At 43.8% G+C, this 125,692-nt stretch overlaps 6 protein-coding genes, 1 long non-coding RNA gene and 1 other non-coding gene across 17 annotated transcripts; 5 read left to right on the top strand and 3 right to left on the bottom strand.

Moving 5' to 3' along the window:
- Positions 1–29,265: 29,265 nt before the first annotated feature.
- LOC109195253 (zinc finger CCHC domain-containing protein 12-like) lies at positions 29,266–37,434 on the bottom strand. Of its 5 annotated transcripts, none has more exons than XM_019347185.2 (3): positions 34,130–37,434; positions 33,029–33,090; positions 29,266–32,796 (listed from the first exon to the last, which is right to left on the bottom strand). In XM_019347185.2, exon 3 carries the CDS (start codon positions 31,143–31,145, stop codon positions 29,643–29,645), a length of 1,503 nt encoding a protein of 500 aa, XP_019202730.1. In that variant the 5' UTR covers positions 31,146–32,796; positions 33,029–33,090; positions 34,130–37,434; the 3' UTR covers positions 29,266–29,642. The 5 variants fall into 5 exon arrangements, with proteins under 5 accessions (XP_019202730.1, XP_019202731.1, XP_019202734.1 ...); XM_019347186.2 differs by having other exon boundaries at positions 29,266–33,090; positions 34,130–34,203; positions 35,938–37,434; XM_019347189.2 differs by having other exon boundaries at positions 36,321–37,434.
- A 246-nt stretch (positions 37,435–37,680) lies between these two features.
- On the bottom strand, positions 37,681–54,992 carry glt8d2 (glycosyltransferase 8 domain containing 2). 2 transcript variants are annotated; one of them, XR_003214439.1, is made up of 14 exons: positions 54,565–54,992; positions 52,268–52,311; positions 50,636–50,728; positions 50,294–50,495; positions 50,039–50,156; positions 49,869–49,953; positions 49,345–49,457; positions 49,041–49,207; positions 47,795–47,907; positions 47,382–47,713; positions 43,188–43,306; positions 41,067–41,141; positions 40,005–40,167; positions 37,681–39,920 (listed from the first exon to the last, which is right to left on the bottom strand). XR_003214439.1 is itself a non-coding variant. In XM_025899413.1 (10 exons), exons 2-10 carry the CDS (start codon positions 52,284–52,286, stop codon positions 47,535–47,537), a joined length of 1,089 nt encoding a protein of 362 aa, XP_025755198.1. In that variant the 5' UTR covers positions 52,287–52,311; positions 54,565–54,992; the 3' UTR covers positions 47,130–47,534. The 2 variants fall into 2 exon arrangements, 1 of the variants encoding a protein (XP_025755198.1); XM_025899413.1 differs by lacking the exons at positions 37,681–39,920; positions 40,005–40,167; positions 41,067–41,141; positions 43,188–43,306 and having other exon boundaries at positions 47,130–47,713.
- A 236-nt stretch (positions 54,993–55,228) lies between these two features.
- Positions 55,229–60,510, top strand: ankrd16 (ankyrin repeat domain 16). Of its 2 annotated transcripts, none has more exons than XM_005475597.4 (7): positions 55,229–55,766; positions 56,623–56,843; positions 56,917–56,959; positions 57,288–57,396; positions 57,526–57,687; positions 58,979–59,057; positions 59,207–60,432. In XM_005475597.4, the coding sequence occupies exons 1-7, from the start codon at positions 55,429–55,431 to the stop codon at positions 59,212–59,214; spliced, it is 960 nt and encodes a 319-aa protein (XP_005475654.1). In that variant the 5' UTR covers positions 55,229–55,428; the 3' UTR covers positions 59,215–60,432. The 2 variants fall into 2 exon arrangements, with proteins under 2 accessions (XP_005475654.1, XP_003449796.1); XM_003449748.5 differs by having other exon boundaries at positions 55,231–55,766; positions 60,289–60,510.
- Positions 55,895–55,982, top strand: trnay-gua (transfer RNA tyrosine (anticodon GUA)). The gene is given in 2 exon segments: positions 55,895–55,931; positions 55,947–55,982. It is a non-coding gene; the product is annotated as a tRNA-Tyr (tRNA).
- Positions 60,511–61,476: 966 nt separating the features above from the next.
- Positions 61,477–73,395, top strand: gdi2 (GDP dissociation inhibitor 2). Its single transcript, XM_003449745.5, has 10 exons — positions 61,477–61,668; positions 67,728–67,835; positions 68,118–68,217; positions 68,342–68,476; positions 68,582–68,780; positions 68,897–69,028; positions 69,930–70,029; positions 70,304–70,475; positions 70,828–71,027; positions 72,263–73,395. The coding sequence occupies exons 1-10, from the start codon at positions 61,624–61,626 to the stop codon at positions 72,413–72,415; spliced, it is 1,344 nt and encodes a 447-aa protein (XP_003449793.1). The 5' UTR covers positions 61,477–61,623; the 3' UTR covers positions 72,416–73,395.
- A 549-nt stretch (positions 73,396–73,944) lies between these two features.
- On the top strand, positions 73,945–76,301 carry asb13a.1 (ankyrin repeat and SOCS box containing 13a, tandem duplicate 1). Of its 4 annotated transcripts, none has more exons than XM_005475592.4 (6): positions 73,945–74,091; positions 74,634–74,821; positions 75,087–75,243; positions 75,331–75,453; positions 75,699–75,890; positions 76,004–76,301. In XM_005475592.4, the coding sequence occupies exons 1-6, from the start codon at positions 74,049–74,051 to the stop codon at positions 76,147–76,149; spliced, it is 849 nt and encodes a 282-aa protein (XP_005475649.1). In that variant the 5' UTR covers positions 73,945–74,048; the 3' UTR covers positions 76,150–76,301. The 4 variants fall into 4 exon arrangements, with proteins under 4 accessions (XP_005475649.1, XP_003449799.1, XP_013129599.1 ...); XM_003449751.5 differs by having other exon boundaries at positions 75,319–75,453; XM_013274145.3 differs by having other exon boundaries at positions 75,087–75,453.
- Positions 76,302–78,038: 1,737 nt separating this feature from the next.
- Positions 78,039–86,344, top strand: LOC100709444 (ankyrin repeat and SOCS box protein 13). Its single transcript, XM_003449749.4, has 6 exons — positions 78,039–78,210; positions 80,703–80,890; positions 80,986–81,142; positions 81,220–81,354; positions 82,113–82,304; positions 82,569–86,344. The coding sequence occupies exons 1-6, from the start codon at positions 78,168–78,170 to the stop codon at positions 82,694–82,696; spliced, it is 843 nt and encodes a 280-aa protein (XP_003449797.1). The 5' UTR covers positions 78,039–78,167; the 3' UTR covers positions 82,697–86,344.
- A 32,640-nt stretch (positions 86,345–118,984) lies between these two features.
- LOC109195133 (uncharacterized) lies at positions 118,985–120,104 on the bottom strand. Its single transcript, XR_002056808.1, has 3 exons — positions 119,644–120,104; positions 119,232–119,356; positions 118,985–119,056 (listed from the first exon to the last, which is right to left on the bottom strand). It is a non-coding gene; the product is annotated as an uncharacterized LOC109195133 (long non-coding RNA).
- Positions 120,105–125,692: the final 5,588 nt, after the last annotated feature.

Genomic DNA, 125,692 nt, shown 5'->3' with positions numbered 1-125,692 from the left:
TCATTATGGGGGGACAGGAGACAGTCCTTGAGAAATCAGGATATGATCTGACAGCAGCTGGAAGTCATATGACTGGACAGAGTTAATGAGTCACAAACGGCGGAGGCTGGTCGACAGAAAACCAGCTATTGGTTCATTTGGTGCCCAACTGAGTGGAGGACAGAAAACAGGCAATGAAAGCCTCAGAGCAGCACTTTGACACAACGATTGGAGGCAGCGTGCACAAGCATCTCCAGTTTGCTCTCGGAGTTTAGCAATATTTCTTAAAAGGAAAAAATGAGAGCGGCCCAGAAACTTGATGTGAGCACTAAATGTCAAAGATTGGTCAAAAATCACCCAAAATTCGACACAACTGGCGTCCTTTGACTTCTGGCAGGTAATCTTACCTCAGAGAATGCTGCCACTGATTCAAGTTCCCTGTAAAGGATGGACGATGGATGAAAGGAAGTAGCCCTGATCATGTTTGAGGATGGATGGATGATGGATGGATGGATGGATGGATGATGGACGGATGGACGGATGGATGGATGGATGGTGGATGGATGGATGGATGGATGGATGATGGATGGATGGATGATGGATGGATGGATGGATGGATGGATGGATGGATGGATGATGGATGGATGGATGGATGATGGATGGATGGATGGATGGACGGATGGATGGTGGATGGATGGATGGATGGATGGATGGATGGACGGATGGATGGTGGATGGACGGATGGACGGATGGATGGATGGATGGATGGACGGATGGATGGATGGATGATGGATGGATGGATGGATGGATGGATGGTGGATGGATGGATGGATGGATGGATGGATGAATGGATGAATGGATGGATGGCCCTTTATCGTGCTGACTGGCTGTAGTTCAGGAGGAGAGGAGGTCATTTACTGTTTGGAAGGTTGGTGGTTCAATTCCTGGCTGCTCCAGCCTGCATACTTGGGCAAGATAGTGACCCTGAGTTGCTCTCTGATAGACTCCTGAATGGTAGATAGAAAGCACTTAAGCACAGAAGTGTTTGTGTGAATGAGGCATGTTGTATAAATTTCTTTGAGTGCTCTGGGAGAGTAGGAAACCAGTCCATCTGCATGTGTTGTGAGCTTTTCATCTTAATGGTAATGTGCTAACGCTCAAGTTTCCCAAACTGAGAGGACAGCGGGGTCAACACTGACTCTTAGGTGCATTTATATGCCCATTCAAATTAGAAATACATGTTTCTTCTTTCACCATCTGACCCGAGCCTTTCTATGTGGAGTTTGCATGTTCTCCTGCATGCGTTCTTTCTGGGTACTGCAGCTTCCTCCCACAGTCCAAAGACCTGCAGTTAGTGTGTAAATTGGCCATTGGTGTGAATGGTTGTCTCTGGCCATGTCCACACTGATATGTTTTTATTTGAAAATGCATCGTTTTCTTTTTTGTTTTGGCCTCCCGTCCACACTGAGACGGCGTTTTCACTCATGAAAAACGCAGCGTTTTGAAAACGCCTTATTGTTAGTCCATTTAAAAAACTCGGTGCTTTTCCTCGACATTTTACCGCGACGTTTCAAAGAGCGGCAAATAAGCGGCAGACAGAAATGAGGCAGGTCGAATCTTCTTGCGTTTTACGCATGCGCAGTACTGGAACGTAAGCGTTTTCGGTGTGGACGCACAACTCTGTGAAAACGACTGAAAAGGACAATGTGAATGCGGAGCGTTTTCAGATGAAAACAGCGTTTTCAAATCTATCCGGGCTAGTGTGGACGTAGCCTCTGTGTTGGCCCTGTCGAGTACCTAACCTGTTGCCTTCCCGCGACCCTGACTTTGATTGGCTGAAGAAAATGGATGGATGGATATTTCTTCTCCATGTTTATATTTCCTTCTGCTATCACTTTGCTTCAAAGTTTTATCACTATGTAAATATCAAATAGCACAGAAGTGCACCAGCGTGAGTTATGTCACATCATTCTGCCTGCAGCTGATGTATGTCAGCCAGCAGAAACTGTGTCACATACCAGAGATTACTCTCTCACCTTATTTACAATAAATTTGATAGGTTGACTTTCACAGAGAACTCGTGTCATTATTTTAGGAACAGCGGAAGACTTAACATGATCTGTGTAGTAAAAAAAAGCACGTTCTATCCACACTGTAAATAACCCTGAGTGTTGTTCAGGTCAAGTGACTGGAGATAGTTGACTTATTGCAGTGATTTTAAATAAGTGGAAACTCTCAGGAAGTCGGATCTGGTTCGTGTTAGTTAATGGAAAAAGGCAAGACAATATTTTACACTTGGCAGAACGCAAGTGCAGTCAAATTTTCCACAGCGATCAGTGGAATGCAGCCCCACAGTCACAGAATATGAACACTGTAGGACACTAACACCACAGAGTGAGAAGACACAGCAGTGTTCTGAAATAATGGAAACATTTTTATTGAAGTGGAGATTTTTTTATCTGCTGACTTTTTAAATGATCTGAAAAAGTCATCACAGTGTCAAAGAATCTTGTTTTGTCTGACCAACAATCCACTATGACGACGATGTAACCATGTAAAATGTTCATGTTTAAGTAAACTGATTATTATTATTATTGTATATCAAACTTGTCACATAATCAGATTTTTGTTGTGTCCAGATACTGAGGTCACTTAGGAACGTCCTTGTCATTAGAATAAGAGTACGCTGATCAGAAAGGTTGGTCATACTGATCATACTGTAAATGAGTAACTGAATCTGTCTCAGATCACTGGAAATAATTTCTTTTTAATGGATTGCCTACATGAAATTACAGAGACCCATTTTCAGCATTCATCACTCATGTGGCACATTATGTGCAGTATTGTCAGCGTACACCATGCAAACTGATTTTCAGGGGGAAAAAAGCCTTGTCTGAATATTTTAGAACACATGAACACAAAAAACAAACTAATAAAAGGACAAAAAAGGACTTTGTTTTAGCAGAAAATGCATACAGATTCCACAGTGTTCCCTTCAGGATCGGCGCAAACCGGCTTTAAAGAAGTCACAGTGCCCATTCACAGTTAGACCGCTCATGGATCTGAAACTGGCAGCAGAGCACTCAAACCAGTCTCATCAACACTGAAGAGCTGGGTCCTGAAAACAAAAAGCCACGTCTCAGTTTGGCCATAAATGAACAGAAACCAGACAGAGGAAGACAGGAAAACAGTGCCATGGACAGACAAACACAAGTTTCTGAGTCACAAGGAGCAAATGAAAAGATGATGTAGCAATCCTTGATGTAATCTGGCAAATATGTTTCTAGAGTATGATGGTTTGGGGTGTTTGGGTGGTAAAAGTGGGATTTGGGCAGATTCAAAGGGATCTTGACTGATGAAGGCTATCGCTTCATCTTCTCCTTGATGGTCTCTGCTTGTCTGGTGTTCAGCACAGTCACTCCGTCAAGGTGTTGTGGGAACAGTCTGTCAATACTGTGTGCAAGAAAAGCCCATCAAGTCATTCTCACTCCTTTGAGGTTCTCATGGAAAGATGGAAAGAGATGTCTCCAGATTACCTCGGAAAATTATGAAAGCAAATTTTGATGAACATCATTGTAAGTAACTAATATAATGTTTTACAGCCAAAGATATCAAACGGTTGGATGGATGGATGGATGGATGTGATGGCTATGGATGTTGTAGTAGCATATTTGACCACTCCTCTAAAATCACCATCCATCCATCACCCCTTATCTGGGGCTAGGTTACAGGAGCAGCTGCCTAAACTGCTCCAGCTTATCCAAGTGAACACAAAGGTGTGAGACCAGGACTGCCAACAAGCACACATCTCACCTCGGAAAATCCAAATCAGAAAAGGGATTATTGCCAAATGTTAAGCAGATTTACAACATTGGGAAATTGCTGCGGTACTTAGTGCGAAATATACTATAAGACCAACACTTAAATAAAAATAAAAATAAAAAAGTGCTCAGCAGATTGATATATACATGAAGGTGATGATCAGTGCAAAACCAGTGCACCTGACCCCAGCACCCCTACAGGAAGACAGACCCTCTCTCATGCAAGATCAGCCTCTCCTTGTCTGGGTTTTTGCTTCCTTTCATACTGATCTGTGTGTGTGTGTGTGTGTGTGTGTGCGTGTGTGTGTGCGCACGCATGCGTGTGTGTGCGCGCGCGCGTGCGTGCGTGTGTGTGTGTGTGTGTGTGGAGGATCTTCAAAGGAATGACCTTTTGCCCAGTTTGTTGGATTTTGCCTCTCACCTACTCCATGGCAGATTTGTTTGCCGCAGTGACCGACCTCCTATGCGTGACTTCAGCCTGATAAAAATTTGGATTTTGGACTTTTTTCCCGACCCTTGAATGTTTCAATCATCATCATTACATTGGGCACACTGACTTGTGTTACTGGAGGCACACACTGCCTTTCCACAAACAACAAACAGCTTGTATGTCCAGTACTGTGTAAACACATTTTTAAACTCGTCTCCAGGCTTTCTGAAAGTCCTTCATAGGTTTTCTTTGGACATTTCTTTCACTCATTTTCAGTCCCGTTCTTGTTCCTGACCGTTTTCAGAAGAGTGTTTTTCGTTTGTTAGCCCATTTAACTTTGACCTATGAATCATTCAAGCACAACAATAGCACCTGTCATACTTTGTCATACTCTGCATTTCAGCCAGTGGTGTTGGGAATCTTTTCAAAACTGATGGAATTAGGAATGCAGAAAAGGGACAGATTTTCATCCACCATGCAATCACATTTTGAAATTGGTGATGGTTTTGATGAGGATCTCAAACACTGCCAATGCAGTATCAACATACCTGGATAGCAGAACACACAGAGGAACATTATCATTCATGGACTGGCCTTCCAGAGCCCAGACCACAACATTATTAAAGCAATGTGGGATAAGTTTACCAGAACATAAAGGCAGCCAAGCAGCTTTAGAATGTGTGTCAGGAAGCCTGGAGTACTTCCCACTACTGTAAAGACTACTGAAAGAAATCAGAAGAAAGCTGAAAGTGAGTTCAGGCTGTGGTTCAGAAGATTGACTTTCAAGCTTGTTACAATTGTACAAACTCTTTTTTTGCCTTATGTACTTTATTTTCATGTATGCTTGCATTTTTCAATAAGTCGTGCACATATTTCGCATTTTCCTAGCAAAATATAAAGACATGAGGGGTGATCGTGACGTTTAGTCACTGGCTAGACTCTTCTTTTTGGAACTTTCACTTAAACACAAAGTGCTGCAGTGTGGCAAGAAAACCCTATGATTTAAAAAAAAAAAAAGTAGTGAGCCAGCAAGAAAACAAACCAGGGAACACTCGGGGACATGAGAGAGAAACAGACTGAGGAAGAAAACATTTACACAAACCCGTTTTGAATGGGAATAAAAAAGTAATTAAATTAAATTAAATTAAATTAAATTAAATTAAATTAAATTAAATTAATGTCCCCTCTGTGAATCGCTAGCATATCGTTGTGGAGGGGTTTGTGTGTCCCAAGGATCCCGGGGACTATGTTGTCTGAGGGCTGTCCCCTGGTAGGGTCTCCCATGGCAAATTGGTGCCCCGATGAGAGCAAGATCAAGGGAGCAGTCCACCGTGCCCAGGATAGGGTTACCAGGGCCCTGCCCTGGAGCCAGGCCTGGGGAGGGTGCTCAAGAGCGAGCGTCTAGTGGCCGGGCCTTAGTCCATGGGGCCTGGCTGGGCACAGCCCGAAAAAAAGGGACACTGACCCATCCTCCTACAGGCCCACCACCTGCAGGAGAAACTAGAATAGAAATAGAAACTAGGATATGGAACATCACCTCTCTGGTGGGGAAGGAGCCCGAGTTAGTGCATGAGGCTGAGAGGTACCAACTAGATATAGTCAGACTCCCCTCAAGGCATGGCTTGGGCTCTGGAACCAATATCATGGACAGGGGCTGGACTCTGTCTCAGTCTGGAGTTTCCCCTGGTGAGAGGCGGCGGGCTGGGGTGGGTATCCTAGTATCCCCTCGGTGTGCTGCCTGTACGTTGGGGTTTTTACCGGTGGACAAGAGTGTTTGTTCCCTGTGCCTTCAGGTCAGGGAACGGGTCCTGACCGTCGTCTGCGCTTATGCGACGAGTGGCGGTTCAGAGTACCCAGCCTTTTTGGAGTCCTTGGGCGGGGCGCTTGAGGGTGCTCCACCTGGGGACTCTGCTGTCCTGCTGGGAGACTTCAACGCTCATGTGGGCAATGACAGTGAGACCTGGAGAGGTGTGATTGGGAGGAACGGCCTCCCGGATCTGAACCTGAGTGCTGTTTTGTTGTTGGACTTCTGTGCAAACCACAGTTTGGCCTTAACGAACACCATGTTCGAACATAAGAGTGTCCATAAGTGCACGTGGCACCCTAGGCCACAGGTCGATGATCGATTTTGTAATTGTATCACCAAAACTGAGGCCGTATGTTCTGTACACTCAGGTAAAGAGAAGGACTAAGCTGTCAACTGATCACCACCTGGTTTTGAGTTGGATCCGGTGGCGGGGGAGGATGACGTATAGTGAGGGTGTGATGGCAGAGGCCCCAGTCTGCGAGATCTTCAACGCACACCTCCGGCAGAGCTTCAACAACACTCCGAGGGAGACTAGGGACATGGACTATGTTCAGCACCTCCATTGCCGAGACCACTTCACTGAGCTGCAGCTACAAGATGGATGGTGCCTGTTGTGGTGGTAACCCCCGAGCCGAATGGTAGACACCAGAAGTGAAGGGAGCCACCAGGCTGAAGAAGGAGTCCTATCGGGCTTGGTTAGCCTGTGGGACTTTGGAGGCAGCTGATAGGTACAGGCAGACCAAGCAGAATATGGCTCGGGCAGTTGGAGGAGTTCGGAGAGACCATGGAAAAAGACTTTCGACTGCCTCAAATGGATTCTGGCAAACCGTCAGGCGACTCAGGAGGGGAAAGGAAGGATGGATGGAGAAATGAAATGAAATGAAAATTAAAATCCATTTAAAACTGGTTGTAACAGCAACATTGTCCACCAGCCTTGGATCCACACAGGAAGAGCAACAGTCTGATCTGGAAACCTGTAAAGTGTAGTATGGGGTCAACACATATACGAGTTTTCTCTGCAAGTAAAACACTTGATACACTTTTTATGTGTTTAAAGTTGCTTGACAGTTCTGGCTGGAGCTCCGCCCACATGCTATGTTTGTAATCCAACAGATGTGTAATAGGTACCTGACATGAAGAATGAACATGTGGAAATATGCACTACTGCCTGTGGCCTAATTTCACTTTATCAATAGTCAAGAGTCATTTTGTCCTTTGGCCAAGTTAAATTCTGAGTGCGCTTTCAGAAATCACGCTCTGTAGTTATCTGGTGTCAGGCGGTTTTTGCTGAGACAGGAATAAGAAGTGAGTCACTGGCTTGAGGAAGAATGTGTTACCATACCTAGCAGAGGAGGCAGGGCGGGGATTTGAAAATGAAAGAGGTTAGTGTCCTTACATAAACCACTTTTTACTAAGACGGGCCCATGCAAAGCCTCATGCACCTACAGACAAGGTCACATTCAAAAATGTGGATAAAAGAAAAGAGGAGCACAAACACATGGGATCATGCACAGATTCCTCTTGTCACTTTTAATTTATTTCACAGGCTGTGGTTGTCATAATACACCAGGAGACAGATCCACTTTGGCTGCTTTAAGCCTTTGGTAAAACATAATTTACCTCCACTGATGACAGTTTTTAACTTCAATGAGTGGGTAAAAGCAAACTCAGGATGCAGGTCATAGATTCCCACCGAGAGACTGTTTAGGAAGCCAGTGTGAGATAAAATGAGATATGACACTTCAGTCACGTCCTGTCAAACGTAAGTCTGCATGTTCTGCTGCACATCACTGGAGCTGGAGTGTGATTGGCCGTAATAGTGCAGCGTAACTTTAGACACTCGTGGTTGTGTTTTACAGCCAAAATAACTTCACTGCATAACGCAAAAGGAAGCCAAGACAGACAGCATGCTATAGGAGGAGCGCTGAGACTGGGTGCTTATGGTGATGTAGGTGACTAAAAATGACATGCAACTATTGAGGTGAATCTTTACTGGCTACATCCTATGAAAGAGATCGAGGGATGTCTAACATAGATAAGCAACAGGTATAAAAATCCATCCATACTTTCAGTTCTCTAGAAAGTCTATCAAAGCTAAAGAGAACGTATACAAAAGGCTTTAAAATCCTGGCTGTGACTTCCATCCCCACCACTGATGATAACCAAAATATGAACAGAGTCATGTACAGCTGTGTGCGGTTTATGCTAGATTTGTTGGTCCTACTTTTAGTGATGGATTAATACACATTTGGTGTGTGTGTGTGTGTGTGTGTGTGTGTGTGTGTGTGTGTGTGTGTGTGTGTGTTATGGTAATGAAAGAACATGTCACTAAGTCTTATATGGTTTTCAGAGAAGTCAAACATTTGGATACACACAAACATTTTTTGTTGTGGTGTTTTCGTGCGATTTACCGACAATTAGGTACTCACAGTGTGCGTGTGTGTGTGCACATACAAATGTGTGTTAATGTGTCTCTAAATGTAAGAGTGTGCATCATGGCAGAGCAGAGGAAAATAATCTGTGAAAGCCTTGCAGGCAGGCAGTGATGTCACACAGTCTCCATAAGTCATAGATAAACGTGACTCGACACACACACACACACAAATCCACGCCCACTCGAACACACACATGCAGACAACTTAGAATCTTAAGTATAATGTTATCTATAACCCCCCAAACATGCAACTAATGTATCACCTACAAACAGTTTGTCTTTTATGCGCACCCCCCCCCCCCCACCCCCACCCCACACCCCACACACACACACACTGAGCCTCAGCTCTGCGTGGCCTGTCTGCCAGCTGTGGAAAGCATACGTGCAGTCTCACACATAGGCTCCTCTCAGGCCACAACCCTTTTCTCTCACCGGTTATTAACACAAGACCTGGATTATCCTCTGCTGTGTGTCTGTGGTCATGTGTCAAATACAAATAACCATTTTATTGCTATTAATAGAGAAAAACGGAGCCTAATTGTTCACGTACGGCACAACGTTTTTGACTTTTTTCATTTTTTCTTTATTCAGCGGTGCAGGAAAAACTGGTGAGCTGACTTTACTATCTGGCCTTGTTAGGTATACTTAAAGGTGGACCACACCCACTGCTGCTTTATTACAACTGAAACAGACTGATATGATTAGATCACTCTCCTGCTGCTGACTCATCCAGGTAACACCTGGATATGAAGAGCATATGAACCGCACCACACTCTCCATGATGCTCTCAGATTAGCTTATATGGTAAAGACTTATCACTAATGACCATATATGAGAGCACTTTAGTAATCCCAAAAATGACTGCCACAGGAAATCTGACAAACAAACAACTGACAACAGCACTCATAAATGTCCATAAATCAGATTATGAAAGAAGAGAAATATGACTAAATTGGAACTGTGTAAAAGAAATGTATACAGTCATACTCAAAAGAAAATATATTGTTTTCAGTTCTAAGGTTTTATATCAGTACATAATAAACAACAACAGACTTTACACAATGTCATTCTTTATTTAACAAAAATCAGCCAAAATGCAGAAGCAGTGTCTGAAAGTATGATTATTCAGTAACTTGTAGAATCATTTTTCATCAGCAATATCTCAAAGTAAAGAAGCCTCACGGTGCTGTGGAGGAATTATGGCTCCAGGTTTTCTGTGATTCACAATGCACAGCTCTCTTAAGCTCCTCCCACAGCATTTTGAGTTGAAGTCTGCACTTTAAGCTACTGCCGCTGGATTTGCTGCTGTGCTTGGGGTCATTGTCCTGCAGCATGACGTGATTTCATCCAGTCTTTAGCTGTTAGACAGAAGGTTCATCAGATGTTTGGTCTCCCCCAAAAATCCCTCCATAAGCTTCAACTGGTTCAGAACTCTGCTGCTCGCATTATCACCAGAACCCCTCCTACCAGCACATCACCCTGTTCTTCAGGAACTTCACTGGCTCCCAGTGAAGTTCCGGATAATATACAAACTTCTTCTGCTCACCTTCAAGGCCCTTCATAACCTCGCACCTCCTTACCTTTCTGACCTGTTAAGCACTACCTTTTCAATCTTCTTCTTCTATCCAGCTTTCTGTGCCTTCCTTCCGCCTCAGCACCATGGGAAGCAGAGCTTTCAGCTGCTCTGCTCCCAGGCTGTGGAACTCTCTACCCACAGATATAAGAAACACTGGTTCTCCCCCAGTTTAAATCTCAACTCAAAACCCATCTGTTCAAATCTGCATATTCACTGTGAACCCACTGTTTGTTCATTTTATCTTGTGCTTTTGTTTTATTGTTCTTCGTTGTGTCATTGTTCTATTACGTGTTTTATCCTATTGTACAGTGTCCTTGGGTGTCTTGAAAGGTGCTTTATAAATAAAATTTATTATTATTATTATTGTGATTATTGTGTTTGGAGGTGGAGAAACGCCCGGAGAGGGGGTCTGCCTTCATGTTCTGGGATTCTAGGTTGAAGGTAATTATGAAATTATGACAACACTGATGACACAGTTGCTTTAAGGTACCAGGACAAAATAATGTGCAGGAAAGAACTGCTCCTGCCCCTCAGACCAAGACCTCCATGATGAACTGCTCGCAGGTGTCTGGTCGAGGCAAACAGTTGTTTGAGAGTCAGAGGCTTGCTGTGCTTCTGTGTTCCAGCAGAATGAGGCTATGGGAGAAGGAAAGCAAACTCACTGAAGTTTCTGATGAACTAATAATAAAAGTTAGCAAACACCAGAATGCATTGCAGCTGTTTTCAGGTGAACTGCCTGGACATGGGCTGCGTCTCCAATCACCTGCCCCTTCTCAGTCATAAAGCCCAAGAAGCCAGTTTTCCCATTGAACTCAATTTGTCATCACTGACAAACAGTTTATTTGGAAGTCTTTGCACTAACTGATGGACTGATGGACATAATATGTCACCCAAGAAAAAGGCAGAATGACTGAGGAAGTCACAGAGCACATCAGGTCAACAATCTGACGCAGGGATAACAAAGAGAGAATCACCGCACCAGCTGCTTGTCTTTGGACTGTGGGAGGGAGCTGAAGTACCCGGAGAGAAACCACACAGCCTCAGAGAAAACATGCAACCTTCACACAGAAAGGCCCCGGCCAAATGGAGTGGAGTCAAACTCAGGACCTTCTTGCTGTGAGGCAACAGTGTTAACCACCACTACCTCTGATCACCAAACCAACAGCCCCTCATCCAGCTGCTCCACTTTAGTCTGCAACCCTTTATCTTCTCAGCTCTACCTGAAATCTGTTTGATTTGACTGCTCTGCTCTGGGTTTCTTTCTTTTTATTTACTTGGATTAATTCTCCAGACTCTGGACACTGTTCAGAGTTCTGCTTTAATTTGGGTGCTGCTCAGGACAGCCAACAACCTGCCTCCTATATTCTGCTCAGTGGTTCTAGTTAAAAGTGGTCATAAGTTTTTTGATCCCACACAGCCCAAAATTCAGTATTTGGTGAATAGTCACAAAATATGAGCTGATGATCAAAGTGACCTCTTGGCAGTCCTAGTGTTAAAGGTGGTTTTCCACTCCCCCCACCCCCACCCACCCTGATGCTGACCAGATGGTTGCTGGAGAGAATTAAGCAAACAGGAATGGTAGGTGTATGTGGTAGGTGTGGCAGGCTATTTGAGCCAGGAATTCCCCATTTGGGTCAGTAACTTGGACGGCTTTGGGAATGGAGTTCAAGGTACTTCTGAACTGTTGTTGTTCAGTGAGATTACTGTCCAAAAAACAGGTTTCAACACTTATCTTTCCAACCTGACTTTTTGATTTTGGCCAAAACTCACAAAAGCCCACAGAATAATGTGCCACAGTTCTCCTTCCTTTGCAGATATTGAATCCTGTCATATCTGCACTTAATTCATAAGTGCATATGATCACTGGCCAACACTGTCAGAGCCCACCTACGTACTATGCCCCTGAGGAGATTTACTAGGTAAGCATTTATTGCAGCATTCAACAAATAAGTACCGTATTTTCCGGACTACAAGGTGCACTTGAACATTAGCCGCACAAGCTAAAATTAGGGGAAAATCCTGTTTTGTTCATACATTAGCCGCACCTGACTAAAAACCGCAGGTGTTTTAATGTTTAATTACCATATGTAAGAGAATATGCACAAAGGGGATTGTCAGGAAAGAGATGGCTGTTTGGGAACACATCCCTTTTATTAATATTTTGAAAAACAAGTTACCGGTACATATTTGCATAACTTTTTACGTATATGTACAAGTACCGGTAATTACAAGTATGAAACATGTACTGTGCTGTTTAAACGATTAACAAATGTACTGTACAACAATAACCTACAGCACACCAGAAAAATAGATTTGGCCTACCTTTTGGGCTCAGGTGCAGTAACACGGTTTTAACAAGAAGAAAAGTCAGTCATTCATCGACATCTTTGTCTTCTTCCTGCGCACTAAAACCACCAAAGTCCTCTTCTTCAGCGTCGGAAACGAACAGGCTCAGGGTGGCTTCGTCATCCACTCTCCGCTTCTCTCCTTCGTTGTAGCTTTCAAAACCAAAGAAATCCTCGTTGTCAGTGTCCGAATCGAACACCCTCTGAAGGGCCGTGGCGGTGTCCTCCTCTTCATCACGCAGCAGTTGTCACGGTCGGATGATCCTCCCTGGACGACCTTGCTTGTTTGTATGTGTGTGTGTATTCGTTTCTCTCTCTCTCCCCTGTCCACGGAGCCGTGTTTACGGCACCGTGGGGAAGGCGTGACCTGACGACTTTCGTCATTGGAAGTCCCTCCTCGCTGCCGCCTGCCCACCTGCGTCTGATCACTTGGCCAGCTGCTGGCAATCATTCTTCTCTGCTGGTTGGAGGTATTTAACCTGGGCTCGCGGCGACAGTCGACGTGGGATTATTACTCCAAATTGGTAGAGTCTGCGTATGAAGTGTGCATTCTGGTATGCAGCTAGCGAGCTCGCTAATTGTGGATTTTTTGTGAATTTCATTCTTCTTCTAGGAGAGTTGGGTGGAGAAGAGAGTTGGGGAGCACACGCTCACACAGAGCCTCAGCACGGAGCACAGGGGGAGCAAAGGACGAGCACTGTTTGGAAACTGCACTCATTGATTGAATTGTTGGACTTACCTGTTTTTCTCACTGTAAATAAACGCACTGTTTTGCCTTTGAAGAGAACCGCGCCTGGATCCTCTTTTCCGTGACAGAATAACCCCACCACCATGGACCCAGCGGATTCTGCTTCACGCCAGCTGTCTCTCCAAGCGGAGGTTTCGGAGCGACACGAAGAAATGCTCAAGCACGTTTCAAAGGAACAAGCTGCGCTTTTGCAAGCCATTACTGAACTTAAAGGTATGTTGATTTCCTCACCTAATGCGGCTTCCGCTCAGCCTGCCCCTTTGCTAGATGCGGCGGCAGCCTGCCCGCTTCCCCCTCTCCTCTACCGCGGCAGCGTGAGCTTTCGTTCCCTGTGCCGGAGAAGTTCAACAGTGAGTTGGGGAGGAGCCAGGGTTTTCTGACACAATGCTCTCTTGTGTTTAGACAACAACCTCTTGCCTTTGCCACAGACTCTGCTAAAATCGCTTACTTGGTGCAACTTGTAACAGTCACAATGGTATGGTGTCTCTTTAAGACAACCCAAGTCGAGGGTTAATGTTGTCATCGGTATGCGCCACTGTCTCTCTCTGTGATTGTGTGGACATGTGCTTGCACGCTAGTGCATGAGGAGGGATGGATTTTATGTTTTACCTCTCCAGACACCTTTTTTTTGCAACGTTATGGGTTGTACGAACACTGTGCGCTATGTTTGTTAAGCTGCAGCCATTCAACCGGGCTTATATGGTTGACCAAGAGAACGTGTATTAAAGAACACACTGTGGAATTCCCAATGCCAGTGTGAGTGTGTATTCTTTTGACTAGCCTGCTAAGTGTTTTGCCGCCTCCTCTCAACCACTAAACACAACCCGACGTTACAAAATGGCGCCCGAACATCTTCTCTTGGACCTCAGTGTGCAGTATCTTCGAACAGTTGATGATTGGTACATAAAAAGGTACGACGCGGCGAAGTGGATGTCCGCCATGTTTCGTGGGAATGGACCAGGCTGGTCCCGATGTCCGCGACGCGGACATCGGGAGGATCAAAGGGTCGCGGCGTTGCATTTCCATGGCAACGACTGGAGCCGCTCCAGCGCTGTTTGTGGACTGTGGTGCCGTTCTCTGTTTGCCCTCTTCGTCATGGCTCCATTGGATGTGCATGGACCTGCGTTTCCTGGGCGTGGGTTTGACGCAGCTTTGCGTTAGTTCCTGATTTTGCATTTTTTTAAATGTATTTCGTGTTGGTTACTGTTGTAACATGACTGTTGTTTAAGTTTTCTACAGTACTTTCTGGTACTGTTTTCACATATTATGCTTACTGTTAAACAACTCCTCGGTGGCAGAGCCCCTGGTGTTGATGAGGTCCGCCCCGAGTTCCTGAAGGCTCTGGACGTTGTAGGGCTGTCCTGGTTGACACGCCTCTACAATGTTGCGTGGAGATCAGGGGCAGTACCCCTGGACTGGCAGACCGGGGTGGTGGTCCCCATCTTTAAGAAGGGAGACCGGAGGGTGTGTTCCAACTACAGGGGGATCACACTCCTCAGCCTCCCTGGGAAAGTCTATGCCAGGGTGCTGGAAAGGAGAGTTCGTCCGTTAGTCGAACCTCGGATACAGGAGGAACAATGCGGTTTTCGTCCTGGTCGCGGAACACTGGACCAGCTCTTTATCCTCTCGAGGATACTTGAGGGTGCATGGGAGTTTGCCCAACCAGTCTACATGTGTTTTGTGGACTTGGAGAAGGCATTCGACCGTGTCCCTCGGGGTGTCCTGTGGGAGGTGTTGCGGGAGTATGGGGTGTCTGGCCCACTGCTACGGGCCATTCGATCCCTATACAACCGTTGTAAGAGTTTGGTTCACATTGCCGGCAATAAGTCGGACTCGTTTCCGGTGGGTGATGGGCTCCGCCAGGGCTGCCCTTTATCACCGATTCTGTTCATAATTTTTATGGACAGGATTTCTAGGCGCAGCCAAGTGGCGGAGGGCTTTCACTTCGGTGGCCTCAGAATCTCATCTCTGCTTTTTGCGGATGATGTGGTTCTGATGGCTTCATCGGGTGGGGCCTCCAGCTTGCACTGGAACGGTTCGCAGCCGAGTGTGAAGCAGCAGGAATGAGGATCAGCACCTCCAAATCTGAGGCCATGGTTCTCAGCCGGAAAAGGGTGGAGTGCCCACTCCGGGTCGGGGATGAGTTCCTGCCCCAAGTGGAGGAGTTTAAGTATCTCGGGGTCTTGTTCGCGAGTGATGGGAGAAGGGAGCCGGAGATCGACAGACGGATTGGTGCTGCGGCTGCAGTGATGCGGACGCTGCACCGGTCCGTCGTGGTGAAGAGGGAGCTGAGTGTAAAAGCGAAGCTCTCAATTTACCGGTCGATCTACGTCCCGACCCTCACCTATGGCCACGAGCTGTGGGTAGTGACCGAAAGAACGAGATCGCGGATACAAGCGGCAGAAATGAGCTTCCTCCGAAGGGTGGCTGGCCTCTCCCTTAGAGATAGGGTGAGAAGTTCGGCCATCCGGGAGGGGCTCAGAGTAGAGCCGCTGCTCCTCCACATCGAAAGGAGCCAGTTGAGGTGGTTCAGGCATCTGACAAGGATGCCCCCTGGGCGCCTCCTGGGTGAGGTGTTCCGGGCATGTCCCACCGGGAGGAGGCCCCGGGGCAGACCCAGGACGCGCTGGAGAGATTATATCTCTCGGCTGGCCTGGGAACGCCTTGGTGTTCCCCCGGATGAGCTGGAGGAGGTGGCTGGGGAGAGGGAGGTCTGGGCTTCTCTGCTTAGGCTGCTGCCCCCGCGACCCGACCTCGGATAAAGCGGATGAGGATGGATGGATGGATGGATGCTTACTGTTACAGTTTTTGAAAAGAAGAAAAAGCTACGAAAAAGAGGGAATTTCATTCTGTAATTATCCTGGCTATCCTAAGTTTATTTTATTTCTATAACATTTATTTAAATGGACATTCACCATGTGGGACACTGTCATGTATGCCAGTTTGTCGATATTGCACTGTACTCACTGAAAATAAATAGAAATAAAATAAAAAAAGATTGCGTCACTACAACAGAAGAAAAGTCTGACTCGAGCTTCATCGGGAGAAAAAATAATAATAAAATAAAACAAAGTGAGAAAGTGAGGTGGCTCTGGCTTCTTTCACCCCAACCGGTCGCAGCAGATGGCCGCCCCTCCCTGAGCCTGGTTCTGCCGGAGGTTTCTTCCTGTTAAAAGGGAGTTTTTCCTTCCCACTGTCGCCAAAGTGCTTGCTCATAGGGGGTCATATGATTGTTGGGTTTTTCTCTGTATTTATTATTGTGCTATCTACTGTACAATATAAAGCGCCTTGAGGCGACTTTTGTTGTGATTTGGCGCTATATAAATAAAATTGAATTGAATTGAATTGAATACATTTCCCTGTTTTGGTTTCAACTTCTTATCCTGGTGACCATGTATGGAGGCTGGTTAAGTCTGGACTGTACCTTTGCTGTGTTCGGCTGGGGACAGCCTTTGTTTAACCCGGGGGGAATATGTAACAGTCACAATGGTGTGGTGTCTCTTTAAGACAACCCAAGTCGAGGGTTAATGTTATCATCGGTATGCGCCACTGTCTCTCTCTGTGATTGTGTGGACATGTTCTTGCACGCTAGTGCATGAGGAGGGACGGATTTTATGTTTTACCTCTCCAGACACCTTTTTTTTGCAACGTTATGGGTTGTACGAACACTGTGCGCTATGTTTGTTAAGCTGCAGCCGTTCAACCGGGCTTATATGGTTGACCAAGAGAACGTGTATTAAAGAACACACTGTGGAATTCCCAATGCCAGTGTGAGTGTGTATTCTTTTGACTAGCCTGCTAAGTGTTTTGCCGCCTCCTCTCAACCACTAAACACAACCCGACGTTACAAACCGATGACTGGGCGGGCGCTTCAATGGGCACAGGCCATATTAAGCACCCAGCCCGCTGTTCCTTATGATGTTTTTCTCAACAAGTTTCGCTGTGTTTTTGATAAAGGAGCTAGCTCCGACGCCGCAGGTCATCGCATGTTTTCTCTGAAGCAAGGTAGGAGGAGTGTAGCTGACATCTCAGTGGAGTTCTGGATCCTGGCGGAGGAGTCGGGCTGGGAGGAGAAAGCACTGTGCGGGGCCTTCCTCAACAGTCTGAAGGAAAACATTAAGCATGAGTTGTCAACTAAAGAACTGCCAAAATCTTTATCTGCTTTGATCAATATGTGCATTAGTCTCGACGACCATATGCGGGAGTTTAGCAGGAGGTCTGGGAATGGCCGGCAGCTCGTTGGGGGCACAGGTGCGACTAAGGATCTTCCTTCTCTGATGTGGAGGGGCGAAGAAGAGGAGCAGCGCAGGGATGAAGAGCAACCTATGCAGCTTGGCCGGGCCAAGCTTTCCTCCACTAAACAAGGGCGCAAACAATGGGTGAGTGCTTTCTGTGTCGAAAGGAAGGACATTTTGTTGACTCCTGCCCTGACCAAGTAAAAGAGTTGGCCCGTCAGTAACTGTGGGGATACTGGTGGACGCCACAACCGGTGTTTTCCCTCACCTTAGTTGCCCTGCTAAGATAATTTTTTACACCCTCACTCATTCCTGCTGTGCTCTCATTGACTCTGGTTCTGAGCAAAATTTTCTAGACGAAGCGCTAGCTCAAAAGTTATACCTGCCTCTAGCTCCCCTCCCAGAGGTGCTCAAAGTCTCGGCCTTAAATGGCGGCCATCTAGCCTCCGTCACCCATCGCACACGGGAAATAACTCATTCTTTCAGGAAACCACTCTGAGAAGATCAGTTTATTACTATTCAAAGCCCCCCACACGCCTCTGGTCCTAGGGTTTCCCTGGCTCCAACTTCACAACCCCCAAATCGACTGGGCCAAGGGGTGTGTGACTGGCTGGAGCACTCAGTGCCTTGAACGGTGTTTGCATGCCGCTGTCCCGGATAGCTCTAGCGCCAGGTATTCAGCAAAGATAAGGCTTTGTCTTTGCCTCCTCACCGGCCCTACGACTGTGGGATCGACCTGCTCCCAGGCGCTCCCTTGCTCACAAGCCGGCTTTACAGCCTTTCAAAACCTGAGTGCGAAACTATGGAGCACTATATCACGGATTCTCTAGCTGCTGGGATCATTCGCCCCTCAACCTCCCCCTTAGCAGCAGGATTCTTCTTTGTGGAGAAGAAGGACAAGACCTTGCACACTTGTATTTACTTTTGAGGCCTGAACAAGTTTACAGTTAAAAATAAATATCCTCTCCCTCTGCTTGCCTCGGCATTCGAACTGTTACAGGGGGCGGTTATCTTCACCAAACTAGATCTTCGGAACACCTATCATCTGGTCCGCATTCGCACAGGTGACGAGTGGAAGACGGTGTTCAACACCTGCCTCGGGCACTTCGAATACTTAGTAATGCCTTTTGGTCTTACCAACGCCCCTGCTGTCTTCCAGGCCCTGATAAATGATGTGCTAAGAGACTTTATTAACCATTTTGTTTTCGTGTATCTGGATGACATTTTGATCTTTTCCAGGACCCGGACGGAGCATGTCAACCGTGTACAACTGGTTTTGCAACGCCTGCTGGAGAATCGCCTCTTTGTCAAGGCGGAAAAGTGTGAGTTCCATGTTCAAACGGTTTCTTTTCTGGGATTCATTGTGAAACAGGGGCGCTTGCGAGCAGACCCGGCCGAGGTCAAAGCCGTGGTTGAATGGCTCATACCCAAAACCTGCAAGAAGCTGCAGAGATTCTTGGGTTTCGCCAATTTCTCTCTCTCTCTCCTCTGCTCCGGTCCTTGTCCAGGCGGTCCTCAGCCGGCCCTTTATCGTGGAGGTGGACATGTCCGACTCTGGTGTGGGAACGGTCCTCTCCCAACAAATCGAAGGCAAGTTACATCTCTGTGCTTTCTTCTCCCGTATGTGATGTGGGTGATCGAGAGTTGCTCGCCATCCAGTTGGCCCTCAAATAATGGCGGCATTGGTTGGAGGGCAGTGAGCAGCTTTTTGTGGTGTGGTTGGACCATAAAAACCTGGCGTACCTCCAGGCAGCCAAATGCCTCAACGCCCGGCAAGCCAGGTGGGCCTTGTTTTTCACATGCTTCCACTTTTCCATAACCTACAGGCCCGGCTCTAGGAATACCAAGCCCGACGCATTATCACGCCAATTCGCACCCGAAACCGACGAGGACGAAAGGGAGAAACCCGTCCTGCCTCCCACATGCATTGTGGGCGCACTCACGGGGGAGATTGAGAAGGTGGTCAGGTACGCCCAGCGACAGGAACCTGACCCTGGCACTGGCCCGACAGGAAAACTGTACGTTCCAGCAGCGGCACGGAGTCGGGTCATTCACTGGGCACACACCGCTAAGTTTGCATGCCACCCAGGTAAAAATCGTACTATTTCCTTCCATCAACATTTGTTTTGGTGGCCTTCTCTCACTCTCGACGTCCAGGAGTACGTTGCGGCTTGCCCAGTGTGCGCACGGAACAAGACCTCCAACTCACCTGCCTCTGGCCTCCTGCGACTGTTGCCCACTCCTAGATGCCCGTGGTCCCACATCGCCCTGGATTTCGTCACTGGCTTGCCTCCCTCTTCAGGTAACACCACCATTCTAACCATTATTGACCGTTTTTCCAAGGCTGCCCACTTCATCGCACTGCCCAAGCTCCCTTCAGCCCAGGAGACAGCCCAGTTACTGATGCAGCACGTGTTCCGGCTCCACGGCATTCCCCAGGACATAGTTTCCGACCGAGGCCCTCAGTTCACCTCGCGAGTCTGGAAAGAGTTCTGATCGGAGCTGGGAGCTCAGGTCAACTTGTCCTCCGGGTTCCATCCTCAAACTAATGGACAAACTGAAAGGGCGAACCACCCACAATGCAAGCACCTCATTGGCGACTGGGCATCACTGGGGTATCAACCCCCACTCCTCTCTATCTCTGAGGGAGAGTTGGCAGTTCCCTCTGTCCAGCACCACCTGAGACGCTGTCGTCAGGTCTGGTGGGCAGCCCGAGCAGCGCTCCTGAGAACGGCCGAGCGCAACAAGGCACTGGCGGACCGCCGTCGCACCCCCGCCCCGGACTACCCGGTCGGCCAGCAGGTGTGTCTTTCCAGCAGACACATTCCCCTTTGGACTGAGTCAAAGAAACTGGCCGCTCGGTCTCTTGGCCCCTTCTCCATCCAGGAGGTCCTGAACCTGGTGACGGTCCAGCTGGCCCTGCCACCCGCTATGAATGTACATAACGTCTTCCATGTTTCTCAGATTAGGCCCGTCCAGACCAGCCACTCCTTCATTACGCTTTCCATCATCCACCCTTTCTTGTTGACTTTAACAGAGATGCCGCTCGGGATCTCTTCTCTTGGCATAGTTGAACAGTTGTTAGCTGTCAAACAGCTAACAGATCATCTGCAGAGAAATGGCTTATTTGAAGAGTTTCAGTCAGGTTTCAGAGCTCATCACAGCACAGAAACAGCTTTAGTGAAGGTTACAAATTATCTTCTTATGGCCTCTGACAGTGGACTCATCTCTGTGCTTTTCCTGCTAGACCTCAGTGCAGCGTTCGATACTGTCGACCATAATATCCTATTAGAGCGATTAGAACATGCTGTAGGTATTACAGGTACTGTGCTGCAGTGGTTTGTATCATATCTATCTAATAGACTCCAATTTGTACATGTAAATGGAGAGTCCTCTTCACACACTAAGGTCAGTTATGGAGTTCCACAGGGTTCAGTGCTAGGACCAATTCTATTTACATTATACATGCTTCCCTTAGGCAGTATCATTAGAAGACATAGCATACATTTTCACTGCTATGCAGATGACACCCAGCTCTATCTGTCCATGAAGCCAGGTAACACACACCAATTAGTTAAACTGCAGAAATGTCTTAAAGACATAAAGACCTGGATGGCCGCTAACTTTCTGCTTCTTAATTCAGATCAAACTGAGGTTATTGTACTCGGCCCTGAAAATCTTAGAAATACGGTATCTAAGCAGATTCTTACTCTGGATGGCATTACCTTGGCCTCCAGTAACACTGTGAGGAACCTTGGAGTCATTTTTGACCAGGACATGTCCTTCAACGCACATATTAAACAAATATGTAAGACTGCTTTCTTCCATTTGTGCAACATCTCTAAAATTAGAAATATCCTGTCTCAGAGTGACGCTGAAAAACTAGTTCATGCATTCATTACTTCCAGGCTTGACTACTGTAATTCATTATTATCAGGATGTCCTAAAAACTCCCTGAAAAGCCTTCAGTTAATCCAAAATGCTGCAGCAAGAGTCCTGACAGGGACTAGAAAGACAGAGCAGATTTCTCCTGTTTTGGCTTCCCTTCATTGGCTTCCTGTTAAATCCAGAATTTAATTCAAAATCCTGCTCCTTACATACAAGGTCTTAAATAATCAGGCCCCATCTTATCTTAATGACCTTGTAGTACCATATCACCCTATTAGAGCACTTTGCTCTCGCAGTGCAGGCTTACTTGTTGTTCCTCGAGTATTTAAAAGTAGAATGGGAGGGAGAGCCTTCAGTTTTCAGGCCCCTCTTCTGTGGAACCAGCTTCCAGTTTGGATTCAGGAGACAGACACTATCTCTACTTTCAAGATTAGGCTTCAAACTTTCCTTTTTGCTAAAGCATATAGTTAGGGCTGGACCAGGTGACCCTGAATCCTCCCTTAGTTATGCTGCAATAGACGTAGGCTGCCGGGGATTCCCATGATGCATTGAGTTTTTCCTTTCCAGTCACCTTTCTCACTCACTATGTGTTAACAGACCTCTCTGCATTGAATCATACTTGTTATTAATCTCTGTCCCTCTTCCACAGCATGTCTTTATTCTGTCTTCCTTCTCTCACCCCAACCAATCACAGCAGATGGCCCCGCCCCTCCCTGAGCCTGGTTCTGCCGGAGGTTTCTTCCTGTTAAAAGGGAGTTTTTCCTTCCCACTGTCGCCAAACTGCTTGCTCATGGGGGTCATATGATTGTTGGGTTTTTCTCTGTATCTATTATTATAGGATATACTGTACAATATAAAGCGCCTTGAGGCAAGTTTTGTTGTGATTTGGTGCTGTATAAATAAAATTGAATTTGATTGAATAGTCATCCGCTTAAAAATCACCATTGGCGGAATTTTTAACCCGGATGCTGTACCGCCCTCAACACAAGTGAAATTCGTTCTCTCATGGCCAGTGGTTCTCACTGTGATGGATGATTCACCTTGCTTGTTAACAGTCCTAGTGAGAGGCAGGTCAAATGTCAAAGGCACTTCATCCATATTTATGATCTTGTCCGGTCTGATGGAATATTCGTTTATCTTTCTTAGTGTGAATTCGCGGAAGTTATTTTTTTTCTAATTAAAAAAAGTGTCTGTAAAATTCCTCCTGCTTCAGCTTCTTGCTGGAGGATTATGTCTTGGTTTAAAAGATGGTGAAGGGCATTGTCATGCTCTCCCAGAAGTGTTTCTTGACTGGAGAGAACACTCAGGTCCGTCTCCGCTGCATTAATTTTGCGGTCAGATTGTTCATATACTGAGGAAAACCTGAACACAAGCATGGAACACAGAGATAAAAGTTTAGCAGATTTACTTGCAGGTAAAGCGGAAAACAGTGACTTTTCTAGGGAAAAGCGGTCTGTGCATGGACTATGCAAGGGGACAGGCAGATATATCCACACAAGTTTCTCTTCCTTTGTGTTTCTTGCGTCCTTGCTTACTCTTCATGGATCTCTATGGCAGTTGTTGTTCGTGCAAAATCCAAGCATGAAAAACATTATCAAGCTAATCACAAAAAGAGCAGGGGAAGCCAAGGTTTGGTATCACAAGCAATACAAAAATCTGGCATCGACTGAGGGGAAACTACAGCCTTATATAACCATGGAGTAACCAGCCAAACTCTATACAAGTGATAAATTTAAACTTCATGTGTTTGGGCAATGAGGGCAGAGGTCCAAGAAACTAAGCTCTGAATCTATGGAAGTGTCACCCTTTTTAACTGAGTAGTCCAAAATCAGTAAAATCCACAGTAATCTGTCACACAAAGTCAAGGAAAAAAACAATATTTCAGAATCTACTCTTGTTGGGTTCAGTTAGGATCGTAAGGAGACTGGCAGTGGTAACTCAACTTAAAGAAGGAAAAACACTGACAACAACTTAAAGGAAAAAAATTGATTTAAGTGTATTCAACATTTAAATGGTCCAAAACATAGGCATAAACAAAACATTTAAATCATTTCAAACATGTGAATCTCAACAATGTACAATATATCACTTAAAGTGTCCATAAATGTATTAGGTAGGCTGTCCATTTCAGTTCAGTGCACTTAGTATTCAGTGTTCTTAGTAAGTGTTAATTGTCTTTAGTCACTGGTTTGCTTTTTGATGCATTAGTTTTTTGTGTTAAGTGGAATCAGATCTGACCCAAAAAGGAAAAAAGTAACAACATAAAGCGTCCTGAGATCTCAGTAAAAACGTTAATCCTTAAAAAAAATTGCAAATCGTTGTATCCTACCACCCTCCAAGGAAACAGGTGGCCTTCAGATTGAGAACGTCCTTTCTAGGCACCTCCAGTGGCATCCAGTCCTTAGATGGCACCGCTCGGTCCTTGCAGCAGATTTCAGGATATTCTTCAAAGAAAACATTAATTCTGTAGCGCAACGAGTTACAGGACTGAATTTCTACACAGCTTTGCACATCTAGCTCCGTGCAAGCGGATGCAGTGAAAGAAAGTCACCACGCACAGCGCTATGGTGCATTCACGGTACATGGGAAAACTCAACACTTAGCAAACAGTAACACTTAAAATTAGAATAAAAATAGAATACAATTGGCAATAAAATAACCATGGGTTACACTCTCCCCCTCTAAACGGCATGAGTCCCTTCATGCATCGTTGACCAACTGAGACCTGGTGGAGGTGACATGACAGTTTTGGAGAAGGCAACACCTAAGGTTTGGAAAAAGGAGCTAATAGCCAAGGTCAGCGGCTCTCCTAACTCATCATAAGTGAACTTCTGAGGTGGGCGTCTTTCTCTGTCAGAGCGCCTCAACCTCACTGGTTCTGTAGCACCAGCATCGGTACTAACAGTATCATCATTAATGACTGCAGGCTCTGGTGGAGTGAGATCTGCGTCAGTCGTGGTAGGTGTCAAGTCTGTTTCGGGAATGTCAATCACAACATGGTCTGAAGACCTAGCATTGGAAGGAACATAGTCCACACGACTTGTGTTAGAGACTTCAGGTTGTGTCAAGGTAGGTTTTCCAATATCAGGTAAGGACGTTTCCAGTACAACAGTGTCAGGGGATGATACAGGGGGATGACTGTCCATTTGCTGTTGGGCTTTAGGATGAGCTGACTCAGTTTGAATGTAAGGGCCTTTTGTGATGATTTGTGGATTCCATGTGCCAATACATAATTCCTCTTCATCACTCATCTCATCCTCATCACTGTACTCTCCTTCATTATCATTGTCATTGCCTTTTGTGCGGTTTGGTTTACTCCTGGTCCTCATTTTCCTTTGATTCCCATTTTGGGAGTCCGATCCAACCTGATCTTCAACAGGTAAGAACCCGCAAGGGAGAAGCAAATCCCTGTGCAATGTACGCTGGGGACCGTCTCCACTTTCCGGTCTGACAACATACACTGGGCTGTCTTTGACCCGTTTGACAACAATGTGAATATTTTGTTCCCAACGGTTAGCAAGTTTGTGCTTCCCTCTAACGCTCACGTTCCTTACTAAAACTCTGTCACCTGGAAACAGTTCTGCAGCTTTGATCTTTTTATCAAACCTCATTTTATTCTTCTCACCCATCTTTTGTGAGTGTTCGCTGGCAAGGGTGTAACTCTCTTGGAGGTTTTGGCGAAGACCGTTAACATAGTCAGAGTAAGACTTTGGACTGGTTTTGCCCGGGTGAGTACCAAGGACGAGATCAATAGGCAACCTCGGCTGTCTGCCGAACATGAGTTCGTATGGACAGTACCCTGTTGTGTCATTTCGTGTACAGTTGTAGGCATGTGTTAATGGCCTAACAAAGTCTCTCCAATGGTACTTGTCTTTGTCCTCCAGTATGCCTAACATGTCCAAGAGAGTCCTGTTGTACCTTTCCACCGGGTTTCCCCGTGGATGATAGAGCGTCGTGCGAATTTTGCTTGTCCCAATCAATGTGCAGAGCTCTCTAACAAGCTTAGATTCAAAATCTCTGCCTTGGTCACTAAGCAGACGGCTAGGGATACCATAGGGGATGATAAGGTGATCCCAAAGAGCCCTGGCTATTGTCTTAGCCTTTTGATCTTTTGTCGGGACCGCGACTGCAAATTTTGTGAACTGGTCCGTCAATACTAACACATTTCTGGTGTCTCGACTATCTGGCTCAATACACAAGTAATCAATGCACACTAGCTCAAGAGGGTAAGTTGCCTGGATATTCTGTAGTGGAGCAGCCTTTTGGGGAAGGGCCTTCCTCATGAGACAACGTGAGCATTTCTTACACTTCTCTTCAATGGACTGAGGCATTCGTGGCCAGTAAAACCTTGCCCGAGCGAGATGTAAGGCACGCTCAAACCCGAGGTGACCAACCTCGTCATGTACACCTTTCAAGGCTCTGTCATGGTACTTTTGGGGCAGTACTAACTGGTACACAAGGGAATCTCTGTCATTGAATTTCCTGTAAAGCACGCCATTACTGAGCTCGAGTTTGTTCCATTGTTTCAGAAGGAGTTTAACATCTGACGATTCAAGATTTGTTTCTTTGGGGCTGGGTTTCAAGCCTCTTCCCAACAGGGCTTTTAACAAGAGCGAGAGAAGGATCATCCTTTTGTGCAGCGCGCCAATCAGCATCTGTCATTGAGGGTAAGATATCTTCTCCATAAGCCTCAGTGACTGAGCTGGGGTCAATAGCAAGACTCTCGACAACTGAAAGGGGTTCTGAATGGCATGACACTGAATGACGCTGACACAAGGCGGAAAACGTTTCATGGTCAAGATTGTTTGCCATGTTAATGAGACGTTCTTTCATGTCATCAATACGAGCTTTTTCTTTGACAAATGCCTCATCTTCATGAGGAGGCTCTTGGGGCCGCCGTGACAACCCATCAGCATCTTTGTTTGCTTGACCTGCCCTGTACTTAATGTTGAAATTGTAAGTAGACAAGGCAGCCAGCCACCTGTGTCCTGCCGCATCTAATTTCGTAGTTGTCAAAACATAAGTTAGCGGGTTATTGTCAGTCAGGACAGTGAAGCTAGAACCGTAAAGGTAGTCATTGAACTTTTCACACACAGCCCACTTGAGGGCTAAGAATTCAAGTTTGTGTGTGGGATAGTTCTGTTCACTCTTAGAAAGTCCCCTGCTAGCGTAAGCAATTGCTCTCAGCCTCCCCTCTTGCTCCTGATAGAGCGCAGCTCCCAACCCATCCCGACAAGCATCCGTGTGCAATACATAGGGGAGTTGTGGGTTGGCAAAAGCAAGAATTGGTGCAGAAATCAGCTTTTCGATTATTGTTCGGAAGGTTTCACACTCATGAGTCCATTGTTCCCCGAGAGGCTGAGTGGGACTGTAAGAAAGTCTGGGCGGTTCTCTCTTGTAAATCTTGCCTCTCTTCTTCGGTGGCCGGTAACAGGCAGTGAGACGATTCCACGGTTTGGCTATCTTGGAGTACCCTTCAACGAAACGCCTATAGTATCCAGCGAAGCCTAAAAAACATTTGAGCTCTTTGAAATTAGATGGGCGCGGCCAAATTTTCAGAGCAGAGATCTTTTCGGGATCGGTGTGGACTCCGTGAGCATCCACAACATGCCCTAAATACTTCACAGATGTTTTGAAGAAGTGGCATTTTTCTGGGGATAATTTAAGACCGTAGTCTCTCAAGCGAGTAAGAACTTTCATTAGCCTGGATTCGTGCTCTTCTAATGTGTCTGAGAACACAATGAGGTCGTCTAAAAAGACAAGCACTTCGGTGAGGTGGAGATCACCTACACACTTCTCCATCAGGCGTTGGAAGGTGCTTGGGGCATTTGTAACACCCTGTGGCATCCTATTAAATTCATAGAAGCCAAGAGGACACACAAAGGCTGTCTTAGGCTTGTCCTCCTCGGCTACCTCCACCTGATAGTAACCGGATTTAAGGTCCATGACCGAAAACCATTTAGCTCCACTGAGAGCTGTGAATGTCTCCTCAATATTTGGCAGGGCATATGCATCTCGAATAGTTCTTAGATTTAGTTTACGGTAATCTATGCATAGCCTTATCGAGCCATTCTTTTTCCTTACCAATACAAATGGTGAGGCAAAAGGACTTTGTGACTCTCGAATGATGCCTGCATCCAGTAGTTCTCTTAGATGTTGTTTGACAGCTTCTCTGTCACTTGGGTGTATGGGCCTTGGCCGCTCTTTGAAAGGTGCTTCATTGTTCAATTTGATTTGGTGCTTCACAGCTGTGGTGTGGCCATGGGACATGTCATCGAGAGCAAAAACTTCAGGGATGGATCTCAGTTTTCCCAGAATTCGCTCTTTCCATTGCTCTGGGATGGGAGAATCATCACGGTTGAATGTGAGGTTGTCACTGTCTGGTTCATTTCGACTTGGAGGATTCCGAGTTTGACTCGATGCTAGTGGGGAAACGTGTTGGGCTGCACAAGCTTGAGCGACAATGCTATTTGACTGCAACGTAACAGCATGTTCACTAACATTGTGTACAATGACAGGTACTTTACTGCTGAAATTAAAAGGAATGTCTACTAAAGCCGATTCAAGAAGCAATCCACCTGGTAACTTGTATTGCTCATGCGGCTCAAGGACAAAACTTGTGTTCCGGTTGTTCTTTCTTAACCTCACATTTCCCATTAGGCATTGTTTGTGTCTTGCAGGGATTGTCACTGCCCCTTTGCTATGTAACGTGACATGGCAGGAATGAGTATCATTTCTTTGTACTTGGGCAACATGTTGAAGGATCGTTGCAAACTGCTTAGAGTGCAGCTTACGAATAAACTTGGGACCATCCTGATGTACTAACTGTCCATAAACCCGTAAAAGCACATTTGTCCCTATCAACAGCGGAATTCTACTGTTAAAGTGACACTTCGGAACAACAAGGCAAGGCAAGGCAAGTTTATTTATATAGCACAATTCAACAACAAGGTGATTCAAAGTGCTTTACAGAGACATTAAAAACAAAAACAAATAAAAAGCATGATTTAAATTTGATTAAAACAAGCAAGCAAGCAAACAAACAAACAAACAAACAAACAAACAAAACAAAACAGTATATAAAATCAAATATCAAAACAGTAAATAAAATCAGAACAGTAGATAAAATCAGTAGTTAAAAAGTAGGTTTTGAAATTTAAACTTAAGTGTGGATTTGGTGCTTTATTCAAATGCAGCTGAGAACAGGTGAGTCTTCAGCCTGGATTTAAATAAACTGAGTGTTTCAGCTGATCTGAGGCTTTCTGGGAGTTTGTTCCAGATATAAGGAGCATAAAAGCTGAATGCAGCTTCTCCGTGTCTGGTTCTGACTCTGGGAACTGATAACAGACCGGATCCAGATGACCTGAGGGTTCTGGAAGGTTCATACTGGGTCAGGAGGTCACTGATGTATTTCGGTCCTAAACCATTTAGAGCTTTATAGACCAGCATCAGAACTTTAAAGTCTATCCTCTGACGGACAGGCAGCCAGTGTAAAGACCTCAGAGCTGGACTGATGTGGTCCACTTTTTTGGTCTTAGTGAGGACTCGAGCAGCAGAGTTCTGAATGAGCTGTAGTTGTCTGACTGATTTTTTAGGTAGACCTGTAAAGATGCTGTTACAGTAATCAAGCCTGCTAAAGATGAATGCATGGACTAGTTTTTCCAGGTCCTGTTGAGACATCAGATCTTTTATCCTTGAAATATTCTTGAGGTGATAGTAAGCTGATTTTGTTATTGTCTTAATGTGTTTTTCTAAGTTTAGGTCTGCATCCATCACTACACCCAAATTTCTCGCCTGGTTGGTGGTTTTTAGGTGTATAGATTGAAGTTCTCTGGTGACCTGTAATCATTTTTCTTTGGCACCAAAGACTATTACCTCAGTTTTATTTTTGTTTAACTGGAGAAAATTGTGGCACAACCAGTCATTAATTTCCTCAATGCATTTACCAAGAGCCTGTACAGGGCCTCGGTCTCCTGGTGACATTGTGATATATATTTGTGTGTCATCTGCGTAGCTATGATAGTTTATTTTGTTGTTCTTTATAATCTGTGCCAGTGGGAGCATGTAAATGTTAAACAAGGGCCAAAACAGCTAATTGTTGTTCTTTGCCTGCAATGTTTTCAGGAAATGTAATGCAAGTCTGAACATAACCCAAGTATGGCACATTTTGCCCTCCTGCTCCTTCAATTTCAAGAAGAGCATGTATTGGCTGGATGGGAAGGTGAGAAAGGTGCATCTTGTGAAAAGACTCAGAAATGGTCATAACCTGTGAGCCTGAGTCCATTATGGATTCACAGGGCACCCCGTCAACGAGTACTGACGCTGCACAGCGTGGGCCTATGAGACCTTGAGGGAAGAGGGAGTTAGGATCTAGGCTGTCTATAGGTTGAATGGGTTCTGTGATTTGCACTTCAGGACCACGGGAATCAAGGGTTTCAGCTCCTGGGTGTCCCACGACAGGAGCTGCCACTCGTTTAAAGCAAACGGGGCTGCGGCCTTTCGTGCAGCAAAATCAGCCTGTTTCTTTTTCAACTCTGCATGCTTTTCTCGGACAAGTGTGGGATTGGCATCATTTGTGCAGCTTACTGCAATATGATTGTCTTCCCCACACTTAAAGCAAAACCATGCCCTAGGTGTGCCAGGGACTTTAGCAAAAGCCTGTGAGTTTCTGGTGTTGACAGCTAGATAATTTTGGGGCTCATATTTCTCAGGTTTGGTTGAATGTCTTTGGCTTTGGACAAGCATTTGGACTTGTTTGGTCAACTCGGCTATTTGACTTTCAAGCTTGGCAGTTTCATTCGGTTTTGGGTTCACAGATTTGGATTTAGTGCTCACAAGAGGTTCAGTACTTGGGGTGGTGCTCCTTGGCCTTTGAGTTAAAGTTAACTGTTCAACTTGCTTTGTGAGCTCATTAACTTTTTGTTCGAGTTTCACAGCTTCACTGTCGGTTGGAGTAGGAGTTGCAAGTGGTGCTTGGTCAAAGGTGGGCATACTAAAAACTGAGTGTGCATGTGCAGCAGCTTTTGTTGCACCCAAATGTTTCTTCATGCGGTCCAACTTGGCTGAACGACGCTCTTCCTCGGTTCTCAACATGAGGAGAAGCTCTGGAAACGAGGGTGGAAAGCTCTTTTTTGCTTCAAGCTGAAGACTTATTATCAAGCTTTGGTCCCAGCAACCTCTAATGAATTGCTTAAGAAGCAGTTCATTTACATTTGCAGGAGTGGCTCCCCCTCTAGAAATGACTCGTGTGAGGAGGCTGTGAAGACGGTTCAAGAAGGCAGATGGGTTTTCTCCGCTGTTTTGATTCGAGCCAAGAAAGGCAGTGAAAAGCTCTTCACCGTCCTCAACAACTCCAAAGGCTGAATCAAGCTGAGTGACATAAGCACTTGGTGATGCAGTGACCCCTGGAGGCTTTACAACTTCAGATGCAGGGCTAAGTAAGTTCTCAAGTATCTTCCTCACTTTGAGGGCATCAGTCAGAAAAGGGTCACTGAGTAGAAGATCGACTTGGGTATGCCATGTCTCATAGTCGACTTCACCGTTGGGCCGTGGAAGTCGGCCTGAGAAGGTACGTATCTTAGCATGAGCAAGGGGTGCGTGACTTGGCCCATTACAAATAATATGTTCAACCACTACTTTCTGAATATGCGAAGGGTTGTAGATGCTCTCGTCTACATGTACTGGACCAGCGACCGCGTCAGAACGTGGGCTGAAAGCACTTGTGGGTTCTACGGGTTCACTTGAATCAGTATTGGGAATGTTGTCAGCTGTCATATTAATGTTATGGTCAATGGGTGATCGTGCCTGAGTATGGGGTGTGGGGCTGGCCTGCAACTCGCCTTGGAAAATACTGAGGAAGCCTGCTCTGCCACTGCCCCCCATAAACTCAAGTTACTTCAGGTATCTACGGGCCACTTCTTTGCCCATTTCTTCTTGGGTGATATCTCTGACGGTTTTGGAAACCCATTTCACTGTAGGGTCTACAGGACTGAGAACTTCCCCTAAGGTGGAAGGGTCTATCTTTAAGGTAGCCTGTTAAGACTCATACACTATAAGTGTTCTGCCTTCGGGCTGATGTGGTTCATCAGGGACCCTGACAATGTTAGAGATCTTACCATTCACTTCGAAAACATTAGTTATATCATGTTCACTACGGTGTCTTTCAATACCTGTAATAAGCAGGGTTTTCTGGCTATCAACTCTAAAGCGTTCACAAAGGTCAAGTGCCATTTTCGAAAATAAACATATCACTCAGTGTGTCATATGAGTTGGAGGTAAAACCACTATGCCAATCTCCTGTCTGGCTCGCCACTAAGTGTCACCCTTTTTAACTGAGTAGTCCAAAATCAGTAAAATCCACAGTAATCTGTCACACAAAGTCAAGGAAAAAAACAATATTTCAGAATCTACTCTTGTTGGGTTCAGTTAGGATCGTAAGGAGACTGGCAGTGGTAACTCAACTTAAAGAAGGAAAAACACTGACAACAACTTAAAGGAAAAAAAGTGATTTGAGTGTATTCAACATTTAAATGGTCCAAAACATAGGCATGAACAAAACATTTAAATCATTTCAAACATGTGAATCTCAACAATGTACAATATATCACTTAAAGTGTCCATAAATGTATTAGGTAGGCTGTCCATTTCAGTTCAGTGCACTTAGTATTCAGTGTTCTTCTCTTCAAATATTTTTATTGTGAAGCACAAATAACAATCACAAATTGTCCCATAGACTGACATTGCTTCCTTTTTACAGTTTTATCATCAAGAAAAGGGGAAAAACAAAGCGAACAAAAAATAAATAAATAAAATAAACCCGAAAACAAACAAAATCAACAAAAACAGGAAAAAACAAAACACACAACCAAGACAATGGAAAGTACCAAAAAGGGCGGTCAAAAACAACAACAACAAAACAAACAAACAAACAAACCTCCTCCCTACACCCTTCCCTTATCCCAGAGTGCTATCAGCTTATTTTAAGCAATGGTGAAGTCCACATAATAGCTCTCATTTGTTCATAGTTTCCAGGTGCTCAATGAGCGGCCTCCAAATCTGATGGAAGTCCTCCAGTTTGTCGTTTATAATGTAGCGGATCCCTTCCAGATGAAGAGTATCTGTCAGTACTGAAATCCAGACTTTCAAGGAGGGCACTTCTTTTCCCTTCCATAGGAGGAGAATGCACACATAAGGCCATAGGACAGGAGGGAAATCTGTGTGCTCTTAAGTTTTTTAGATTGTCCCCACAGTCCAATAAGAATCAAAATGGGGTCAGGGTCTAACTGCACATCAAAAAGTTTGGAAAAAAAAGAAAAAACTGACGCCCCAAAACTTTGTAATTTGATACACATTACAAAACTGTGAAGCAGATCAGCTTCTGCACATTGTCAAAGGAGTTTGCAAAGAAAAGCGTCTGGACTTCTTTGAGTTGCTTGACTGAGAACCTTCACAGACTTCTGCACATTGACATTTATCACAGATGGGTGACGTTTCAGGAAATATCCGATGTAATCTTGTCTTCGAGTAGTGCAATCTGTGCAAAATTTTAAACTGAATTAACCTATGTCGGGCGTCGATAGAGCAGGAATTAACATAACGTAGCCCTTTAGTCCAGACATCATTATGAATTTCTGACCCTAATTCCTTTTCCCAAGCTGATTTTATTTTACCTGTATCCTTCTGCTGGAGTGACTGTAATATCTCATATATAAAAGCAACAGCATGCTTTTCTGTTATACAATCCACCAGGCATTGGTCAAGCTTACCTGGAGTTGGAGACTCAAATTGTTGTAGTTGGGACCTTACATAGCTCCTTATTTGAAGGTATCTTAAAAAAAAAAAAAAAAAAAAAAAAAAAAAAAAAATCACAGGCATGTGATGAAGCAAAAGAGCCCTGAAAATACAGGTGTCCCACATTTCGCAACCCCAAGGACTGAATCCAATTTTTGAAAAAAAATGTAGCTTTTAGATACACTGGGATATTTTGAAACAGATGTAAGAGTTGGGGAAGACAAATCATTTTGATCGCATTCACCCTACCTATCATGGAAAGTGGGAGTGATTTCCAAAATTCAACCTCGTTTTTAAATGTATCCACAATTCTCACAAAATTAGCTTCATATAATGACTTGTATGACTTAGTAACTTCAATTCCAAGATATGAACATTTTTCTGACATTATTCTAAAGGGAAGACGATTTAGTAAATCAAGATTACTGCATTTAATTGGCATCAGTTCGCTCTTCCCCCAATTTACTTTGTAACCTGAAAAAGAGCTAAATAAATCTATTGTTACTAGCACCTTAGGGATTGAGTCTAATGGTCACAAACAGCAGAATATCATTGGCGTACAGTGAGATCTTATTGGAGGTGTATCCTATATTGTAGCCATGTATTTCTTTATGTTTCCGAATTGTTTCCGCCAACGGCTCTAATGCGAGGGCAAACAATAAAGGGCTCAGCGCACAACCTTGTCTTGTGCCACGAAATAACTTAAATGGTTCAGAAAGGGTATTGTTTGTGAGTATTCTGGCACACGGATTACTATATAACAATTGAATCCAGGAAACAAATTTAGGTCCAACTCCGAACTTACTTAATACTGCATATAGACATGACCATTCGACACAGTCAAAGGCCTTTTCTGCATCAAGGCTCAATATCACTAGGTCTTTATCTGGATCCCTAGAGGAATAAATAATGTCAAAAAGACGTCTCAGGTTATGAGATGCATGTCTTGCTGGGAGAAACCCTGTTTAATCTGGGTGAACCAGTTTACCTATGTGAGAACTAAGTCTCCTGGCTAAAGATTTGGCCAGTATTTTCTGATCTGTGTTCAATAAAGAGATTGGTCGGTAAGAACTCACCAATTCTGGGTCCTTTCCTTTCTTTGGAATGAGAATCACACTTGCTTCATTCAGGGTCTGAGGGAGTGCACCATCTTCCAAGGCCATATTAAACATTTTTAGCAAATATGGGGTTAGTAAACTGCTAAACTTTTTATAAAACTCATTACATAAACCATCAGGTCCTGGGCTCTTCCCATTTTTCAGGGAGCGTATGGTACTAATCAATTCTGGACATATTAAGTCTGCATCTAGAAGTGTCCTGTCCTTTTGTGCCAATGTAGGGAAGTTACATTTGCTTAGAAAATCCTGCATAATTTCAGGAGGTGCATTACACTGAGATGTATATAACTGTTCATAAAACTGTCTAAAAGCGGTATTAATATCCTTATAAGAATTAGTCAACAACCCACGAGTCTGACCTGATTGCATGAATGGCCCTATCACTTTCTCTCTTCCTTAGATGCCTGGCCAGTAATTTATGTGGCTTATCACCAAATTCAAAATAGGTCTGCTTAACATACATGAAGGCCCTGGAAATTTTATCTGAGAGCAAGTTATTGAGTGTATACTTCAGAGCTGATATTTTACTATGCAGCTGTACAGACCGTTGTCTGGCATTCTCAGAGTCCAATTTTTGTGTTTGAACCTCCAACTGTATGCGTTCCATGTTATTACGTTTTTTTTCTCAGACGACTGAAAAGAAATTACACAGCCCCTAACATATGCTTTAAATGTCTCCCACAATAAAAGAGGTGATACATCGTCTTTGTCATTCATCTCAAAAAACAACTTGATCTGTTCTTCCAGATAATTGCAGAATGTTTTCCTCGTAAGAAGTTGAGGGTCTAATCGCCAGTGTTTATAATTACCACCTGAAGATTAATTATCACTGTAAATTTAGTGAAATAGACACTGGGCTATGATCTGATATAAGGATATTATGATATTTACTACTTTGGACTCCATGTAACAGTTTACTATCTAATAGAAAGTAGTCTATACGGGAGTACGTATTATGAACCCCAGAGTGAAAGGAATATTCCCTTCCGGTTGCATTCAAGGTTCTCCAAACATCCACAAGACCCAAATTATCAATAAATGATTTCAGAAACCTAGAAGCATTCGATGGCGCAACTGTCTGAGCTGATGACCTGTCCAGATAGGTATCTAAAACTAAATTAAAGTCTCCTCCAAGTATCAAATTTGTAGTTGAAATATCCGGGATCAAGCTAAACGTTTTTCTAAAGAACTCTGGGTCATCCCTGTTCGGGCCATAGACATTCAGCAATGTGATTGGTATAGACTGAATTTCTCCTACCACCATGCTATATCTCCCTTCCTTATCTGCCAGGGTAGATTTATGTTTGAATGGCACATTTTTACAAATAATTATTGCTGTACTCCTTGCCTTTGCGGAAAACCTTGAGTGATAGACCTGCCCTATCCACTTAGCTCTAATCCTGCAATGTGCATCATTTTTAAGATGTGTCTCCTGCAAGAAAATAACATCTGATTTCAATGATTTTAGGTATGCCAACACCTTACCACGTTTTATTGGTTCACTGATGCCATTCACGTTCCAAGAGCAAAAAGTTACAAGCCCTCTCCTGTTCACCCCATTATTTCCATCACCATCTATTGAGGCCATACTGTTAGTGATTTATGTGTATTGTCCCGTATTGACTAGAACATTTTCTACCGATAGCACCTTCCCGCCCAACAACCCCACCCATGGAAATACAAAGTAAACACAGCAGGAAAAAAAAGAGAAAGAAAACAAGCAAACAAAAACAAACAAAAAAACAAACAAACAAACACGCACACACCTAGGTCATAGCAGGGAGGGGAACCTGCCATCCTCCCAACAAGACCATGCGTACTTCTAACCATCCTCTGTCGCAACCTCCGACATAACAAGTGCTCTGTGTAGCTCCATAAAGACATTAAGCATAGACCAGATATCACAAAAAAAAGGATCAGAAGGTACATTATCGTCACTATTAAACAAAACAATACAGTTGTTCAAAAACAAGTTAAAGGGTGTCTAACTACCAGCCCTTAAAACCAAGTGTGAGACCGCAACATGTAACATCATTAACAAGTATAACATTACTAACATACGCCTTTAACCGCAAGCTGCCCGGATTATTGACTCTTAGGTACACAGAGAAAAACAAAACCCCGTCAGTAATAAAATGCTAGACGTCACCTGCGTAGAGGTTATTCGCGTTCTGGGTGGTGTATTGTGGCATTATCTGCCCTTATCTCACGTGGGACAGGATCCCGTGATCCTCCGTTATCCACGTCTCCGATGGGGCGTTCTGCATACTGTCGTGCTTTTTCCGGATCAGTAAAAAACTTCTCGATACCGTCGTGAGACACTCGTAGTTTGGCTGGGTAAAGAAGTCCGTATTTGACCCCCGGTTTGTCGCGTAGCATCCTCCTCATAGCGGTGAACGTAGCTCGGCGCTTTGCCACCTCAGGTGGCAGGTCCCGGAAAATCTGAATCCGCCGGCCACAAAATGTTATATCCCGGGTGCCCATGACTTTCTTCATGATGTCCTCATAGGTGTGGCAGTAGTGAACTCTTACAATAAGATGTCGGGGTGGTTCGTTATCTCCGGGCTTCTTTCTCAAAGCTCTGTGGGCTCTGTCAATCACAGGTGTCTCGTCCAGACCAAGCGCTTCTTTTAACAGCCTCCCTGCAAACTCCCTGGCATTCTGCCCGTCAGTATTCAGTGTTCTTAGTAAGTGTTAATTGTCTTTAGTCACTGGTTTGCTTTTTGATGCAATAGTTTTTTGTGTTAAGTGGAATCAGATCTGACCCAAAAAGGAAAAAAGTAACAACATAAAGCGTCCTGAGATCTCAGTAAAAACGTTAATCCTTAAAAAAAATTGCAAATCGTTGTATCCTACCACCCTCCAAGGAAACAGGTGGCCTTCAGATTGAGAACGTCCTTTCTAGGCACCTCCAGTGGCATCCAGTCCTTAGATGGCACCGCTCGGTCCTTGCAGCAGATTTCAGGATATTCTTCAAAGAAAACATTAATTCTGTAGCGCAACGAGTTACAGGACTGAATTTCTACACAGCTTTGCACATCTAGCTCCGTGCAGGCGGATGCAGTGAAAGAAAGTCACCACGCACAGCGCTATGGTGCATTCACGGTACATGGGAAAACTCAACACTTAGCAAACAGTAACACTTAAAATTAGAATAAAAATAGAATACAATTGGCAATAAAATAACCATGGGTTACAGAAGTCTACGGAAAAACTTCCCCCTGCCTTGTCCTCAGGAAACACTTTCCTAATGACTTTATGGGTTTGGCCAGGGGTGGGCAATCTCAGTCCACGAGGGCCGGTGTCCCTGCAGGTTTTAGATCTCACCCTGGGTCAACACACCTGAATCACATGATTAGTTCGTTACAAGGCCTCTGGAGAACTTCAGGACATGTTGAGGAGCTAATTTAGCCATTTAAATCAGCTGTGTTGGTTCGAGGACACATCTAAAACCTGCAGGGACACCGGCCCTCGTGGACTGAGATTGCCCACCCATGGGTTAGGCTCACTCTGACGTCCAAATCCTTTTTTCAGCTCTCAAAGAAGAAACACTGAAGCATGACTGAGAGTTAATAATGTTTCATATTATTTACGCAGAGGCAATGAAGTTGGTGATTGTAAATATCTGGGTTCAAGCATCCAAAGCAATGGGCAGTGCACAAGGGAGGTGAAGAAGAGGTGCAGGCAGGATGGAGTGGGTGGAAAAAAATGTCAGGCATGATTGATAACACAAGAGAGTGAAAAGGGAAGATTTACAAGATGGCCCACTGTGCCACTAACAAAAAGACACAGAGCAGAACTGAAGTAGCTAAGATTTTCAATGAGAGTGATCAGAATGGACCAGATTAGAAATGAGTACATCAGAGAGATGGCTCAGTTTGAGTGGTTTGGAGACAACGTTAGAGAGGCAAGCTGAGATGGTTTAAACATGTGCAGAGGAGGGACAGTGGATTTACTGGACAAAGGATTTTAAACGTGACTTCCAGTCAAGAGGAAAAGAGGAAGACCAGACAGAAAATAAATGGATAGGTTGGTGTGGAGGAGAAGGATGCTGGAGACAGATTGAGATGGAGGCCCTGAGATGGAGCAGCCAAAAGAAGATTATTTACATTACATTATTTCTGCTCCAATAAAATTAATGTAGCTATTTTCACAGGTATTACAACACAGTGTAGCATCCACGAAAATTTCACGAGGTTGAGTGTTCGAGGTTACAAAGTTAGAGGTTAGCACTAACTTAGGCTACGTCCACACTAGCCCGGATAGATTTGAAAACGGCGTTTTCGTCTGAAAACGCTCCGCTTCCACACTAGCGTTTTCAGTTGTTTTCACAGAGTTGTGCGTCCACACTGAAACGGCCGAAAACACTTACGTTCCAGTCCTGCGCATGCGCAAAAGCGAGTGAGAATTAAAGAATTTGAAGAAAAGCTATCTGGAGCATGTACAAACTGATATTAATCAGTTTGTACATGCTAATTGATCTTTTTTAGGGCAGTCAAAATTGAGAGCAATCAAAACAACTGCTATATAATGCACTCCACTGTCTTTGTTTAATTGGTCACATGACTGCATCACATGACTAAAATGCGTCATAGTTTTAGAAAGTCTACGTTTTCAAGCATCCACACTGCGATGGGACAGCTCCGTTTTGAAATGTATGCGTTTTCGAGAGCGTTTCCAAAACGCTGCGTTTTTTCTTGAGGAAAACGCCGTCTCAGTGTGGACGATAGGCCAAAACGGAGAGAAAACGATGCGTTTTCAAACGAAAATGCATTAGTCTGGAAGTAGCCTTAGCATGCTAGCTAACACCTAAAGATGTCACCTAAAGATGAGTGAAAAGCTAAAATCTATGACAAAGCTATAACTTTGGACATAAAAAAGCAGAAAAGTAACCCCTGTTTTCCTGGATACCTGAGCGTGATTGTCTGGCAGTTTGGTGTGGCGTGTTTGTGCAGTGTGGAGTGGATCTCGGAGCAGAGCAAGAGTAGTGTGGATCAACGTGTGAGTGTGGAGCACCTATTTCCCCTACCTACCCGTGGATCCCTGGAACCCTGGACCATTCTCTCCACTTTGTATATATAACACGTGATGTTGTAAATAATGAACTGTTTAACTTTAATTCGCAGTCTGCACTTGAGTCCATCCTGCCTGCCATATAACCTGAAAACATGCTTGGTGAGTAACTAGACTGTTTCTAGGGCGAATGGAAGTTTAGGCAGAGCTACAATGTGGGCAACTTGAGATAACCGGCCAATGATGGTGAGTAGACTGTATTATCTGATGAGGGAGGAAGGCCAATGATGAAATCCAATGCGATTTGGGACCATGGGCAACTAGGAGTTAAAAATGGTCTGAACAGCCCAGTGAATAGCAAGCTGGATAGCTTATTCTAGGTCCAAGCTGGACAAGCAAGGACATACTCACAAACGTGTTTGGCCAAAGACAGCAACCAGAACTGACGTTGTAGAAAAGATATTGTTCAATTGTTGCTGGGATGACACATGAACTTAGCTGTTTGGGCCCAGTGGATTATCCTAGAGCAGACATTTGTGGGTACATAGAGCCAATTAGGTTGTACACTGGAACTAGTTCTGGATCTATATCTGGATATGGACCTGGACCTGGATCTGGTTCCCTCCTCTGAGCCTTCCGGACCAAGGTCTCAGTTTGCCAAGTCAAAAAGGCAATAACACAGGACGGAGGCAAGATGGTTTCTTCCTCTGAGGTACCGTCTGGGGAGAAGAATTGTCTGGACAAAGAGTTGTATTTAATGTTATGTGACCCAGGACAATAAGTGACAGAAAAGTTGAACCGTAAAATAAAAAGGACCCACCTGGCTTGACACTTGTTCAGTCTTTTCGCTAGGTGTAGGTATGAGAGGTTTTTGTGGTTCGTCCAGATGATAAAGGGCTGTTCCTCCAACCAGTGCATCCACTTGTCTAGAGCCAACTTGATGGCCAGCAGTTCCCAGTCTCTCACATCATACTTTATTTCAGCTGGATAGAGAAGCGAGAAAGTTATGCAGCGGGATGCATTTTAGCTGCATCCTGCTGGGACAGGACCAGCCCAATTGCGTCAAAAAAAAAGATTGCGTCACTACAACAGAAGAAAAGTCTGACTCGAGCTTCATCGGGAGAAAAAATAATAATAAAATAAAACAAAGTGAGAAAGTGAGGTGGCTCTGGAGAGGTCAGCGGGACAGGAGGGGGAGGTCACTGGAGTTCATGATGAGGCTGGAGCCCAATACCTGAATCTGAGGCATCCACCTCCACTATGAATTGTTTCAACAGATCGGGCTGGGCCAGGGAGGGAGCTGCAGCAAAACACTGCTTCAGGCTGTCGAAAGCTTTTTGATCTGTGGGGTTTCACTGGAATGAGACCTTGGGTTAGGTGAGATTTGTTAGAGGGGAGGAAACTTTACAGAAGTCCCAGGTAAATCTACAGTAAAAGTTAGCAAACCCAAATGTGGAGTTGCTTTTGTCCAAGCATTCAACTGCTTTGAATTCAACTGGGTCTGATTTTAATTGTCCCTTCTACACAATGAAACTGACTTAGCATTAAATTCTTCACCCTTGACGATCGTGGCTCAAGAGTTGGGAGTTCGTCTTGTAATCGGAAGGTTGCCGGTTCGAGCCCCGGCTTGGACAGTCTCGGTCGTTGTGTCCTTGGGCAAGACACTTCACCCGTTGCCTACTGGTGGTGGTCAGAGGGCCCGGTGGCGCCAGTGTCCGGCAGCCTCGCCTCTGTCAGTGCGCCCCAGGGTGGCTGTGGCTACAATGTAGCTTGCCATCACCAGTGTGTGAATGTGTGTGTGAATGGGTGAATGACTGGATATGTAAAGCGCTTTGGGGTCCTTAGGGACTAGAAAAGCGCTATATAAATACAGGCCATTTACCATTTGACGCAGAGTCGGTTTTCCAAGATGCGCTGGAGGATCAGATGGACGTGGGTTTTGTGTTCCTGAAGAGACCTGGAGAAAATGAGTATGTCATCCAGGTAGACAAACACAAAAGGGACTCAAAGGCAGAACCAGACTCAAACAGCCAACTTCAAAACCAACTAGACTTTATTGTCTGAATAACAGAACTATTTACAAGGAATAACTAGGCACAGGGTGTTCTCAGGTGCACAGGGGAAGGAGGGCTCATGGTGCGTGGGAGTCCAGCGTGGAGTTAAGAGATGCATGGAAATGACCTGAAGATTTTGGCGAGGTCATGATGAACTTTGGGTACAGACGTGAGATCAGGGGTTCAGGTGACTTGGCAGTGGTGGTGGGTTCTACAAAATGTGCCAAATTTTAAACAATTGATGGCAGTTTAAGCTCTATTCTGAGATGCTATTTGTTCTCCAGTCAATATTTTGGGTTGTGGAAGATGAGCCAAGAACGACTGAGGACTGTGTGTTGGTAGCTAATTCTCCTTTCAGTCCATCATTAAGGCTACGCAAAAAGGCTCCGTAGAGATTTCCTCCTCGCAGCCTGTGTCTTTGCTCATTGTCCAAAATTCTAGAGAAATCTGACATGTCCAACTTACCTTGTTTAAGGGAGAGCAACCAGTGAGCTGCTGCATCTGGATTTGTTTTTAAACTCCTCAAAGGAAAGATTTGGGTTAGACTTCAAAACTGCTTCTCCCCACATTAATGATGTTCCTTGCAACAGTTTTCTGCTGACAGTCTGAATATGTCTGACTAATGCCAACGAGCACTGTACTAGAATACCTCCACTTTTCTCTAACTCACTCATAAAGAGAGTTGCCTTTCCAAAAGATCAGTTACTGGTGTACCAGCACAGGTTTTGTAAACCAAACTTTTCTAGTCCTTACACATCACACCTTTTATTTCGGCTAAATGCTGGGTGATTGCGCTCAATTGTCCTCAGACGTGTCGCAACATGCCTCTTCCTCTTGCCTAGTGAGGGCGGGACTAACAGGACCCGAGCCGAGTTCAGCTTCTTGGATGCATCGTTCTGTCTAAACACAGGTAGGACTCACACACAGGGCTCCAAGTCAAAGTACAGTGCATACAGTTTCAAAAAGACCAGAACAGTTGTGACGGTCCCAGACTGTCTGGAAATTTTGCACATTTTCCAGACAGTTTCCAGACTCTCTCAATCCAAACAAAGACTGCTCATGACGGGGAATTCTCCAGGCAAACCTGAGCACAAGGAAAACACAGGTAAGTATCTCTCTCTAAATGGAAACATTTACTCAAGGCAAGGAGCACTAACTGTGGCCCAAAAGCAATCCAGTGAGGCCTGAAGATCTGCCACTCCCTGAAGAAGAGGCCACAACAAGGACGTCAGGAACAGGTGCTTAATTACAGAAATGTGGAGGCAGAAGGTGGGAAATCCCAGAGTCCTGCTTCTGCACCAAAACCAGAACACACACACACACGTCAGAGCACAGAGAGATGCAGAACGACGAGTCAGCTGGTGAGGACAGAGGGATCGTGACACCCCTAATGACAGAATCGCTCTCTCAGTGTGTATTAGGACCAACAGGCCTCACATCATTGGCCAGTTATCAGCTGTTTGAGCTGGGTTCTGGTGAGAGTGACACTTTGGCTCTGATTCGTTTTGTCAAAGTCAACAGAAATGGCCAACAGAGCCACCATACAGCCACATCGTTATGTCAGGTTATGACTTTGAATAGGTCTGCACTATTACACAATGGCAGCAGTGGTTTTCAGTTTCACACCCATATCAAGAACAATTTTTTGGTTGTTGAAATGTGCAGCACTGGTCTGAGATAAGGGTCTGGCACTGAACAGGCTTTAGAAATATCTCTGTGATAAAGGGGTAAGTGTGTTGAGCCTGGAAAAGTAAGGAATCAGTTCATAAACCTGAAGAAAGTGGTTCTGTAACATGTTTTGCATCATATCTTTTTAGCATGTTTTCATTAGACAGCTGCAGTTCAGATATCCTTGGGATGCTACGCACACACGTGATAAAAACAACTCCACAACAACCTGAACTTGAACTCTGATGGCCCGATGACGTAAACAGCACACACACACCCACCTCTGACGTATTAGGTGCAAGCTCCCAACGTCCAGAAAAATCATTCAGCAGACTGCAGGAGGTGTGAAGGGGAGGGATACTTCAAAGTCCTTGTCTTCTTTCCAGCACATACACCCAGCCTACAGACGCACACAAACAGTATCTGTGACCTTAACACGACGTTGTTATATTGTTCAAACCTGTTTGACTTTGAAGGAACACTTGAATTCCTTCATTCCTGAAATTATAAACATAATAACAGCGAACATCCACTCCTACAGCTAATAATCATGAACTAGGAGTATCCCAAAATGCACAACCTACTGTAGTCATAACATCAGCCACGCACAATTTAGCATCTTTGATTGTTAGATTTAGTTCTCATGCCAGTCGTTTAGAAAGAGCAAACACTATCATAAGTCCTGGACTGGTAGTTAAGACCATAATCTCTGATGTCAGAGAGAAAGAATTTCTTAAACTCACAAAAACTAAGAAGCAGACGAGACTGACTCCCACTGTGTTTGCATAAGTTTGAAAGATACTTTTCTTTCATCAAAAGCAAGATACATTCCCGGATTATCTCCCCTCTATTCCACAGTTATCTGTAATAAACTTCAGTTTAGTTTAATTTTATTTATGCAGCACCAAATCACAACAACAGTCACCTCAACGTGCTTTATATTGTAAGGTAGACTCTACAACAATACATACAGAGAAAAACCCAACAATCATATGACCCTTATGAGCAAACACTTTGGCGACAGTGGGAAGGAAAAACTCCCTTTTAACAGGAAGAAACCTCCTACAGAACCAGGCTCAGGGAGGGGCGGGGCCATCTGCTGTGATTGGTTGGGGTGAGAGAAGGAAGACCCAGTGCATCATGGAAATCCCCCCAGCAGCCTACACCTACTGCAGTGTAACTATCCAGCCCTAGCTATATGCTTTAGCAAAAGGAAAGAGTCAATATGATGTGAGTGATTTCTGAATTTCCAATAAATCAGTCTGTTTTTAAAAATAAAGATTACAGTTCAGCTCTCGAGTTCACTTCATTTTAATCATGAGGAGAAAAAATGTAACAAACAACTATTTAAACTTTTAAAGTAACGTTAGACATCAATTCAAACACAAGTGAAAAAATAAGACAATCAGCTATGAAGTTATTAAACAACCTCCGTCTGCAAACACATGATTCACAATATAATCACACGTGTGTGAATACCTGAAGAAAAGAATATGTAGCTATACAGTTGAAAATAAAGATCAATGTGACCACACTGTACATCTGATCCTATTTTATAGCTTGTTCTGCATGACATTGGTGATTATTGGCAGTTTTGGGATGTTACTCTGTGGTTTAGTTGCACTACTAAAAGAGTTTCACAGACTTATTTCCAAAGGAAAACAGGAAGCTGATTCAGTTCATACTTTATTTGTTCTGTGTAACACTTTATCATACGGCCCATCTATATTATAAAAGTGACCGGCTCCAATTCAGGATCCACAAACACCCACCGCGTGAGGCCAAATGTGCAGCACAGCAGCTATTCACTGCCTGTTATCTGTTCACAGTCTTTGGGCTAAAATCCAGTCTTTCTGCCCTGAACCTCAAACTAAAATCTTGCTGCTTTCCTCAAACAGAATAACAGAAAATTTCTTTGGGTGCCTGGAACATTCTGTTTGACTGTTCCAGGGCTGACTTGCATCCCATTATCAGAAAGGATGAGATAGATATTTGCTGTGTCAGGACCAAGAGTCACATCCACTGCATACTTCTTGGCCCTCTTCACTGCACAGCTCGTACATCTCGATTCTGAGCGACTCCTCCAGCTTATCAACAGTTCTCTTTCTGCCTCCATATAACGGCTCAACTTTGGCCCTGGTCCAGTTTTCAGTGGATGGAACAGACTTCAGGAATGGGAAACTTTAGAGGAACTGGACTTTTTCCAGATCTTAGATGAAGCTGTCAGTCTATTCCTCCTGCAGCTGTTTGCTTTTGCATAACGTGAGCAGCAATCACTAAAGTAAAGTGCAGGTTTAATGTAAAAAACATCTTTACACACAGGGACACGAGTGTCGCGGTGTAGAGTGTGGTAGTTGTTCAGAAGCTGTGTCTGCACTGGATCCAGACAGATGAAGATCTGCAGACAGGAAGCTATGAACAAAAGCGTATGTTATTACAATATCAGCAATAAACAAACAGACATCTAAAGTAGGAAAATGGAAAGTGAAATAAAAGCCTGGAAACTGCAACACATGGATGAGAGGAGACGTGGGCAGAAGAAGGACACATTAGGCGTTTTTCCTACCCCGTCCTTGTGAGAGTGTACTCCCTGTTCTTGATTTCTCTTTGATTCCTGTTTCAGATACACTCAACTTCACTTTGCTCACTGGTTGTACACAAAGTCTCTTTGCACTTTACAGAGAATCCTGTGACTCCTCAGAGGTGATCCACCTCTTCTATTTTCACGCTTTCACAAAGTGAAGCCTGCACTCACCTAAGTGTCCACGTCCGCTGCTTTTCTTATAAGATGCAGTCGGACAGAGCCAGAGCTGCAGCGAGGACACAAAAATGAATGGACACACAAACCAGACAAAGCTTAACATGGAAGGAAAAGTTGGAAACTTACACATCAGTGGATTCTACACAGATCCTAAAAGTAGATAAAGAGAACCAGATTAAACAATGAAATAAAAATATTTTAGTTGCTCCTCTTTTTAGGGTAAAGTGACCACATGTGTGAGGGCAGACAGCTCAAGGACAGAGAACATAACAGTGAATTTCTCAGCATGTCTTTATCCTGTCTTCCTTCTCTCACCCCAACCAATCACAGCAGATGGCCCCGCCCCTCCCTGAGCCTGGTTCTGCTGGAGGTTTCTTCCTGTTAAAAGGGAGTTTTTCCTTCCCACTGTCGCCAAAGTGTCTACCTTACAATATAAAGCACCTTGAGGCGACTGACGTTGTGATTTGGCGCTGTATAAATAAAACTGAACTGAACTGATTTAAACAGAATTAGGTGCTATGGTCAGGTGGGTGTTTGTTTTTTATTTTCTTGGAGGTCTCAGGAGGAATCATGACGGTGTGTCTGTGATCTCTGACCAATCAAATGCTCTTACCAAAGTTAAATAAGTTGCTGAACTGGTTCTAACACAGTAAACTGCAGCAGTGACAGTCGCTGCCTCACATCAAGTACAGACTACCAGGACCATCACGCCCTCTGGTGGCTGTAACCAGTAACTGTAGCTCGTGTTGTGAAAGGCACAAATCTGAAAACTTCGGCTGCCTTCTCCCGGCTCACACGTGAAGTTTGTGGGGCTGAACCAGCCAAGCAGCGAGTAATAATAGAAAGTGCTCATCCCAGAAACAAATCCACTGTGACTTCTACTTACAGCTACTTCTTGCTGTGAACTTTGTCACTGTTTCAAATCCTCATGAAGTGATTTTACCATTTACCATTGTCATCATATGAACTACAGGCCACATGGAGGCTTTACTCAGTGTGCCTGGCAAGAGTGGTTTTAACAAATTGCAGGTTATATCTATATCTGCACAGAGCCACTTTTATAAAAGGCAAATTAAGAAAAGGAAACCCGAATGGTGATTAACTTAGCAGACGTTTGGTTCGATTGAAAATCTGACTGCACAAGTTAAAGGACCGCCATATTTCTTAGAGTCTGAGGAAGCATGAATTTAACGACTGTAGGCTCAGAAAGGTCAGCCTCACAGACGAGACAGAGAAAAGAGGCATGAACAGAATCACTGGATTCATGTTTGGGAACGATGAATGGGTGCGCCTGTTCAAGTTCACATGAAATGTGCACTGTCTGACCTGCTGGGGGCGCAAAAGAGACAACAGCAGCCTGTCGTTACAGAGTGGACACTGACTGCCACACGAGAGGGAGTTATATTTGAACCACTTTTTCACAGTCATCAGGTCTCCTGGGTTATCTTAGCCCATCACTGTCTGGAGTTGTATACTAAATGAAACGTTATATTAATGTATCAGTAATATATCCTTAGTAGAAAAAACTATTCAGTTATGTATTGTTAGCTTAAGGATAGCAGTGACAGATATATGAAGCAGAAAGGTATGAAAACATATCAATAAAGATAAGAAACAATCTGAAAGGTTTGAAATACAGTTTTTATAATGCGACACGTTTCACAAACACACAACAACACTTGTGTTCAGTCTCTTATTTTAGTAATATTTGTACCTGTGAGTGTTACCAGTTACAGACATTCTTTAGACTGGTCACAGTTTGGCGTCTGGCTGTTCTTCAGTGTTACATTCATGGATTTATTCTTTCACCCCGTCACTGTAAGCGTGTGTCACGTGACCCTCTGACCGGTCCTTGGTGCCGCAGACCTCAGCTGTCGTGGTCAGGACGTTCCAAAGAGAACCTTCCAGAGGGGTCTGGGATGAACCACTTCTCCCAGCGATCTAAATGCACAGCAGGGTAGTTCCAGGGTTTGAACGGGCCGTTCCAGTGCAGGAGGTGCGCCCCCTGGAGGAAGTTCTCAGGGTAATGGACATCCGGACTCCACCCTGAACATACAGCGAAGCTTTTTTGGAAACTGAGCTGAGGGTGGCGCTAATATTCCAGCTGTGTGTGAAGAGCGATCTTACCCAGGTGCCTGACGTGCCACACAGGGTCCAGTATCGTGTATTTGTCATGAAACACGATTAGCATGGGTGGAGTTGCCACGCCCCCTGCCATGGCACTGCTGTATATGTTTTGTCTGTTGGTGAGAGGGTTTAAAAATCAGATGCTTCAAGTGGCCAGTGAAAATAAAGAGATTTGTTTTTGTTATACACCGGTGAGCCAGCATCAGTTACCTCTGCAAGGCTCCAAACAAAACAGTTTACATCACATAACCCATCTGCTAATGGGATCAATACGCTCGTGGGGGGAAAGTACTTTTTAGTGTCTTTAAACCTAATCAATGAAAAAGAACAAGTGACTGAAGACAAACAATAAATGAACAAATGAAAACCACATGAAACCGAATAAAAAGATAAAGCTCTAAACGATAATTACGGTTTCCTGACAAACCCCGGCTCTTCAGGAGACGACTCTTATAGTGTTGCTTTGGCCGGTGTGTCACAGCACGCATACAAAAGGACACTGTGCAGAATTTAGACATGCCAACAGCATCCGAAAGAACTTCTGTATTTGGGATGAAGTAGGAAAGAATTTTGGGACAGTAGAGCTGAGTAAAGTTCAGTTCCACTCAGTGTGGCCACTACACAAGCTGCATGCTCGTTCATGCAAACGGTCCACAGACTGTCAGAAGCTCTGTGCACTGATCTCACCCCAAACCACAGTCATTCCCTGAATCTGACCGCGTTGTGTTCCTGCCTAACCAAGCCACAGCACTGCTGCAACATACAGAGGCTAGCTAGCTAATTACAGTTATCAGTGGTTCAATGGCTTTTTACAGAATATCTGTGGGATATCTCTCACCATCACAGCTGCTTCCCTCTAAATGCCAGACACTGACCATCATATGCAAAAGTGTAGAAACATCTGCAATACAAAGTTTAAATCCACAAACACACATTCAATAAGCTGACAGATGTAACCACAGGTAAGTCATGTAGGGAATAAAGTGTGGCTCTTCATGGTCAACTTAATAAAGTTTTATTGGTTGAAAACTGACACAAAGTCTTTATAACTTACAACTATGATCCTTACAGGTTTGCTGAGCATTGTCGATGCATAGACAGTACCGTATAGAGATCTAAAATATGTAGCATTTGACCTTTGACCTCTCTTTCAAGGTAAAATAAGATCAAACTTTCATAAAACAAATCTACTGCCTTTGTTCATATTGGTAACATTTAGGAAATGACACTAGTTTAAGGAGTATACCTGAAATTCTCCTCCATCCACTTCTCCAGCTCTTTGGTGATCTTCTGCTTCTTCCACTCGTTCAAATCTGCCACAAACACTCCAGGGTTGAAAGAGCAGTCGCTGGGGTTGATGCCCAGGTCTTTCACTTCCTGTTTCCTGTAGTCCAGGAAGCCCATGTAGGTTGTCTAAGGGACGAGCTCAGAGGAGAGAATACCAAATATAATGACCGAATCCCTCCCACGTGTCAAATAAAACCTCTTTATTATGAGATTTACACGAGGCATAAAAGTCTAAAATCATAACAGAAGCTGTAAAAATCCACCTGCATGCCGATGCTGCGCACCATCTCGTGTGTGGAGGGAAGGTCGCAGTCTGTGGCGAAAGCAGCCGCGTGTCCTGGCTTCAGTTTGATATCAAACAGATCCCTGATGTCACCTGAAACACAACCAGACTGCAGTGCTGTATTTGTACCCATCCTGATACTTGTCACACTTTCATGTTTCAGATCCTAAAACTGATTTTATTAATTAACAAACAGAACCCGAGCAAAGGCAAAATGCCGTTTTTAAATAATGCTGTATTTATTTAGAGATCTTCTGGGTTTAGTTACTTTTCCAGGAGCCAATAAAGGGCTCCTTTGACTTCACTGGGTCTCATATCAGGGTCTACCTCTGAATTCAGCAGTTTAATAACTCTGTAACTCAGAGGACTGTGCGACGCTCCTTGTTAGCACAGTTGTGTCTAATGTAGAAGATTACACATGTGTGTAAAGATCATTTAAACACTTATTTAATCATTCAGTTTAATATGGAATCATTTTATTAGACTGATTGTAGACATGCATACCCTGCACGATGATGTCATCATCTAAGTATATAACCCTCTTGTGGAGGATGTCGAGCAGAGGCAGGTAAAACCGCACAAAGTTGAGCTGCAAAAACAAAGTTTTTTTTTCTTTGAGACAGAAACTCTGTGCTTGGTTTGGCTGATAGCACAGATGCAGATGCAGCACTCACAGGATGTAAGAGATCAGGTCGAGATGAATCTGGCTTCACTTTTCCAACAAGGACCATCGGATTAAATTCCACTATCTTGTAGCGGATGCCTTTGAGTTTTGTCTTCTCTATGTACCTCCTGACACGTGAAAAAGAAAAGGAAGATTAGGTGAGAAATACTCACTTTGGGCAACAATACTGGGACTCCGGAGAAAACCACTGATCTCCATATTTGGAACAAAGTGCGGTTCATATTTTTGTTGTTCAAAGATGCACCTCGTGAGTTTGACAGCATCACGAAGAGTAACAACGTAGAAGAAAACACTGGCGTCTGTGTTGCTGATGATGCTGTTGATGGTTGCCATGGATGCACCCATGCGCTCCTCAGATGCACAGATGACAACAGGCACGACATCATGCGCTTCTGCAGCGTGTTCCAGAGAAACTTGTCCTGAATTCTTGGGGCTTTTCCTGTTCTCTGTCAGGAATCAGGAGTTTAGACTGGTTTATGCTCAATTTCAGTGGGATCATTTTCACTTAAGGAAAGTAACATAGTTTACATTTGGAACATTAGTGAGTATTTCTCAGACCAAGTAGTGAAGACCAACGCTGACGCACCTGAGAGTCTTGGCCGAGTGGAGGCTCTGAGCAGTGTACTGCGCAGGAGGAGGCACACCATCAGCACCAGCAGCACCAGCAGGATCCGATTGACTGAAACACGATCACTCAGTGTTTGTGTGCAAAACTAAGGAAGTTTGTCTCAAAGCAGATTGATGTCATAAAACAACATAAACTACGTTTAGATAGAACATCATAAACCACAGACTTGTGCCCGACCTCATCTGTCAGCTTGTCCATCATCACTATGTCTCGTCCTGCACCATCCTCACACGTCCTCCTTTGACACCCTATCACATGCTTTCTCTACAGAGGCAGAAACTCCCTCTGACCTTCTCTATACCTCTCCATCATGTCCAGGATCAACATTGGATCTGACCAATCACACTGTTATGACATCATAGCTGTCCACTCAGGGAAACATTTTTTAAAAGTGGGTGTTAAGGTCAGGGTTAGGATGTGACTGTGGTTAGGGCTGTGTGATGTGATGGTGTTTCCATCACTACAGTGTGATTGGTCACTTCCAGTGTTGAACCAGGACCAACATCAGGAACATCAGCACGACGACATCAGATTGAGCCTCCACCAACGCAGTCAAAGCAAAGTACAAGTAAGAATAATGAAAACTGTGAGCTCACAAAGCCCCAGGTGCTATGAGGCGATTTACTTTGTGGCCAATAGCTGAGCCAGAAGTGTTAACAACAGTCTGATGTTCATTAGCTCAGTTTGGCTTAAAGAGACTGAAAGCTTTAAACCAAAGAAAGAAAAAAGACTTCACAGAGACACTGACTGCAACAATAGGCAGGTAACTGCTACCTTTATGCTAGCAATGGTAAAGTGATTCTCAGTCACACAGCAAAGAAAGAGAATAAATCATCCCATAAATAATCAAGTGATTATCAGCTGTTACTATAAAAAGCTGTGTAAAACGTCAATTTTCAAAATGCTTTGTGTATTTTTCAGAGTTTCCTCCAGCTGTGAGACACGCCAGAGAGGAAGGAGGGCCCCGTCCCCGTCTGCAAACACTTACAAAGCTTACTTTGATTTTTGTGCAGCCGTCCGGGTACTGTAGCTGATGCTAACTGGAGTCTGCACAGCTTACTAACTCTCTCTATGCCTTTTCCCTGGAATTGTCCACGGATTATTGAAAGCACTTAAGGATTGCTCTCACAGTATGAGAGAATCCAGTTACCAGTCGATTTAAATGTTAAAGATTTGGCTAGTAGATGGTGGATTTCCTGGAGGCGAGTAAAGTGAAAAATGTGCCTTTTCTGTAGAAAAAAAAACAGCGTGAAAAAAACTGGAGTGACTGAATTATGTACACATGCAACTTTTACTTTTTAACAACTGCATGCAGTTCAGGAATAACTCGTTACAGCCCGCTGCCCGCTGCCTATCCCATTCCATAGATATTTGGTGCATGTGCATGGCTGCTACCTCTTCCTGAGGAAAAATGAAGGGACCTTTACTGGCAACAGCTGCCCAGTGCATGCACAGTGGACCAGAATGGAAAGCACATGCAGACAACACAATGTGCTAACGTTACTTCTCAGCTACAAGAACATGTCAGTTTATACTGCTGGACAACATGAATCAGTTTATCCATTTGCATCACACTTTAGTTACACTTACTTTTTCTCAGGAGAGCCATGTTTTATATTTGCTTCCAGGGACATCTGCACACACACCAAGACAGAGAAAGAGAGAGCTATGAAGCCACTTCTGAGAAGCAAAAGATGAAATATTTTGTAATTTGGCTGGTGCCTCAGGGAGGGGAACCCTGAAACCTGCCAACACAGCTAAAAGCCCTGAAATGTGTTTTTTATTTCTAAAGATGACAGCTCTCATAGGTTTGGAGTGCAGGGGATTGTTACTGTCAAATAACCTGATGACTGCTGTTTAGAAGCAGTGTGTTCTACAACTGTGAATAATCTGAGGTAGTCTGACAGAATACAGCTTTAACCCTACAAACACAAAGCACAGAGGCCGTCTGTGCAGGAACAATCAATCCTTACAAATAAACAGATGTGTTCCTCTTTCAGCTGCTCGCTTTAGGGGTCACTGCAGCGCAGCATCCGATTCCATCTCACCCTCTAAACATCACTCACACTCCTGCCTGACCTCATCAGTCTTTGGCTGCTTTTTAGTCATTTTGAGGACAGTCCTTGAACCTGGCTATACTGAGAGGAATATTTCTTTTGTTTGACCAGTCACTCAACACTTACTATTAAAGTGTAAAAAAGGCATCCCGTCATAAGAAATGGGAAAAAAAATGGTCAAAGACATAAAGAAGTATTTTACATAAACAAGGTGATTCCCAAAGAGCTGACACATCCTGTGTACACATGGACGACAAATGAATGGCAGGCCTAAAAAACTACTTGAAGCAAATGAAGAGAATGGGGAAAATCCAGCAAACGCCTGAAACCGGACCTGAGGGATGGATCTGGGGCTTCGGCCGATCCATCTGCCATTTGTCAAAGTCTCATTAGAAACGGCCACAATTCAAATTGTTGTGCATATGTATGGAAGAGGTTAGAGGAGGGGTACAGCAATGATTGTCCAGAGGCATCTGTAAACACGGGGGAGGCTCTGTCACGGTGTGGTGTCAGAGATCTTATCAAACTGGTGGGATTAGGAATGATAACAGTGGAATCGTAACACTAGCAGGAAGGAAGCTCACATCTCTGAAGAGCGTGACGTAGACGATCATTCCTAAGCCAATAGGTTTGTTTCTATGCTCAAACAAACGCTACAGTGAAAAGTAACACAAAAAGAACTTTACATGAAAGCAGAGTGATGTGACCAGACACAGATTCAGTGAGTCCGACGCTAGAAGACAATGGCTGACACGTGGCTGAGTCTTGTCCAAAGTATTTCCTTCCTGTCTGGTGCCCGACGGGCTCCATCAGGGCATCTGTTTGCCTACCAGCCTTTCAAACCTTTATAAAATACAACAAATGCTCACACAGTGAATGGAGGGGGTGAAATCTCCCCTTTCATAAGACATATAAGGGATTCTTATTAACACCCCATTAATTATGCTTGGAGTTTAAAATATAAAATCTGCCCAGAGAGGATGGCAGCTTGATTAGCTCATAATGATGCTGACTCTGCAGGCTTTCACCAGAACTGCTGTCAGCTGAAATACAACAGGACTTGCAGTTTGTGTCCTGCATTTGTTTCTGGTTTATTTGCTGCTCTTCAGAGAATTCAGAAACATCTGGAACTGCTTAGCTTTAGCTGGAAAGAGCAGAGCTGCCCAACACTGCTGGGCTGCATTTGAACAACTCATCATTTACAGAAGTTACACTTTAGTACTCTTGTATGTAATATGTCCTCTTAATGCATCTCAGTGCAGTTTCACATTGTCAGTGTCAGTTTATACCAGTGCCACAAAATAGTTTAAGAAGTGAGTGGTATTATATTTAGACTTAGAAAACCACATTTTCATCATCAGCACAAGGTCCTCATGGTCTGTGAATATGTGAGTGTGATGGTGAAACCATCACACTGAAAACAGTTCACTCTTCCATATGTGAAAAGGTCTGTAACATTCTCAGTATGGAGGCAGGGAGGGGGCGTGTTTGTCCTCTGTCCAAAAAGACCCATTAATGTAGAGAAGTAACAGATCCCACTGAAACAGACGCTTTCACCGAGCACTGACTAAGAACTGAAGTCAAAAGCTTAGATGGAAATCTTTAAGCAGAGCATGTTAGTGTAAAATGACAAAAAGTTCTATTGTTTCATAAAACCCTTAAACATTACAACATCATGCAACCATAACACACACAAAACTATCTGTAGAACAAAAAAGAAGAAAAAAAGCTCTTTTAGATGGCGAAGCATGAAGGTGTGTCAGTGCTGGTTTGGTACGAGAGCCATCATTTGTTTTTAAGTGCAGTACAAAGTCAGTGAAACACACTCACCAGCAAGAACAGCGTGGAGGTTACAGCTAGTCCCATTCGTGGAGCTGATGGTCCGTGTTGTAAAACCTCTGAGGACCGAGACTCACCCGCTTTTCTCTCCCCCCACCTTTTCCTCCAGATGTGACTCGTCTTGTTGGTCTTCTTCTTGTTAGCCAGATGCTGGATTATCTTATTTAAAAGACCAGTGACGGCAATATCTGATCCACTTTTGGTATTTTGTGAGAAAGAAAAAGAAGTCTGTGATTATTACCCTCGTGGGATGTGTTAACATTATGCCAGTAAGCATTTATTAACTTAAAGTGTCTTTATTATTTAATTACATTAAAGACAATTTTGGTCCTTTAGACTCTAAACGACCAAAACTGTCTTTAATGTAAAGAGCAACGTGATCACGTTGCTACAACAACTACATCTCCCACAATCCACATGGCCACGCCCTCCTATAAGGGCAACGAAAGTTTGGCCATGAATGTTCTTTCTTTGCTAATCCAGGTAACGGCATTCTAACCTTGCTTTGACTATTATATAAAAGGTTTCTCATCAAATTGTATCAGTATATGCACACTGTATAATTCTGATCATTTTAATCTAAAATCTAAAAAAAAAACCAACATCTATTAGTGCTTATAATAATATTTAGAATTTTGATCAAAATATAAGTACGTAAAAAACCCAACACTTGCGTGCTTTATGTCGGTTTCAGAGCTACAGGGTTAGGTCATGGTTGGCCACGTGATTTTAAGCAGCTCAACCAGGAATCGCGCTGGTAAACAGGCCAGCGTGTGTTCTTCTACACTTCAGAGTAACTGTTCTCATTTTGGCCCGTAGGCCAGTTTCTGCTCCAGCATTTAACTTCCACCCAGCATGGATGAAAACACTTTGAAGCTGCTAGTGAAGCTCACTCAGGACGGACAGTTAGCCGCGCTGGAGAAACACATAACATTAGGCGGCTCGACTGCGGCGCAAACTGTCAGCACCAAACACTTCGGCAAGTCGGGAGACACCTTGCTGCACTACGCCGCAAGGCATGGACACCTGGACATTGTAAAGTACCTGATAAAGGGGGTTGGCTTGGATGTAGAGGTGTACAACAACGACTACAAGAGGCCGCTGCACGAAGCTGCCTCCATGAGCCACAAGGACTGCGTTAGCTACATGCTCCAAGAAGGCGCCAAAGTGGACAGTCTGAAGAAGGCTGACTGGTGAGAAAGAACCTGTTAAAGTGCTACTACATTACTGTAACCCTATTGTAAAAGGAAGGAGGAAGAAATCAGCGCCGTCTTTCCCGGGTTTACTTTAAACCTGGCTGCGCTGTGGGAGGAGTCACCGCCCTTCGATAGCTCAGTTGGTAGAGCGGAGGACTGTAGAGGCTGAATGCTGGCATCCTTAGGTCGCTGGTTCGAATCCGGCTCGAAGGAGTGACACTTTTTAACTCGACAGAACAGTACAACCGATTAATATACGTACACAAATGCCGTCATATATGCATAAAATAAGCTGCTTTACTTTTCTTTAATATACTTCAATAAATTTGTGTTTCTAGTTGAAAATCGAAGGGACTTATTAGTAAAGATAGCCAACAATACAATAAGTTATTACAAATTAAATATACATTATTTCAAATTCAGACTTTACTTGAGGTTTGACACGTGAAAGTCACGATACAGTCCAACCCTGTTAAACACTGACTGTTCTACAGTGGTGCTCACTGTATATGTGAGCCCCGTTTGGAGTGCATTCAATAGGGTCGTTTAAAATTAACATGAAAGAAATTGTAATATTATTTTTTTCATAAGCTACTTTTAAAATGTGAAAATATTACAAGTTGTATAATATGTTCCATGATTGTAGCGCAGGAAACAAATAAAAACAGGTCAGTAGGACAGCATCAGCACATTTGTTATCCTTCCAACTTCACTCCATATTTCCCCGGTTATCCACGCCCCCTAGTGGCTGTATTAGTAAGTGCGTGACAGATCTTCTACATAGAATGTATGAATATATCCGCCAATTGCAGTAAGTTTGTTTGTCAGAGGAGATTTGTGTCTCTGCTCTCAGGACTCCGCTGATGATGGCGTGCACTCGGAGGAACCTGGACGTGATCCAGGAGCTGCTTTGCTACGGTGCCGACCCCGCACTGAGAAACAAGGACGGCTGGAACTCCTTCCACATCGCCTGCAGAGAGGGAGACCCTGTGGTCATACAGCACCTGCTCCTTGTTGCACCAGACGTCTGGAGGACGGAGAGCAGGACACGCAGGACGCCACTACACACTGCAGGTGTCTGTACTTACAGTATGTGGAGATGTGACGTGAGGGGAAATTATAACTTACATTCTCTCTGTTCATCCAGCAATGCATGGATGTGAGGAGGTGGTTAAGATCTTGCTGGACAGGTATGTTGAAATTTTACATAGAGCCTAATTCTGCTGCATATTTAATGCCAAATCCAGTCAATTCTGGATGTTGTTTGACTGTAGTTATCAGCAGTTTTTTTACATACAGCCAATGTCAACTGAAAATGACAAATTCACAGTATAAAAATGTATTTAATAAATAGATGTTTTAAAAATTAAAGTCATTTTTATGACACTGAAAATTTCTGCTCTCGTAAATTTATGTGACTTCTTTTGGCACAAATGCAGCTCCACCTGCTTGATGCTGATTTGCAGCTCACAGATAACTTTGTCTGACTGATCCTCACATTTACTGGTGTTTTTCCAGATGTGGCTACACGCCTGACAGCACTGACAGCTGTGGAGTCACGCCTTTCATGGACGCCATCAGGAATGGACACATCTCTGTGGCCAGGCTTCTTTTAGATGAGCACCAGGTGGAGCAAAGCATTCCCCTGCAGTAATGTTTCTGCACTGACGTAGTTATATGTAGTGTCTCCACCTTACCTGACTCTGTGTGTGTGTGTGTGTGTGTGTGTGTGTCTGTGTGTGTGTATGTGCCGCAGGCATCTGCAGCAGCTGCTGACATACTCGGGGCTCAGCCAGTGCACCAGGTAGCCGTCACTGGCCAGGATGAAGCTCTGCGGTTTCTGGTCAAGGACTTGAATGTAGAGGTGAACCAGAGGGCGACCAGCATCCAGCTCACCGCCCTGCATTATGCTGCCAAGGTCAGAGCAGGGATTTCCGTCTGGTCTACTTCAGCAGTCCGGTGGGAAGTTTCGGAATGGTTGGGAAAGATAAATAAGTAAATGGGCAGCGTAGGAATGTAAGGAAAGGGACCAAGATGGGATGACTTGAGAAGTTTGCAGATATTTTGCTTTGTTGTTGCATGCTGTGGTTAATATTTACTAGCAGCAGACCCTCGCCATGGCTCAGCTGGTGGAGCGGAGGATGTAGAGGCGTGACGCTGAAATTCATGGGCTGCTGGTTTGAAGGAGTCACAGTTTCATCCTTAAGGAATATTACATTTATCTTTCCAAACCTTTCATATTTTATAATTACAGGACAGTCTTCACAATGAACTAACAGCACTTTTCCTGTAGTTTTACCCTGTATGGCGTAGTTTCACTCATCCAGTCCGGATGAGCTGGCTAAAGAACAACAACAGCTGGTTACAAGCTAACGTTATGTCAGCTAGTGTTAGACGCGGGTGTCTAAAAAAATCACACTTTCTCTCTTATAAACTGTTTGATTACATTTACACAAAGTGTCCAACAATGTTTGATTCACTAATATTTAATGTTAGCTAACATGAGCTAACAGCAGTAAAAACAGTGCTTACTGATAGAAAAGCTGAAGATATCCTCAACAACTCACTTCAGTATCACTGTGAAAAGAGAGCACTGATATAGATATTGACAGTGGAGGTAAATAGTGGACTGACAGCGTTCACTGCAGTCAAACGGTGGCTTGTTTGTCCTACAGCAGCCATCATATCTGGAATTATGCACGTGGATTGGGAAAGATAAGAAAATAAACATGTCTGTAACGTTGGTATATCTCACCAGTTTCTGTTTTCTTTTTGCACTAAGACGAGGTTCCTATAGCAGTTGCCAGAGGCAGTGACCATTCTTGAAGATGAGTGGAAATCAAACGTTGCTTTATTTAAAACAGTCATGTAGCTTTCAGGAACCTCATTCTCACCTCTCTGTACACCTGATGCTAGGCTGATGCTTGTAGCTTCATTTTTTTTTAGCTGTCACTCATTTACAACAAGGACATATTCACTGTACATGTGCTTGTTTTATATCTGTGCTCTTGATTACAAGAATTACTGGAAGCTGTTTTTTGTCATCTCTGATTGTAGCCATGAAGAGTGAATGAACAGTTTTCTCAGACTGCTAATACAAGACATGCGTACCGAACATAACAAGAAAATAAAACCAAAAGCCTCGAGGCAAAGCACGGGCTACAGATCCTTCACCGAGTCACAGTGACACTGACGTGCATCTCTTTCAGGAGGGCCACACGTCCACTATAAACACACTGGTGGAGCTGGGAGCGGATCCTCATGCCCGGGACAAAAAGGGAAGGACTGGTAGGATGACCTTCTCAGTGCCTTTATGTAAAGTTATTTTCTCTGACCATGCACCTTAATCAGAGACAGTTATTTAACAAACAATGACATCCATAAACTGTTCAGTGTGCCCGTGTGTTCTGCAGCTGAAATACTCTGTTTCTGTTCAGCCAGTTGAAAATACAGATCATGTGACGAGGGGAAATTTCACCAAACGATCACAGATGATCTTTTCTGGCTTCACGTACACTAACAGTCAGGATACTTGGTACACAGTGATGGACATCAGCTGGTTACGTGAACACTGCGTTTATCAGTCTGGTGATGAGGGAAGTTTTCATGTTTGCAGCATATGACAAACAGAGACAGGTCTACAGGCAGCAGAGCAGCTGATATTAAATGATAATAATAGAAAAATATGAACAGTTTAAACACATAATACAAGCTGAAAGCAGCAGTGTGAGTGTGTGAGCTTTGACATGTTGAACCACTTTATTAATAAAGTTTAGCCTGTTTGATGTCATGAAGGAATAAAGGCAGAGTTCAGAGAATTTCACGATTCTTATCGATGCTCATCAGGGAAGACTTTAAGAAACCTTAGACCTTCCTACTGTCCATGCATGGAGTTCTGTGGGATCTTCCAGGAATGGTGGTGCTATATTCCAGAGACCTGATTGGTCAGTAGGCAGTAATCTCGTACCTACTGATCTCTTATCTCATACACATCTTGCACTGGAGCAGGTTATAGTGATGCAGCATCAATTTCCACGCCATGCACCGCCGCAGCAAGTGAACCAACATGAAAAATCCACCATTTTTAGTTTACAGGCTTCTGCCCATTAACCTTTGGTTGGACTCTCTTAAAATAACTTGAAAGCTGCACAGTTAATATTGAGTGAATGTCTGTGACGGGTTTACTTCTGTTTTTTGTCACTGACATCAAACAAAGAAAGAGCTATTCCTGTGTTTTGCATACACCTGTGTACGTCCCTCGTTTGCATTCATTCAGTCTGAAAAATGAACCTGCAGAGACTCCAGCTCATCAGCACAGTGCTCTATAGTGACCTGTAACATTTTCAGTGTTACAGAAACGGCACCAAGCTTCTGAAATGGGAGAGTCATCTGTTGGCTCTCTTAGTTTGCCTTTTTATTTTCATATGGTGGTAATGTCACCACCAAAACTCAGTTGTTAAGGGAAGCAGTTTTTTACTGCTGTTTCATTGTTACTGCTCAGCTCTTTCTCTTCTCTCAGCTCTTCACATGGCGTGCATTGGGCAGCACGCAGACGCAGCCAGGATGCTCCTGCAGCTCGGCCTCAAAGATTCTGAGGATGCGTCCGGCACAACCGCCAGGCAGCTGGCCAGGAAACCCGACGTAGTGCAAGTGTTTGAATGTGACCTGGCACACAGACCCTAATCAATCCTTGAAACACTGAATTCTTAATTTATTGAAATAAAGAAAAGCTGAAGCCTAATAGTGTGATTCAAGTCATTTTGCACAGATTGTGTAGATTACAGTAAAAACTGTCACCCTTGTGTTTGCTAAAAGACGCAGGTTTAGACATGATTGGTCACACTAATGCTAATCTCGCTTTATCTGATAAACTCTGCATCCTGCCAAAACAAAAATGGAGCTTTCATTGTCAGCCACTACATTTGGTACTGTTTGATAATCTGCTTGGCTGCCTGTTGTGTTGTACAAAGTTTCTACTTAAAAATATGTTTGTCTTGGTTACTGTCTATATGAGCTCAAAGCAGTCCACACTCCGATGTAGGACTTGGGACTTTTCTGTTTGTCAGTGGGTTTGCCAAACAGGTGTGTCAGGCATATATCTTGTTGCAGCAGTTGAGCATGTTGCCCACGCTATGCTCAACAGGCAAAGTTGCAATTCACTAAAAAGTAATGTAAATTTTTGTGACTATGATGGAAACTATCACAAAGAAAATGAAGCCACAGCGTTTGTTTGCTGTAGTTTTCTTGTTCAGTTTCACACAGTGCGTGTGTCAAATGTGTGCAATAATTGGCAATCAATTGCTATAATTGACAAGTAAGGCATAAAACCAATGGATGGACTCCTGCTAGAACCCTATGATTACAAGACAAAACACCGGCTCAACTAACAGCTACTATTAACTACTGGCATAGAAACATATTTTATCCTTATTGTACTTTATGCTTAATGAGTGAGTCACATTTAAATATATTTGGCCGTATTGCGTTAAAACAGTTTATGATATTGTTATTTAGCTATGGGTATGCCACACTACCTTCCGGCACTGGTAAGGTTTCCCACATCAACACAGTGTTTGGCCCATATCTACTTTGTTGGGACCTGGTCACCCTACCTGATCCCTGTCGGCTGTAAAGCACAGGTGCAACACTGCTTTGTGAAGCAGTGCGTCCACACCATTGGCCCACACAGGTACCCGGTCTTCACGCCTCTTCCTGGAGTGACTGACAGGCTGAGAAGCCCCGCCCCGAAGGCGCCTGACGCTGAGCCGCAGCCCCTCTCACTTGTAGCCCCGCAGATCTCCATTTTCTTCTTTCCTCATATTCCGGAGCGGAAGAGCAAAGACTTTTGGAAAAAATGGATGAAGAATACGATGTTATCGTTCTGGGCACCGGGCTTACGGTGAGAGAGAAAAACATACAACGCGTGGGCCTGATTTGCAACCTGTTAACAGCGCGGTTAACGCTGGAGAAGACGGGGCCTAATCAGCAGGGTTAATGCTAAGTAGCTAGCGTAGCCGCTAACCGAGCGTGAGCGTTTACGTGTTAAGCAATGGAAACTAAATGAAGGCGCTAACCCCAACTACTAGCTCTATGCTGTCGGCAGCTGCTATCGGTGTCTGAAAAAGATTAACGATAGCAACTGTTAACTCGCTCGAGATAAGTTGAAACGCTCAAACTGTTTTGCATCCTTAATAGGTATTGTAGTGCCGCTTGAGTTTAATTAGCGCAGTTCATTGTCTGGATATACAGAAACTGAGCGCTAATTAAGGCAGCTTTTCTCAGTCAAGATAAGATTAGACTACGGATGAGTAGTCTGTTAACGTTAGCTGACCTACATTAAGCTAATTTATTAGCCTGCTAACGACGGAGTACAGTCGTGTTGTAGCGGTGTCATCGAATTTATTCTTGGGGTCGAATCTGTTCCCACCGCCGCTCGCCTGCTGAAAGTAGTTCTATGGCAGTGTAGCTATGCTGAGCTCGTTGAAGTTTCCTTTCAGCGCTGTTCTGTGCGGCAGTACAACTAAACTACTACAAACTGAACAGCACTGTGAAGAAATCTCAGCAGGTTCTCGTGTTTAATAAAAAGAGAAGCTATTTGGCATAGATGCGCATTGGGACACGTTAATGTAACTGCGATCGCAAACTTCACCAGCAGGTTGAAGTTATATATCCTGTCCGACTTTCAGTTCACTTTTACACCCGTCGCCCCCCAAAAAGTAACATATCGGAGTGTGTGGGATTGGGGATGTGTAGGCTTTGTTTCAACTGAAACTCTTTGCTGGCCGTGTTTTTAAATAAAACGATTCCCTCGGACAGACTTCCTGACTTTATGTTGCTTAAACATGTCGGAAAACCAGTGGTTAGGTTGGGGCTTAATTGCAAGCCAACGGCTGCGTGTACCATTGTCGTCTCCACCTTGTTGACTCTCTGTACAGTGACGTGTTTTTGACAGCAAGCATTGAGTTGCTTCAGTCCGGGACTTCATGCTGGGCAGCAGAGCAGGCGCACAGAGGGTTAACTTTGACGGACTAATTCTGGGTGTGGTTCCAACAAGGCTGAGGAACTGAAAGTACACTGAGAGAAGTCTGCGAGCCAGTTTAGTTAGAGCTGGTGGCCAGCCAGTCAGAACGGACCTGCAGACTTAAAGACTGAGGTGGCATAGTGTAGTTTCACATGGAAGTAGTTCAGTCTGCAAATAAATGACTTCACTTCTGTATTCTGCCACCTTCCCCTTCTCCTTTTCTGCTACAACACAGACAAAGGCGTTGCTATGTTTACTAACTGAGCAGGTTATGCAGGAATCCGTGCAAGCCCCGCTTCATACATAATTTTACTCACGTTAGACATTGCCACCAGGAAACTTTATCTGATTTTATTTCCTGTCTCTGGGGCAGATACTTAATCAGAAAGGGATAGTTGTGTCGTACATGGCAACAATTAGTCTTAAAACATTTCCAAGCGCACGGTAACAGCTGTCACTGTGAAGTGTACTCTGTGCTCTAGGTCTTAAATGGAAATTGTTAGGCAGGCCTTCTTGGATTTTGGGAGGTTTATTATGCTGGGGGCAGGGGGATGGGGTTCCCCATCTGTCCACTATTGACGACACATTAGTGGCTTGGCACAAGATGCCAAACTCTAAGTGTGGCCTGGTTCTCATTATGATGCTGGTAGTTGGAGTAAGCAGCTTTTAGACTCCAGTCAGGACAGCATTTAGTTATTGATAAGATTGTTGTAACAGGTGAACAAGTTGATTGGCCCAATTAAGCCAGTGACAGTGTTTCTATCAATGGATGAAGCAAATTGATGCTCACCAATTTGTGTTTCCTTACAGTTTATAGTTTGACATTAAAATCTTTCATCAAACCAGCAGCCCTGATAGTTTAAACATAACAGTGTGTTATCATCTGAGATGGTGATAAAGGATGGAGAATATAGACTAAGGATGACTAAAAGGCGTTTTGTTGAAAAGACTGAGGCATAATAATGATGATGATGATAATAATACATTTTATTTAAAAGCGCCTTTCAGGACACCCAAGGACACTTAACAATGGAATAAAACACATAATAGAACAGTGACAACCAAGAACAGTCAAAACAAAAAGCACAAAATAAAATAAACAATTAGTTTACAGTGAATATGCAGATTTGAACAGAGAGGCATAAAAAGTTAGGCATGTTTTGCAGTCCGTTCACTCGAGCTGCTTCTGTCCCTGGCTGCTCTCTGGGTCAGTGGGTGGGTCTCAGGCATCTCCTCCACACAAAGCAAACCATGTGTTACCTGAGACTAAAATGTGTGTGTGCGTGTGTTTTTATTTTTATTTTTCTTCCCAATGAGTGAATAACTAAAGAAGAACAAAAGTGACGTGGTAGCAAAGATGCTCTTCACATCTCAGGTGTAGTAACATTTGGGAGCTGAAGAAGAGATGGGAAATCCCATTAACTGCACAGTAAACTCGTGCCATACGAGGAAGTCTGTTACAAACTCAGTGACACTATTCATTCTTTTCAGTTACGTGACCAGTGCAGAGCCCAGAGGACAAAACCAAGAGTTAAAACTAGGGGTTGGCTATATATCGAGTATACTCGATGTAACTGTCAAGTATAAATTGCCATGGCAATATTAATCCCCTGCGTGGCCCGCTGCACTGAGCACGCGTGTTTATAGACCACCAGATAGGGAAACGTATGGCGGGAGCTTCAGACGAGCGAGGGAATAAGACTCACTGCCGTTTGGCTTTCACGAGGAGGGTGCAGAACACAGTGCGGTCATTTGCAAAAGATGCCGTAAAACTATTGCTGCTAAAGGTAGCAGTACCACGAAATTATTCCACCAGCTTAAAAGTCGTCTGCTGCAAAATGAAGGCCGTTTTAAACTTGAGGCACGTGAGCGTCTCCCCACACACCAAAGAACACGTTAAATAAACCAGCTGTGACACCTGTGACTGCTCTTGCTCAGTCGTTTTTATAGTCACTATCTACTCTTTTGTTTCTGTAATTTGAGGTCAGCAAAATGTTTTTATTCCCATTGTCAGGTAAACCATTTCTGCATTTTAAATAACCCACTATTAACTATCTGAGTTGATGTGTAGGAGGGATCTGCAGTGTTTGCAGAAGTGCTTTACTTTTTTTGGAAGATTGATCCTTTAAAAAAAAGAAGCAGTAAAAGTACTCAGTCACAATAATGACTACAGGTAACTTTAGTGCAGAGGCATGATGGGACACAAGACTCCACTTATGAAAAGTAGTTTAGAAGTTAAAATAGGAGAATTTGAAGCACTGCAGATAATCTTAATGAGTCAAATGATACAGAAGTAGTTATGGAATTGATACAGGATACTCGGGATGAAATGTTTGGGCTAAGACCCTCAAGAAGATGAAATTCAGGCTAGGAAAGGAGGAGGAATTCTCTTCTCCTGCGAGGAGTACACCGCTGTAGACGAGACAGAATTGCTGAATACAAAACCAGGAAACCGATTCAACAAAAAAGGAAGCAACAAAGGGACAAAGGCACCAGTTAGTTTGTGGCTAAACAAACTTAAAGCAGATGACTTGATGGGAGAAAAGAAAAGCCTTAAATATAATCCAGATTCAAGGCCCTCTGCTAAAAGTCTTGTCTGGTGATGTAAAAACAGTGAAGTATAAAGTGGGTTGTGGTTGAAAAGCTGAGGGTCACAAACTGCTGACCTTACACTTCCTCTAACAGGCCAGTGTTTTGTGAGGTTGTAGGTGTCAGTGGTGTGTGTAGATGTTTGATGAAATGATTATTAAATAATACAAAAAGCATAGAGAATGTAAAGATGCCTTACACTCTGGATGTACTGCTGTAAAATGCTGTCATAAAGGAGAGATCCTGTGGATGTGGCACATTCCATTCTAATTTTATAAGCCCATCACATGTTTGCATGTAGACCTTTAATCTGCCCATGACTGTGCTGAAGTCAACCACACAGTGCACTTTATTACTATAGAGTATAGCATATTTTTGTCTTAATCTGCATTTTTAGGTAATCAGATTGGTTTTACATTCTGATAGTAAAAATCCCTGAAACAAATATTCAAACTGATGTCTTGTTTTATCCAGCTGGCAGGCTCATTAACGGTCACATGAAATGAAGAAAAGCACATGACATAAATCAGTCCTGTATATCCACAACTGATACCAACTTTGTACATTTGTAGATCTTCAGTTAACTTCTTTACATTATTAGTAAATTGAAAGTCAGGTTATATTTGAGACATGTGACTATGATGTTCGAGAAAGCCATCCAGATGGAGTCTTTGTTGCCCCCGACTGCTGATATTTGTGGGTTTCATGTGTTAAATATTGAACTGGGACTTTGTCACTGCTTGTGTTGCTTTGTGTTGGTGTAATGTTCTGCCTGACGGTACAGTGAACTGGCATGATTTTCCCCTCTGTCAGCATGAATCCTGCCGCTGACGGTCCTCCGGGCCTCTCTCAAAGTCGCCGTTTTTATAGGCAGCAGCAGGTTGGCTTCAGTCACGTCTCCTCAGAGGAGTGGCTATGCCACATTACAGCAACTCTGGCCCATGTATTTTATTTTATTTCTTTGGTGTGTCTGCATGAAGCATTGAGCAGTCGTCATGATCCAGTTTCAGTGGAGCAAATGAAACTTAGTTTCTTTGGACAGACGTGGACAGTGTAGTAACGATGCAGAGATGTAACCCCCCACTTATGTTTTACATTTTCATTTTGTTTATCCAGTTTTTGTATCTATTTTTTTTAATTAAAGTACAACATTGTTTCCATTTTTTTCTTTTTTCTTAGATTGTAGTTTTTATATTATTTCGGTTTATTTGTATTTTTAACAGTTTTTTTTTTTTTGTTTTTTTTTTACAGCTAGTTTTTGTGTAATGGATTATTTTCATGAGAAAGGTGGTTTACCAGTAAGCTGTAGTATTGTGTGTACTGGCACAGGTGCTCTGCGAGTTGACAGTAACCGTCAGGTGGCATCAGTCAGTGCTGCCTTAGTTTGATTGTTATGTAAGAAACATATTTCTGAGCATAAGCTTTCATTCAGTAGTACAACTTGTTTTAGTCACGTGATGCTCACACTGTTGGCTAACTTCTACAAACCCTCAGCTCTAATCTTATTGAGGTTTGGGTGGGAATTCCACTGTGGCAATTCTTATCATGTCCAACCCTCTGAAGCCCAGTGGAAGCAGCACTCATCCTCTCAGCTCTGCACAAACATGTCAGACATGCATGTTTACTGTTCTGTCAAAGTCAGTAGCATGGCAAATTAAAAGTCATGGAAACAGTAACATGTGGGACATTGTAAAGTACAAATGGCCGAGTCATGTAGTGAATAACCGTAACAGAAACACTGCTTTTGTTTTGTTTTTAAATAAAAAAGCTGCTGTTTAACCCGACGAGCGTGATGGTAGACGAACTGACCTACTGAGTCACTTCACACATTACAGACTGCTGCTAAAAGTATTGAGACTGACAGGAAGTGATGGGAGGCAAAACTGACACGCAGAAGGTTAGCTGCAGAATCAGGGAGGTTACACTTGCACGGTATGTGTTACCTTCAGGATGAAGGCGTAAATCTAATGTCTGACAAAAGGCAGTTTCCTTGATGTACAGAGTTGGCTGCAGTTTTAAAAAACAGATTTGTTGGTGTAACTGTACAGATGTGTAAAAACATAACAGCACATGCTGGACTGCAGTAATCGAGTTTTGAACCTGTACGTCATCTAAACCGCCTGTGAAGTAATGTTTCACTGGAACCATTGGTTAACCCTCTGCATGCAGTTGAGCTGACCCTGGTAAATACAGCTATTCCTGTTAAGTGAATCATTTTTATTATAAGTGTTTTTTGTAATTATTATATTGTTATATCCTGTAACTCGTTTGTGAGGAAAGAAAGACGAAGAACTCTGTGGTTGATTTGAGTCTAACTCATCTTCTGTACTACTTGCCTCTCCCAACAGGAATGTATTTTATCAGGCATTATGTCAGTGAATGGGAAAAAGGTTCTGCACATGGATCGCAACTCCTACTACGGAGGTGATAGCGCCTCCATCACACCTCTTGAAGACGTAAGTTGACCTGTTACGTCTCTGATTTATCTTTTGGATTGAGTTGGATTGTTTCACCACAATGATGTGGAGTTAGGATGAACATTTGTATTTTAAGGCTGATAACGGCTTCTTTTAACATATATACATTTTGTTCTGAAACACCACACTTTCCTCTTCTGTCCAGCAGAGCTGTTGATGATAGAATTAGCATATTTCATTTTGTGAAAATAGGAAATAAAGATGCCTCTGTGAAAGTGGAAGCTGTTGCCTGTGAGTCAGATGTTATGTGTCTCATTACAGGTCTACAAGCGCTTCAACCTTCCCGGAAGCCCTCCTGAGTCAATGGGAAAAGGCCGGGATTGGAACGTGGACCTTGTCCCTAAATTCCTCATGGCCAATGGTATAGTTTCCCTGACCTTTGGTAGACAAGAAACGATATAATATTAACTGGGCAACGATTAAAAGGATCCTTAGAAGTGATAACGATGACTGTTTCCATGAATGAAAGTATTCCTTTGTTGCAGGTCAGCTGGTCCGCATGCTGCTGATCACACAGGTGACTCGCTACCTGGATTTCAAAGTGGTTGAAGGCAGTTTTGTGTACAAGAAGCCCAAAATCCATAAAGTTCCCTCTACGGAGACTGAGGCCCTGGCATCCAGTAAGTCTAGTTAAATACTGAACAGTTTGGTGGAAGGTTGTTTTGTTTTTGCCCCCCGCTCTAGTTATGGATTTCCTCCTTTTCTAAACTCGTTCTCACTCAAAGGTCTGATGGGGCTGTTTGAGAAGCGGCGCTTCAGAAAGTTCCTGGTCTTTGTTGCCAACTTTGATGAGAATGACCCCAAGACTATGGAGGGTGTCGACCCAAAGAAGACAACGATGAGGGAAATATACAAGAAGTTTGACCTGGGCCAGGAAGTCATGGACTTCACCGGTCACTCCCTTGCCCTCTACCGTACAGATGAGTTAGTAGCCTTCTTTTGTCTTAACAGTTTCTCTAGTTGAACATGATTATGATGGCCTCTGCTGTGAAATGGTGCAACTTGTAGCATTTAGATTGTTCTAATTGTTCTGCCCTTAGTTACCTGGATCAACCCTGCATGGAAGCAATCAACAGGATAAAGCTTTACAGTGAGTCTCTGGCCCGATATGGCAAGAGCCCATATCTGTACCCACTGTACGGCCTGGGAGAACTGCCACAAGGCTTTGCCAGGTAGGGGACGCTTTCCATTGTTAGACACGTGTGATGAATATTTTGTTTGTACCAAAAATAATCATCATAAAAGATGTTAACTGTGGTTCATAATCTCAGGGTTGGATATTCTGCTTCGTAGTCTGATTGTCCCCTATCTACCCTAACAAAGTTGTCACGCTGTTTTTAGGTTTTGGTTTCATTTACCTTCCTACAGTGAGTTCTGAAAGTTTAATAAGCTACTGTATAAGATGCTCCCTTATTCACAGGGGGGTTGGCACAGCAGGTGGCACCACGTTTTTAATTTGGCAGTTTGGCAAACCATTAGATCGTAGTTCACGGGTCCTAGATTTAAACAGAGGACGTGTTTTTACTCTAACTTTTCTCATCTTTACGGTGAGGTTATTGTAATATATGCAGCCTTTTCCTTTGTCTTTGCAGTAGTTATTGTATGCACGCAGGAGATGCAGCCCAGTCACATACTCTGTAACTCATCCAATGTGACGACACTCAGTTAAATCCTTCATTCAGAGCACGTGTGCAAACAAAACTCTGTGAGGAGACGAAATGAGAAAGTCTAAAGAATTCAGGAGAAAAGTAGAGTTAAAGCTGAGATGCTGGTTTACATGTGAGCTTTAGTTAAGGAGGAAACTCAAACTACACATTTTCATTATTATTTTTTTATTTTTTTTTTTAAGTAAGCATTTTTATTTGAAGACAACTTTTTGTATTTTTTCAATACTTTTTTTTTTTTTTGAATGCATGACTGTTAGGCTGCTTCAGATTATATTACGATGACTAATAATCCACATGGAACTTGATATGTTGGACTTTTTGTTTGAGGACGTTTTCTTTAACTGGACTTTGTTACATTTTTAGGTTGGGTGTGGTTTTAACTCTTGAATTGTGACTCAATTTCCAGACTTAGTGCCATCTACGGTGGGACGTACATGTTGAACAAGCCAATAGAAGAGATTGTGATGGAGAATGGGAAGGTGGTGGGAGTCAAGTCTGAGGGGGAGGTGAGTAACGCAGGTCCCAGTAGTGCTGAAGGCACTGCCAGACTGGTTCCTCTTTTTATTATGTTCACCTGTCCTTAAGAGTAGAAAAGCGCTGTATAAGAACCAGCATGTGCACTGTGACGTGTTGCTTTGATGGAGAAGTCACAGTGACAGTGTCTATAGTTATGGTGGCCACTTGAACAATGTAATGACGTTTTGCAAGCTTAATGTTCATGCAGTTGCTCTTTGGTGTTGTTCACTACTTTAACTTTTTGAACATGTTTGCAAATCACAGATTGCAAGGTGCAAGCAGCTGATCTGCGACCCCAGCTACGTTATGGATCGTGTCACCAAAGTGGGTCAGGTGATCAGAGCCATCTGCATCTTGAGTCATCCTATAGCCAACACTGGTGACGTAAACTCGTGCCAGATCATCATCCCCCAGAATCAGGTCAACAGGAAACACGGTGAGCAGTCGGTCTAATGTTTAGGCCTCTAAGATCAAATTTTCTGTTCAGCAAGATGTCAATCAACACTTTCTGAAACCATAAATCTCTTTCAAATCCTGTGTGACTGAGCTGTATAGTCAGACCTTAACGTCATAACTTGTGTAGTAAGTGAAAATCCTTTCATCCCCACACCCCAACCTTCCACACCAAGCATCCAGCCGATGTGTAGTTATGTTCTCGAGGTGCACGTCAGGTTTTAGTTGAGGCGTACATCTGATGCGGGGTTTGAAATGTCTAACATCCACAAGTTGAGCACTGGCACTAAATGACAACACTGAATGTGACACTAACTTGAGTTTTTCTTTTGCAGACATCTATGTTTGTATGATCTCCTTTGCACACAATGTGGCTGCGCAGGGTAAATACATCGCCATCGTTAGCACCACAGTGGAGACGGGTGAGCCAGAGAAGGAGATCAAGCCAGCCCTGGACTTGCTGGAGCCCATCGAGCAGAAGTTTGTCAGCATTAGTGACCAGTATGCACCCACTGACATTGGCACTGAAAGTCAGGTATGAAGATGAAATATTTATACTGTTACACAGTTTGTGTTCTTGACAGTGACATCTTCAACATGACACGGTGACCTACCAGAAACACTTCGGTTTAGTTTGTTACATTTGTTTTTGCCTTTTTCCTATTTCCACGGTGTTTTGTGTGCTTTCACAGCATTTTTCTATGTGCTGGTGTTTTCTTCAGTTTCATTGCACTTGACCTCCATGTTGACCGTACACTTCCCAGTATTGCTACTATTGCCAAATACCCACAGGGAAAAACATGTAATTTCAGGATTTTTCCTGCATGTGTCCCTATCCCACATCTTCATCTGTATTTCCCACCAAGTATATCAGTCTCTGAATTAGTGGAGATCTGTTTTTTGGGGGGGTTTTTTGTGAATGTTTTAATCTCTCAGTGCTGACACAGTGGGAGTTGAAGTCACAGTCAAACCTGACTAGAAGTATTTTAAAAAATGGTGTCTTTTAGTTTTATAGAATTTCCAGCACTGAAGTCAGATCCAGACTGGGCTGAAGTCTGTTTATGTCGGGCAGGTTTCCAGCTTTGATCTGAATGGCATTTTTAACCTGGCTAAAGTCAGCGATGTAGTTAATGAAGCACACAGTGTTGGTGTTTTATAGATGGATTTGGTGACTAACACACGTGCTGTCTTACAGGCCGTATTTATCACATGATAAAGGCAGACTTGGTGTAATCTCTGTGCAGTTTAGCTGATTTGTCAGTGCACATCTTCAACAACTGCATGTTGTCCTTCTGTCGTTAGCTTCAGGTTGTAAATCTGCCTATAAGGCTAAAAATCAGTCAGCAGATATTGTTATTAAATGTCCTGGACATGACTGCAAAGTTCTGACATATATCTTTGTTACTTTAATGTTGGGTTTTTACACAGTGTACACAAAATCTGCTCCATCAGCTCCGCCCACAAAGGTTTACAAAGCCATTGAGCGCTCCTCTGTGACCACAGAAATAAGAGGACACTTTTTGTATATTTTGTAACTAATGATTTGTAGTGTGCGTAGTTCAGATGAAAGAACACACTGCCTGCGAGCTCTTACTGCCACCTGGTGAACACTTACAGTTGAACATCTCGGGCGCTTTGGTTGGACTTTCTTTTAGTTCTTGGAGACTTCGTTCTGTTGTTCGTTCTACTTTGTATGGATGATTGTTTTGGTTATTTCACTATGTTTGCTCTGTGACATTAAGGAACACTTGGACTTTTGTTTCCCTCTAGATCTTCATCTCTCGGTCCTACGATGCAACAACTCACTTTGAGACCACCTGTGATGACATCAAGGACATCTACAAGAGGATGACAGGCTCAGAGTTTGACTTTGCTGAGATGGAGCGCAAGAAGAAAGACACCTTTGGTGACGACGATTCGTAGAGGCAGCCAGTCCTGCAACACTCTGATAATCAAAGACAACGGAAATCTTATAAAAAATAGAAAACTTACACAAAAAAGTAAAGACCAGTGGGCTGACTGATTACTTGAGTACACAGTTTGCCCACTGAAGAAGTTCATGATGCATAGAGAGGCGGTATAGTTTTGTTGGATAGGGTTCAGTGAGGGAGCTATGCTTCTTCACATCATTCAGGTGGGTGTTGCACTAAATACTGGTTATATCTAATAGACAGTTAATACCCTACATTTTTCTAATTCATCATGCTAAGACGATGCATAGTCCAAAGATGCCAAATGAAATGATTCATAATCAATAGTATCTGAAAAAGATGGACACTATATACTCGGCTGATATTTTGTATATGCAGGTATTCTTTTCGTGTCAGGTTCTGTGAGTTGTGGCTTGGCATCCTGTGTCTGTATTCAGTTGTGGTGTGTTGAGCTGAGTGTTCCTCACAGGATGTGGCAATTCCTGCACTTTCAGGCCGGTAACAGCAGAGAGCCGTGCGAGGCAGCACCTCAGCATCCACATCATATGGTCCGGTTTTGTAAAAGTGCTTTAGTGGTGTATGGGCTAGGCTCTCTTCTCTTCTTTTTGTTTTATCCCCTGATTCTGCAACCAGACAGCATACTGTAAGTTATGTCACAGGCACGACTGTAGCTCAGCATAAACCTCCTGAACCGGTTTTCAACACTCTGAGTTACTATAATGCATCTGAGAAAAATGTATTAGTTCCTGTATTACCCAAAATAATCAAAGACCCGAGCATTAACAGCAGATTGATGACACATGTAATTGCTTAAGAAGGACCAAATGTGTACTGCAGCAGTATTGAACTGATGGGAGCCTTGTGATATCTGGTTTTGAACAACTGTTGTTAAAAAAGGAAGAAAAAAAACTATCTTGGGGCTCAAATGATTTCTGTACTGCAAAGTAAAAAAAAACTTTGTCAAAATCCAAAGCTGTGTGAGATTTATTTATTTAATAGTTTCAACTATGCAGCAGGGTTTGTAATGTCTGCTTCTACACATCTTTATCCAGACAACATTTGGTAGTGCGTCATAATGGATGAAAGCTGGAACTTGTAATACTGGGTCACCAGGTAAAAACACTGCCTTCATCAGTTCCATGGATCTAACACACAAACACATGCTGATGGTTAGTGCCAAGCTAAAGAAACTAAAACGAGCTTCTTGGACACACAGCAAGTCAGTTTTCTTATCAAAGGCATCCGTGGGACAAACATGGTGAGCAGAAGAAAAGATGAAGCCCAGGAGCTGCAGCTGTCGAAGCACTACTGTAGCCTTGAATCACGCACGGCAGAGTTATCATACGTTGTTCGCATCACTGTATAAACGAGCCTTTAATGCTTTAAAGGTAGCTGGTCTATGATTACTGACTCGCTTAAAAATAAAAAAAATCGTTCCGAGTAACCAATCTAGGAAATGGATTTTGACACTTCCGCGTTCGCTTTATCTCTGAGCTCTGCAGAGTCCTCGTCTGGTTTTCAGATCGCTACTACAATTCCCATAATGCCGCGCTGGCTTTACGTTCGACCCTTTCAGCGTTTACTAATGTGTGTCTGTAGAGCACCGTGTGTGGTAACCGGTAATCATGGAGGTGACAGCAGCCCGCCGCTCGTTTCTGTGCGACATCGGTAAGCATGAAGCATCGTCAGCAGTTAATAATTTACACCCCAGCTCACATCTACGGGAACGGCTGACGGCTGAAACCGTATGTTCACTGCCAAAAGCGGGTTTTAACCGGGAAATGTAGGCGGAGAGTAACAACTGAGAGTCCCGTCAGTGCTGTGTCGAGAAAGTTCAGCCGTTACACAGACCAAGTCATTTGGTAGCTAACTGGCTTATAGCTGGGTAACATGCTCGGTTTTTCTCTGTAAATGAAGAAAAATGCGACATTCGAGGAGTACACTATAACTAATGGACGTATGCACTAAACATGATGAATGAGGGGGAAAGACTTTTATAGTTATTTCTGTAATCAGTCTAAATATTGCCCTTGTTCATATATTTGTAATAGACACTTTGCCATGACATTGACGGATATTGACAGAATAGACGTATTCCACCCAGTACTGCTGCCATGTTTACTGGGTTTACACATGCACTGGTTAATGGAAGCTGTTTCAGCTGTCTCTTTGCTGTTGTGCTAATGTGTGTGTGTGTGTGTGTGTGTGAGGCTTCTGGGCAGACCGCACGGCTCTGCACGAAGCAGCATCCCACGGCAGGGCTTTGCAGTTGAAGCAGCTGATAGAAAACGGAGCGTCTGTCAACATGGTGACTGTGGATAACATCACGCCTCTACATGAAGCCTGCATCCAGGCTCATCCAAACTGTGCTCGCCTGCTGCTGGAGGCAGGAGCCCAGGTGAGGCACAGCTTCACTCTACAAGCCTGACTCGTGTAGAGTCTTGGGGTCGCACACCTTAACACAGCAGGTACAAAATGATGCTATCTGGTGCAGAATCCCACTGCTGGTACGTGAGATCTGTGAAGCATCAGCAAGAGTCTCTCCCTCTGTGACAGTCTCACAAACGATAACTACTGTTTCTGTTGTTCAGGTCTTAACATGGCCCTACAATTTGGTAGATTACCTAAAGAATAGACAGATAATGTTCATCTGTTTGCTCCAGGTGGATGTACGCACCATCCATGGTAGCACGCCTCTTTGTAATGCTTGTGCGGCTGGCAGCCTGGAATGTGCCAAGCTGTTGTTGGACTATGGAGCCAAAGTGAACCCGTCCCTCACGGCTCTCACTGCCTCACCGCTCCATGAGGCCTGCATACAAGGTAAACCTTCAGCAGGAACAACACCCTGTCATGCTATCACGTCTCCCTATGAACGACACTTCACATTCCTCTCAGGTAATCCCCAAGTTGTGAGACTGCTGATAGCCAGTGGTGCCAAGCTGGAGGCATTTGACGTCCACTTTGGTCCTCCCCTTCACATAGCATGTGCTAAAGGACATCTGAATTGTGTCAAGGAGCTGCTAACTGCAGGTGTGTTAAAGGTGCAATGTATGGTTGTTTTATTTTGAAAGTTCAGTTGGTGATAGCCAGTTTCCTACAGAGAGTGCTGCAGCTAATCAAAGCTGTCAGAGGGCGAGAGGCGGGGTTCATTCTGGATAAGTGTCCAGTTTGTCACAGGGCTGAGACAGACAGCTGTTCACTCATACTAACAGCTATACCATTTAACCTGTGCATGTCTTTGGACTAAGACCTTTAAATCATTGTGAATTATGCAGGTGCTAATGTGAATGCAGTGAAGTTCCATGAAATAGCGTTGCATCACGCAGCTCGGGTCAGTATGGTGGAAATGATTGAGCTGCTGGTGGAGTTTGGAGCCAATGTGTACGCCAGCGACAACCTGGGAAGAAAGCCTATAGACTACACAACACCTGCATCTCCCTCGTACACCTGCCTCAGGTTTTATGAAAGTAAAGTTCTGCGTTCTGTCTGAGTTACAGCAAAAAAGTTCAAGTTCTTATGTTCTTGCTCTTTTTTTGCTTTTGAGGCCTGATCGTCTTATTAAAACATTTGTTGTTGACAGGTAATCCTTTGAGCCTGCAGCAGCTTTGCAGGATTGCTGTGAGGAGGATGCTGGGTACCAGAGCATCAGAGGTCCTGAGTCAGCTGAATATATCCCACCGCATCAACAGCTACCTCCAGTACTGTGATCATCCCATATCCCTATAGACCTACACATGAACATTATAAAAGGTTTAAAATGTCCCCACAAAATGTTTGCCATTCAGATGAAACACATGTAACCAGGATGAAAATATCTGTACGCAGTCAGTTCAACATTGTATGTCAAATTAAACCAATTCATTGCTGAATGAGAAAAAGCATTTCCTTATATAAATCTCTGTTTCAGCACTCTGACAATTTCCAACACATTTATAACACATAAGGCTGGGTGTCAAGTCCTTTTATCGCCTCAGCTGTGATGGACAGGGGGACTGTCATCTCTCTCTACTCCACATTACGCGACACCGGCCAGACTACCAAAATTACTCCAAGAGCACATCAGTGACTCAGGTCAAGTTATTTTACCCTGCTGGGATATAAGCTGGCCAAAGGAGGAGACAGAAGTCAGTGACATCAAGACCAGGAAGCTCCTGACCATGCACGGATGGTTTCACCCCAAGTCCAGCACCCTGAGGCTGTACGCTAAGCAGAAGGACGGAGGCCGGGGACTGGTGAGCGTCAGCACCACAGTCCAGGATGAGACAACAAACATCCACAAATACATCAGGAAGATGGCCCCAACCAAATGCATGCTAGGTGAATACCTCAGGCAGCAGAAACCCGAGGAAGAGGAGGAACCATCATGGAAGGACAGGAACTGCATCCCCAGACAGAGGAAGTGGCTGACATAAAGAAATCCTACCAGTGGCTGGACTGAAAGACAGCACAGAGGCACTAATCATGGCAGCACAGGAACAAGCTCTGAGCACACGCTCCATAGAGGCTGGGGTCTATCACACCAGGCAAGACCCCAGGCTGTGTAAAGATGCCCCTGAGACAATCGATGAATGGCTGTCCTGTTTGGGTACTGCTCACCAGGAGATGCTACATGAAAAGAGATGAAACAGTTGTTTGGTACAGGACAAACAGATTAGTTAGGTGACGGTGATGGATTTAGAGTAAAGAACAGTGTGTGACTCGTAATCAGAATTAGATTACATCAAGTGTAGCTGATGACACTTAGATTAATTCACTGAATTCCACCTTCATGCCAACTTTATACCATCTAGTATGAAGACAGCATAAACAGTGTACTGTCAGTGTAGGGACTGGAAATCAGCCAAGCAAGCTTGTCAGATATTGGGTTACATACTGTTCAATTCAGTTATGTAAATGGTCAAAGAGCAGTAAACCTCAGAGCAGCAGCAGTTACACAGGTCAGCTGATCAAAGCCTGTTCAGAGACAATCTACAGGAGCTCTCAACAGAAATATTGTGAGTGGTAAATCTTCCTGTACTTTTACCACCTCTACCTGCAGGGCAGCTTACTCTGTGGTTCCAACACCAGCTGTTGTGTGAAACAGCTGTTAAATACACCAGATTATAGTTTCATCTTTGATCGTGACCAGGCGTATTGTTCAGGACAGGTTCCTTATACCGAGGCTGAGTTGCTCACCTGGTGAGGATTTGTTTGGATCTCTGTGTTTGCCATGGATTCAATAACAGTTATTTCTATATAATCTAAGGATTTTACATGGGCCTGAAAATCGCACCAGTTTTCAACTCTTTCTTATTGATAATCAAATAGATCTAAATTTAAATTCTGTTATTAATCAATTATCTAATATCCCATTAAATCCTGAGCCACGGGGGTCATGAATGTTTAGAAAGTCAAGTATTTGTCAATGTATTTTTGATATTGTATGTTATCCATATTATTTATTTATGAATTGCGTTTAATATGTGACATCACGGCGTCATATGTTGCTAAGGGCTTTTTACTGCACAGATTTTCATAGATTATTATTTAATCTGAGGTAGAATAAGTATTTGTTGTACTCTCCACGCGTGAAACAGTTTTATTTGGGGTAAAAACTACAAAGTCCAACATGCCCGCGGAGGTCGGGTTTTGTCACGTGACTCCTGCCGCATGTAGAGAGCGAGGACGCGACTGTTTACAAACAGCTCGTTTGTCCCCGCGTTTCATGTCAGCCGAGCTTGTTCTGCGGGGGAAGTATTCGGAGGATGGACACTGAAAAGTCTCGGCCCTATTTCTTTGGCGACATCGGTGAGTATGAGCGCAGACAACATGGCCGGCGAGACTGTCGTTTAATCGAGCCGTGGCCGAGTTTGACGTCAGCTTGGCTGTAGCTAGCAGGTAATAACAGCTGGCATAGAGAGAATTTATTCACCTGGAAAACGTGACGAAAAAGAAGTGGCAGGCGGTAACTTACACAACAATGGTCGCCATACAAAACCCAAACACGCACTGAGCTGTGAACCATAAACTATTACAATCAATCACAACCACTGATCAAAGATCATTGATCGGTGGTTGTTGATCAATGGTCTTGACAATTAGCATATTGTTGGTCAGTGGTGCTAGTTTGAGTCATCGTGTAAATGTCCTGTTTATAAGGTTGGGGAAACCTGCAGTCAGCTGGGACTGAAGAAGTCACTGGATGATGATGAAACGTTTCTCGCTACGTCCAGATGAACAGAATCAACATTTTTTCCTTACCTGGATGATTGAGACATACACTTGACTTTGTCTCTGTAGAGGATGTGATATTAAGGATGCAAAATGAACTATACAAAGATCCAAGAAGCTTTACGACAGCGCGGTCTGAGATGAAGGGAGAGAGATTCTTTTACTTTGGCATGTTTTCATTTATGTCCATTTTTAGATTTGACTAGGCAGCTTGCACTGATGGAAAGCCACTGGCACACAGTATGAGTGTATATGAAATGGATTGTGGGAGGAAGTTCATGCAACCCCACAAAGAGCAAATAAAGCTGGAACAAAGGGTCCCAAGAAACTTGAACCTGGTTCTCTTGGAGTGTGGTGACCGTGCTAAGCACTGTACCACACTATCACCACACAGGTCCCCTTTAATGGGTGGTTGGACTTGGCCCCAGGTGTGGATGCAAGCTAAGTAAAAACAGAAGAAAAGGTGAATGCGTCTCTTAGAATTACACACACTGACCATCACACATTGGTCACCGAGTGGTAGAAAAGCTAGAAAAGTACTAATTCTGTATATATTTATTTGTATATCTGTGCAAATGTCAATGTCCACTTTATTTATGCAAGTGGTGAAGAGATGACTGACCTGCACCAACATAAAGGGAACTGCAGTAATCTGGGCACGTTGATATGAAACATGGCTCAATCTTTCAAAATCCTTAGGAAATAAAGTTTTACCTTAGCAAGAAGTCGTAACTGAATAAAGCTTATGAAGCTTATTTGCTTTGTGAATTTAAAGGAGCTGTCAAAAAATACGCCAAGATGCCTGACAGAGGAGCGATTGAACGACAGAAAACGCTCAAGAATGGTTTTGGAAAGATCTGATCTCCTAAATACTGTAACCTCCATTTTGTTATTGTTGAGGAGGAGGAAGTTTGAGTCCATCCAGACTTTTATATCAGCCAAACAGTCCAATAACAGTTTCACAGAGTTGTCTTCATGCATGCTCAGTCATCCAGGTAAGTAAATCCCAAAAAGTTGATTCTGTTCAACTTTTTGGGATCCAAAAAGTTTCTCTCACTGAAAACACTACGTCCAAGACTTGTTAGTTTTTTTATGAAATGGCAGATAGAGTTGAATGTCATCAGCAAAGCAGTGGAAAGAGATATTATATTTAAAATAAAAATAGACCCTAGAGCCAACATACATAAGGAAAATAAGAAGATAGGGTTCCCCTAGGATGGATCCTTGAGGAACTCCACAAGTAAGAGGTGCTGCAGCTGAGGAATAAGCATCTGTCTGGACTGAGAAGCTCCTATTCATAAAGTGAACCACTGTACAGCAGTTCCCTTAATGCCCACAATGCTCGAGCCTCATAACAGGATACTGTGATCTACAGTGTCGGCTGGGATCTACGAGCATCAGAAAAGCAGGGGTTCCCATAGATGCGCAGTGAGATCATCTTTCTCTCAGCCGAAGAAGGCCGAGAGAAAGATGATTGGACTAGAATAGTGATGTCACAAACAGCTTGAGAGCGTGGGAAAGTGGAAGTGATGTGAAGTTTAGATTTAGCCGGAGACACCTGGGAGCAGACAGATGTGAGCTTCCTTATTAAACCTGCGCGTACGCTTCATTTAAAGCTGATAAACACACAGGATCACACTGGTTTAAAGCAGCAGGGCACGATGGATAAGTAAGACACGCCCAGTAGGGATCAGTACTACAAATACTTCTGAAAACCTCAAATCTGATATTTTTGCCGTGAAAAACTATTAAAATTTTTCACAAAGTTTACTGGAAGCTGTAGAGGCGAATGAGTTAGAAGGATTTGAAATGACTGTTAGAAGAGATTTAGCAACTTTTACAGCATTTTGATATTCATGTAAACAGTCCTTCAAGATTCCTAAGGACACACGCGGTTTGTCTTTTTTCCATCGTCTCTCGGCTTGTCTGCATTCAGCCCGACGCTGCGAGTGTATAGGTGTTCCACAGGTAACATGCAGACTGAGAAACGCCAGCAGAACAACTACTATAAATGAAATGGTGGAAATGTGATGAGGTTTCAGTTCATGATTGAACCTGCTCCTCTGCAGGCTGCTGGGCGGAGCGAACAGAGGTGCACAAGGCAGCGTCGCTCGGTCAGGCCTCCCAACTGGAGGAGCTCATTCAGGGCGGAGCCTCGGTCAACATGGTGGCCGTGGATTCCATCACACCGCTGCACGAGGCGTGCCTCCACGGACAGGCCAAGTGCGTGCAGCTGCTGCTTGAGGCTGGAGCTCAGGTGAATCACAGACACAGTCTGTCAAACTGGAGATCACATTTCTTGCAAACAAGCTTGCTTGATGAGCAACACTCTGTTCCCCATCATGCTGTCAGGTGGATGCAAGGAATGTGGATGGAAGTACCCCGCTGTGCGATGCCTGTTCAGCTGGTAGTTTGGAGTGTGTGAGGCTTTTGCTGCAGTACGGTGCCAAGGCGAACCCTGCCCTCACCTCCCGCACAGCCTCACCCCTGCACGAGGCCTGCATGGGAGGTGAGAGTCTCACATGTTGTGCTTTTGTCTGTGTTTTTGGAAAATAAAAGTTTCTTTCATATATGTTTGTATTTCAGGAAACTCTGAGTGTGTGAAGCTGCTGATTTCCATGGGAGCTTGTCTCGAGGCGTATGACCTTTACTACGGCACCCCGCTGCACGTGGCCTGTGCTAATGAGCACACGCACTGTGTTAAAGAGCTGCTCAATGCAGGTGAGGGTCTGTACAGGAGAATGAATAAAACAGAGTACAACGTTATATAAGCTACCTTACCTTGCCGGTTCGAGCCCCGGCTTGGACAGTCTCGGTCGTTGTGTCCTTGGGCAAGACACTTCACCCGTTGCCTACTGGTGGTGGTCAGAGGGCCCGATGGCACCAGTGTCCGGCAGCCCTGCCTCTGTCAGTGTGCCCCAGGGCGGCTGTGGCTACAATGTAGCTTGCCGTCAGCAGTGTGTGAATGGGTGGGTGACTGGATGTGTAAAGCGCTATACAAATACAGGCCATTTACCATTTACAGTCAGCGTGCTAACTGTAGACGGTCGGTGTATAAGGAGCAGATGAGAACACATTTTTAGCCCCTTTATGGAATTTCAATTTTGTGCTTTTTACCGCTGAGCCGTAAAAGGATGATGGGTACTGTTGTTGGTCACGCTGGGAGTGTGAACTTTGGGAACATGATAAACTGAGAATGAGGCAACAGAGGATCTTCATATTGATGCCACAGGTGTCTGAGGGGTGGCACAGAGAGAGGTTTCCAACACTCCGTTTGTACAAACACCAGTGTTCTTCAGACATTATTGGCACACAATAACAGAAATGCCTCAGAAAGAACAAAAAGCATCACTGTCAGTATTGTTGTCCCCCTGAGAAACTGAGCTTTGTATTGAGGCGCAGCACAAACCGCTGCGGTGATGTGTTAAATAACCACACCGACGTCTTCCTTCAGCCTTCAATGTTTCTGTTCTGCGTAGGCGCTAAAGTGAACGCCACCAGGCTGCACGAGACTCCGCTGCACCACGCTGCTAAAAGCATGCGGGTGGAGACGATCGAGATGCTGGTGGAGTTTGGAGCCAACATCTACGCTAGAGATCAACACGAGAGGAGACCCGTGGACTACACCACGCCGGGCTCTCCCTCTGCAGCCTGCCTACAGTCTTATGAGAGTAAGTTTAATGAGTGCGCAGCACCAGCAGGAGGCGAGAGAGGATCATTTTCACTTCCAGGAAGCGTCAGAAAGACGACACCTGACATGTGCCATAATATTCTGATGCACAGCTGCTCAGCTGTCTTTCACTTCTCGAGCTTTACTCTGACAGTGAATCAGTATTCTAGAGGCTAACACATGTCATTTTGTTCATGTGAGAAATGTCATGTTATCGTTTGCATGTGTTATGAACAGAGATTTGACATGTTTTCCCCGTGTTCAGCTTCTCCTCTGAGTCTGCAGCAGCTCAGCAGGTTGGCAGTGAGGAGGAAGCTCGGCACCAGGGCTCTAAATGTCATAGGCCAGCTGGAAATCCCTAAACTCATCATCAGCTACCTCTGCTATCAGTGAGTGCCACCTGGAGGAGGAGCCCGACCAGTGCTCGAAGACGGACTGGAAACTGCACAGCACTGTGTTAAATATGAGAACAGCTGGCACGAGCACAATGTCGTCTTTTCTTATTTAAATCAGCTTGAAAGTAACGAGTGCAGAGTGGAGACTGGAGCTGCTGCCTGAGACGCATTTAGTTTAAGAACGCCGCCATGCAAACACTGCAGCAGCTATTGCAGTCAGCGTTTTCAGGCTTGGACCCTTGTCAGTCTGTGTGATTGCATTAGTGCTGCTGTAAGATAAGATGCACAGTTTTTAACTTTTTAAAGAAAGCAGAGTAAGACTGATTTTCACTTGGCATGCTCTCTAACACACACACACACACACACACACACACACACACACACTGAACACATGTTCTTTGTTTCTGTCTCGTTTGCTAGTTTAAAGACTAAGATGTGTGTTGAATGTGGACAAAATATGTGGATGTTGACTCTGGTGTTATGACATGACTGCAGTCTGTTAACAGGACGTGTTTAATCAGAACTCGACTCTTCTGAGCTCTAAATGCCTTTAATGCTGTTGAAAACACATGATACACATTTAATGTTTGGTTTCTATGCTGGTCGACAGTTTGTGAGTGTGAGGCTCTCTGAGAGGAAGCACAAAGCATGAAGACACTGCTGCACTGCACATCTTTGGGTATGACCTCGAGTCAGGAGGAACGAGGGTGATGTTGATCCTGCAGCTACTCTGAGGACGAGCGCAGGAGAAAGTGACAAAGGCAACTTTAAAATAAGCTCAGCGCTTCACTCTCTGCATTTGATACGTTTAGTCGACTTAAAGAACTCGCAGTGATAACAGGGAGTCTGAACAGCGAGTGGAAACATGACAGCAACTTTTATATCTGCTCATGTTAACATAACCGTTGACAGGCTCGTCTCCCCTGCAGTAGGTTCTGTTGTTAGAGACAGCGGCTCTCACACCTTTGCTTCCCTTTAGACTCTGTTTGACTTTGTTAGTTAGATTATGTGTGGGTGACTTGTTTGCCAGCGACTAGTCCTAAACAGACTGTCTACCACCAGAGAAGAGTGTGCTTCTAATCCTGGGCATGACTGTGTGAGGCTGTTTGTTTTTAACTGGAAACGAAGCTCAGGAAGACGAGATGTTGCTTTTGGAAGCAGAGGCATCGTCAGCAGCTAATGGTTTCTGGATCAAACGCTGGATTTGCTGGGACAGCGCAGCGCAGACTTAAACTCTCGCTGTCAGAGTATGAAATGATGAAGTGGGGCATGGCGTGCAAATGAAAGAAAGTTTCTTATAAGAGGAATACCAAACAAGTCTGCTGTCAGAGCTGCAGCCTGAAACTCTGCAGATGCTCCCTGTTGGTGCAGTTTTAAGGAGACGCCGATCCTAGTCACCTATTTATAGCCTTGTGGCATTTATTCCATTAAATCTGCTTCAAGAGGCGATGCAGGGAGCCCTGTCAGGTCTTATGTTGGTATGGTGTTATGAATTCCTTAAAGTCCTTTATATTGTTTCTTTTCCCCCTGTCTTCTATTTTTGGCGGTTAATAACTGTGATTTATCTGTGGAAAGGGAGTCAGGCCACAGGCGGGGGAAACTCGTCCACGTACAGACTCCTCTCTTTATCAGTGTTACTGGATTATGGTCTGTAAATACCTGCAGCACATTCTTTATATAACAACACCAGCATCTGACCTGTTTTACAGCATCTCCCATTTTTATTCATTTTAATGTATTTTTCCCAAATTGGCCCACATTTGTCTTAATAATCAGGCAAACGTCTCAGGAACCTTGTTTAACAATACTTCTGGCTTTGTTTGAGATGGATCTAATAGCTGTTTATAGCAGAGTGTAGTTATTAAACAGTGCAGAGACATGTGGTTTATGATGAAGCTGTCCTTGTTGGTTTTAACACCGCTGATGAAAAATGATTTGAAGTATCTGAGAAAGAAATTATATTCACAAACACAACTTTGACTGACTTGTGTTCAGGTGACATCACTTACACAGAGAGTAGACGCACATCTGTGAACTCAAACTGCTGCAGCAGTGCTTTAAAGCTGGATTCTATTGAATGACCACTGGGTGGTGACGAGTGTCGTCTCACACTCTTTGCTCTCTGATCTTAGTAAAACCTGTCATGATGACTGTATGGGCTCAGGGACGTCTCTCAGTTTCACAGGCAGCTACACTCCTCTCTGTCACATTCACTAGCAAACGGCGCCTTCATGACTGGGTAACAATGGTGGCTCCATCCTTTATATCTTCTACACTTGCAACTGTTCCATTTGAAAATAACAGCAGCAGTAAGCCTGAGTCACACAGGTCGCTCTGCAAACTCCCGTTTACCAGGAAAATGTGGATCACACCCAGCTGGCGAGTAGTCGCTAGTGTTAGTTAGCAAATGTTGGTATTTTCCACCCAAACTACAAGGAGGTTCTTGGTGGAGCCTCCATCACAAACCCAACAACCACCCGTGAGCTGGTTGGAGAATTCACATCTTTTATTGAGCAGAAATAACCAGACAGTCTCTGACCAGATGACCTAATGACTGCCCACAGGTACTGAAGCTGTCCTTATGTGGCAAATTCTCTGGATGTGATTGTGATCAGAGCTTTCATACTGAGGCCACTTTAGTTTATGCTGTGTGTAAGGAGCAACTCCACCATATACATCAGATTGGCTCCTGTAAAGCCCCCTTTCACTAACATTAAGAATTTATTAGACACAAAATAAGCAGAATTATTGTAGTAATACATTTCCATGTCACAGTGCTTCATGTTATAGCCTGAAAGTGAACCACAAGAACTCTCCTGCTTTTTTTCTCTCACATCTGATGATATGAAGGATAAACTCTGTGCACGTGCAGCCTGCTGACATCACCCTTCAGTGTTTTAACTTCTCCTCGCTTCCATCTTCAGCTGCCAGCGGGCACAGTTACCTTGCATAGCTTTAAAGAGCACGGGGCCGTCTGTCAGCACTCATGGAGGTCAGCACCTGCTGTGTTGACTGTTGGTCTGACAGATCTTCAGCAAGAATTCAGAACCAATATTTCATAGTTCATGCCTTCATCCAAATCTCTCAGTTCACTCCCTCGTTTGGCCCTCACCCCAAACGTGAGCGGGCTTCACGATGCTGGCCTGTTGTCATAAATACGCCAAGCTGTAAAAAGTTAATCAAAATCTAGATTCCTAAAAACTTACCTTCCATGTTAGGCTGTTATTCATTTGAAACAAATGTTGCCGGGGTCATTATAATGTTAGCCTGTAAATGGTTTGGAAGCACAGCTGTCATGGAGCGCTGCTTTTAAGAACAAATCAAATCCTCTGCTTAAGGCTGAAAGTTACTACTATGATATGCACCTGGTTTCAAGCACTGGGCTGCGGCAGGGGCTGAGAAGACCTTACACGAGGGCAGCGTCCAGTTATTGAAGATAAGAAGTGGCTCTCAGTCCATAACAGAGCTTTGAAATCAAAGCTTCCTATCTGTGCAACAGTTTTTCAGACTGTATTTCTTGGATTGCACAGATTGCAGTTCTCTCTCATGTGCCAAGTTTGGAGCCTGATCAATAACACACAATGTGTCCTCAGTGTCGATGTTATTAAACTGCTCTGCATATGATGAATAAACTTAATAAAGTGCACTAATGATGTGTTTGCTGACCTTTTTTTGTTTTCCCATGAACTGAGAATTCTGAGAAACATTTAGGACAGTTTGTCCCGACAACAGGACCTGCGTGCTGGCCTGGGCCATCATGGAGGCCTCGGTCTGTGTCAGATCACAACAACGGGTGCTGAACGTGTCAGCTTATTCTAGAAAACACCATTGATGAGCAGCATATGGCTGATGACAGCACTGTAGCATGGCTTTTGATTTCTCCAGCGTCGTTCCATCATTGACGACTCTTAAAGATGGTCGATGCACCGATTCTTGTATCGTGCTGTATACAACATGCCGCATTCACACAAGCACTTTCTTCTTATTTAAGCATTCACACACATTCACACTCCCAAGGATGGATCAGAGAGCAACTTGGTGTTAGTATCTTGCCCAAGGATGCTTGGCAGGGATCGAACCACCAACCTTCCAATTAGTAGGTGACCTGCTCTACAGCCGCCCCACGGTAACCAATAATTGAGTCCAAAAGTCCCAAACAACCAAACATGATGCACTAAACCACAAAAAGCTGTTTAAAGATGAAACATGAAAATGCCTGTATATACAAATATGTTGCCTGTCTTGACATAACAAACAGTTGATTTTCTACAGAGCAGCTCATTATGATCGAATACACACGACAAGCTGATGGTAAATGTATCACATATAATAAAGCACACTGGCTGCTTCTCCCTGAGCCTGGTTAAAAGGGAGGTTTTCCTTCCCGCTGTCGCCAAGTGCTTGCTCACAGGAGGCTGTTTGATTATTGGGGATTCCTCTGTATTATTCTACAGTCTTTACAATACGAACCTATCCCAGCTACCACAGGACTAACACAGAGAGAAACACCACTTGGATTTAAACCTACGGGCGTTCCCAACAAACCTAACCCTGCATGTCCTAAGACTGTGGGAGGAAGCCAGAGTACCAGACACGGGCAAACATGCAAACTCCACAGACAGGCAGGTGGAGGAGTCAAACACAGCACCTTGCTGCTGTGAGACAACAGTGCTAACCACCACACCACCCCAACTTGGAGATATATTTCTATATATATAAACTGATTGGTTCAGGGTTGTGTGTGCACAAATACAAAGCTCAAACTCAGGTTTACATGAAGCCGTGTGGGTCAGAGGAAAGCTCATGCTTATCTAATGTGTTGATTTTAAGCAGCTGCCATTCACAGATACTAACAATGTTATTAACTCAGTTTTCCTGTCCTTAGCTGCCACAGTAGCTCCTCCTCTGGTCTCGGCTGTATTCAGGCTATGATGTGTGTTCTTGTGCATACCTTGGCTGTAAGTAGTTTACAGTACGCGAGCTACTGCTGCCTTCCTGTCAGCTCAAAGGAGTCTGGCCATCCTTCTCTACCCTCTGGCACCAGAGAGCTGCTACTTACTGGATATCTCCTCACGTTCAAACCATTCTCTGTAAACCAACATGACTTTGGGATGGAAAGATCCCAGTAGATCACCAGTTACTGAACCAGCCCATGTACCAACGATAACCACGTCATGTTCAAAGCCACCTTAATCACTCTCTCCTAGTTTGAACTTTAGCATCTCTTCATGTTAAGTCAGTATATCTTAATGCTGCCATGTGATTGGCTTATTAGATACTTGTATTAAGGGACAACCTAGCGGGGTATCTATGGCAGCAGCAGGTGAGCGCATATGACTGGAGTGATGCACAAAATGTGGATGCTTGGGAGGAAGAGAACAGGACATGCATTTCCTGTTCAAAGTCAAGGAAAATAAGACACTTTGTAACTTTTACACTTTATATTTCAGTCAGCTTTAGATGTAATCGACTGTAATCTTGTGATAAATCTAAATTTGCTGTCAGAATGAACGCTGTTTATAAGCACTGGTTGCTGCCAATGTGATTTTAGCTCATGCAGCAGTCAACTCAGTTCCCCTCATTTGCCGCTAGGTCGCGCCATGGACAAAGAAATCCTTTGTCATGCAAACGGATACTGTATAATGTTGGTGAGCATGAAACAGGCTGTGTCAGCATGTGTTCAGACCCTGAGGGAAAAGAGAAGATGAGCTTCTGTAACTGTGGCCACTCTCCAGCTTGTGGCTAAATAATTTGGCCCAGCTGATTTCCTCCCTCCCTCTCTCTGCCTCCTGAGGAGCAGATCTGTCATTAGGCCATAAACAGATGGGGGAAAGCATCTTGGCGGTAAAAGAGGAGCAGGGGAAAATAAAATGGAGCCAAGCAGATTGGGAGAGTAGATTGTGGATCTGAGCTGCTAAGCAGACAGGAACTGGGAGGTTTTGTTTGAGAGTCAGAGATAAACACAGAGCTGGATGCTGTGATGGTCCAGTGCTTCGCTCCTTCAACAGACACTGCAGCCTGGAAATCACCACCCTCAAATGAGCAGCAGATGTGGTCACTGCGCTGAAGGCTAGCGTAAGATTTGTGCACAAAAAGTTTATATCCAGATGTTCATTAAGGTGGGTAATGTCTAGAACGAACTGGGCAACTGGAAGCTCGAGTTCAGGACTTGGAGTGACCGACAGGGGACATGATGAATCCAGCTGTAGAGCAGGATGTCAGGCAGACTGTCACAGGTTTGGATCTCCAACTAACTGTTTCAACACTCTGAGCTGGGCTGCAGAGTCGGGGGTCAGATGAGGCCTTTTGTTATCGAGCAATATTGGACATTTGGTTTTTACCAAGCAGGGCTGAACTCTTGGATGTGTAACATTGATGTACTTGAGATTCCCTTAGAATGAGAGCAGGAACACTGGTGTGAAATACGAACTTATCCCCGAGCTTCCTCTGGATGTTTCTGTATCAGACATGCAGCATGCCTGAATGTGCAGCTTGTTTCTCTTCTTTTGTTGCACTGTCCGTGGCCTCACGCTCACTTTTCTTTCTCCCGTATTGATGTTTTGTGCCTGGGCTGAGATGGACGACTGTGCTGCGGGATCAGAGTTTTTTTGTTTTTTTGCAGAAAGGCCATGTCGGTGACGGAGCAGCTGTTGGAGTTCTTTCATGCATTCATGTGAGAATAAAAGCTTCATAGAACGAAAGAAAATTATACTCTTATTGTGTGGTGTAACGTTGTTGTTATGTTGTTACAGATTCACACATAAATACATTTAAAAGAAGAGTCAACAACGGTCTTACTGGCAGCTGCTGCCTTGTCCTTCAGTGCTTTTATAATGAAGGTGCAACATCCACCTTTTAAAAGATTTATAGCTATTTCACAGGAACGTCAGTATTGTGGCTGAGAGTCGAATGATTAACACACTCATACACGTGCATGTATAACGATGGTGCTTTCACAACTGCAGTAATGAACAGTGTGTTCCTAAAATATGAGGATATATATGCACTGTAGTCTAAAACCCTGTGTTCTCTGTGTTGGACTAAACACGGCTGTTTCTGTAATATGACATACATGATGTGACTGATATTCATGTTTCCATTTTCCCTTGTACAGGCACACACAGCATGCTGGGACAGTACACACTCCATCACTAACATGTGTGTTGCTCAGAGAGCCCAGACTGTAATTTCTAAATGTGTTGTTTCTACTCAGTCACACGAAGCTGAAACACTGTAACTACTTACATGATTCAAATCCTCTTTGAGTGCTGAGGCCCACTCTGATGCAGCACAGTATCTGCACAGACCGGAGGGGTGGCCTGGCATACATCTTAGGCTTGTTAGACAACACACTCTGGTTTGGATTTTGGTGTTTTGCTTTTTGACTTTTCTTTTTTTCATCACGTGCTGGTAAAGTTTAGTCACTGAAAACCACTCGGTTAGTGTTAGGATGTTGTGGTTTGGGTTAAAACACACTTCGTAACAGCAGCTTGGCTCACTGACTAATGATGCCTCTCACTGAGGCTTTAACCCACAGAGTCGGGGAAAAGATGCCAAAAGGAGCTGATATATCATAATGATGTTGGTCCTGGATCAATACTGCCTAATCACATTATCTGCACTGTTACGATGATGTGACACCAACACAGAGATATCAGATCATCCTGCCAAAACACAAAATGCCCCCTTTTATAAACAGGCATAGACTGGGTGTATAAATTGTTAAATACTGGGAACGTTCATGTCCTTGTTTTTCATTGAAGTGGCAGATATATATATATATATATATATATATATATATGTATACGTGTGTGTGTGTGTGTGTAAGCATGATCCAAGCACTATAGAGTACATAGCAGTGTTTTAGTTTTCACAGAGAAAAATAGCTGGTGTATTTCAGGCAAACGTATCCAGCATCATCACTGGTGCACTAAGTATCACCAGCAGTGTGTCAGTAAACCTACATGATGGGGTTTTATTTCCAGTTCTCATCAACATGAATCTTCTAAAGGGCAAACATCTACTTTTAAGTGTGATGTTTGTGTGAAAGTGTGTGAATGTGTGTGTGAATGGGTGAATGACTGGATATGTAAAGCGCTTTGGGGTCCTTAGTGACTACAAAAGCGCTATATAAATACAGGCCATTTACCATTTACCATTTAAAAAAGTTCAAATGTCAGAGACATCCAGTCTGCTTTCAGCGTGCTGTACACTGAAGTGTTGCTAAAGGGAACTACAGCTGACTCACTCTGTGAGGCAATCAGATACTTCCTGTCCTCTATCAGGAGCACACCGAGTCTCGGTCTGAGGGTGGACACTGAGAAATTCCACAGACACCACCCAGCAAGCAACAAGAAAAACATAACAATGACATAAATCAAGCAAACATACATCTTCTAAATTATAACATGAGATAAAACCAGCAGCGATGCTGGAAACAGATATAGAAGATTTACGCTTTAATTATAATCATTTATTGATTACAACAGTAGATTAAAGACTGCTTAATTGTTTTCAGCTCCACAGTCTGGCCTCCACCCTCCCGTCTGCTCCCACACTTACAGTCTGCTTTGGTCTGAGAAAATCATATTCACGTGTGTCTGGATCACAGCGCCCGGGGTTATACGCACTCTCGCTCACGCGCACACGAGCTCACAGGGACACTTCAAAAGCAGCGCGATGGTGGAGACATCTGGTAGTAGTTTCTGAAGGGAGTCCCCCGTCACAGAGTTTTCCAATCTCAAATAAAGCTGCCTTGGTGCGAATAAAGTCAACAGAATTTCCTTCCCAGACGCTTTCCCTCTCAGTCTTTGTTTTTCAGCGGCTGATGCAGATCCAGTGAAGTGTGAGAGGCCTTGGACCGCCACGATGACTGGCTGACCTGCTGTTCTGGGAAGAGTTCCTTTTCTTCACAGGTAGTCTTCATGGGAAAGCTGAATGACTTGCCTTCCTTAGCTGCTGATGCCCCGGACGTATAAAAGATCCACCGGCCCAAACACAGCAGAGGTCTAGTCATCATACAGTAGGTGGTAACCCTAACCAGCTGTTTGACAGAAGAGTCTGGGGCTGTCACCAATCAGTTTGGCCTCAGAGGGTCAAATGTTCTGTGGAAAATGTTTTCTTACTCCAGATGGATGCAGCACAGACAGAGTGAAGAAACACTGATGTTATGTTTCTAAAAATGTCACCTCATGGTGAGAAACAACACCAACCAATTCTGAGCCAGTAAGTGAAGGATAACAAAAATATGGCTGGTTGAATAGTCGGCCTTACCATTACCATTCAGCATCATAACACATGACAGGTCCAGTAATGGGACACAGTCGTTTCTCACTGACTGTTCATTCTCACCCCAGATTTAAACGGAGTTATGACCACAGAGCTGCTGCTGAACAGATTCTTCATGTGTGTCCTGACCAAAGGCTGACTAAGCTGGAGACCAATCCAAAACATCTTTCAATACTAAACAGGTGTGGGTGAGTTTACTGCCAGTCTTACAGCGTCACACACAGAGAAAGAACATAGCTGCCTTCCCTGGGAAGCCACAGGCAGGGCGTCTGATCAGACTACGTAACACCCGCCTACTTACGCTTCATGTTCAGCTGGGCAGCTCCCATCAAAAGCAAATATTCACATACCAGCTCAAGGTGAGGTTGTAACCTGAAAAACTGTTAAATCATTTGAAGAATGCTGAGACACATGGCTGCCAGTCGAAACTTCACAAATGCAAAGTTTCAGTTTTATTGTTTCTTATATGAGCTTAGAGCTCAGCGTGAGCTGTGTGCAGGCGGGTTTCTGCTGTTCGATCCCCGTCTGCTCCCCTGCTTGGCATGCAGGATGCTAACCACGAGTTGCTCTCTGATGCATCCACTGTGGACGTGTGTGACTCCTAGAGAGAAAACACATCGAAGGAGCAAAGAAAAAATGCTTGTATGAAGCAGTTTTTTTTACCTGTGGATGAAAGCTTAGGCTGTTCTTTCTGCCACACAGATACAGTGTTGCACATTAAACACAGATGTTTTCATATAAGCAAATGCTCATTTATCACTTTTACTTTTCTGTTCAGAGGTTATTCTTTTTTTGTTCACTTTGAAGCGACACATGAGCACATTTCTGTTTCATGCACATTTCCATTATTTTGGGTAACGACTTTACGTATGTGAACATTTCTTTAAAGAATGTTACCCAGCTGTTTCAAGCAGTTTATTAATTAGCTAAAGATGGAAGCAATTTTAATTGCTACTTTAAACTTACATTGAAGCCTTTACTCATTGTTTTAGCAACGGTCCCGTTATTGTTAATACTGCGAATTAAAGCATGTTTCTGTTGTGTTTAGCAATTAAAATCATTATCATAACAACTATTTGGACATCTTATTCATCAATATTACACCACTATACTATTTGCAGCTGGATTTGAGCCCGATCGAGTTCACACTGTGGAGGTTTCGACATTTTTCATAAACAACTGAATTAAAGTCGGACTGAAATGATTTTGCCCTAAACGTCGTCTGACGAGTGATAAATGTTCACATAACAGTGGCTTTGTCCTGTCTGTGAGCGCGGTGATGTAAGGTCATTATGTCGCCTGAAAAACAAATGTGGAGTACAGAATGTGCTGAAGCTGCTGTTTGGTTTTCAGATTGTGTTTCTCTCCCTGACAGCTGCTAATTAGATGGTTGTCACCTCAGTGTGTGCACGCTGAGAGCGCAGCAGAGCTCACACTGCTCTACATACCAGCAGAGAAGATGTCAGTGCTGGGGGTGAAGGAGGAGCCGTCAGGTTGTAAATACCTTGGCACAATGTGTGTGTTGTGCCGTTGCTTTGTATGCTGAGATTCTTGAAACCTGTGCTTGTTATGTACTGAATGCCACATAAATATGCTGAATATATGATGAACGTCACCCCATTCTTCTGTAATAACACAGCGGTGAAGCAATTTTGGCAGGTACAAGTCAAGTTACCTAACTCGTTGGCTCCCGATGCAAATCACCGAAATGTCATGAAGTGTGTGAGAATGTGATGTGTGTGAAGTTCCAACACGAGTCTCACTCTGACCCTGTGTGTGTGGTGGGAAACCTTCCCCACACAGTGAACTACATACAGACCGGGCCCACCCCACCATGCTGGACCAGTATTATATGCTCAGTTCATACACTTGATGATTAAGATGACATGAAACTATTAAATATAAATCTGAATAAAATTATCAGCAAAGTCCTGTAATCCCTAATCCCCGTGTTTAACTGAACAAGGACAAACCAAATGTTAAAGGTCAGTCGTGGTAAAAATGCAGGAAAGACTGCAAGGGCAGAAAACTAAAAGCACAGGTCGGTCAGAGACATGGTGGTAGGTGACTGAGCGATGGACGCAGTTCTGCAGCTGTCATCACTGCTGCAGACACAGCTGTGTCACCACCGTTAGTCAAATGTGTGTCGTTACCAGTGTGATCTGCAGGAAACAGAGTAAAATGTTCTGCCCTTCAGTTTAGTGATGTTTCTAACATCAGGGTCAAAGAACGCATGTAGATGAATAACTGCACACACACTTTGTGTAGCATGTTGCTGCCCAGCCTGTTGACTGTTTAAAACAGGAACAAACATTTGGGCCTCTTTACAGCAGAGTGTGCACGTCTGTGAGGAACGTCAGACTCCAAAGCTCATGAACTTTGGCTGAAATGATCAACTTTGATAAAGCCTAAATGATTACCGCTGCACTGCTGTGATTCAGTTTTGTTTTGCAGCCTGCTCCAAAGCTGCATGTGAACAACAGCAGAGTAGTTAGAGTATCTGAGTCTGAGTGAACATGCGTTGCATACATGACAGTCAGTTTAATGGCAGGTAAGTATGTGCATGTATCTTTGCCTAACCCTCGCTGTGTTTGCTGTAGGTGCGTCTGTGTGTCTGCAGACACTGTGTGCCTTCAGCAATAAAACAAAGACTTAAACTTGACTCAACAAAACATTCCCCTGCAGCATCAAATCGCTGCTTCTCTCTAAACTCTAATAATAGTTTATTGAAAGATCAGATTAGTCTGAACAAATCAGCCTGGCGCCTGAGAGGAGAACAGTTTGAACCTGCCCTGCTTTCAAAGCTCACAGGCTTCTTTGGTGCTAGCTGGTGAGACTGATGGCTTCTGTCATTGTCTCGAGTGTTTATCTCCTGCTGATGTGAAAGAGAAGCCAAAGTATTGAAGCTAAACTCTCACAGCTCAGTGACATTCATCCAATGCAGCCTCACGGCAGTTTGTGCAATCCTCACAACCTGTAATCTACTGATTCCTGTTTCTGGACATGAGCTGCATTCTTCATGCTTTTCTGGTTTCCTGTGTCCAAGCAGACACAGACTCAACACTCACATCAGACCTCCAAACTTCACTCTACAAAGTTTTCACTTCTTTTTTTAACACATTAGTATTATAAAGTACTTTGTTAGGAAACTAAGTGCTTCCTGTAGAAATACCAGTATCTGTTTTCTTCTGCTTGTCCTGTTCAGACTGCTGCGATCCCCCCTGGCTGTGAGAGATGGTGGACGGATCAGCTGTCTGTCACAGCGGAGCATCGACACTCACATTCATACCTGTAGCTCATTTGTTTCTGCCAGTTAGTCAGATGCAAACTCCACACATAAAGGCTCCGATGGATTTGAACCCAGGACATTCTTCCTGTGAGGAATCAGTGGAAAAACATGTTTGTGTCCATGATGCCAGCAAGTAGATTCCTTTTTTATTGCTTTCTCACACTTTGCTGTCAGTTGATAACACCAGAGCCGCTCTAACCCAACAGTTTGGACTAAAGCAAAACAGTCTTTAGAAAGGTGAATAGCTGTTGACGTGTCGGGTGGAGGGATTATTTCTTTTACAGAGACTTGGCAAAGAAAGATCAGCGATCATGACTTTAACTTCACTGGATTCACACAATACAGAACTCCACAGCGAGAGTCAACACGGCACAGCCTGCGGCCATGTCCACACTGAAAACGCATCGTTTTCTCTCCGTTTTGGCCTCCCGTCCACACTGACACGGCAAACGCAGCGTTTTGAAAACGCTCTCGAAAACAAATACATTTGAAAACGGTGCGTTAGCATCGCAGTGTGAACAGCGAACCCGGAGCCTTTTTGAAAACGATGACACATGTTTGTCATATGACAAACTAAGATAGCGGAGTACATTATACAGCAGTTGATTTAACAGCCCTGTTAAAGATTAATATCAGTCTGTACGTGCTCCAGACAGCTTTTCCTCAAATTCTTTAATTCTCACTCGCTTTTGCAACTTTGTACTTTTGTGTTACTCGCACCAACAACTCCACCTCATTGTTAGTCCATTTCAAAAACTCGGTGCTTTTCCTCAACATTTTGCTGCAACGTTTCAACGAGCCGGAAAGTAAATAAACGACAGACAGAAATGAGGCAGGTCGAATCTTCTTGCGTTTCAGTCGTTTCAGTGTGGATGAACAGCTGTTCGGGAACGACTGAAAACAATAGAGTGGACGCGGAGCGTTTTCAGACGAAAACTCCATTTTCAAATTTCTCCGGATTAGTGTGGACGTAGCCGCAGAGCGCAGTGCTGTGGAGGTGTGTGCGCTCCACTGTCATACAAACACAAAGGTGTAGGAACATGTCACAGCTCAGCAGCCGTGGTGAAGCAGGCAGTTATTATGCAGCCCACATCGAAATGAAAAGGAGAATTATTTCTCCACAATGATTGATCTGGAGTTTCAGGTGTGTCTGATATCCAGATGTGCACATCTGGGAAGCGTATTGGTTGTTTTCACATTTTTACTGGTGTATTTCTGTAGTTCTCAGGTGAATATCTCCTTCATAGAGCAGGCCTTGTGCAGTGTCTCTGACCTCTGACCTGCCACTGCCCCTCCATCCCTCCCTTATCTGTGAACACTGATGTGGATCTGTCACCTCTCATGCAGCATTTTTCTTTTCTCTTCACATTTCCACTCTTCTACACTTTCTCATGGATCCAAAGCCTGATTATTACGCTGAAACTGTAGCTTTCCACAGGAAATGCTTACTCACACTTTCCAGGCTCACATGTGAAAATTGGAAAATCAGCAAAGGATCAGAGAGCAGAGAAGGGGACGAGTGTTATTCCTGGAAACGGTCCACCCCACGGCCGCCTGCTGTGCCACTAACCCAGTTGTAGTACGACTGAGATGTGTGTGGGGAGGGAGGGTAAAGGTGAAAGGGCACCAGGTTTGCAGTGTGAGGTGGAGTGAGAGAGCGAGCGGGCCGACACATCGGAGGAGCGTGTGTGTCTGCGTTCCAGTGCGCACTGATTTATTACAGCCCTACAGATCCACCACAGAGGCTCTGTCACTTCCAATGACACTTTTCCACCCGGCGCTCTGCCTCACATTATTCATCTGATAGCAGCATTAAAAGCACCTTGTATTTCACACTATCATTAATCTTGGTGGGATTTATAATTACATAATAACCTGAAAGGCCACATTTAACTCTTCTGTGTGGGCTCGACTAACCCTCCTGACAAACGTGTGGCTGCCTGCTGCTGGGTAGGTTTTCTGTTCAGGGAGACATTTCACCCAAATACAGTGAAACAAAAACCAAAGACACTAAAACGTCTGCTCCAAATATACTTTGTACACAAGCAGGTGATTATTTCTGTATTAGAGAAAATATACTATGGCACATGTTCAGCATGTACTGCCTTAACACCGGCCGAGGAACTCTAGAGTAACTTATATCTAATCTCAGGCCTGCAAGGTTTCCGCATCCTCTGAACATCACAGATTTAAGAGGCCTAACTGTAAGTGTCCTCTTTTTTCCGAGCACAGGTCCACTTGTGTTTCTAATGCGACGCTCACGTCTGCCCTGACAAACCTCACACGTCTAAACGAGATATCCCCTCGACCCTCTCGGGATATTTCGTAACGTCTGGATTCCTCGCACCGTGGCTGTGAAGCTCAGCGCAGACGTCTGCTAAGGCATTTGATTCGATGTTGGGACCAGCCCAGCCAAAATATGAGCTGCTGATGTGAATGGAGTGAAGTTTTCCATCAGAGGCGGGGCGCTGAATGTCTGCAACCAGGGGCCAAGCGGTAGGAAAGCAGACACATGAAATACGAGACAGAGTGTGAGCGGTGTTTTTCATGGATTGTCCCAGTGTTTGGAGCTCAACTGGAGGGATGAGCATTTTCTTCCAGAGGTTATGCCTTCATTCACTGCTTTAATGATGGGCTGTCTAACAAATCACTCCACCATCTTCCACAGGTGTAACAGGCCAGCTTCTGGGATGCTTTTTCCACTAAGCTGCATATAACCCCTCTCACTGGGCAGGCTGGCATAGTAGCAATAATGCCATGTGTGCCCTGCATACGTCTGCATGTATGCAGACCTGTGTAAGTTTTTCCAGAGTTTATTGGTAAGTGTCGGCTTTCTGAAGGAAAACCCTCTTTGAACATTTTACAAGACAGTTAAAATTCTTCAGAGTCCTTCGAGCAGATCAGCTTCAGGGAAATTCATCTGCTCACTAAGAAACTGTTGACACAGATACTCTGCAGCTCTGTGTGTGTGTGTGTGTGTGTGTGTGTTCTGTCTGTTTCAGGGTGGCAGGCAGGTGCACTGTCAGGCTTTTAGGCCCTGTGACAAAAGGTCGAAGGTCAGATTCTTATGAAGCAGCTAAGCAGGAGGACGTTTGTCAGTAAGAGGCCGTCCACTCCAAACTCAGACCGTGGATGTTACGGAGGAAGTCTGCCTGCAGTGGGCTGAAAATGGCTTTTGTCCTTTTTGATGGTGTGTAAATAAAATACTGATTCTAACCAACAGGTGAGTCAGTAAGACTGGAAACAATATACATATGTGAGTACACTTCATTACATAACAAAGTGTACTGCCTGCTGCTGGGTTTTTCCTTTAATTAAGTGACTTGCATGTTGGTGTTTCTACCTGTATCCACTCTACAGAGAGGCACTATTTCCTTATGTAACAAACCCACATCAGGTCAGAGCTGTCATGCCTGCATTGACAGCTCTGACTCTCTATTTGGTGCATATAATGGTTTTTAAAGGAGATGAGGTTGGATTACAGCTGGAATGACACAGCCACATCCATCTTTTGTTACACTCATTATATAATCCTGGTGCAGACACTGTGGCAGAGACTGTCTAGATTTTTGTCAGTGTGCATTAATCTTTGCAGATTAGCGGCTTTGTGCTTCGTCACCCACGGTGTTTACACGAACTGCTTTATTTGGACCGTAATTACAGGTGAATAGGAACATTTCCAAGTAAACAGAACTCGTCAGATAGACTTAATAGATCAAGTATGATCAGCTGACTCCCATACATCTGCTATTACATGCACCACATCATAACCAGTACACTGCTCCTCAGACTGTATGGCTTTACAGCACCTGAGCTGAAGATGTCATAGAAATAATTTCATTGTTAATATTATTTGATTCTTTGATGAATGAGCATAGAGTGTTTCTGACACAGTGCAACAGCTAAAATGGATCCTGTAGTGAAGGATGTGCCAAAAATAAGACTCAGACTCAGTGATGCTGCTGTGATCCAGCGATGCACAGATGAGGTCAGGTGGGCGTCTCTGTGGATGTGAAGTCAAAAACAACATTGTGATCTACAGTCAGAGTGGGCAGCAGGTAGGAGTGAATGAGAGGGGGCGAGGTGTAGCAGTGAAGATGCGAGGAGTAGAGGACGTGATGTCGTACCTGGGCCAACCATCCAAAGCAATGGAAAGTGCACAAAATAATAATAATAATAATAATGGTTTGCATTTATATAGCACTTTACAATTCCACTATTCATTCACTCTCACATTCACACACTGGTGGAGGCAGCTACAGTTGTAGCCACAGCTGCCCTGGGGCAGACTGACAGAGGCGAGGCTGCCATATCGCACCATCGGCCCCTCTGGCCATCACCAGTAGGTGGTAGGTGAAGTGTCTTGGCCAAGGACACAACGACCGAGACAGACAGAGCTGGGGATCGAACCGGCAACAAAAGACATGAAGAAGAGAGTCAAAACAAACCAAACAGTCTATCGAGCGAATAGCATTAGTCTGATTTCCTGGATGATCACAGTGGAAACCTGAACAACACCGGTGGACTTTCCTTTAGAAACCACACTTCCTCGTCATTTAAACCCTTGGCTGAGGTCATCATGAGGTTCAAGCAGGACTGGCAAGGATACACCTCGAGGCTGAACTCTTGTGCCGACTGAGAAATGAGCTACTACTTCATAAATCAACCAGTAATTGCCTCCAGATCCTAAGTGCAAATTGATTAAAGGCCCAGCACACACACAGCTTGTGTACAGCTGGTGTAAATCTAATCAAAGTTAAAGTATATTTAACTTTTGAATTGTTTTGAGGAGATAGAGCACGCTGTAATCTCGTCATTCATCACTGTGGTGAGCAGCACACAGTCTTTGCAGCACTTGGCCAAACAGAACAATGCAAACAGCTAAGCTAGTTTGTGGATGCAGCAAGTAAGAGGTGTAAATTCCTGATCGTTTATGCTGACACTGAACTTGTCCTGCTCACCACCTCTCCTGCTTGGACTCTGCTTCCTTCCCCACACTTGTCTGAACTAGTATTTCCAAAGACCTCTCCCCTTTTTTCACCTTGTCAACACCTAAAATATGGAAAACAGCTGCCTTCAGCTGGATTTCCCAGCATGCCATTGCATTGGTAGTGCTCCCCTGGTCCGCCTGACCTCACCTGCAGTTTTAAACACTTGGCTGTCTGGACGGAAACACTGACACAGCTCAAACGGTTCCACTGCTGTCCACAGCCTTTGGTCCACCATTCAGCAGCTAATGCCAGAAACATGCTCACTGCACGCACACCCAAAACAGAGCTTCTACACTGGCACCAAGACGATTCCCATGTCACCGTTAGCTCTGATAGGTCAGCATGTGTGCCATCAAAGCCATAAAAGACTTTTCCAGCCCTGCCATTGTGCCACGCTCCATGAATTGTTGCGTAACATGATGAAATGTACTGATTAATGTGGGCAGGATCCAGACTATTCACACAGGCCAGGCACACTTTTAGATTTGCAGGGGCATGCTGTGAAATCTAACACCTACCTAAGCTGTAGCTGCAAACATCTGAAGGAACCGTAACTGCTGCTAAATCGTGTTAATGCTGCATCAGCACTGCACTGTATGGATGCAGACTGAGACGCACAAACACCTCATTTTTGCTCCTTTGCCGTTTAATCTTTTCATCTTCTCCATCTCTCTCTCTCTCTCACACACACACACACACACACACACACACACACACACACACACACACACACACACACATCGGCCTCTATCCAACATCTGCTTTGGCAAGACGTTCAATTTAGCTCGTTGCGTCAGCCACAAGCTCTGACTTCCAGTAGGAGCCATTAGAAGCTGGACAAGGTCTGAGGCTGCGAGACAAAGGAGGCTTTTCACCATCAGGCCTGACTGACTGCAGTTTAACGTCACAGCCACAGGAACACTGATGTGCAGAATATTCACACAGAAAAAGAATTGGGATATGAAGTGAATGTCAGGATATTATTTTAGTGTTTAATGATGCAGGTTCAGTGGTAACAGCTGTTTTTATGGGTGGGAGCACCTAACAGCTGGAGTTGGTGGAGGCTAACCAGGAGATTTAACACAATGAGGAAAGTACAGAAAGCAAATAAATACAATAATAATTTATTGATTCTTCAGTCTGACTGTAAAACACTGATCTATAGGCAGATCACAAAGTGTGGCTCCATGCTAATAGCTTTTTCAGCATCCTTTCCAAGGAACCAGTTTGTCAAAATAAAACAAATACATGTGGAGGAGATGATGATAACCTGTGACATGAGGAGTTATCATCTACCTCCAGGAGTCGATTAAAGCTCCTCTGACCAACGCATTCTGACTGAAATGCGTTCAGTTTTAACTGAATTCAATTCCAAGTCTCTGCTTTGTTTCCAATACAAATCTACATCCACTGACTGCTTCAGCAGGTACACCTCGCTGTACTGACTGAACTCTTGTGCCGTAGAATAAACAAGGTGCTGAAAACCTTCCTTAGAAATATGTGGTCCATACTGACATAATAGCATCATGTAGTTGCAGAACGAGTAATCTGCACACCCATGATCCAAAGGTCCCGTTCCACCACATCCAAACGTGCACTGTTGGATTGAGATCTGGTGACGTGGAGGCCGTGTGTACAGTAAATGCACTGTCATCAGTTTGAAATGATGAGAGTTTTTTAACATCACAAGATGCTTACTCTGTTTTTGTAAAGGGATGGACATCAGCAGCAGCAAGACTGAAGCAGGCGTGGCTTTTAAACAATATTCATTTGGCACTAAGGGCCAAAGTGTGCTCCACACCATTACACCAGCCGCAGTCTGAACCACTGATACAAGGCCAAGAGAAACCATGTTATTGTTATTGTGCCCCGAAAATCTTAGAAATATGGTATCTAACCAGATTCTTACTCCAGTAAGGCCTCCAGTAACACTGTGAGGAATCAGGTGACCCTGAATCCTCCCTTAGTTATGCTGCAACAGACGTAGGCTGCTGGGGGATTCCCATGATGCACTGGGTGTTTCTTCTTCACTCACTATGTGTTAATAGACCTCTCTGCACTGAATCATATCTGTTATTAATCTCTGTCTCTCTTCCACAGCATGTCTTTACCCTGTCTTCCTTCTCCCACCCCAACCAATCACAGCAGATGGCCCCGCCCCTCCCTGAGCCTGGTTCTGCCGGAGGTTTCTTCCTGTTAAAAGGGAGTTTTTCCTTCCCACTGTCGCCAACGTGCTTGCTCATAGGGGGTCATATGATTGTTGGGTTTCTCTCTGTATGTATTTTTGTACGATCTACTGTACAATATAAAGCACCTTGAGGCGACTGTTGTTGTGATTTGGTGCTGTGTAAATAAAACTGAATTGAATTGAATCCCAAAAGGTTGATTCTGTTCATCTGATGTAGCATTTTCTATGTCAGATGAACAGAATCAATGTTTTGGATTTACTTACCTGATGATTGAGCATGCATCAAGACATTTATTGGGTATGATTATATGCACATTATATCCTCTGTTTTTAGGCTTTGTTTGATTGGGGTGTGTTACAGATAAAGTGTGATGATAAAGCCCACTCTGCTCTGGAGCACTGTGTTATGTGTTGCTGATAGCCCAACATTTGCAGACAGGTGTTAAAACACAAACAGACACAGTGACAGAGAAAAGCAGGACGCTAGTAAACAGCTGAGGAAGGAAAAGGAGACGTAGGAACATTTGCTCATGTTTTAGTGCAGAGAAATTTATTGTGATGCTTTCTAGATAATGCTGATGTTTCCATAAACCTAAGCAGCTGTAGACTGCGTGTCATCAGAGTCAGATCTGGGCACCCACCAAGCTGTGAGGGAACACAGCGTTACAGAAGTTGAAGGCTGATGAGCATAACTCAGACAGCTTCATCATTACTACTACAGCTCAGTATGTCAAGTCAAATACTGATCCCACAGTGAGGTCAACAAGATGATCTTGATTGTGTTCAGCATATTTTAAACCAAAGGCTAGTTTTACAAGAACAGCGTGTAAGACTGTGGAAGGAAATGACCTTGACCTGAGCTGCCTCAGCCTTGCTACCCATTTCTTCCAGCAGCCATTCTCAGTGAAGAGATAAACTCCAGTTCAGCCAACCATCATGAATTAAGAGACATCCATAAAACCGTTGACAGGACACTGGTGAAGCTTTATAAGACTGTTTCCAGCGCTGACAGAAGCATATTTTCATCATATAATTACGATATAATTTTCTGTGGGAAGAGACGGAGCCAGCCAGTTAGCCATGCACTCATGGAAGCAAACTCATAAGCTTTGGCCAAGATACTGATGCATTCATGGCAGTGTGAGTGTGTGTGGGAGGGTTAGACCAGGTACTGAGGCACAGAGTAAAAAGATTGGGTGAAAAAGCTCGTATTGTAAAGTACTTTGAGAGCTCAGTTAGAGGTTGTCCAGGGGTGTCCAACTCCAGGCCTCGAGTGCCGGTGCCCTGCAGGTTTTAGATGTGTCCTTGATCCAACACAGCTGATTCAAAGGCTAAATGACCTCCTCAACATGTCCTGAAGTTCTCCAGAAGCCTGGTGATGAACTAGTCATGTGATTCAGGTGTGTTGACTCAGGGTGAGATCTAAGACCTGCAGGAGTTGGACACCCCTGGAGTAGAACAACAATATACAGGTACCAGTCAGCTGTGTATATGGGCCAGAACATCGACTCCCTCCCAGTCAGACGCTTGGCTCTTTACTCAGCTCTACCTGTAAAAACATGAAGACAACCTTTTTATTTATTTATGGTTTATAAATATGTTTATGACATCAGACTGTGGGAAGGTTTCAGACACTGAACCAAACAAAGGGTTTCAGATTACTATACGAGCAAATATGAAATTTCCCATTACCTGTGCATCTGTCAGGTATTCGTTTTTACTTCTTTTGCAAAACTGCAGCTCCTTCACTGATCACAGACTCCCATGTTAAAATGTCCAAATAAACAGAGTTGAAAAGCGTGTTTACTGTCTGCTACACACAGTCCATTTGGCCTGTGTGGATAGTTTCTGGAAGCAGCTGATCGTTGGGGGATGTTTTGGCATTACAGACGGTGCATCATTGATGTGTCCTAGCTGACCGCTCTACCCTGTAATCTGAATATGACCTCTGCTGGCTCCCAAAGCACAAACATTACAGTGTCACAAAAAGAGTTCAGCACAAGTGGATGATGCCACAGTGGCTCCAGCTGAGGATGTACATCAAAAATACAAAACATATTTGTCCAGTGATGTGTTGGAAAGTTTTCATCCAAGCAGCACTGTGTTATTCATATTTTTGAAAAAGGAACTCATTTTAGTTCCTGCTGTAGGCTTTAATTAGCATCCACAGAGCTAACACTAACAGACCATAAAACTAAACTGGTGGCACTCTCTGTGTGTACAATCCCTCATCTGATTGTGCTGAGTGTGTCTACAACAGCGTAAATAAGATCCATAATATCCACTCAGCATTACTGTTGTTTGACACTGTGTTTATTAGCAGTCACCATCACAGTATGAAGACTTTTATGGCTCTGGCTTTTATTTGGGCACGTGACACCAACTGATGCTGGAACATGCTAACAAGAGCATTCTGGGTAGGACGTGGTGCAAAGCCGTGGGGGTGGGGGGCTTTGTGCCGCCAGAATGAACTGGAAGCTGGAGCTGGAAAAATCTGTGGTTGGTAGAAATGGGAGAAAGCTCTGAACGGTGGTTATGGTGCGACATGTAACCGTGTTACAAGACGAAGAAAAGCCTGTGTGTGTGTGTGTGTGTGTGTGTGTGTGTGTGTGTGCATGCCAGATATGTGGGCTCGTTAGTTGCTCTCAGAGGAGCAGGAAACCCAATTTTTTCATGGCTGCTCTAAGTCATTTGACTATGTGGAGCTGCCAGGGCTTTTAAACCTGTCTGCTGCACACATTAGAAACGAGGCTAGATAAATAAGCCCTGAGTCGGTGCTGACCGTATGTGCGTGCGTGCGCCTGTGGTTTCCCTGCATAGGAAATGAAAGACCAATCAAAGTGGGCTGTGTCAGGGTTATTAGTGCAGATTCTGTTTATACAAGGAGAGCTGGGGAGGAAGAAAAACAGAAAGGAGTGTGAAAAAGAGCAGAAATCAGCAGCAGCAGGGAGGCAGTTTCACACACACTCATGTGTACGCACAGTACACAGTACTGTAAGCAGGACACTGACAGAGACACAATGGCATAAAAAGTAAAACACTGTAAGATGAGGCACAAATGGGAAAGCCACTCTTATGGACATCTCTTGAAATGAGAGTCGACACTGATGCTTAGATGGTCATAAAGTATTTCCAGTTTGAGTCTCTGTGTCCTGTGTTTAAATGTAACCAGAGGCACATTTCTATCACAGACAACCTCTCCAAGGAAGTCAAATCACTTTTATTTGTATACCACCAAATCAGTGTTTCCTGAAAACCCTCTGCTGTCTGATCATTTCCTGATAACATTTACATTTACAGTAATTGATTACACAGCAGTGGAGAGTAGACTTTATCACAGTAGATGTCTTTCTGAAAGTGCTGTAACTAAGTTTAAGAATATAATCCACCCACTGTTATCATCTTCAATGCCCTGTACCAACATAGAGCAGAGCAGCTATCTGAACGCTACTCCAACAGAGGTCGATTATCTTGTTAATAATTTTACCTCCTCACTACGTACGACTCTGGATACTGTAGCTCCTGTGAAAACTAAGGCCTCAAATCAGAAGTACCTGACTCCGTGGTATAATTCTCAAACACGTAGCCTAAAGCAGATAACTCGTACGCTGGAGAGGAAATGGCGTGTCACAAATTTAGAGGATCATCATTTAGCCTGGAGAAATAGTTTGCTGCTTTATAAGAAAGCCCTCCGCAAAGCCAGAACATCTTACTATTCGTCACTGATTGAAGAAAATAAGAACAACCCCAGGTTTCTCTTCAGCACTGTAGCCAGGCTGACAAAAAGTCAGAGCTCTACTGAGCCAACAATCCCTTTAACGTTAACTAGTAATGACTTCATGAACTTCTTCACAAATAACATTTTTATCATTAGAGTGTGGAGTAAGCATCAACGACACAGAGCTCTCAGTTCTCACTCCTTCTTTATTCGTCTCTCACATCAACTGCTCATATCGCGCCACAAAACAGAGGAACACACTTCCTCAACACTGGGTGTGAGTGGAGCCCTCTAGTGGTCCACCACAAGAGAAAAAATTACCAATAATCATCCCACAGATGTAATATTATCTACAGCTACTTTTAGTACCATTGATGTTAAGTTAGACTCTTTTTCTCCAATTGATCTTTCTGAGTTAACTTCAATAATTACTTCCTCCAAACCATCAACGTGTCTTTTAGACCCCATTCCTACAAAACTGCTCAAAGAAGTCCTGCCATTAATTAATGCTTCAATCTTAAATATGATCAACCTATCTCTAATAATCGGCTATGTACCACAGGCCTTCAAGCTGGCTGTAGTTAAACCTTTACTTAAAAAGCATCTCTAGACCCAGCAGTCTTAGCTAATTATAGGCCAATCTCCAACCTTCCTTTCATATCAAACATCCTTGAAAGAGTAGTTGTCAAACAGCTAACAGATCATCTGCAGAGGAATGGCTTATTTGAAGAGTTTCAGTCAGGTTTCAGAGCTCATCACAGCACAGAAACAGCTTTAGTGAAGGTTACAAATGATCTTCTTATGGCCTCTGACAGTGGACTCATCTCTGTGCTTGTCCTGCTAGACCTCAGTGCAGCGTTCGATACTGTTGACCATAATATCCTATTAGAGCAATTAGAACATGCTGTAGGTATTACAGGTACTGCGCTGCAGTGGTTTGTATCATATCTATCTAATAGACTCCAATTTGTGCATGTAAATGGAGAGTCCTCTTCAGACACTAAGGTCAATTATGGTGTTCCACAGGGTTCAGTGCTAGGACCAATTCTATTTACATTATACATGCTTCCCTTAGGCAGCATCATTAGAAGACATAGCATACATTTTCACTGCTATGCAGATGACACGCAGCTCTATCTATCCATGAAGCCAGGTAACACACACCAATTAGTTAAACTGCAGGAATGTCTTAAAGACATAAAGACCTGGATGGCCGCTAACTTTCTGCTTCTTAATTCAGATCAAACTGAGGTTATTGTACTCGGCCCTGAAAATCTTAGAAATATGGTATCTAAGCAGATTCTTACTCTGGATGGCATTACCTTGGCCTCCAGTAACACTGTGAGGAACCTTGGAGTCATTTTTGACCAGGACATGTCCTTCAACGCACATATTAAACAAATATGTAAGACTGCTTTCTTCCATTTGTGCAACATCTCTAAAATTAGAAATATCCTGTCTCACAGTGATGCTGAAAAACTAGTTCATGCATTTATTACTTCCAGGCTGGACTACTGTAATTCATTATTATCAGGATGTCCTAAAAACTCCCTGAAAAGCCTTCAGTTAATCCAAAATGCTGCAGCAAGAGTCCTGACAGGGACTAGAAAGAGAGAGCAGATTTCTCCTGTTTTGGCTTCCCTTCATTGGCTTCCTGTTAAATCCAGAATTCAAAATCCTGCTCCTCACATACAAGGTCTTAAATAATCAGGCCCCATCTTATCTTAATGACCTTGTAGTACCATATCACCCTATTAGAGCACTTCGCTCTCACACTGCAGGCCTACTTGTTGTTCCTAGAGTATTTAAAAGTAGAATGGGAGGCAGAGCCTTCAGTTTTCAGGCCCCTCTTCTGTGGAACCAGCTTCCAGTTTGGATTCAGGAGACAGACACTATCTCTACTTTCAAGATTAGGCTTCAAACTTTCCTTTTTGCTAAAGCATATAGTTAGGGCTGGACCAGGTGACCCTGAATCCTCCCTTAGTTATGCTGCAATAGACGTAGGCTGCCGGGGATTCCCATGATGCATTGAGTTTTTCCTTTCCAGTCACCTTTCTCACTCACTATGTGTTAATAGACCTCTCTGCATCGAATCATATCTGTTATTAATCTCTGTCTCTCTTCCACAGCATGTCTTTCATCCTGTCTTCCTTCTCTCACCCCAACCGGTCGCAGCAGATGGCCCCGCCCCTCCCTGAGCCTGGTTCTGCCGGAGGTTTCTTCCTGTTAAAAGGGAGTTTTTCCTTCCCACTGTCGCCAAAGTGCTTGCTCATAGGGGGTCATATGATTGTTGGGTTTTTCTCTGTATGTATTATTGTAGGGTCGACCTTACAATATAAAGCACCTTGAGGCGATTGTTGTTGTGATTTGGCGCTGTATAAATAAAATGGAATTGAATTGAATTGAATTGAATTGAATTGAAAGAAAAACTCCCTTTTAACAGGAAGAAACCTCCGGCAGAACCAGGCTCAGGGAGGGGCGGGGCCATCTGCTGTGAGGTGAAGGAAGAACTGTGGGAGGGAGCCACAGATGAAAGTTTCTAAAGGTTCAGGGCTTAAAGGATGGCATGGTGCTGACTGAAGGCTGTAGCTGACAAAAGAGAGATGCACAAGCAGCACTCTGAGAGGCGTACGGCAGACGGCGTCATACAGTCGATATGAATGGGAAACGTTTCCATTTCAGAGCCTGCCACAAGTGGTCATTAGAGGAACTGCAGTACTGCAACATGTGCTGCTGGTCTACCTGACATCCTTGTGTAGTAGTTGTTCCTGGAGCAACATAAGAATGTCTGTCCAGGATCGACACCAGATCTGACCAATCACATTGTTATGATGTCATAGCCTTTCAACTTTGAACCCTGTCGATGTCCACTTAGTAAAAAAATACGGGGGGGGGGCTATGGTTATGAGGTCAGGTATATGTGGTCTGATGGTGTTTCCATGCCAGAAAACTATGACATCACTGCGATGTGATTGGTCACTGGCAATGTTAAACAACATGTAGACCCTGATATCAGACTGAGCTTGTGTTGTCGGCTCAGAGCTGCCGATTGGCCTTCATTTTCCACAGTCTGCTTCCTCCGGTCTCCTTGGTAACTTCTCTGAACAACAACATTATAATTAATACAGACGTATTACTTTTTGGTAACAAAACAAACCAAAAGAGTGACTGCAACACATATGAAAAGCCAAACACATCCTAGAACATGTGCACATATATAAAAAGTAAAAAACTGCTCCATCCTGTGATACAGCAGCGCGCTGCCAAACGGTGTCAGATGCCAACCATTGTTCAGCACTGCTTGAGTTGCACCAGTCAGACGGCCAAGCCGCACTCACCGAGGACCTGAGGGAGGACGGCAGCGAGGGCAAGACGGGCGTTCATTTATTCTGCTCCACGAGAGAGGACTCACTTCGGAGCCACCGCTAAAGCCAAGTGACTTGGGTTTGGGAGGATTCCTAGACATTCTCTCTGCAGTCACGTGCGTGTAAAATGAGCAGTGGAGCACAACAACAGACAGACATGGTTTGGATCACAGCTGAGGCTGAAGCATACGAGGAGGCCTTACTGTTGCATCCAAAGAGCCATGGGCCGCTGCTTTCACAGCACGAAGCATTTTCCTTACAGACCTAAAAACTGTATTCAAAGAAGTCGTTTACTCAAAGACTCCCTAAACTCACAGTAGTTTGTGTTCGGTGTTGGCATTGGTTGTAGTATCCTCCCTTAATGACACGTGCACTGTGTTGACAAATGCACGTGGGTTTCTGTGGTGCAGAGAACCAACGTTTTAATAACTAACTTTAAATCAATCATTGACTTTAAGATCCTGTGTAGGTGAAAAGCGTGAGAGCACTGACACTGTTAGCATTGTTAGCAGGCTAATCGTTCCAAAAATGTGCTTGTTTTTGTTGAATCACCTGGATGATGTGCAGCATTTTGTAATAGTTGAACCAGGTGCTGTGCCACAGTTCATACCACAAAAGAGACAAAAATGTGCCAAGATGCAAGAAACAGCCTAGAAAAGTTGTAATTGTATAAAACTGTGCGTTGGTCTTTAGCAGGGCTCCTGCTGCCAAAGCGTGCAGCTTTATAACAGCTGTGTCTAAAGATCAGCTCCATGTGCTGTAACCTGCCTCCCTATGATTGCAAACTCTCCTCTCCAGACTTTTCATGAAGGAGATCATTGTTGCCCAGGTATTTTGGAGGCTGTGACAGCGATGCCTCTGCTCACCTGTTTCAAACTGCTCACAAAGGGAGGATTTTGTTCGAGGAGCTGAGCCCCCTGCTTGGTTTACAGCCTCCTGTTGGGCTCAAGTGAGAGAGGGAGATGTATGGAGTAACGTGGCTTATCAGATAAAGCTGTACTTTATTCCTGCCAGGTCATTACACACCTGGCATTAAGTCACAAACATGATACTTCTAGTTAATGCTGCCTAACAGATGACTGAATGGATGACAAGCTTGTTGAGTTTTTTGCTTTGAGAGGAACTATAATGATGTCATGGCATTACTGCATTATGTACCGTAAATATAATGAAAGCAGGAAGTCAAGTTTGCTAAGAAAAACATGCCAGACAAACCCACATTCAGTCAGTACATTTTATTATCGCTGATGGACATTTGCCTTGGGCACAACAACGGTTGCTTTACACGGAAGACAGGAAACATGAGCTCACCTGTGACTATTAGTAAAACCTCCAGCTTCACTACTTTGAAATCATTTGTCCCCTTCCTGTCTCCTTTTTAGAGTATTTGTCATGTTTCAGATCCTTAATCAAACGTTAATATCAGTAAATATACACAATCTCTAAATTTTAAAATAACGATGCCCTTTATTAAGGAGGAAAGCTACCCAAACATACCCTGTGTGAAAAAGTAGACCTACTGACTGGTTGTTCCACAGTTTGCAGGAAAAACAGCAAACAAGCCATTTAGAAATGGACCATCATCGTCCTGCTGCATAACCTGTTCTGTCTCATACAGTAACGGTAAAAAGAAAGTACACACTCTTTCTAATCTTGTAACATAATAAGAAAAAAATCTGGTCCTTTGTCCTTGCCAGATCTTCACAATGGGGAAATATAACCTCAGATGAACAACATGAGAGAAATAACACTTTGCTATGGTTTCCACCATTGGAAAACAACATTTATAATTGCACATCTCTAAATTTAGGAAATTGGCATTACCTTGGCCTCCAGTAACACTGTGAGGAACCTTGGAGTCATTTTTGACCAGGACATGTCCTTCAACGCACATATTAAACAAATATGTAAGACTGCTTTCTTCCATTTGTGCAACATCTCTAAAATTAGAAATATCCTGTCTCAGAGTGATGCTGAAAAACTAGTTCATGCATTTATTACTTCCAGGCTGGACTACTGTAATTCATTATTATCAGGATGTCCTAAAAACTCCCTGAAAAGTCTTCAGTTAATCCAAAATGCTGCAGCAAGAGTCCTGACAGGCACTAGAAAGAGAGAGCAGATTTCTCCTGTTTTGGCTTCCCTTCATTGGCTTCCTGTTAAATCCAGAATTCAAAATCCTGCTCCTCACATACAAGGTCTTAAATAATCAGGCCCCATCTTATCTTAATGACCTTGTAGTACCATATCACCCTATTAGAGCACTTCGCTCTCGCTCTGCAGGCCTACTTGTTGTTCCTAGAGTATTTAAAAGTAGAATGGGAGGCAGAGCCTTCAGTTTTCAGGCCCCTCTTCTGTGGAACCAGCTTCCAGTTTGGATTCAGGAGACAGACACTATCTCTACTTTCAAGATTAGGCTTAAAACTTTCCTTTTTGCTAAAGCATATAGTTAGGGCTGGACCAGGTGACCCTGAATCCTCCCTTAGTTATGCTGCAATAGACGTAGGCTGCCGGGGATTCCCATGATGCACTGGGTGTTTCTTCTTCACTCACTATGTGTTAATAGACCTCTCTGCACTGAATCATACCTGTTATTAATCTCTGTCTCTCTTCCACAGCATGTCTTTATCCTGTCTTCCTTCTTTCACCCCAACCAATCACAGCAGATGGCCCCGCCCCTCCCTGAGCCTGGTTCTGCCGGAGGTTTCTTCCTGTTAAAAGGGAGTTTTTCCTTCCCACTGTTGCCAAAGTGTTTGCTCATAGGGGGTTATCTGACTGTGCATCATTGTACGGTCATTACCTTACTATATAAATTGTCTTTAGCGCAATTGTTGTTGTGATTTGGTGCTATATAAATAAAACAGAATAAAATTTAATAAAATATCAATGTAATAACTGAAATTTGTTGCTTATCTCTGGTTATACACCGCATTCCAAATTATTATGCAAATTATATTTTACTCTGTTTTTCCTAAATAGTCAATTCAAATGACAGTCAGCATAGTTTTCAAGTCATCAACCATTAGAGTATAATTCAAATGTTACTGAACAGAACTCCCAATGAAAACAGTTGTTTTTCAAAAAACTTAAAATGCACTCTTCCAAATTATTACGCACACAGAGTTTCAAAACATTTTATAGGTTGTAGAGAATTGAAAATGGTCATTTGTTGAATTTGCAGCATTAGTAGATCAATTTCAGTGACAACAAAAGCTATTTCAATCAAAAACATCCAAAATGCTGCAAGTTAAATATTAACATAGGACCTCTTATTTGATAGCAGGTTTTACAATTCTTGCATCCATGGAACTTGTGAGTTTTTGGAACTTGAATGTCTTTGCAGGATGTCAGAATAGCCTCCCAGAGCTGCTGTTTGGATGTGAACTGCCTCCCACCCTCATAGTCTTTTGCTTGAGGATGCTCCAAAGGTTCTCAATAGGCTTGAAATCGGAAGAATCGGGGCCACACCACGAGTTTCTCTCCTTTTATGTCGATAGCAATCAATGATGCAGAGGTGTTCCTTGCACCATGAGATGGTGCATTGTCTTGCATGAAGATGGTTTTGTTACGGAAGGCACAGTTCTTCTCTTTCTACCATGGAAGAAAGTGGTCAGTCAGAAACTCCACATTCTTTGCAGAGGCCATTTTCATACCTTCAGGGACCCTAAAGGGGCCGACCAGCTCTCTCCCCGTGATTCCGGCTCAAAACAAGACTCCACCACCTCCTTGCTGACGTTGCAGCCTTGTTGGGACATGGTAGCTGTTCACCAACCATCCACCACTGCATCCATCTGGACCATCCAGGGTTGCATTGCACTCATCAGTGAACAGGACTGTTTGAAAATTAGTTTTCATGTAGTTCTGGGCTCACTGCAGCCATTTCTGCTTGTGAGGATTGGTTAGGGGTGGCCGAATAGAAGGTTTATGCACAACTGCAAGTCTCTGGAGGATCCTCCACCTTGATGTTCGCAGGGCTCCAGAGGCACCAGCAGCTTCAAATAGCACAATCTGGTATTGTCGTGTTGGTGTTGTTCCCAGATCATCATGAAAATGTTGTTCCAGGATCAACATTGCAAGTGACCAATCAGAATGTTGTGACGTCATACTTTTGCGACTTCGGGAAAAACCGCCGTAAAACAAAAAACTGTACTTAAGCTGCGAGAAACCGCCTCTGTCGGCCGATCAACGGACCCTGACCCTGACCCTTTAATAAACGGTAAGCAGAATTGATATTGTCCTTGCAACATTGGAATTTCATAAATGCACGAATGGCTTGGCGCGCAAAAGAATAACGTCACAACAATGTGATTGGTCACTTGCAATGTTGAACCTGGAACAACATTTTCATGATGATCTGGGAACAACACCAACACGACGATATCAGATCATCCCTTCAAATATGTGTTTGCAGCTTTGTAATGGCCTTTCAGCAGCTGCTCTCTTAATCTGATGTATTTGTCTGGCAGAAACCTTCATCATTGTGCCTTTATCTGCACGAGCCCATGCGTGCTCTGACTCAGCCACAAATCTTTTACATTATGGTGATCACGCTTTAGTTTTTGTGAAATAGCCAAGGTTTTCATTACGTGTCCAAGGCTTTCAACTATTTCACGCTTTTCAGCAGCAGAGATCATTTTTCCTTCCTATATTGCTTGAAAATGCTGGTCTGCTTAATAATGTGGAACATCCTTCTTTAGTAGTTTTTCCTTTAATTAGGCTCACCTGGCAAACTAATGATCACAGGAGTCGGAGATTGATTTCAGTGATACAAAGAGCCCTGAGACACAATTCCATCCATGAGTTTAATTGAAAAACAACTTATTTAATGTTTATGACACTTAAACACAATTTGCATAATAATTTGGAACGCGGTAACCTGGTAAGACCAGGTGATTTTGGGGGGAACTTCAGAACTGAACTTTTTACTGCTTATAGCTTATAGAGCTGACATTCTTAGTATCAGCTATCTATATGTAAATTAAGTAATACACCCTAACTTTGATTTCATTCTTAAGTTAATGAGGGCCAAAGGCTAGCATTAGCTGTGTGCACCAGTTTAGCAAAACTTAGCAACAGCTGTGTTATCATGATGAACATAAACTAGTGACTCAGATTATGCTCTGGAACTATGGTAGTTGTCAATATCCTCCCAACGATATAACTGTTTAATAAAATCCTCTGAGCGAGCCATTAAAATAAAGAAATCCAAGATAACAAAACGTGTGTTTGGTTGTCAAAAAAATAGAAATGAGTGAAGTCAGTGAACCTGAAGCTGGCCCTGACACAGCATCCTGACAGGTAATTACACTGTTTGTTCACTGGAGCACTAATAAAAGCACACTGAGCCTTGCTTCTGCTGTATCCTACTATTATTGCATGGCCTTGTTTGGCAAGCATAACTATTTCGTGTTAAGGTTAAATCAGAGGTAATTGCCCTGCATTATATCCCTGTGAGTCATGTGGGCCATAGTTAGCTAACAGGCACAGGGTTAAGTTTGGGACAACCTGTAATGTAGCCCTGAAGGCTGCATAGAAGCAGCAGAGCTTAGCCCTCCACACTGTCCAGGTCTTGATCCTGTGCGTGTGTGTGTGTCTTTGTGTGTGTGTGTGTGTGTGTGTGTGTGTGTGTGTGTGTGTGTGTGTGTGTGTGTGCATTTGGCACCTTTGCCTGCCACAGCAGTGAGAACACGAGTCACCTCCACCCACAGGGAAGCTGATCCACTTGCAGGGAGGACACACACTTTCTACAGCCAAGAAGGAAATAAACAGACTTTTCCTGCAAAGAGGACACGTGAGAGAGAAGGGGGGTGAATCCTAAAAACACATATTATAGTCCTGAATGTGGCCAGATTAGGGTTGCCAAACACATGCCAAGCTGCAACAAAGGAGACAGATGAGGAGAAGAAAACAACACAGCGTACGAGGATCTGGAAAAGCTCGGTACAGACAGGAGAGCACCACACATCTCTGCAAGGAGAATGATTATAGAGCATAAACATGCCTCAGGCTCCTGGGCAGACGCACACACCCAAATACTGGATCAGCATGGTCTCCATCAATATCAGCTAACAGAGATGCCTTTCTAAGGAAAGCTTGGAAATTAGTGTCCTGCTTGTCTTTAAAAGCTGCTCTTCTACATTCTTCCTCAGGAAAAGACGCTCACTGTCAGGAAGCTGTTAAAGACTTCATGCTGCTTAATGCGCTCTAACATGCACAGTCCTGGTTGGAGACTGATAGGTTCTTCTTTATTGTAGCTGGCACGCAGCGACGCCCTTTATACTGTTATTCTCCATGTGGATGAGATCAAACAGCAGTTTGTCTCTCTGATCCTGTGCACTCTACATCAGGATGGATGACGGTGAACAGACGGGTAAAAAATGACCGTATAAGATAAGAAGTAAATAAACAGACAAAAATGGAGAAGGAAATAAAATAACAGTCATGAGTTAATCACAGAGGAGCCACTCAGACTGCAACAACTACAGAACGAAACCACGACTGTGACCCCAAAATATTCATCTATGGGAACTATAACCTGTGAATGTAGCAAGTGTTGAAGTTACAGATGGAAACTCTTGTGACGAGTGGCCATTTTTCCTTTTTTTCACAATGTTTTTTAAAAATTTACATTTAACCCTTTGTTTTGTTTATATTGTCTATTTTATTACTTAACATTCTGTTTATTTTAACCTTTGTGACTGCCTGTCTATGAAAAGCGTTTAATAAATAAACTTTACTTACTTTTTAAATGCTACATAGCATTGCTATATTTTAACAGCACCTTTTGTTTCTAATGATGGCGTAGGCTTCAGAGTTTAACAAAGGCCAAAAACAGACAGCCAGGAACGACAGATCACATTAAAGTTACTGTAAGTTCCTCTCATCATTGGCACTGCTCACCACTTTAATGCCGTTCAACATGGCAAAACCCCCAAAACCCCTCTGCAGGGAGACCGTCCCCAACCGTCCCCACCTTCATTCCTCCAAACACAGCCTCCCACAGTCTCACTCCAATTGATAGTTTAAAGATGGCAGCCTTGCAGACAGCACAGTCATCATCTGGAGCTTGAACATATGGCGCTCTTGGCAGTGAGAAGAGACGCTGCTCAGCACATCAGTCAGCCAAATGTGGGCTACTTTCAGGACACTGTGAAGGAAATGAGAGCACAAGCCCGAGTGAGAGGACCGACTGTCTGAGGGCCTCTGTGGGAGAGGAAGAAAAAGCAACAGAAGTCAGATTCATGCTCTGGGCTCTGCTAGAGAGAAGCAGGCCGTGAGGAAAGGCGCAGACCGCCGCAGTGCACAGGAAGCACAGGGCGGGAACATGCTCCGGCCTAGAGATGAAGTGCTGAGTCCTGTGGTGGACAACTTTCAAGAATAATCTTTCCCTTGTTCACTACACTTCCTTGTCAGAGAGTATGTGTGAAGCCTGTACAGCAGTCCTGTCGGTGCAGGAGACAGTCAGGCTCTTACAGACGTTCGCTTTTCCCAAAGCTAAACTAAAGGTGGATTTTTTTGTGTCTCAGCAGCACCAGACGCTGCAGACAATGATTTATGATGTGATTATATTTGGATCTGTGGCTCTGATTAGGACGAAATCATGTTTACTTTTTTAGTATTTTAGGACCCTGTAAAATCAGCATTTACGACAGAAAACGTCAGCTTTAATGGAAACGTCTCTGAAGTACAGGGTTGACTTGCAAATACATACGATTCCTTGCAAAGTGCACTGATCCACTTGTTTCTTATTTTCTGGGGTTTGTTCTGCACTTGGAGGTTAGCTTCCAAAAAGATGTGAATATCATCTTCACTATTTTGGAAATGATGATGAACACTGGGATTTCTCACTTTGCCTGACTCACTGACTGTGGTGTGCACTGGGAATCCGGCAGAATTGCTGGAATGTGTCAGTTCTGATTAGGGAGTAACTGTGAAGAGTGTGAACTAAGCAAACGTAACCACCCACTAACTGTCCTTCCTTACAGCACCTGCAGGAGCCACATTTATTCTAACAGACGAGGTCTTTAAAAAGCTGTGAAGGATCATCCATGTTGTGAGGTTGCAGATGGCCAAAGCTAAAGTCCCGGCTTTAAAAGGCGGCATCGCTGCTACTTGGGCGGCTTTGTTTTTGACTGCACGTTTTCGTGCTCGTGTTGCTGTTCGTACCCCTGTGGCCCACTCTGGGATGAGCTGTGGAGGGTGGAGATCAGATTTCAGCCATAAAATCTCAGTTACTGCTCAGTTTTCTTCTTCTTGTCTCTGTCATCATCAGGCCTCCCTCAGACGCTCCACATGCTCCAGCAGCTTCTTTGCCTTCTTATGCCGTGTGTCGTCTTTTGACTCAGACAGAAAATCAAAGGCAGGCGTTGCTGCGTCACCATCACAGGCAGCAAAACTCTCATTCAGAGGAAAGAATAAGCTGAATAGATAAAAGCATGGATCCTGTGTCAGAGCCATTACAGGGCTCTTTAGACTGAAGTCTGAATCACAGTTCACTGAACTCTTGGCCTTAAACAGCCAAACCTATGAGCAGTTTGTAGGGAGATTCCCAGGCTCTGCTTTGCTTCTGTTTCATGGTGCAGACAGGGTCCTCTGTCTGCACACAGTTAGTCCCGAGGCTTACCTACTTGGCTCGACTCCATCGAGCACCACCTAATGTGTGTGGGGTCGTTTTAGCAACGTGGCCGAACATCCTGTGATGTCATTCGTATGCACCAGGTGGCCGTCGAGGCGACGGTGTGTCTGCGTCTTGGTGTGTGTCTTTTTGTCAGACTTTTTTGTGATGTCATTTCCCTCAGGTTTCAAAATGGTGGTTTGGATTTTCATGAAGGAGACGCCCTCATGACTGTGACACCACTGACCAGCCAATCGGTGGCATGCAGTCTGTTGACGATACATTTTCAGATTGCCTCGGATTGCTTGGAACCCTGGCCGAGCAGGTACTAAAAACCTACCTGATACTGTCAACTAATGGAAAACTGTAAAAACCAGCCGAGTAGGTCCTACGTTAGCAGCATGCTGCTGCTGCTGCTATCATCCTGTCCTCTTTATAGTGCAGTTTGACATGTGTTGATCAGGTCACCACTTTTGTGGGTGGACTAATTTCCACTCTCTGTCTATTTACACTTGCGTGTGTCTTTTCTCTGTGCTCTGAGCTTACACTGTGAGCACATGCACACGTACACACTAGGACACATGACGTTTTCTTTGTTTTGGTTGACTTGAAAATGTGAAAGCGTGAAAAGTAAAATGCACAAAACAAATGTCCCGTTATATTTTTGCAAACTTGATGCAGTTTCTTACATTTTGTGCTGCTCACACATAACTGAAGGCAAATTTTGGGCAAAATGTTTTGACTTGTTAATATCACTTTAGTACTTCAGCAAGCAGGAAGAAAAAAGGTTTGAATATAAAACCTAAAAGAGACACGAGCTCTTTCAGAGGATCTAGCAGACTTTACTAAAGCTCAGTATCACATAAGATTCTTTGAACTGTGATGCAAAGTGACTGAGGCGGAGTCTGAAAATGAAAACAGAGAAATGAACATGATAGATCTCCATGACGATACACCCGAGTGAGTGAGTGATATAAAAATGAAATCATCTTAAGAGTGGACCAAAGACAAATGTTAATATCTCAGATGAAAACAAAAAGCAGAGTTTGGAAACGAGGAAACGAAGCTTTTCATACTCACCAACCGTCCAGTGTTTCTGAATGAAAACAAATATGAGTGGGCCAACATTCCTCCACAGTGACGTGAAACACTCACTGCCTGCTTTGTAAATGCTGGATTACCTCTTGTTGTCTGGGCGGCACAATCTGAAATGAAGTTTAGGGGCGATTTTTTATTTTTTCCTCAAGGTCTGTAAAGTTCAGTGTGAAAGCATGTCTTACAGATGCTCCAGCTGAACATATGAACATAAGCTGGTCACATGAGGGAAGGTTTCAAAGGTGTTTATGCTTTAGTGACTGTGGGGCTTTTTGAAAAAAATGATATTTTGATCTAAATAAAGTGCTCATCATCACTATTCTAAGAAGTGAGAAAACAGAGTCCTGTGGGCCCCTCATGGCTCCACTGGACAGAAGGTTCTGGACTGTGCTCTTACCTCACCCCAGCTACATGTATTTGTATAAACACGAGGCTTAAGAATGACTCTCAGGTTCAGGCCCAGTGGCATGGCGCTCCTTCTCTTTGTTTTCTGCTGTGCCTATGAGCTCAGAGGAGCCGTGCTACACAGCTATCCTCTGGATTAGTCAAGAATGTGGCTTCATAAGGGGAGCTATAAATGCACTTTTCATTTCCAAAGATCTCGGCCTCCATCAGCAGCAGCCTGCTGTCAAGCTGAAGCCCAAAGGCTAACGCTTGGACCGGTCACAGCGTGGCCTCTGCTATAAGTAGTGCTGTTGTTAAAATCCACCACATTAGCTTTATTGCTTTTACTGTAATGCATTCATGTGTGGGCGAACCACTCCATTGCCATGCCACCAAAACAGTGACAGTAAACAATGTGTCAACGTCACATTTGACAACTTTAATTCAACACTGACTCACAAGGTGCTGCTGCCATCTGTGTAATGGGCCTCTCTGTGGCCACGCCCCCCAGTGAGTGATATCACTGCAGGTGTTCCCCTTTAGTCAAATGCACAACACCTGATGTGACCAAAGGCCTGCGTGTGTGAGTCACTGCTCATGACACGTAAAGCAGTGAACCTGAAAGTACAAAACGTAAACAAGCACTTTCAGGGCGACGCCTGCACGGTTGTTGTGGAACGAACACACAAAATGACGTGTGTGCTCCTGCATGTTCTTTGCACACTGATTTAGAAAAACTGGGCTAAACATGAAGTCATACAAGATATCTACTGATTAAATAGTTTTGCTGATATCATCCTGCATCCTGCATCATGAGGACATGAATATGTGAATCAGAGTCTTCACCTATCTTTCAGCATTATTATGGGCTGAACGTGGACACCCCAGCTACCTGCAGACAATGTCTATAGAGGCTCCAAAGTATGTGGTCCAACCAGCCTGTGTGCTGTTCCTGGTCTGCAGGGAAGAACAATAGAGAGCGTCCACTGTCACTTTCCACACTGTTTATAAATATACGGTGGTTTTAATTCTTTTCCCATTCCCAGTAAACTCCACTGTCACTCTTCCCTGATCTGGGCCCACTTGTCAACCAATCAGCATTCAACCTGGGCATCCATGGTGAGCTATGTGCTGGTGGGTTTGTGGTGATCTACATGATAGCAGGTTGCTTAGGTTGTGTAGGCTGAGAATCCATATGCAAACAGGCACAATCGCAAACCAAGCATCAGTAAATCAAACAAAAGAAACGCTGCCTAACAAGCACGTGTCATAAATAATCACCAACAGGCAGATCAAGGACAAAAATAAGGCATCAAATTTAATGAACCGATGAAGTAAACTGAATATCTCTTTTTTCCTATACAGTCAGATTTTACATTCTTGTGGAAATCTCGACCCCGATAACAGATGACCTGCTCGAATTACATGCATGCACATGCTAACAATGCTAAAACCAAATCTAAACCCTGCAGGTTGGTTAAACTGTATCTGTCATTTTAGCAAAGGTTAGTTTTATTGTAACGTGATTTGCACACAGGTTGTGTTATCATGCACTGGTTTTGTGCCTTGTTGCTGCACACTGCCGACATGCACACATCCACGTGCACGTGCACACGTTCTGTTTAGAACAGAATAGCAAAGAATAGCCCTTTATTGTCATTGTGCATGTAGAAGAAAAATTACAGGTGCTCCGAACAAGCAGCCTCGGTCTGAGTGCAGAGTCTGTGTGAGTGGCCTGAGTGATGAAGGTTACTCTGACCGTGGCTCTGATTGTGGAGGTGGGGTGTGGGGGATAGTGCGTGCTAACAGTGTGAATGGCCCAGGGGAAGAAGCTGTTTGTATGGACATTCCTTCAAGATGTTTACACCAGTTGTTGTTTGAGTTCAGCCACATTGTTCTGACCTCATATTCATATCATGTCACTGTCAGTCTAAATCAGGGGTGTCCAACTCCAGGTCTCGAGGGCCGGTGTCCTGCAGGTTTTAGATCTCAGCCTGGGTCAACACACCTGAATCAAATGATTAGTTCATTACCAGGCTTCTGTTGAGGAGTACATGTTGAGGAGGTCATTTAGCCATTTAAATCAGCTGTGTTGGATCACGGACACATCTAAAACCAGCAGGACCCCGGCCCTCGAGGCCTGGAGTTGGACACCCCTGGTCTAAATGAATCAGCTTCCATGTGCAGGTGCTTTTTACTGCTGCACGTGCCCCAGGACCGCAGGACTACGGGATATAGAGCAACGCCGATGTTTAGATGCCTTTCGGACCGTATTTGGTGTCCTTCAGAGAAGCACGACTCAGCTCTGTGCTGGCTCTGTTTCTGTGAAAGCTGTTAACCTTTGACCAACTGATATAAGATGATAAGAGCACGCAGGTCAGTTTCTCTACAGCTCCCTCACCCTCACAGGGCAAAAACAATAAATGCCTGGGCCATGAGATGTGTACTTCTCTTTATACTGCACATGACATGTACTTATAAGATACAGTATGTGGTTGGTGTGGAGCTGACAATGCAATAAAAAGTTATTTATACTCAGTGAGGACACAGTCGTGTCCTATTTCTTCATCTAAGGATTGTTTTAGATGCTTGAAATATAAATTGTGGACTTGTTTCTCCTTCTCATTTTATAGCACAGTTCTTTTTTTCCTGCCTTCAAATAAAAGTTAGAAATATGGCCGAGGTTGCCCACACTAAAGCGCTCTAACAGTCACTCGTCTACTTAGGAATCCATTACTACAAATTTTCCTGGGAGCTGTGAGCTTCAGGAAAGTTTCACATTCGTTGTTTTGATCCAACCACACTGATGGAAACACGCTCGATTCTCATTTTTTGTGTTTGCAGCTTTTTACAAGTGGGCATAAGTTTATTTGACAGGTGACGGGACAACAGGCCAGGTGTTATGGGGGAGGGGGAGGCTAGCTATGGTCCAAACATGGACACAGCCCTCAGTATGCATACACATCCTCACATGGGAGGTGGTCCCTTCCCATCAGTGCTTGGATCAGCCCCTCATTACTCTACAGCAGCCTAATAATACACAGTGTGTGATGAAGGTGCAGTTTACATGAGCTCATACCTCTCAGATGATCTAAAGCTTGGTTAACTTGCTCACATGTGGGGAGGTGGGGGACGCAGAGGGCAGCACGGGACTCACAAACACAAGAGGGAAGGAGCCCAGTATCACCTGCATGTAGACAAGACCAGTTAGTGACACATTTTATCTCCTGATGCCCAAAGAAGCTACAGTCTGAGACCTCAACCTTTGCTGCTTTGATTACACCGTTCTGTCCGACATGCACGTGAGTACAGCACATGTGAGTCGGGTGAACGCAGTGGTACAAAGTTAGTGACAGGTTCTAACTGTGTTGCTCTCACTGCTGGCTGTGCTTCAGAGGGTAGAGACAGTCATTCACTCATTCATTTCATTCGCCTTCAAGCTTCTAAAGTCCAGGATTGAAAGGCAACAGTGAACTCATTGCTGTAATAGTCCGGTGAACTTTTCACAGCAAAATGATTCCATACAGTTGCAGAGGTTGTGCTGATTACTTGCTCAAATTCTGTAGATGGCAAACTAAACCCTGAATCAACAGTTACGTGACACACACGAAGCGTTGTGTCAGCATAATGCTAACAGGACAGCACGACCCAGAAAGAAGACGGGATCGTACTTTGGTCAGAAAGGCGGTGGTTTGACCCCTGGCTCCTCAAGCCAGCTTGCTAAAGCACCCTTTGTCGACACATTGAACCCCAAATTACCGGCGCTGCACCGACTGGTGTGCTATGATAGCGCAGGATGTGAAGGGTTAACCCTATGGCTTGTATTCTTGCTGGTGCACATCACTACAACAGGAGCTGAGATCATTTCAATGCTGTGACATGAGATTTTAGGGTGCTCAGGACACTGTGGTAACAATGAGGTCACAGACGGATGGACATGGTCAGCATTTAAACAATGCTGTGTTTGTACTAATTCATCCAAAGTGTGCCAAGAAAACATCCCACAGTGTAAAAAAAAATTGTAATATAAAAGTATTTTACTGTGTATTTTACAGTTTTGTACTGTTTTTCTAGAATATCATTAAATTTACATAAATAGACTGATTTTACATTTCAAATGTAAAATAACGTAAAATCACTGTAAATGTAATAAAACATAATTTTCCTGTTTTTTAAATATATTTGTCTGTACATATGCATATTTAGATTGTTAAAATACATTCAAAATGTATCATAATTCCACAAATATTCGTCCGTTATTTGAAAGATTGAACTGTTAAATTCAAATGTAATGCTATGGAAAAATATATAAAATGATTCTTATAAACTCTTTTTACATCAAATAATGTTATTTAGGGCGATTGTGGCTCAAGAGTTGGCAGTTCGTCTTGTAATCAGAAGGTTCCAGGTTCGAGCCCCGGCTCGGACAGTCTCGGTCGTTGTGTCCTTGGGCAAGACACTTCACCTACCACCTACTGGTGATGGCCAGAGGGGCCGATGGCGCGATATGGCAGCCTCGCTTCTGTCAGTCTGCCTCAGGGCAGCTGTGGCTACAGCTGTAGCTGCCTCCACCAGTGTGTGAATGAGTAGTGGAATTGTAAAGCGCTTTGAGGGTCACGAAAAGCGCTATATAAATGCAATCCATTATTATTATTTAAACCAACTGTTAACTTTATTATTCTGTACATTTAAGTATTATTATTCATATTGCCGCATTCATTGACCTTGTTTATAGGTAATTTCATTGTTTAATCACATTAAAATGTTCCTAATGTAATGTTTAACAGCACTTGAAAAAGGCAGAATCCCATGTAAAATTAGGGCAACAAACTGTATTGTCATTACTGAAAATAACCGTATTTTTATGAGAAAGTTATTTTCTGTTATTTTCTGGTATTATTTTGGCGCCCCAGCTGCAGGAATATTACTGTTTTTTTAGGATATTTTTGTTTTTACAGTGCACGTTACGTTGGATTAACCAAGCAGCTGAACAGGTTTTCAGGTGAGTGTAAAGCATTGTGGGTACTCAACAGGGCTTGAAAAACACTATACAGCACAAAGGCTACCATAACTTTGTATACTCTCGCCACAGCGAGGGTCTTCTCCTAAAGGACAGGAAGCAAAATAAAGCACAGAAACAGAAGCATTAGTGTAGATGGTGGAACCTGCGTTTTAATCTCAGGGTTTTCTGGTTTTACTGTGTTTTAAAACTGTCTGTAAGTTCTGGACCATCTGGGACTGTTATGCATTACTGGAGCTGCACTGAGTGCTCGACCAGCATGAACAAAAGTAGTGAAATGACTTTTGGCACATACTGCAGTGTGTCGAGATAACCGCGTCATGTATACTTAACATACCTGTGACATATGAAGTCTCCAGGGACGTTTCCAGGTTTCTTCTGCTTTTCTGTACTGTTTTCAAAATGGTTTAATAAAGGTTTTCTTTTCTTTTCTGGTTTATTTTTTTGTTCATTCCTGAAAAGGGAATTACATTTTCATCCCACTCAGTAACACAGGCATCATTTTATTGGTGATTCTGAAAGTGCAACTAGCTGAAAACTGCAATAAAACGTATTGAACTTGATTATTTTCAGTATTGATGAACGCTGGCACGAGCATATTAACATTTACGTTGTCAGGCATACTTTCTGACTGTCTCCACCACCGCTTCTTTTTTTCTTGCCCACTTTTTGTACTGTTGCTCGAATCGATCCCAGTGCAAACTTCATTTGGTCCAATTACTGGAACTTTATTTGGTTTAGCAGGAAGCACACACGTGTCGGGACACTTGTTCAAACAAAAGATGCATTTGGAAGAGTGATTACAAACTCACGAGCGAGAAACCAGCTGCCTCCACCTGGACTTTTTCCTCCCTTATGTGGGAAAACTGTTGAGATCTTAATGAACCAACGTCCATGAAGACTGAACCTTCTTATATTGACTTTACTCATTAAACTGACTGAGTATATATGCCTGTACCAATATTCAGAATTAATGTTCAAATTAAAACCAGTATTCAGCAATATCCTAACTATTCAGTGTTTTACATGGATATAAAAGAAA

Source organism: Oreochromis niloticus, linkage group LG17 (genome assembly GCF_001858045.2).
Source record: "Oreochromis niloticus isolate F11D_XX linkage group LG17, O_niloticus_UMD_NMBU, whole genome shotgun sequence".
Lineage (NCBI taxonomy): Eukaryota > Metazoa > Chordata > Actinopteri > Cichliformes > Cichlidae > Oreochromis > Oreochromis niloticus.
Note: the sequence above shows the minus strand (reverse complement) of the source record. Positions and strands in the feature narration are given on the sequence as shown.

Excerpts from the sequence above, each read along its gene's own strand:
- LOC109195253 (XM_019347184.2), bottom strand. The coding sequence starts at position 31,145 with ATGGGGGGCAGTGGCAGAGCAGGCTTCCTCAGTATTTTCCAAGGCGAG.
- glt8d2 (XM_025899413.1), bottom strand. Across the intron at positions 49,208-49,344 it reads TGCGCAGCATCGGCATGCAG|ACAACCTACATGGGCTTCCT; the intron begins GTGGATTTTTAC and ends CTCGTCCCTTAG. Across the intron at positions 47,908-49,040 it reads TGGATGGAGGAGAATTTCAG|ACAAAACATATACAGCAGTG; the intron begins GTATACTCCTTA and ends TCTCACCAACAG.
- ankrd16 (XM_003449748.5), top strand. The coding sequence starts at position 55,429 with ATGGATGAAAACACTTTGAAGCTGCTAGTGAAGCTCACTCAGGACGGA. Across the intron at positions 56,844-56,916 it reads GACGCCACTACACACTGCAG|CAATGCATGGATGTGAGGAG; the intron begins GTGTCTGTACTT and ends CTGTTCATCCAG. Across the intron at positions 59,058-60,288 it reads GGACAAAAAGGGAAGGACTG|CTCTTCACATGGCGTGCATT; the intron begins GTAGGATGACCT and ends CTCTTCTCTCAG.
- gdi2 (XM_003449745.5), top strand. The coding sequence starts at position 61,624 with ATGGATGAAGAATACGATGTTATCGTTCTGGGCACCGGGCTTACG. Across the intron at positions 67,836-68,117 it reads CCATCACACCTCTTGAAGAC|GTCTACAAGCGCTTCAACCT; the intron begins GTAAGTTGACCT and ends GTCTCATTACAG. Across the intron at positions 68,477-68,581 it reads GACTGAGGCCCTGGCATCCA|GTCTGATGGGGCTGTTTGAG; the intron begins GTAAGTCTAGTT and ends TCTCACTCAAAG.
- asb13a.1 (XM_013274145.3), top strand. The coding sequence starts at position 74,049 with ATGGAGGTGACAGCAGCCCGCCGCTCGTTTCTGTGCGACATCG. Across the intron at positions 74,822-75,086 it reads TGCTGGAGGCAGGAGCCCAG|GTGGATGTACGCACCATCCA; the intron begins GTGAGGCACAGC and ends TGTTTGCTCCAG. Across the intron at positions 75,891-76,003 it reads CTGCCTCAGGTTTTATGAAA|GTAATCCTTTGAGCCTGCAG; the intron begins GTAAAGTTCTGC and ends TGTTGTTGACAG.
- LOC100709444 (XM_003449749.4), top strand. The coding sequence starts at position 78,168 with ATGGACACTGAAAAGTCTCGGCCCTATTTCTTTGGCGACATCG. Across the intron at positions 81,143-81,219 it reads GCACGAGGCCTGCATGGGAG|GAAACTCTGAGTGTGTGAAG; the intron begins GTGAGAGTCTCA and ends TTTGTATTTCAG. Across the intron at positions 81,355-82,112 it reads TAAAGAGCTGCTCAATGCAG|GCGCTAAAGTGAACGCCACC; the intron begins GTGAGGGTCTGT and ends TGTTCTGCGTAG.